We start from the raw sequence: 136,076 nt of genomic DNA, 5'->3' as shown, positions 1-136,076 counted from the left end.
TTCGACGCAAAGGAGCAGCGGCTCTACTCCGAGCTCCTCACGGATAACTGAGCTTCTCACCCTATCTCTAAGGGAGACGCCAGCTACCCTCCTGAGGAAACCCATTTCGGCCGCTTGTACCCTGGATCTTGTTCTTTCGGTCATGACCCAGCCTTCATGACCATAGGTGAGGGTAGGAACAAAAACTGACCGGTAGATTGAGAGCTTTGCCTTCTGGCTCAGCTCTCTTTTCGTCACAACGGTGCAATAAATTGAATGTAATACCGCACCTGCCGTGCCGATTCTCCGACCAATCTCCCGCTCCATTGTCCCCTCACTCGCAAACAAGACCCCAAGGTACTTGAACTCCTTCACTTGGGGTAAGGACTCATTCCCTACCTGGAGAAGGCACTCCATCGGTTTCCTGCTGAGAACCATGGCCTCCGATTTAGAGGTGCTGATCCTCATCCCAGCCGCTTCACACTCGGCTGCGAACCGATCCAGTGAGTGCTGAAGGTCACAGGCCGATGATGCCATCAGGACCACATCATCTGCAAAAAGCAGCGATGAGATCCCCAGCCCACCGAACTGCAACCCCTCTCCACCCCGACTACGCCTCGATATCCTGTCCATAAATACTACAAACAGGATTGGTGACAAAGCACAGCCCTGGCGGAGGCCAACTCTCACCTGAAACGAGTCCGACTTACTGCCGAGAACCCGGACACAGCTCTCGCTTTGGTCGTACAGAGATTGGATGGCCCTGAGAAGGGACCCCCTCACCCCATACTCCCGCAGCACCTCCCACAGTATCTCCCGGGGCACCCGGTCATACGCCTTCTCCAGATCCACAAAACACATGTAGACTGGTTGGGCATACTCCCAGGCTCCCTCCAGGATCCTTGCAAGAGTAAAGATCTGGTCCGTTGTTCCACGACCAGGAACGCATTGTTCCTCTTCAACCTGAGATTCGACTATCTACCGAACCCTCCTTTCCAGCACCTTGGAGTAGACTTTACCGGGGAGGCTGAGAAGTGTGATACCCCTGTAATTGGCACACACCCTCTGGTCCCCCATTTTAAAAAGGGGAACCACCACCCCGGTCTGCCACTCCTTAGGCACCGTCCCAGACTTCCACGCAATGTTGAAGAGGCGTGTCAACCAAGACAACCCCTCCACACCCAGAGCTTTAAGCATTTCTGGACGGATCTCATCAATTCCTGGGACTACCACAGCAACCTCCACCAGGGAAATTGATGCCAATCCCCCCTCATCCTCCAGCTCTGCCTCTACCATAGAGGGCGTATTAGTCGGATTTAGGAGTTCCTCAAAGTGCTCCTTCCACCGCCCTATTACCTCCTCAGTTGAGGTCAACAGCGTCCCATCCTTACTGTACACAGCTTGGATGGTTCCCCGCTTCCCCCTCCTGAGGTGGCGAACGGTTTTCCAGAAGTACCTTGGTGCTGACCGAAAATCCTTCTCCATGTCTTCTCCGAACTTCTCCCACACACGCTGCTTTGCCTCTTTCACGGCAGAGGCTGCAGCCCTTTGGGCCCTTCGGTACCTTGCAACTGCCTCCGGAGTCGTCTGGGATAACATATCCCGGAAAGACTCCTTCTTCAGTCGGACGGCTTCCCTGACCACCGGTGTCCACCACGGTGTTCGTGGGTTACCGCCCCTTGAGGCACCTAAGACCCTAAGACCACAGCTCCTCACCGCAGCTTCAGCAATGGAAACTTTGAACATTGTCCACTCTGGTTCAATGCCCCCAGCCTCCACAGGGATGCACAAAAAGCTCCGCCGGAGGTGTGAGTTGAAAGTCTGTCGGACAGGGGCCTCCTCCAGACGTTCCCAATTTACCCGCACTACCCGTTTGGGCTTACCAGGTCTGTCCAGAGTCTTCCCCCACCCCCTGACCCAACTCACCACCAGATGGTGATCGGTTGACAGCTCCGCCCCTCTCTTCACCCGAGTGTCCAAAACATACGGCCTCAGATCAGATGAAACGATTATAAAATCGATCATTTTACCCTAGGCCAAAGCCTAGGGTGCTCTGGTACCAAGTACACTTATGAGCATCCCTATGTTCGAACATGGTGTTCGTTATAGACAATCCATGACTAGCACAGAAGTCCAACAATAAACAACCACTCTGGTTTAGATCAGGGAGGCCATTCCTCCCAATCACGCCTCTCCATGTGTCTCCATCATTACCCACGTGCGCGTTGAAGTCCCCCAGCAGAACTATGGAGTCCCCGACTGGAGCCCCATGCAGGACTCCACTCAAGGTCTCCAAGAAGGCCGAATACTCCTAACTCTTGTTTGGTGCATATGCACAAACAGTCAGAGTTTTCCCCCCCACAACCCGCAGGCGTAGGGAGGCGACCCTCTCGTCCACCGGGTTAAACTCCAACGTAGCGGCGCTCAGCCGGGGGCTTGTGAGTATCCCCACACCCGCCTGGCGCCTCACACCCTGGGCAACTCCGGAGAAGAAAAGAGTCCAACCCCTATCCAGGAGTATGGTTCCAGAACCAAGACTGTGTGTAGAGGTAAGCCCCACCAGATCTAACCGGAAGCGCTCCACCTCCCGCACAAGTTCCGGCTCCTTCCCCCACAGAGAGGTGATATTCCACGTCCCCAGAGCCAGCCTCTGCTGCCCGGGTCTGGTCCGTCGAGGCCCCTGACCTTCACTGCCACCCATGTGGCAGCGCACCCGACCCCAGCAGTTCCTCCCACAGGTGGTGGGCCCATGGGATGGAGAGATGTCCGCCACGTAGCTTTTTCGGGCTGTGCCCGGCCGGGCTCCGTGGCAAACCCGGCCACCAGACGCTCGCTGACGAGCCCTCCATCTGGGCCTGGCTCCAGACGGGGGACCCGGGCTTCCTCCGGGCAGGGTCACTTCATCCCTTCCTCGATGTTTCATAGGATTTTTGAACCATTCTTTGTCTGGCCCCTCACCTGAGACCACTTTGCCTTGGGAGACCCTACCAGGAGCTTGTGTAATTCAAATTTGTGGAGGAATATTTTCAACAGTGAGCACACAGAAATTTACAATCTGCATTTGGGACCTTGAAGTTACAACACAAATTTCCTGTGTGCCTGTGCGACCCTGAAGCACAAGGCATGAGTTACAAGTACGAATGTTGACCCTGGCAACACTGCTGACTAAAGGGGCCCTCTGCCTCCCCCTATTGGTATAAGTGGTTCTGACCTGCCTACAGTTTGGAGTGGTCTTTATTAAGAGTGGTGTATTTTCATATGGTGTTTCTAGATTGCTGTGTTTTTGATTCTGTGTGCAGTGGTTCACTATGGGTGTGTGCAATGTTCCCTTACAGCGCTGTGTTGTAGGGTTGTAGGGTGCTCCGGTGCCAGATAGGGACCTTTGTAGGGGGCTTTTTGTTGTGGAGTCCCTTTTTAAATGAATTTGTATCTCTATTAAAGGCTATATTTTGTACTACATTCCTGTACGTGTGGTGACATTCTTTTGCCTCTACACCAGACCAGACTGGTTCAACAAAGTTGGTGGCAGTATTACACTTCCTTTAAAATCTTATTACAATAGTAACCCAACCTTTTTAAGCCCAAGATTATTGACCTCTGCCCTGGTAAAATGCAAGATCTACCTATCGAATTATTGAAAGAAAAAGAATGCCAAAAACACTTCTAACTTGAGGCCTTTTATTCATGCAAAATGTATTTGAATAACATGAAATACTTTGCTCCAACTTTCAATTTGATGCAATAAAAATAAATTATAATTAAACAAAACCTGTAACTGGAATATAAAACAAGCCGTACTGTAGCTTTTTTGTAAGTCCTACAAATACAAACGATAAATGGGCTTATTTCTATTCACATTCAGATTATTTTGTTCATTGTGGACAACAAAGTGACAAATTTACACATTTTGCAATGAGCTGATCATATCTAGTGCCATGTAACTGTAATGCTCATCAACCTTCAGTCATTCAAGTTACTACAATTCTTATTTACATTTAGCAACATTTAACAAAGCAGAACTATGTGTGCCAACAAAATTAACAAAAATACACAGCTAAGCTAAGTGCAGTTCCCTGTCACATCTCAAGCATCACTTTCATAAGAGAAGGCAAAAACTTTTACATATAGTCATGTTACTCACTCGTTAGCGTGATGGCTGTGACTGAATCCTGTCACTGAGTGCTTTGTAGTTTGGCTCATACTCTGTAAGTGGATCCAAAGTAGGCACTCACTCTTTGTGCACATGCAGGAAGAAGAGGAAACTTCTCTCTGCTTACAAGTCTCCAAAAGTCACTGTCCCTTGATCTGGCCTTCAGTTGGATGTCATTTTGCAAATCAATTATCTCCATGTGGCAGAGCAAATACTTTATGGAATTTGGCTGATACCTGTTATGTATCAACGGGCTGAAATGGGTTTGAGACTAATGAAGCAATATCTTCCATGTAAAATGCCGAAAACTTTGTCCAAGTGAGCACAGTACTGCTCTGGGTGAAAAGTATCGTTGTCTTTGATGGCGTGTGACCTTTTTTTCAGGTTGGGAAAGTCTGCTAGCTGCTTGTTCTTTAGATGTGTGATCACATTCCACCACTACGTAGCACCATGTACAAATTGTCGTGTTGTTATGTAACATGCTGTGATACTTTGAAGTGCCTAATAAAACTTGAAAGCTTATACTGTCATCTTTGAAAACAAACATGTTTTAAAGTTACTGCTCAACAAACACTCTAAAGATGTAAAAGATTTAAAGTGTATTTATTCAGTAAGCAAAATAAAAAAAAAACAGATACAGAGTGTTAGTTATATTTCATCCTTACTGACCGCCAGAGTCAGAGAATATATTCCGTATCGCGCTTGCACAGGTCGAGTATTTATGCAGGTCATCATCTGTGGCAGCATTAGCATTTGCTTTTGAAAAACTGTGGATTATTTATTATTACTAAGCTCGCTGCTTGTAGCCTTGCGATTACGGTCGGAGTTGCGGATTTTTCGCCCTCCAAAGGCTGCGACCGAGCTGTCCCTCTTCAGGGAAGGGGACGGTGTATTTGCCGTTTGGCTTCAGACGAAGCCCCGGACTGGCGGATGCTCCGGACCCGCTCACAGCTTCTACACTCGGTAAGATTGATTTGTTTGTGTTGAACAGTTACTAACGTGAGCGTGTTCGCTCTGTGTTAATAATTACTTTAACTGTAATCACCAGTTTAACATATTGTGTTGGTGACGGGAGTGTCCTCGCTTCCCTCTCCTGTGTACAATTGTTTGTTTCACTGTGGCTCTGCGCTATCGCTGTGCTGTGTGACGTTAATGTCCTTAACTGATAATGTGTAACTCCATTACTAACGTGAGCGTGTTCGCTCGGTGTTAATGTTTACGGTAGCTATATTAATTACCAGTGTAACATATTCACCTGGTATTGTGTCAGTGATGGCAGGGTGTCCGCTTCCCTCTCCTGTATACGAGTGTGTTCGCTCAGTGTTAAAGGTGCTGTAGGTAGGATTGCGAAGATCCAGGACTTAGCCCAAAAATTTGAACATCGACAACTTCTCAGTCCCTCTCCCCTTTCTGCTAAAACCCAAAACGGTCTCCTAAGCCCCTCCCCCCACAAGGGAGAATGAATGTGTGTGCATGAGCAGTGACTGACACACAGTTAGACACCCCCCCTGGCCCTGATTGGTGCATCTGAACAGGGAGCTGTGGATTTTTGCAAATCGCACTACAGGCTGTAGGTGGTGCCAGAGGAGCCAGATTTTTTTTTAAATTACCTCCTTCATGTAGTTCTACTCAAACATAGGGTCAGTTTCAGCAAATATGACAGAAAGTTAGTTTTATAAGTCTTACCTACTGCACCTTTAATAGTTACTGTAACTACTCACCAGTTTAGCATATTGTGTTGAGGGGCCCTCCATTGCTTCAGGGCCTGGCTCTCGTTCTTCAGCTCATAGCTCATTAGATGGGGCCGATGCCAGCTCCATGGGGTTCATCATTTGCGCGAGGCTAGCTCGCTTGCAGCTGGATGGGAGGCACCCCGAACCGCTGCAGGCTAGTGCTTTCTTCAGGCACACTCCAGCCCATGCTGCCTTTCCTGTTCCTCCCTCTAACGAATATCTCAAGGAGCTACATGAGTGTTGGAGGGATACTAAAGCTCTATCCAATCCTACATCTGATACCAGAACTCTGGCAGTCATGCAGGATGCGGCGAAATTTGGCCTGGATCGCATGCCAGCTATTGTGCAGGCCATGAGCCTCAGCACCCCAATGAGAGACCAGTTCGCTACCGGCGCGAACCTGCTCGCTTGTCCTTTCTGCAACCTCAGGGTGTGGAGCCTAATTACAGCTCTTCGGCTGTGTTTTATGCTGACACCACATTGTGCTATTTCTTCCCTCCATCGGCATCCGCTTATCCGGGGTCGGGTCGCAGAGGCAGCAGCTTCAGCAGGGGACCCACAAATTCCCTTTCCTGAGCCACATTAGCCAGCTCTGTATAGGAGATCCAGAAGCAATCCCAGGCCAGGGTGGAGATATAATCCCGCCACCTACTCCTGGTTCTTCCCCGAGGCCTTCTCCCAGCTGGACATGCCTGGTAAAACCTCCCTAGAGAGGCGCCTAGGGGGTATCCTTACCAGATGCCCAAACCACCTCAACTGGATCCTTTCAACGCAAAGAAGCAGCGGCTCTACTCTAAGCTCCTTACGGATGACTGAGCTTCTTACCTTATCTCTAAGGGAAATGCCAGCCACCCTCTTGAGGAAACGCACTTTGAAAACTTCATAGTTGCTCTGGATAAAGGATAATATAAGGAAACATGCAATGCTTTTGCATTATGCTGGGGATGGTGTAAAGGACATCTTTGACACACTTACTGACACCAGAGAAGCAAAGGACTTTAAATACGCAAAAGACAAACTAAGTGAGTACTTTTCCCCTAAAATCAACATTGCCTATGAGACAAATTCAGACAAGCTAAACAACTAGCAGGGGAAACACTTGACTCATATCACGTAAGACTACGGCACATAACAGCAACTTGTGATTTTCCAGATGTTGAAAAAGAGATCAAAACTATGATCATTCAAACGTGCACATGAAATAAATTGGGGCGTCAAGCACTACAGAAACCAGAGATAACGTTGACGGAACTCCTGTCACTTTGCAGAACCATAGCACTCGCTGAGATTCAAGCATCAGAAATGGAACGAACACAACAAGGTGCAGCACAAGAAAAGCCACAGGAAGATGTTATGGCTGTTGAAATGGGAAGAGGGGCAGGAAAGAAAAGCTGCTACAACTGCTTTGGTACTTTTCTCCACCGTGAGGGAATGGTGTGCCTGGCACGGGGGAAAACATGCAACGCTTGTGGAAAACAAGGACATTTTGCCAAATGTTGTCGCTCTAAACAGCATCAGAGGTAGACATGAAGTGCATTATGCACACACTGGTGGAAGCAGCAGAGATGGGGACTAGAGTCTGAGACTCGGACTCGAGTCGCACTTAAATTGCACAAACAGCTGACTTCAGACTTGACTCGGACTCAACCCAAAAAACTTCAGACTTGACTTGCGACTTGACCCAAAAGACTTCAGACTTGACTCGGACTCGAGCTTCGAGACTCGTCAACAACCTGTTTTCATGCAATTATTGCTTTCTATCTAGCAATTATTGCTTTCTATCTAAATTTATTCATGTATTTTTATTTTCTTTTATTGGCGCATATACGTTAGGGAAACGGATGACGAGCTGCATGTCCCCTGCCCTTTGCCATAATGTGCAAAGTAACGCATGCGCTATGCCTTATGTGCGCGCACTCACATATAAAATAATACATTGCCAATGGCGACACCAAGTCCTCCTGGAGTTGTGCTTTTTGTCATTAGTTTTGCTTTCAATAACTTTGTAAACAGTGGCAGTAAGCGAACAGCTACATGCAAGGTGTGTGGCACCAAGATAAATGATGCCAGATCAACGTCAGTCTACGTGGATCTGGCAGGTCGGACTTGTTGATTTCAAAACGCACCCAGATAGGCCAGTCACTTGCTAATGTGAAAGAGATGTTACATTTAGCATATATATCGTCACAGGTAACAAGCTAACCATCGCAAAGTGTTAATGCTGGGAACAGGCAAATTGTATGTTTATAGTTAGTAGTGAGGCTCAGACATCCATGGCGCACAGGAGGCGGGATGTACGGATCTATCTCCCCAGGAACAAACGCTGTGTCGGGTGGGCAAACTCATGTGATGCGTAATTGATCCCGTGGATGATTTGTAGGCTAGTAAGTGACCAAGATGTACCCGGTAATTTGATTACTGATTTTGATACTGTACTGTATGGATGGTAGCTACAGGACATGCTTTGAATTCACAAGATTTAACAATACAGTGTTAGGGACAGATCAGATGGCCAGAGACTTGAGACTTGACTTGGACTCTAGGCAAAAGACTTTAGACTTGACTTGGACGCGAGCTCAAAGACTTGAGACTCGACTTGGACTTCCAAAAAATGACTTGTGAACATCTCTGGGAAGCAGCAGCACTTCACCTCAAGCAGCAGGTACCACAGACACAGAGTCTTCTTAGGAATATGTGTACACAGTCACCCAAAAACAAATCTCCCACATGCAAAGATAAAGGTCAGTGACTGTAATATACGATGTGATGCTTGATTCTGGGGCAACTGTAAACATCATTGATGAAGCAACTTATCAGAGACTGAGACATAAGCCCTCACTCACTAAATGCACAGTTCCCATCTTTCCTTATGGTTCAAGCACCCCACTGCCTACCCTGGGAAAATTCACCTCACTGGTGTAATCCAAATCATGATTCACAAACACAACTTTCCAAGTACTTCAAGGCAGTAACGGCAGCTTACTTGGCTATGAAACTGCCAGTCAATTGGGACTAATCAAAGTTGCTAACACACTCCACAGAGCTCCAGAGCAGCCAGTGCAGCCTACGACAACCTCAAACCAGACGGAGATGAATGCAATATCTCCTCACTGAGTATACTGACCTCTTTCATGGGATGGGAAAATTAAAGGACTTTCAAGTCAAGCTGCACATAAGGAAAGACCAGTCATGCAATCTCACAGAAGAGTACCGTTTCATGTCAGGAAGCAAATTGAAGCTGAATTACAACATTTAGAGGAACTTGTCATCATCGAGAAGGTGGACGGGCCCACCCCATGGGTTTCTCCAATTGTTCCTGTTCCAAAGCCAAAAGACCCAGAAGCAGTGCGTATTTGTATGGACATGAGGATACCAAATGAAGCCTTCAAACGAGAAAGACATCTCACACCTACAGTAGATGATGTAATACAAGCGCTCAATGGAGCCAGGTTCTTCTCAAAACTGGATTTAAACTGTGGGTATCACCAGCTGGAAATGGAGCCATCATCACGATATATCACAACATTCTGCACTCATCTAGGACTGCAACGCTACAAAAGACTGAGTTTTGGAGTTTCCTCGGCAGCAGCCCGACCCCAGTGGTTCCTCCCATAGGTGGTGGGCCCATGGGATGGAGAGGGGGATGCCATGTTGCTTCTCCGGGCTGTGCCTGGCTGGCCTCCATGTCAAACCCGGCCACCAGGCGCTCGCTGACGAGCCCTCCATCTGGGCCTGGCTCTAGACAGGGGCCCTGGGCTACCACCGGGCAGGGTAACTCCTCCTCTTCCTCGATGATTCACATGCTTAGGTTCATAGGGACACACAAACCTCTCCAACATGATAAGGTGATGGTTCCTGGAAAGGCTATTTCATTTTGAGGTTATTTTCCATTGGTTAGTCTTGTTTGCTGTTACAGGTCATTTATGATCATTAGATGAAAAATTACAGTTTCAGAAACATTAAAAAGCTGCATATAGTACCTTAAACTTCTCTGACCTTATTAGGGCCTGAGCGCCGACAGCGGCGAAGGCCCTATTGAAACTGAAGGAATTACTACGCTTTCTTATTTTACGCCTTATTATGAATCGCCTTTTTGGGGACCTATGTGAAGGTCCCCAAAAACTCACGAAACTTTGCACATGCATCAGGCCTAGTGAACAATTTGATATTTTAATGGTTTTGTAAATAGGCGTGCAAAAATGGCTCGCTAGTGCCCCCTACAACACTTTAAAAATTGAGCCCCTGCAGTATGTTTCACATAGACTTATGGAATCTGGTACACATATTTATCATGTAAAGACAAACAAAAAAGCTCATTGGAGCAATGCCCTAAACCCAACAGGAAGTCGGCCATTTTGAATTGATTGTTCGAAATTGTGCGTTTTTGGCCATTTCAATATGTCGTACTTTAACGAACTTCTCCTAGAGATTTCATCAGATCGACTTCAAATTTGGTCTGTACCATCTTAAGACCTGAGAGAAAAGTTATTAAGTTATATTATGAGTTTTTCGCATAGGGCCTAGCCGTGGCGGCCATTTTGTGCGTTTCGCCATCGAAACAGGAAGTGGATGTAACTTGAGTGTACATTGTCCAATGGCTCGAAACCTTTCAGGATTCATAAGAGTCCAATCCTGAGGACATCTACAGGCCAATATTGACTCAACGTTATAGCACCCCCTAGTGGCAACAGGAAGTAGGCCTAAAAGTCAAGGTGCTATACTTTAACAAACCTAGAGATTTCATCTGATCAACTTCAAATTCGTTCTGTGCCATCTCAAGACCTTAACGTTGAAACGTTATTAAAAGTTTGAGTTTTTGTGCAACGGTGTGGGTATGGCATGGTGGCCATTTGGAGCATTTATCAATGAACGAAGAAGTTGTTGTAACTTGAGGGTACGTTGTCCAATTTGGCCAAAATTTCTCACGATTGACAGGGTCCAGGCCTGAGGACATCTATTAGCAAAAATTTACTTTTGGATATAGCACCCCCTGCTGGCAACAGGAAGTCAGCCTTATATGACAAACATCATTCGACTTATATGACAAACTTCCTTTAAACAGGCAGAAACCTCAGACAGAACCAGGCTCTTGGTGGGCGTTACATTTCAGCTGCCTGTTGGGACACTGATACAGATATTCATAATAATTGTAGCAGTCAAGTCAAGTTTATTTATATAGCACATTTCATACCCATGGCAATACAATGTGCTTCACACAAAACAAAAGCAATGGTCAGTACATGATCATAAAAACAGTATGATTAAAAGCATGAGAACATTAATGCATAAAAAACGGTAAAAGATAAAAGCATAAAATAAAGAAAAGAATATTAAAAATCATCGGTCTACCACAATAAGTAATAATGCTTCAGTGAAGCATTAGCAGAAGGCATCTGTAAAGAATTTTGTCTTAAGTCTTGATTTAAAACTGTGAGTAGTTGGGGCGTTTTTGATGCCTTCTGGAAGTTGGTTCCAGAAGCCGCATAATGGCTAAGTGCTGCTTCATCCTGTTTGGTGCGGACAGTGGTTTTTTCTAAAAGATGTTTCTGCTCTGATCTGAGAGACCTGAGTGGTACATACTGCAGAAACATGTCCGATAGATACTTTGGCACTATTCCATTAAGTGACTTGAAAACAAGCAGCAATGCTTTAAAGTCAACCCTGCAACTTACTGTGAGCCAGTGCAGGGATTTCAAAACAGGGGTTATGTGCTCAGTTCTTTTTGTTTTTGTAAGAACTCTGGCTGCTGCGTTATGTATAATTTGAAGCTGTTTAAGGGGGCTAACCCTTTTTGGAAGGCCTGTGAGCAGCCCATTGCAATAATCAACCCTACTGGAAATAAAAGCATGAATCAGTTTCTCTAAGTCATCTTTTGACATAAAACCCCTAAGTTTGGTAATGTTTTTGAGATGGTAAAATGCTGATTTAGTAATTGCTTTCATGTGGCTGTTAAAATTCAGATCGCTGTCTATGAGGACGCCAAGATTTCTGACAGTATCCTTTGTTTTAAGTCTTTTAGTTAAGACTTTTTTGTTGAGAATGGTGGCAATCCTATCTCTTTCCTCTTTTTTACCAAAAATTATTGCTTCAGTTTTGTCTTTGTTTAGCTGGAGGAAGTTCTGAGACATCCAGTGATTAATTTGCTCAATACAATGACAAAGAGAATCAAGAGGGCCATAATCATTAGGTGTCAAAGCTAGGTATATTTGGGTGTCGTCAGCATAGCTATGATAGGAGATAAGATTATTCTTTAAAAGTTGTCCAAGTGGGAGCATATAGGTTAAAAAGCAGTGGACCCAAAATTGAGCCCTGGGGGACATCTCGCGGAGCTTAACCAGGACATCAGTTATGAAGGCGCCTGGCATACAACGCGTAATAGCGTTGAAGAAGCACAGATGCCTGGTAATAGAGTTGCCGATTATCAAAGTGGATGGTAGAAACAACGGCTGAACGACTGGGGACGTGGTGCCGGGGATATAGTGTGTGGTGGTGGCAGTGTTTCGAGGAGACAACGGGCAGGGTTGATTAGACCTGGCCGAGGAGTCTGGATGCAGCTGGCTTGTAAGGGGCTGGGATCTTGTTGGAGGGTGTCCAGCAGCTGACTCGGGACAAGGGAGGCCACCGGATCTTCTGACAGCATCCCTTATGAGCTGCCGGCGAGCGGAGGAAACCCTTCGCCGTTCCGGGTCAATCAAGGCACCCCTCCGGTAGCCAGCCATGGCGGGAGCGAGCGCCGCCGGCCCATCCGCCTCAAGGGGAGCCGGAGCCTGCAGGGGGGCTGAAGCCTGGAGGGGAGCCTGAGGTGGGGCGTTGTCGGCCAGCTGGTGAGTCGAGGCCAGTGGAGGAGCCGAAGTCAGCGGATCCGCAGTCACCCTGCCGTTCGGCCAATTTAGGACCGGGTCTGGAGAGTCACCATCCGTGGAGCTAGCCACCTGGAGAGCGGCCGGAGTCGGAGGATCATCAGTAGCCAGTAGTGCAAAGCGGTTAAAGATGCTTGGTTGAGTAGTATAGATTCCTCAGGTGTTGTTGCCATGCTGAGTGTTGTATGACTATAGTTATACTTTTTGGGAAATCTGGTGTGGAAAAGCCGGTTAGCCCAAAGGCTAAGCTCAGGCATGCATGTGGCTATGCAATGTTTGTTTGTTGCATCTCTTTGTGGTCGTTTTGTATAAAAAAAATACAAGCTGCACAATTGCCCTCTTAACTTACATTGTAGTCAGAGTAATAAGAATACACCCATGTAGGGAAAGTCATTTTTCTACCTTTTCTTAAATCCAGTGAGAGGGAGCTCACAGCAGTGAGCTGTGTAGGAGTGGAGCTGTCCGTAGTACTGCCTCTCATGTGTCGATCAGCAGTGATACACTCTTTTCGGCAGTTCCCCTTCAAACGTCAAACACACCGAATTGATGTTCTCCTCCCCTTCTCAGAATCTTGTCAGTCTACATGCCTTACAAACACCTTCAATATCCAGAAATGATTCAGCTCGTACTGACAGCGGCTCTCACTTCTTGTAATCCTCACCGATCCTTCAACTCCAAGCTTTCCTTCTACAAACTTTACAACCACACATGGCTCCTTGAAAATCTCATCTGTTTGTGTCACCGCTATCATTCCAACAAGCCATTGACTCCATTTCGGCACCCTCCTCCACAGCCCTGCTTCAATTAGTTGGCTTAAACTCCTACACCTGGGTGAGTGGTGAGCATTCTGGGAGCTGTAATGTGTGCCCTGGTCGCCATTTTGTAATGTTACTACCAATACTGTTTGGGAATGTAGCATCCCTCTACTACCTGGCCCCTTGTGATGCCACGACATTTCATTACATATGACATTTCCATTTTTGGTTTTCCAGTTATTGTTACAAATCAAATTGTACACAAATATAACATTGCATATATGTTGGAACCATCACCTTATCGTGGTGGAGAGGTTTGTGTGTCCCTATGAACCTGAGGGCTGTGTTGTCTGGAGCTTTGTGCTCCTGGTAGGGTCTCCCAAGGCAAAGTGGTCTCAGGTGAGGGGCCAGACAAAGAATGGTTCAAAAATCCTATGAAAAATCGAGGAAGGGATGAAGTGACCCTGCCCGGAGGAAGCCCGGGGCCCCCGTCTGGAGCCAGGCCCAGATGGAGGGCTCGTCAGCGAGCGTCTGGTGGCCGGGTTTGCCACGGAGCCCGGTCGGGCACAGCCCGAAAAAAAGCTACGTGGCGGACATCCCTCCATCCCATGGGCCCACCACCTGTGGGAGGAACCGCTGGGGTCGGGTGCGCTGCCACATGGGTGGCAGTGAAGGTCAGGGGCCTCGACGGACCAGACCCGGGCAGCAGAGGCTGGCTCTGGGGACGTGGAATGTCACCTCTCTGTGGGGGAAGGAGCCGGAACTTGTGCGGGAGGTGGAGCGCTACCGGTTAGATCTGGTGGGGCTTACCTCTACGCACAGTCTTGGTTCTGGAACCATACTCCTGGATAGGGGTTGGACTCTTTTCTTCTCCGGAGTTGCCCAGGGTGTGAGGCGCCGGGCGGGTGTGGGAATACTCACAAGCCCCCGGCTGAGCGCCGCTACGTTGGAGTTTAACCCGGTGGACGAGAGGGTCGCCTCCCTACGCCTGCGGGTTGTGGGGGGGAAAACTCTGACTGTTGTTTGTGCATATGCACCAAACAAGAGTTCAGAGTATTCGGCCTTCTTGGAGACCTTGAGTGGAGTCCTGCATGGGGCTCCAGTCGGGGACTCCATAGTTCTGCTGGGGGACTTCAACGCGCACGTGGGTAATGATGGAGACACATGGAGAGGCGTGATTGGGAGGAACGGCCTCCTGATCTAAACCAGAGTGGTTGTTTGTTGTTGGACTTCTGTGCTAGTCATGGATTGTCTATAACGAACACCATGTTCGAACATAGGGATGCTCATAAGTGTACTTGGTACCAGAGCACCCTAGGCCAAAGGTCAATGATCGATTTTATAATCGTTTCATCTGATCTGAGGCCGTATGTTTTGGACACTCGGGTGAAGAGAGGGGCGGAGCTGTCAACCGATCACCATCTGGTGGTGAGTTGGGTCAGGGGTGGGGGAAGACTCTGGACAGACCTGGTAAGCCCAAAAGGGTAGTGCGGGTAAATTGGGAACGTCTGAGGAGGCCCCTGTCCGACAGACTTTCAACTCACACCTCCGGCGGAGCTTTTCGTGCATCCCTGTGGAGGCTGGGGGGCATTGAACCCGAGTGGACAATGTTCAAAGTTTCCATTGCTGAAGCTGCGTGTGAGGAGCTGTGGTCTTAGGGTCTTAGGTGCCTCAAGGGGCGGTAACCCACGAACACCGTGGTGGACACCGGTGGTCAGGGAAGCCGTCCGACTGAAGAAGGAGTCTTTCCGGGATATGTTATCCCAGACGACTCTGGAGGCAGTTGCAAGGTACCGAAGGGGCTCGAAGGGCTGCAGCCTCTGCCGTGAAAGAGGCAAAGCAGCGTGTGGGTGAAGTTCGGAGAAGACATGGAGAAGGACTTTCGGTCGGCACCAAGGTACTTCTGGAAAACCGTCGCCACCTCAGGAGGGGGAAGGGGAACCATCCAAGCTGTGTACAGTAAGGATGGGACGCTGTTGACCTCAACTGAGGAGGTAATAGGGCGGTGGAAGGAGCACTTTGAGGAACTCCTAAATCCGACTAATACGCCCTCTATGGTAGAGGCAGAGCTGGAGGATGAGGGGGGATTGGCATCAATTTCCCTGGTGGAGGTTGCTGAGGTAGTTAAACAACTCCACAGTGGCAAAGCCCCAGGAATTGATGAGATCCGTCCAGAAATGCTTAAAGCTCTGGGTGTGGAGGGGTTGTCTTGGTTGACACTCCTCTTCAACATTGCGTGGAAGTCTGGGACGGTGCCTAAGGAGTGGCAGACCGGGGTGGTGGTTCCCCTTTGTGCCAATTACAGGGGTATCACACTTCTCAGCCTCCCCGGTAAAGTCTACTCCAAGGTGCTGGAAAGGAGAGTTCGGTCGATAGTCGAATCTCAGGTTGAAGAGGAACAATGCGGATTCCGTCCTGGTCGTGGAACAACGGACCAGATCTTTACTCTCGCAAGGATCCTGGAGGGAGCCTGGGAGTATGCCCAACCAGTCTACATGTGTTTTGTGGATCTGGAGAAGGCGTATGACCGGGTGCCCCGGGAGATACTGTGGGAGGTGCTGCGGGAGTACAGGCTGAGGGGGTCCCTTCTCAGGGCCATCCAATCTCTGTACGACCAAAGCGAGAGCTGTGTCCGGGTTCTCGGCAGTAAGTCGGACTCGTTTCAGGTGAGAGTTGGCCTCCGCCAGGGCTGCGCTTTGTCACCAATCCTGTTTGTAGTATTTATGGACAGGATATCGAGGCGTAGTCGGGGTGGAGAGGGGTTGCAGTTCGGTGGGCTGGGGATCTCATCGCTGCTTTTTGCAGATGATGTGGTCCTGATGGCATCATCGGCCTGTGACCTTCAGCACTCACTGGATCGGTTCGCAGCCGAGTGTGAAGCGGCTGGGATGCATCGAAAGGAACCAGTTGAGGTGGTTCGGGCATCTGGTAAGGATGCCCCCTGGGCGCCTCCCTAGGGAGGTGTTCCAGGCACGTCCAGCTGGGAGGAGGCCTCGGGGGAGACCCAGGACTAGGTGGAGGGATTATATCTCTAACCTGGCCTGGGAACGCCTCGGGATCTCCCAGTCGGAGCTGGTTAATGTGGCTCGGGAAAGGGAAGTTTGGGGTCCCCTGCTGGAGCTGCTACCCCCGCGACCCGACCCCGGATAAGCGGATGAAGATGGATGGATGGATGGATGGATATATGCTCAAATAAAACCAACTGAAATTAAAGCTGCAAGCAGTGTTGGACGGGCCCTCGCACCTCCTTGTAAGTTGGGGTTACTGGCGGATGCCGCTCCACGCAGCCGTGCATTTGTGCAACCGTTGGACACAGCGCGCATGGTGGAGTGTACAGCATTGGAAATTGTGTATTGCAAATTTACAAAGTAGAGAGGGTGGGAAAACGGTCACCAATGAAAAGGGAATTCACTACAGAGTTCAATGATACCTCACACAAGAGTCCACATCAAACGGGTCATTAGTTATAAAAGAGAGCGTGACTTAAGCATAGGGGGCGGGCCAAACCATCACCAATGAAGAAGGAACTCTCTGCTGAGTTCAATGACACCTCACACAAGACTCTACCTTAAACGGTTCAAATTGTATAAAAGGGGCGCGGCCTGAGTAAGTGGGCGTGGTTAGATTATAGAGGGCGGAACACTATCACATGTAGACCACACATAAGTTTCATGTAAATCGGATGATGTTTGTCATATAAGGCGAATTTCCGGTTGCCAGCGCTATGACCAAAAGTCAATTCTGGCCTGTAGATGTCCTCAGGCCTGGACCCTTCTCAAACGTGAGAAACTTTGGGCAGATATGACAACGTACACTAAAGTTACAACAATTTCTTCGTTAATCGATAAATGCTCAAAATGACCACCACGCCACGCCCACACCGTATGTCATTTTGGCTGGTTGGGCATCAGTATAGTGTATCGTTTAGTTCACATGCTTACCAATCACTTCACCTGGTCCTAGGACATAGTCATTAGTCATAGCCCACGTTACTCTCTATAATAACCTTACCCTCCATAATGTTCCTACAATAGCCTACAGTCTTATAATAGTCTCCAAAATACTGTAATACTTTTACAGTATGTCCCAAAATACTAGGCCTATAGTAGCCTACTTCTATAAGATTACTATCAGGGGCAATTCTAGGATCAGACCTTTGGGGGGCTCAGCCCCTAATGAGAATGTGACACGGATACAGTGCCTTGCAAAAGTGTTAACCCAGTGTTAGCTACTGAAGAACAACGTCAGCTAAAAATTTTTGACACTATTAACACTATGATGGAACATAACCTGACACTTTATAAGTCACAGTAATAATGACCCAATTTGACACAAAATTCTAACATTCAGCAATTTTAGTTGCTTACGTTTCAATTTGGGTTATAAGCCATGAAATGACCAACTTCTTCTCTGGGGACTACCAATGTTAAACTTCACAACAGCACTCCTGCTCTCCCTCTGACAGATCAGATAGAGACTCAGCCAAAGGTGGGAGTCTGGCACAACCACCTCCGATTGGCCAAAACTACATTTCTGTTAACCCTTTCCTTGACTGGGTTACAGGTGCATAGCATCGGCGACAGACACACAGGATATATTTCAAGCCCTTTGAACCTGTAATTGTTTGTCCTCTGTCACTAACAGACAAGTTCGCAAACTCTAACTTGAAGCACAAAAATTGATAAAAAAATACAAATAAAAACGTTTTTTAGTATTATCATTTTTAGGGGGGCTGAGATGAAATTTAGGGGGGGCCTGAGCCCCCCTTTTTTGTGATGGTTTGTACAGCCTAGGCTACAATGGAAAAAGTCACGTTTAACAAACAAACACGAACAATATACAGGGTACCCCCAGGATCCTCCAACTTAAATTCCAGGCCTTTTTAATACCATTTCAAATGAAATTCAATGCCAACTTTTAAACCCTATAAAATAATTATGTACCAGTAGGCTACTTGAATTATAATAATAATAAAACACTGTATTTAAATCATCAGTCATATTTAATACAATTTACTTGATCATAATATAATCCAATAAAATAAGATATATTACACTGCATAATGAGCACTTTTACTTTTATATTTTGATAATACTTTTGTACTATTACTTAAGGAAGATGTTGAATGCAGGACTTGTAACTGACAAGTAATTTGTAACTCTACAACACTGTTTTTTCTACTTTTACTGCAATGCATGATCTGAGTAAGTCTTCCACCTCTGTAAATCACCAACAACAGTCGTGCATGAATACCTGCAGCAGTGTTTAACACTGAAAACACACAGCTCAGTTCAGTGTTTACTTGCAGCTCTGCTACAGTAGCAGATAACCTTTATGCCGCCTACCCACTGGCAGTTGAAATCCGCTCTGTTACGACTTCGAAATGACCGGAAGTCATTCATTTCCTATGGAGATTCGCAGAACGCATGCGAATGGGTCCGAACCGGGTCCGAACGAGTGCGGTGTGAAAAAAATCGTGTCAGTTGGTCATCCGGATGCGTTTAACTCTTGCAAAAGGCTACGGACTGTTCCTATCCGACAATTCCAGTGGAAGTTAGCGTTGCTAGAGTACTGATAAACAAACCTGCTAATGCTAATTGGTTAGCTAGCAACAGACATCGAACTATTGACATTATACCGCTATATCACATTTAACCAATGTGACATGTCAACGTCCTGGGCAACTTTTCTCCACGCAGCAGCCTTTCTATTTATATCTGTATAAGTTTTTTTTTTTAAGGTTTAGACATCCCATTTAATCTCAACTATGTGAGAAATCTCAACTATCCAGGGAGAAATAACAGATAGTTTAGGGTGACCTTGTAGCCCCTATCTGTTCAGCGTACACATTACTTTCCCAGACTTTGTGGCTCTTACTTTCAACATGTGAGAATAAGAAAAACTCATCTTTGCAGATGTTACCGCTCGGTGTTTGGCTAGCTAATAAGCCGTTAGCCTGTTAGTAAGTAAGTAGTTTATTTGTATAGCACCTTTCACAGATAAAAATCACAAATTGCTTCACAATAAAATGCAAAACAACACAAGAAGTCACAATACAAGCAAATTGTAATACAAATAGAAAACCTAACAAACAGCCATATAGCTTGAGCTTTGTCTGAAGGCGCCGAGCGGCCAGCCAGGTTCCGACACACACTGACACATTCCGCACATCCTCCGCTCAGTTTAACCACTAACCCCCCAGTACCGGTCAGAGAGGCGTGTTTACTTTGTGTCTCGGTCCTCCAGTGTGTCCAGTCAGTTTTTAATTAGCCTACATTAGTAACAGTTAATTTAGTTTTGTTACTTAATCCTAGGAAAGGCAAAACAAATATAAGACCTTTGTAATGAAAGCCAATACTTTGTATACAAAATTCAAGGCTTTATTAATAATAATGTCAATAAATAATATGGTAACACTTTATAATAACCATCATTAATAGATGGTAAATTGACTAATTCATCTTTAGTTAATTGTCATTTAACTGTTAGCAAGCAGTCATTTGACTGTTAACAAACCATTAAATTACAATTAATAATGTTTACTAATTATTAGTAGTGCTGTAAATTAACAGTTTATTGTTACATACATTATATCCCTCATATACTATATTAGGTATCAGGTAATGATTAAAAACGTTTGTAAACCTTTAAGAAACCAATTTTAAAACATCTATAAACATTACATAGATAGATGGACCAGATATTCCCAACACTTTAAGGGTTACTAGTTGGTTGGTAAACCGTCTATAAACAGTGTCTGGATGGTTATTATAAAGTTGCCCCACCAGATCTAATTGGTAGCGCTCCACCTCCCGCACAAGTTCCGGCTCCTTCCCCCACAGAGAGGTGACGTTCCACGTCCCCAGAGCCAGCCTCTGCCGCCTGGGTCTGGTCCGTCAAGGACCCTGAACTTCACTGCCACCCGTGTGGCAGTGCACCCGCCCCCAGCGGTTCCTCCCACAGGTGGTGGGCCCATGGGTTGGAGAGGGAGGTGCCATGTTGCTTTTTCGGGCTGTGCCCGACTGGGCTCCGTGGCAAACCCGTGGCAAATGAGACGGGAGTTCACCAGGCTGCAGCCATACCCGACGCTAATAAAAAGGCAGAGTGCTCTCTCCCCGTGGGGTCAAAAATCAAGCTCTTCCACTTAGCTGCTCCCTCTAGAAGCCTGGAGAACTTTCGTTGTGTAATCTGGATGCAGCATTTTTTTGTTGCATTTGTTTTCGGGGTTTGTGTGCTTTTCTTTTTGCATCGTTTTTTATTTGCAGCGCGTTTATGTAGGCCTATTGGGTTGTGTTGTGTGCATTTGCAGAGCGTTTGCTGAATGCTGCACGTGTTGTCAAATTAATGATGTTTTCTTAAATTGCTTGTGTTTTGTCTATTTGCATGTGTTTTCTTAAGTTGCAGGGCGTTTGCCCCTGTCGCCCACTGTTGGGCTGGTCACTGTCAGATGCATGTACACCTGAGGACTTGTATTAAGGGTGTGTTTGTAGGGATGTCCCGATCGGCATTTACCCCGATTACCTTACTCTGATCATTCACATCAGCTTGTAGTGATCACCACCTTTCATCACACACACCCTGCACCACAGACACATCGCCAGACCGCCTGGATGCTGGCACTTTCAACCCAAGGCGCGACAGTGGGGAGGCAAACGTCAGGAAATATCGCAAGGTGTGAGCTGCAAGGTCTGAAGTACATTGCCATTGCAAATGTACCATTTACATGCATTGAATTATTGGCAAAACGCATCTACGTTGATTATAGTGCCCCCTAGACGTGCTGACGTGCTGACGTTTACAGTAAGCGTATTGTCTCATTTCCGGTGCTCCCGTCGAACGGACGCTAGTTTGCTGCTCCAGCAAAAACTTACTCAACTCTCCTTTATTGTTTAATTTAGTGGCTATTTGCCTAGATTGCATTTAAACTACACCAGTTATACTCAAGCACTTATAGTTCTCTTCTCTTACAGCGATTGCCTCGCTGATCTCACAATTGTTAAAACGCTGTTAGCTACTTTAGCTTAGCCATTCCTCTCCCTCTCCTGCTCTCTCTTGCTCTGTGCGTCTCTGTGTCAAATGTTTAGCTATTCCTCTGCCTCCTTTAGTGATAATGATACATGTAATAAATGTAGTTTATTCGCTGCTCTGGAGGCGAGGCTTAGTGAGTTTGAGGCACGGCTCCGCACCATGGAATCAAAATCGTATGCTTCCGTAGCTAACCTACGCCCCGTAGCTGGTGCGGACCAACAAACTGTAGCTTCTGTTAGCAGTTACCCAGCAGGCCCCAAGCAAACGGGCAAGTGGGTGACTGTCTGAAGGAAGCGTAGCGCTAGCTCTAAACCGGGGAGTGCACATGACAGCGGTCACTCTAAACCGGAGCATCTTCGCCTTTCTAACAGTTTCTCCCCACTCAGTGATACACCCACTGAAAAGCCAACTCTGGTTATTGGGAGCTCTATACTGTGAAACGTGAGGTTGGCAGCTGATATGTACAGCTGCATGTCATCCTTCCATCGCTGGTTGTCGGGGTGGTGCCCAACTAATGATGTGGGCTATGTAGATAACTGGAGTGCGTTCTGGGCAAAGCCTGGTCTGATTAGGAGAGACGCCATTCATCCCACTTTGGACGGAGCCGTTCTCATATAAAAATATCGGACTGAGTCTATTTTCGGTCATAAACCATGACACCCCAAGTTTGATATTAGTAATCAGAGGTGCAGTGCTACGCGCTCCTCTGTGCTTCCGTTGGAGCAGTCGCCCACTCATAGTCTAATAACCACGGTGTCTGTCCCCCGACTCAGATCAGTTAAATCAAAGGTAAACAAAAGAGGGGCTATACTTAACAACCTAATTGGAATTAAAACTACCACTGCAATTATAGAACCTAATAGGACCTAACATATACTTAGACTGCTTTTATCCTATAAACCTTCAACAATTAATGTTAAAGGTCTCTTCAGCTAAGCCATCTACCTGTCTCTTAGACCCCATCCCAATGAGGCTACTTAAGGAAGCATTACCCATGGTTAACACTTAATGATATGATCAATATGTCTTTATTAACAGGGTATGTACCGCAGTCATTTAAAGTAGCTGTGATAAAACCTCTTCTGAAAAAACCCACCCTTGATCCTGAGGTATATCTTACCTTCCCTTTCTCTCCAAGATCCTTGAGAAGGTAGTCGCTAATCAGTTATGTGATTTTCCGATCCCACAGGGGAGAGTTGTAGCCCGACCAGGCTCCTCTCCTTAACCTGTCTCTCTTAGTTATGCTGTTATAGTTTTAGACTGCCGGGGGACTTCCTTTTACACACTGAGTTTCTCTCTTCACTCTCTTTCCATCTGTGTGCATCCTTGTCCCAGAACTGCTTGTTACTAACTTAGCTCTGGGGAGCATATTCCCTGGAGTCCTTATGTGTTTCTTTTGCCCAGCATGTTTCCTTGGATTAGGGTGGCACCTAAATCACCGTTGCAGCTGTCCCGGTGGTCCTGCTCCACGCCCTGCTAAGCCCTGTTACACCCTGCTACGCTCTGCAGTGCCCTGCTACGTCCTGCTGCATCCTGCTATGCCCTGCTACTTCCAGCTATGCTCTACTGTGCCCTGCTACGTCCTGTAATGCCCTGCAGTGCCCTGCTATGCCATGAACTACTACAACTACTATTTCTGGTCACTGTTCAATTATCTTTATTATTATTGTTATGGCCATTGTTCATCACATCCCCAACCGGCACTGTCAGACACCGTCTACCAAGAGCCTGGGTCTGTCCAAGGTTTCTCCCTAAAAGGAAGTTTTTCTCACCACCCAAGGTTTCTTCCTAAAAGGAGTTTTTCCTCGCCACTGTCGCACTAAATGCTTGCTCTTGGGGGAATTACTGGAATTGTTGGGTCTTTGTAAATTATAGAGTGTGGTCTAGACCTACTCTATCTGTAAAGTGTAAGTGTATGATTTGATACTATAAATACAATTGAATTGAATTAATGGTCGATTTTTTTTTGTCACATTTGGTACAGAGCCTCATAGTGGAATGTTGAACAATAATCTGGCCAAGATATGCTAATGTTTGTGTTTGTTCGTAAATTGCGCATAGTTTAACGTAGTGGAATTCTTTTGATAGCTTTTGGTCAGGTCCACCTGGAGATGCTATGTGCCAAGTTTCATGCAGATCGGATGCATGGCCTAGGAGGAGTTGGTTGGTTTTGCCTATTGCGCGATATTGCGAAAAAAAACTTCTTCGCAGAACGTGGCCTATATCATCAGATTCAGCTTGATTCAAGGAACACGTGTTAGGTTAGGTTTTCTAAAAGTGATATGTAATGTGGGAGTTATAGGCAAAAAGACGTGTAACGTCAGTATAGTATTATATATAGGGTTCCCAGCTCCACTGGATCTGTGAACCACCTTGCATATGCGGTTTCTATAGCAGAAATAACGTGTTTGGCCCGCAAAACTCGCACATTAAAACCCTTATATCCATACGTTCCTTTAATTCAGCTAAATCTGTTGATATAGGCCATGCCCATTTCTGCCTAGATGTTTATGTGCGAAAAATGATGATGATTTATCATCAACCTACTTTTTTGAACTCCTCCTAGACCGTGTGACCGATCTGCACGAAACTTGGTACGTAGCATCTTCAGATCAACCTGAAAGGTATCAAAAGAATTTTGATGTTTAAAAAATGCGTAAATAATGTACAACAAATTTGTGTAGCTAGCTACGAAAACATGAACTTGGGCAGATGTGCAATGGGTCATGGTCCTTACCTACCAAAAATTACACATGTAAACCACTAGGTGGCGCTATAATGTCATTAAACGTATTTTTGCCTATTACTCCCACATTACACATTGCACATTAGAAAGCTTTACATCCACCTGTTCCTTGAATCAAGCTGAATCAGAGTATATAGGCAAAAGAATTTTGCTACGTTAAACTATGCCCAATTTACGAACAAACTAAATTTCGTAGCTAGCTACCAAACACGAACTTTAGCATATATCAGCCAAATTAAATGCTATCAGCAAAAAATTATACTCTGTACCAAATTTGGCAAATATCGACTATTAGGGGGCGCTATAATCAACATAGAAGCGTTTAGCCAATAACTCAATGCATGTAAATGGAACATTTGCAATTGCAGTTTCTCTGCCATAGTAATTGCTCATTGTTCATCAACATGAAACTTGTTAAGCTTGTTCGGCATCCTACTCTGAGGCTCTGTACTAAATTTGGTGAAGATCGGCCATTAGAGAGCGCTATGATCAACATAGAAGTGTTTTGGCCTATAACTCAATCAATAGGAAATTGATTGTGATTGTTTGCCTTCCCACCATCGTGTTTTTGGTTCCACTTTTGCATGCTCTGCGGGTCATCTGGGGCGACTTGCGTTGGGGAGGCTTGGACCGCAAGCAGTTATGACAGGTTATGACTGACAATTATTATTACAATAGGGTTCCCAGCTCCGCTGGAACCGCGTTGCCTTGCATACGTGGTTCCCAGCCCCATCGGGATTGGACCCATGAAAAGTCGGTCTTTCTCTTAAGTTTTCTCTTCTCTTCTTAGTCATCCGTTTTTTACAGAAGCTGATTCTTCCAATTCTCCACAATTCTTAACCATGCTTACAGGCTGTTATTTCCTGGAGCCGACATCAGAGTTAAACAAGGAAATCAAAGATTGACTATTAAGCGCAAGAGGCGTCACTAAGTTAGTTTATGTTGTCCAGCAGGGGACTTGTTTATTTTTTGGTTGGGGTTTGCTGGTTGTTTTGGTGTTGAGAGAAAATACATATATATAAGCTTAAAGGGATATTTCACTACTAGAAATATGAATATGTATTAAATTGGGTCATTTATGTAGTAGAAATGTGAATTTATTTTAGAAGTTGGTGCCTTCTAGACCGAGAAAAGCCAGAAAATGTATTTTTGGTTCATGTGGATGAAAGACAACAACTCCCAGAATGCACCTACTTCGCTTCCCTACGAGGCCACTCCCAAGCTACGCCTACCGGTTACAGACTTAGACAGTGAAATTGGTTACAGAGAGGGAGTCAAGTCAAGTGTGTTTTGTCATTTCAACCATATACACGAAACAACATTTCACCGTGGCTCAAGTGGTGTTACACATTTAAAATATATAAAAACGACATACGAAACAGGCTACATTTAGTGCACACACATTATAGGCTCTGTTTAGTTTAGCTAACGCATTGGTAGCATTAGCGCTTGGTTGGATGTAGCTAAACACTGAGTATAAACACAGCCTTGAATTTGTGTAGAATGGTCGGCATTTAACAGTCACAAACTCCACCAGCGGTGAGCAGTAGTTGGATACAAGCACCCCATTTCTGCACCAGTCCGTGTTAATGCAGCACACCTCCACGAGTCTTACCCGGCGACAGAGCAGCATCTCTATCTGCTCTGAAGGCTAGCAGGCCTGGTAGCTAGATAGCGTAGTCCGGTTCACTGTTGTTCAGCCATGTTTCCACAAAAACAAAAACACAGCAGTCTCTGAACTCACATTGCGAGCTTCATTGAAGTTGGATGTAGTCCAGTTTGTTGTCTAATGAGCGGACACTTGCATGGATGGGACAGGTGGCCGGCTAGCATTAGCTTTCCACGTAGCTCGAACTCACTGTCAAGGTCCCCTTCCCCGGCTAGTGGCATCGGGCGACTCCGCAGGCTGAGGTGCTGGTCTCTGTAGCAGACAAAGCTTGCGTAGTGTGTTGAGTAAATTATTGTTTTGTTGTTATTGTGAAAAACAATTATCAGATCGGGACTGTGTGTGGAATCTACAGATTGGATCGGAGGGCCAAAAAAGCTGATCGGGACATCCCTGTGTTTGTGTGTCAGGTGAGGCTCCAGATGACAGCGAGCATGGCCATGATGCCGTTAAGGACAGCAACACTATAACCCATGTGGAAACCATGGCCAGATCCATCTCTAGAAGAAAAGACAAACACACACACACAAAAGTCAAGGTGTGCAAATTCTTCACTCTTTGTCATGTGAGAGAGCACATTTGTGAAGTTGCAGTGACCGAGTCAGGAGATTGTAATCACTTAGTTGTGGTTGTACTTACAAATGGACTCAAGTAAAAAGATATATATAAAGAAAATGTTGCATTACAGGTTTGCAGCTGTCATTGTATTCATGTAAATATCAATTTACACATTTGTGAATATTTTGTGAGTTCACATTCAGAACATCGTGGTGTGAATATTTTCTGAGTGAAAATTTTTTTTCTACAAGCTCTGTATGTGTTTTTTTTCCTTTCTGTGACTATAAATTCAGCTTGTGTGTGAATATTTTGTACAAGCGAACATTTTAACTTAAGTTACAAAGTTAAGATTGTATTCTCACATTTTGCAAAATTTTTTCCCTTATAGGTGTCTACCTACTAGTCTGATATATTGGTGTAACCTTGTGTCTTACCTGAAGTCGGCCAGTGTCAGTGGTGTTCCCAACCCCATGCCAGGCTGGTACGAATTAAGGTATGTGAGGGTCCATGAGAAAACACAGCAGATACATCCTAGTAATACTGACAGCACCAGGATACTCCAGAAACCTACACACACACACACACACTTTAGGATGCAACCAAACTCTCGAAATTGTGCAGCCATGTGCAGAACAGTAAATTCTTCGATCTGAGTTCACATTTAGGCTTGGGAGCAGTATGGTGGCTCTATAGTGCCTCCTAATTGGTTTTCGCCCTTGGGTGCATTTTTGATGGCCTCAATATAAACAAAATCTCACACAAATTGGCGCCCACATTAAAACCTGGGAGCATTGCGAGACAGTACAGCAATTTGGCACATTCCTGTGAGCGGGCTCCATAGCGCCCCCTAATGAGTGGAAGGCCTAATTTGGACATAGTTGCTCCGATATTCACCAGATTTAGTACACACATTTCTCTCATCATTTCGGACATATTTCCAATCTACTTTCATTAGCTCCGCCCAACCAGAAGTCGGACATTTTTTGTATGCATTTTTCATGTGTTTTACATTCTTTCTAACGCCTCATAGGCCGTGATTGCAATCTTCACGAAACTTTGCTGGTAGTATGTTAGGACCCTCATGACAAAAACTATCTTGGTAGTTTATCTTTATCTTTATATCTTTATAGTTAAAAAGTTATAGAGGACCAACTTCCTGTAGTTGGCTGTCAAAACAGGAAGGTTTGCGTATCTTAATTTGGACATAGTTGCTCCGATATTTACCAGATTTTATGCACACATTTCTCTCATCATTTATAACATATTTCCAATTTACTTTAATTAGCTCCACCCAAGGGGAAGTTGGCCATTTAGAATTTTATTAATTTTTCACTAGTTTTATGCACATTCTTTCAAACTCCTCCTAGACAGTGATTCCGATATTCACGAAACTTTGCATGCAAAACTTACTTTTTCTAACTCCTCCTAGGGCATGAGTCCGATCTGCACGAAATTTGCGAGTAGACTCGGTGGACTCTTATGACAAAGTTATCAAAAGAATTTTGTAGAAATTCGTAGAAATTAATAGAAATAAATTCTAGAAATAAATTAGTAGAAAATGCGCAAGTTATAGAGGACCAACTTCATCAGGGTTACAGTCAAAACAGGAAGAGTTCCGTATCTTGGCAACGGTTATTCTGAATTAGATGAAACTCGGCACAGTTATTGCCCGTGCTCTGCTGAGGCCATGTGCAAAATTTGAAGAAAATCGCCCGGGCATCACGCCAGTACCCTGATGTGTTGGGAGGGGCGAGGGCCTGTTCATCGCTGCTTTGCAGCTTTAATTAGGGCCCGAGCACCAACATCGTCTGGGGCGAAGGCCCTATTGAAATTCAAATGTTTTTTCTTCTTCTTCTTCCAATTATTAGGGCCCGAGTACCGACAGCATCGGTAGGCGAAGGCCCTATTGAAATCTAATGTTGCTTTGTCTTCTTCTTTCTATTATTAAGACCCGAGCACCGACATCGTTGGGGCCGAAGGCCCTATTGCTCTTCTAATGTTTTTTCTTTCTTTCTTTCTTTCTTTCTTTCTTATTAGGGCCCGTGCACCAACAACATCGGTTGGCGAAGGCCTTATTGCCCTTGTAATGTATTTTCTTCTTCTTTCTTCCTTCCTATTAGGGCCCAAAAGCGTCGGTAGGCGAAGGCCCTATTGAAATTCAAATGTTTCTTATTATTATTAGGGCCCGAGCACCAACACCGTAAGGGGCAAAGGCCTTATTGAAATTCAAATGTTCTTTCTTTCTTTCTTTCGTTCTTTCTTTCTTTCTTATTATTATTTTTATTCTATGCGTTTGAGCACAGTTTTGAGGTGCTTGGGCTCCTCAAAAAATTGGGATGCATGTCAGACCTGGTGAAAATTGGGATCTGACATGGGTCTCAGACTTGGGCATGGCAAATTGGCTTGATAGCACCCCCTATCAGTTTTCAAAGTTAAAGCTCCCTCTTTTAACTTTCACGTAGATATATGACATTTGGTAGGCATATGTATCATATCCAGAGAAAAAGCCTCTTGGAGCCACCCCCTAAACCCAACAGGAGGTCCACTGTATTAAAATTCATTTTCAAATTATGGATGATTTTGACCATTTTCAGGGGATGTACTTTAACAAACTCCTACAGATTTAAACCGATTGATCTCAAAATTGGTGATTTTAATCTAAAGACCTTGGCGAAGCAAAATTGCTAAGCTTTTTAGTGCACGCCAAACAGTGTGGGCAGGGCATGTTTCGCCATGAAACAGGAAGGGGTTAGTAACTAGACTTTACATAGTCCAATCTGCTCCAAACTGCTCAGGCTGTATAAGGGTCCTGGCCTGAAGACATGTCAATATTGAAATATAATCATAGCGCCCCCTAATGGCAACAGGAAGTTACAGCCTTACCTAATGGGCACGTTGAATTTAGAAGTTAAATCATAACAAAGAAAGTTGTTGTAACTTAAACATATATTGTACGATCTACCCCAAATCTTTCCTCCATGATGTTAGTCTAGGCCTGAAGTGATTTCATGGGACTCAGGCCTGATTATGGTAAATTTTCAAAGAAGAAGCCCCTGCACTGTGTTTCACCTAGATGGTATGCATATGTATCATCAACAGAATGTCAGCTATATTAATCTTAATGTGCAAATTATGGACGATTTTGAACTTTTCTGGGGTTATACTTTAACGAACTCCTCCTACAGATTTGACCTGACTGACTACAAAATTTGTCAGTATAATCGAAAGACCTTGGCGGGGCATAATTGCGAAGCTTTTTCGTTATCATCATATGGTGTGGGTGGAGCAGGGCGCCAATTTTGATGTTTCCTAAAAAACAGGAAGTTACAGTCCTTACGCTTTGGTGTCTTCTTCCTAGCTGGTTGACCAGATCTCATTTCAAAAGTAGTCCGGAATGCCTTAAGAAGTTGATGATGCTTCAATTTGAATATTGTGATCTTTTGTTGAAGAGCGTCGCCGTGGCAGCACGTCAAACTTCGATGTTAAATCACGTAAAAGAAAGTTGTTGAAACTTGAACATATATTGTATGATCTACCCCAAATCTTTCCTACATGATGTTAGTCTAGGCCTGAAGTGATCCACATGGGTCTCAGGCCTGATTATGGTTAATTGGCTCAATAGAGCCCCCTACTACAGTTACAAAATGTAGCCCCTGCAGTGCATTTCACCTAGACCTATGAGATTTGTTATGCATATGTATCATGTCCAACTGTACAAAACAATCTCTTGGAGCCATAACCTAAACCCAACAGGATGTCAACTATATTAATATTTATGTGCAAATTATGGATGATTTTGACCCTTTGCACTGTTCAAGGCTGCTATTGGTCACCAACCCCCTCTGAGATTGCCTGACGTGCTGACGTTTACTGTAAGCGTATTGTCTCATTTCCGGTGCTCCCATCTCACGGACACTACTTTGCTGCTCCAGCAAAAACTTACTCAACTCTGCTTTATTGTTTAATTTAGCAGTTAAGTGCCTGGATTGCATTTAAACTACACTCAAGCACTTATAGTTTTCTTCTCTTACAGCGACTGCCTCACTGATCTCACAATTGTTAAAACGTTTTAGCTACTTTAGCTTAGCCATTAGCCCTATTAAATATTAGATCTCTGTCTTCTAAAGCAGTACTAGTAAACAATCTGATATTAGATAATCAAATTGATCTATTCCGTCTTACTGAAACATGGCTGTGCAATGAAGAATATGTTAGTCTAAATGAATCCACTCCTCCCAGTCATATTAATACTCAAATTCCACAAGGCTCTGGCCGAGGAGGGCGAGTTGCAGCCATCTTTGATTCAAGCCTGTTAATTAATCCTAAACCTAAACTAAATTATAACTCGTTTGAAAGCCTTGTTCTTAATCTTTAACATCCAACATGGAAAACATTACAGCCAATTATATTTGTTGTTGTTTACCGAGCTCCAGGTCCATATTCTGATTTTTTTTCTGAATTCTCTGAGTTTTTATCATGAGTAGTCCTTAAATCAGACAAAGTACTTATTGTAGGTGATTTTAATATCCATGTGGACGTTGACAATGATAGCCTTAGTATTGCTTTCAACTCACTACTAGATTCAATTGGTTTCAGTCAGAGTGTGCATAAGGCCACTCACTGTTTTAACCACACCCTGGCATATGGCATTGAAAGTGAAGATTAAATAGTATTTCCGCAGAATCCTTTATTATCTTTTATCCTATAGACCTTCAACAATTAATGTTAAAGGTCTCTTCAGCTAAGCCATCTACCTGTCACTTAGACCCCATCCCAACGAGGCTACTTAAAGAAGCGTTACCCGTGGTTAACACTTCATTACTAGATATGATGAATATGTCTTTATTAACAGGTTATGTACCGCAGTCATTTAAAGTAGCTGTGATAAAACCTCTTCTGAAAAAACCCACCCTCGGTTCTGAGGTCTTAGCCAACTATAGACCTATATCTAATCTCCCCTTTCTCTCCAAGATCCTTGAGAAGGTAGTCGCTAATCTGTTTTGTGACTTTCTACATAGCAATCATTTATTTGAGGACTTTCAGTCAAAATTTAGAATGCATCATAGCACAGAGACGGCACTGGTGAAAATTACTAACGACCTTCTAACTGCTTCAGACAAAGGACTTGTCTCCGTACTTGTCTTATTAGATCTTAGTGCTGCATTCGACACTATTGACCATACTATCCTGTTACAGAGACTGGAACACTTAGTTGGCATTAAAGGAATCGCACTAAGCTGGTTTAAGTCCTATTTATCTGATCGATCTCAATTTGTTAATGTTAACGAAGATTCCTCCAGGCACGCTAAAGTTAGCCATGGTGTTCCACAAGGCTCAGTGCTTGGACCAATTCTATTCACCTTATATATGCTTCCTCTAGGCAATATTATTAGGAATCACTCAATTAACTTTCATTGTTACGCGGCTGACACCCAATTATACCTATCAATTAAGCCAGACGAAACCAGTCAGTTAACCAAACTTCAAGTATGCATCAAAGATACAAAATCATGGATGACCTACAATTTTCTGATGTTAAACTCAGACAAAACTGAAGTTATTGTGCTGGGTCCTCAACACCTCTGAACCTCATTATCCAAAGATATAGCTACTCTGGGTGGTATTGCCCTGGCCTCCAGCACTACTGTCAGAAATCTAGGAGTTATTTTTGATCAGGATATATCCTTGAAATCAGTAATATATCCTTTAACGCCCACTTAAAACAAACCTCAAGAACAGCCTTTTTTCACCTTCGAAACATTGCCAAAATTAGGAACATCCTGTTTCAAAACGATGCTGAAAAACTAGTCCATGCATTTGTTACTTTCAGGCTGGACTATTGTAATTCCTTATTATCAGGATGCTCAAATAAAACCCTTAAGACTCTCCAGCTCATCCAGAATGCTGCAACGCGTGTTCTGACAAGAACTAAGAAAAGATATATTTCTCCTGTATTAGCTTCTCTGCATTGGCTTCCTGTAAAATCCAGGATTGAATTTAAAATCCTTCTTCTGAACTACAAGCTATAAATGGTCAAGCACCATCATATCTTGAGCTCATAGTACCTTATTGTCCCACTAGAGCACTGCGCTCCCAGAATGCAGAGTTACTTGTGGTTCCTAGAGTCTCTAAAAGTAGAAAGGGAGCCAGAGCCTTCAGCTATCAGGCTCCTCTCCTGTGGAACCAACTCCCAGTCTGGGTTCAGGGGGCAGGCACCGTCACCACATTTAGGAGTAAACTTAAAACTCTCCTCTTCGATAAAGCTTATAGTTAGGGAGTGAGGAGTTGCAGCGTCCGCCTAGCCTGGCCCACCTGCTTCTCGTCAAAGTCATCAGATTAATTTACCATATAATCAATAATATAATCAAAGTAGAGGGATGCAGGCCAGTACAGCTCCTCTCCTTAACCTGTCTCTCTTAGTTATGCTGTTATAGTTTTAGACTGCCGGGGGACTTCCTTTGACACACTGAGCTTCTCTCTCCTCTCTCTTTCCATTTGTGTGCATCCATGTCCCAGAAATGCTTGTTACTAATGTAGTTCTGGGGAGCTTCCCCGGAATCCTTATGCTTTTTTTTCACACAGCATGTTTCCTTGGATTAGGGTGGCACCAAAATCATGGTTGCAGCTGTCACCGTGGTCCTGCTGCACGCCCTGCTATGCCCTGTTACACCCTGCTATGCTCTGCGGTGCCCTGCAGTATCCTGCTACGTCATGCTATGCTCTGCTGTGCCCTGCTACATCCTATAACGCCCTGCAGTGCCCTGCTATGCCATGAACTACTACAACTACTATTTCTAGTCACTGTTCCATTATCTTTTATTGTGACTGTCATTGCCACTATTCATCACACCCCCAACCGGCACCTTCAGACACCGCCTACCAAGAGCCTGTGTCTGTCCGAGGTTTCTTCCTAAAAGGGAGTTTTTCTCGCCACTGTAACACTAAATGCTTGCTCTTGGGGGAATTACTAGAATTGTTGAGTGTGGTCTAGACCTACTCTGTCTAATCTGTAAAGTGTCTTGAGATAACTCTTGTTATGATTTGATATTATAAATAAAATTGAATTGAACTGAATTGTTCCCTATGCAGGAGAGGGAGCTTATGCTTGCTGCCCTGCTCCGGTCAGTGGAGAATAACCGCAGCCTCGCGGATCGACGTAGAGCCCCTGCTCCACAGTATAAAGTCGGTGAGAGAGTTTGGCTTTCTTCTAAAAATATTCCTCTGAGAACTGATTTCAAAAAACTGTCCTCCCGGTTCATTGGCCCCTTTGTCGTTGAAAGGGTTGTCAACCCAACCGCAGTCAGGCTTAAGTTACCCAGTACCATGAGAATTCACCCTACCTTCCATGTTTCTCAGTTAAAGCCAGTCTCCTCCAGTCCTTTGTGCCCACCGTCTAGAGCCCCGCCTCCCGCCCGGATGATTGATAAGCATCCCGCCTACACTGTCCGGCAGATTTTGGAGGGGGAGGGGCCAAATTCTTTAATACATTTAGTCCATCCATCCATCTTTGGTCGCTTATCTGGGGTCGGTTCGCGGGGGCAGCAGCTCTAGCAGGGGACCCCAAACTTCCCTTTCCCAAGCCACATTAACCAGCTCCGACTTGGGGATCCAGAGGCGTTCCCAGGCCTGGTTGGAGATATAATCCCTCCACCTAGTCCTGGGTCTTCTCCGAGGCCTCCTCCCAGCTGGACGTGCCTGGAACACCTCCCTAGGGAGGCGCCCAGGGGGCATCCTTACCAGATGCCCGAACCACCTCAACTTGCTCCTTTCGACGCAAAGGAGCAGCGTCTCTACTCCGAGCTCCTCACGGATGACTGTTCTTCTCACCCTATCTCTAAAGGTAGTTACACACCAACCAGACGGCCGACCGTCGGCAGAAAAGGCAGTCGGACTGATCAGTCGGGTCCCCAAGGTCCAAAAAGTGCCTCAGAACACACCGAAGAGACGGCGACTTGAGCATACGCTCTGCGCGTGCGCGAAACATAATACGTCTCCCTAGCAGCAGGCGGTGCTGCTCTGTATTGTTTCCCAGAAAATGAAAACCGGCAGCTGATTGGACGAACGCGTCACGTGGTTCTTTTTTCTCCGGAAATTCACAGCCAGACTAATCTCATATTGTACTAAAATAGTTCACCAAAACGTGTTTCTGAAAACATTTTAAGCGAGAATTGGGCCATGCAGTTGCTGAATCTGTCTTCATTTCAGATCGACAAAGGTTAGTTTAAAAGATTTTCGTCAGATTTTGAGAGGCTCATCGGCTCGCCATTTCCGGGTGAGTCCCGACTGCCCTGTCTCCGACTGAACATGTCGGGTCGGCCCAAATGAAGGCCGACGGCTCCTCCGACGGACGACGGCACAGAATACACCGAACAAACTCGAGTCACCGACCTCGCCAGACGTTCCAACGGCTGATAATCGGCTCTGTGTGTCACCACCTTAAGGGAGATGCCAGCCACCCTCCTGAGGAAACCCATTTCGGCTGCTTGTACCTTGGATCTCGTTCTTTCGGTCATGACCCAGCCTTCATGACCATAGGTCAAGGCTGCTAATGATTTAGAAGGGCTTGTTAATGTCATAAGGATATCATCAGCATAACAACAGAATTGTATGTTGTTTCGAACCAAGCGTTACTCCCTGAAAATCTGGGTTTTGCCTTGTCACTTTAAAGGGAGTAGACAGGAGACCATTAGTCAGAACTGAAGCTGTAGGTTCCTTGTATAGCAGTCTGATCCTGCCCAGAAAGCCCAACCCAAAACCAAATTACATCAAACATATATTCCCATTCAATTCTATTAAACGCCTTTTCAGTGTCCATAGAAACAATAGTACCAGGCGTCTTAGAAGTATTGAGATAATGAATAATATGGAATAGACGTCTTGTGTTGTTATTATTTGCTAGCCATGCTAAAAGGCGATTTGGTTTGTTTGCAAATACAAGGCTTCCTCTAATTTAATTTTCCATCTCAAGTTGTTTGGCAGCTCGCTCTTTTTTCTTCTGACTTGTATATGACTTGTAAGTATCCCACACAGTTCTTGGATCAGCTCCATTGTTATTATTAATTTCTAAGAATCAGTTTGGTCTGTTAAATATGTAATGAATTTGTCATAGATAAACAAAGTTGTATATGAATCGCTGGGTCTAAAAGTTGGGAGTGTGGAACGTGGTCTGAAAGAGCAATGTGGCCTATATCTACATGTTCGACTAAATGTGGGAGAAATCTAGAAACAAAAATATAGTCAATACGCAAAGCTGACAAATGGGGCTGACAATGAAATGTTATTGTCTTGAAAGTGGGTTACAATTCCTCCATATGTCTAAAAGATAGAATTCCTTATTAATATTAAAACAGCCTTGGCAATCTTAGATATGTTTGTCTGAGGGGGACGTCTATCCATCATTGGGCATAACGCACTATTAAAGGCAACCCCCAAATATCATGTGTGGACAGTCCATATCAGCTAATTGACTAAGTAAATATGCATACAAGACTTCATCCTGGATATTAGGGGCATAAACATTCCCTAGTAGAACATCTTCACCATGTAATACTCCTTTAACTAAAACATATCTGCCTTCAGTGTCTTTAAAAGAAGCTCTGACAGTAAATAAAAGATATTAATGCAGAAAAATGATTACACCGCTCCTATTTGTTGAGTATGATGCGAAGAAAATGTTACCAACCGTGCGATATTTTATGATTTCTTCATCATTTAAATGCATCTCTTGGAGAATATTTTTAATCTTGTCTTTTTTCAGAACGGATTTCTTCTTTACCACATTATTAGAGCTCCGAATATTCCATGTGCATATCTTAATAGTCATCAACACCAAATTATGTTATGAAGTACATGTCAAAACTAACTTTTGACTAACTAAACTTTAACTATTGTATGTGGAGTGGACAAGTCTGTAGCCTTAACTAGGAAATAAGTTATGTTGAACGTAAAAATGTGTTCCGAGCAAAAACTGATCCACCACCCCAGAAACACTACAAACAATAACACACGAAGAAGGTGCATTATGAACACACACACCAAAAGAGTACAAAGACCTCAGAAAAAATAATATAGACGGGCCCTCGCGCCTCTACGCGTGTCGGGGTTACTGGTGGACGCCGCTCCTTGCGACCGTGCATTTGCACGAAACTCAGACACTGCAAATCGTCACCAATGAAAAGGGAACTCTCTGCTGAGTTCAATGATACCTCACACAAGAGTCCACATCAAACAAGTCATTAGTTATGAAAGGGGGCGTGGCTAAAGCATAGGGGTCGGGGCAAACCTTTACCAATAAAAAAGGAAGTCTCTGCTGAGTTCAATGATACCTCACATAAGACTCTACCTTAAACAGGTAACCAGTTATGAAAAGGGGCGTGGCTACAGCATAGGGGGCGGGGCAAACCATCACCAATCAAAAAGAAACTCTCTGCTGAGTTCAGTGATACCTCACACAGACTCTACCTTAAATGGGTCACCAGTTATGAAAGAGGCATGGCTTAAGCATAGGGGGTGGGCCAAACCATCACCAATGAAGAAGGAACTCTGCTGAGTTCAATGATACCTCACACAAGACGGTTCAAATGTTATGAAAGGGGGCATGGTTAGTGTATAGGGGGCGGCTCAGTATCACATGTAGACCACATGTGATACTTAAGTTTCATGTAAATCGGATGACATATAAGGCTGATTTCCTGTTGCAAGCGGGGGGTGCTATGACAAAAAGTCAATATTGGCCTGTAGATGTCCTCAGGCCTGGACCCTTGTCAAATGTGAGAAATTTCGGGCAGATATGTCATTGTACACTAAAGGTACAACTACCTTTGTACTTTGTTCATCGATAAATACTCAAAATGGGCGCCACACCACGCCCACACTGTTGGACGAAAAGTTTATCTTTTAATAACTTTTCATCTTTAAGGTGTTGAAATGGTACATACCAAATTTGATGTCCATCGGATCAAATTTCTAGGAGGAGTTCGATAAAGTATAGCACCTTGACTTTTGGGTCTACTTCCTGTTGCCATTAGAGGGCGTTATGACTTTGAGCCAATATCGGCCTGTAGATGTCGTCAGGGTTGGACACTTATGAATCCTGAAAAGTTTAGAGCCAATTGGACAATGTACACTCAAGTTACACCCACTTCCTGTTTCGATGGCGAAACGCACAAAGTGGCCACCCCGCCAGGGCAATGCCCTATGACTACAAGTTTTTCTTTTAATAACTTTTCATCTTTAACGTCTTTAGATGGCACAGCCCAAATTGGAAGTTAATCGGATGAAATCTCTAGAAGGAGTTTGTTAAAGTACAACATGTGGAAATGGCCAAAATCGCACTAATTTCAAATATTCAATTCAAAATGGCGGACTTCCTGTTCAGTTTAGGGTATGGCTCCAATGACGTTTTTTTTGTACGTCTTGACATGCTTCATAGGTGTAGAAAGTTTCGTTAGTGTACGTTAAACGTACTGCAGGGGCTCAATTTATTTAACTTTGTAGGGGGCACTAGCGAGCCATTTTTGTGCGCCGATTCCCGAAACCCTTAAAATACGTACATTTTCACCAGACTTGATGTGATCGCCAATTTTGGTGAGTTTTTGAGTATGTTAAGCCCCTATAAATGGTGATTCATTTGCAGAAAAGAATAATAATTCCTTCAGTTTCAATAGGACCTTTGCCTGCTCAGGCCCTTATTAACCTAGTTGTACTATTTATTCCTAAAAACTACAGCTATGAGGATCAGAAGCAGCTGATGATGAAGAGACAGTGTCACTGGACTCCAAAAAGCCTGAGCTATCATGTCAATCTTATGGAAATGCATATTTAGCCCATAATGGATGAGAAGTCAGTGATCTAGCACTCATAGAAAATATACTTGTAACAGGATCCAGACGCAGTACAGCCTGACAGCCAGCCTGGAAATCTAAATTATGCACAATTCCTGCTGTGCTAATCAATGGGTGGTTTACAGAATTAACAAACAGTCAGATATCTGAAAAGAATAATAATTCCTTCAGTTTCAATAGGACCTTCGCCGCTGTCAGCGCTCAGGCCCTTATTAACCTAGTTGTACTATTTATTCCTAAAAACTACAGCTATGAGGATCAGAAGCAGCAAAAAAATAAATAAATACAATTTCCCCTTACTGAATTTCAACTGTAAAAGTACCAGTGTGTAGATATTATTGTTGCAGGAAGAAGAGGGAAAAAATAGGAGGAAGAAATAGGAAACCTCAGTATACTGAGCACTTTGTTTCACATGAGGCACATCATTTCTACGTTATTCTGCATTTAACGTTTATTCCTGAAACTGTCCAGATGTGATCACACAGTCAGCAGTTCATTTTGATGCATTCAGTTTTCCGATGTAGTCATTGACTTCCTTGATGGTGGGGAACGAGGAGCTGGTGCCATTGGGGTGAAAAACACTGATGACAGCAGGGTACAGAAAAGAGTACCTTACACCAGCTTCTCTCAGTTGTTTACTGGTATTTGCAGACTCCTTTCTCTCCCTCACAACCTCCGTGGAAAAATCCTGGTAGAATGAGACATTGTTGCCGTCAGTGTTTAATGTGCCTTTGTTTCTGGCTGCTTGCAGGATTTTCTGTTTGTCAGTATAGTTGTGCAGCCTCAACAGGACCACTCTCGGTCCCTCTTTACCGGCGAATCTTGTCGTCTGGCCCGTTTAGCAGACCTCCCGAGTCCCGGCTGTTTAGCAGCCCTCCCGAGTCCCGGTTGTTTAGCAGCCCTCCAGAGTCCCGGCTGTTTAGCAGCCCTCCCGAGTCCCGGCTGTTTAGCAGCCCTCCCGAGCCCCGGCTGTTTAGCAGCCCTCCAGAGCCCCGGCTGTTTAGCAGCCCTCCAGAGTCCCGGCTGGCTAGCAGCCCTCCTGATCCCCGGCTGGCTAGCAGCTTCCCTGATTCCCGGCTGGCTAGCAGCTCCCCAGAATCCCGGCTGGCTAGAAGCTTCCCTGATCCCTGCTGGCTAGCAGCCGCTCTGAACCTCGGCTGGCTAGCAGCCTTCCAGAATCCCTGCTGGCTAGCAGCCTTCCAGAATCCCGGCTGGCTAGCAGCCTCTCCAAACCCCGCCTGGCTAGCAGCCTCCCAGATTCCCGGCTGGTTAGCAGCATCCCTGATTCCCGGCTGGCTAGCAGTCTCTCAGATCCCCGGCTGGCTAGCTGCTCCTCTCAATTCCGGCTGATGCCCAGCCTCCTTGAGCCCCGGCTGGCGTCCAGCCTCCCTGAACCTGCTATGCCCGTTCCCCCTAAGATTTTGCCAGTCTCCGGCACCCATGAGACCGCCCCTGAGATCACCCCAGTGACTTTGCCAGTCTCCGGCGCCCCTGAGACTGCCCCTGAGACTTTGCCGGTCTCCGGTGCCCCTGAGACTTCTCCTGAGACCGCCCTGAGACATTGATGGTCTCTGGCGTCCCTGAGACCACCCCTAAGACTTTGCCGGTTTTTGGTTTTCATTTCCTTGTGTTTTGTATTTTTTGGATAGTAGTTTTTGCCCTTGGTTTTTGGGGACTATCTCTGTTCGCATTTTCCTTATTTTTGATTAAACAAACCCCAGCGCTCAAACCTTCTCCTGCCTTCCTGCCTCCTCTCTACATTTGGGTCCACTATTCGCTGCTGGTGTAACAGTAATCTTGCTAGTAGGATCCTTGCTAGCAGCCTCCATATATCTGTAAGATGGTGGGATTCCACAACTGCTTTAAACATGTCCGATATATGTTTCTGGGCTTTCGTGTGATTGACCCCTGATCTATCCTGATTTAAATCTAGTACTGCATTCATGTCTCTCCCTTTAATTAGTGAATATTCATTGATAAAGAGCAATTCATTGGTTAGGCGTGGGAAAAAATGTTCATCATATGTAGACGGTGCATATACCGAAACAAAGGCTATTTCCCTACTCCTTATCGTGGTACATATATAAGATATCCTGCCTGATAAGCCTTTACTGCTTTTGTCTATGGTGAGTGCACATTTCCACAACACAATGGAGCCCTTGGTTTTGGTGTCGTCACTAGATGAGGCAGCAACCTTGAAGTATTTATTTTGTAGACGATTTACATCTCTTTTACGTAAATGTGACTCTTGTATAAGCGTCAAGTCTATGTTTTTCCTTCTTAAATAGTCCAGGAATTTAGCTTGTTTGATCGGCCCGTTTAGCCCCCTAATGTTGACTGAAAGGATTGAAAGCTCAGCCATCTTCAAAATTTACACGCATACATGTCTTGAGTACCCTAGTGGATTTCGCTGACAAATCTGTAGCTCTACAAATCTTAAAAAGGGGAAAACGCCAGGGTTGGATGGAATTCCATCAGAACTTCTTCTACAGTATTTTGAGATATTGTGACCTACCATTTTACAAGCTTTAACTTCAGCCATAGAGAAGGGTACTTTCCACCAACAAACCAACACTGCGCTTATTTCAGGAGACAAGTTATAATTGAGGTAAGTTTGGAGACACTACCTTATTTAATCATTAAATTAATAAATATTTTTGTTGTATCTCTTTTCAGTGTTGTAGTTTGTAGACGGTCCCTAAGCACTCGTCTTGCTGCCTCAACACCATGACAACAAACAACATAGCTACGTGTTGAAATCAACCGTAATTCTCCTTTAAGCACGGTTGAGATATTAGAAGCTATAGGTGCAATGAAGCAGCAGGGCCAGATGGCCTCCCAATTGACTTATATAAATACTTGGCAATTCTGCTTTATGAGATGTATCTAGAATCCTACAAGAATAGCTACTTCTCGGCCTCACTGAGAGAGGCCTTAATCATCCAGCTTCCAAAACCAGGAAAACCTAACACTAAATGTGAAAATATGTGACCTGTAAGTTTTTAATTAACACTGACACCAACATCCTATGTAAAATGTTTGCAAAAACGCTAGAGGGTGTGCCTCCAATTATTGTGGGGGATGACCAAAATGGATTTGTAAAGGGAAGGCAAGGATTTCATAATGTAAGGCGCATTCTCAATGTACTGTACTGCCAAAAAGAAGAAAAAGACATGGCTCTTCTCTCGCTTGACGCGGCGAAGGCCTTTGATAGGGTTGAGTGGACTTATATCGTTGATGTTAAAGCTCGATTTGGTTTTGGAAATACTTTCCTTAACTGGATCAAACTATTACACCTCAACCCTATAGCTGAGGAACTGACAAATTATGTGGTGTCTGAGCCCTTCATTTTTACAAGATTTTGCCCCCAAGGTTCATCTCTATCACCACTTCTGTTCATACTAGCTATTGAACCACTAGCAATAGCAATTAGATCTAGTAGGCAAATACAGGGGATTACAATTGGCAACCGAGATCATAGAATAGCTCTTTTTGCTGACATCTGGCAATTAAACACATCCATACCAAAACCATTAGATCTAATTGGCTTGTTTGGTAGTATGTTCGGATATAAAGTAAATGTTTCAAAATCATCACTAATGCTGCTTAACTGAAATGAAAGACAATATATATAAACCAATACTTATTTACTTTCAAGCTATATTTAAAAATGAACATTTTGCCTAAATTCATGTATTATTTTCAAAATATCCCTCTCATGCCACTCTTGAGAAATGTTTAAGAAACTCACAGCACTATTCAGGAAATTTATAGGGAATAAGAAATGTCCTTGAATCCGCATATCTTCCATTTGGTACTGGGGGGCTGAAATGTCCAAATCTTGACTGTACGTACACACCGCCGCCGACTTGAGCTTCTAAAGTTACTTTCATAGTCATTCATTTTCAATGGAAGCTGGCTTCTCTCAGCTGCAAGCAGCAGCAAATCCGTCGGCGTCACGTTTTGGGCATTTTGAGCGACCTGTGCTGGGTTCCCTATCATTTATGATATGTTGTTGTTTGCATATAGGGACCAGTTACAAAAGAACAAGGCATGGGATAAAATAGCTGGGATAGTTGGTGTCTCCGGTGAGTTGGTGAAGTGCGTGATGATCGATGATTTATATTATTTTTAACTAGGAGGAAAATAATTGCACAACAATGAGCAGTGCACCGTAGCAAGCTAGTCTTCCTTGCTTGATGTGAATGGTGCGATCTGATTGCAGATCATTTTACCCTTATTAAACGCGCAAAAGTAATTAAAAGTAGAAGAAGCATGTTAGTGCAATGCACTGACATTAATGAGTTGTGTCAAACGGGAGGTTTACGGCTACATCTGGCCCGCCATAAAGTGACAGCCAGTTTCATTCATTCTTTTGGCGTCTGTCATGTCCATTCCGCTGTACATTTTAGGTTTAAACTGTTTCTGACTCAGATTTGTCTCTGTCTTGCCAGCAGTATAAACTCGCTCTCCCCCCTAGCATACCAGCAGCATATGATTAAAAACTTGATATACCGATATAGTGCAGTGATTGCTATGGATTTTTAATTTTCTGTAAGTAATTCTGAAAGATAAATAACGTTAATCATGCTATTTCCTTGACTGATTGATGGATAACAAATATTGTCACCCTAAATGACAGTAGACAGTGATAATGCCAGTCTCAAAGCATAGTATAGCAACTCTGATGCAGTTGAGCAAGAGAGAAACATAGGTCTTCATGTAAAGAAGCTGCTCTGTGATGTGATGTTGAATATTCAGGTCGGCGAGTAGCACTCTTCAAAATAGTGCTTTGCCTGAGCCCACTAGCATCAACCTGAGTCACGTTAATTAGCTCGTAGGTGGTAGCTCAAGCTTGACGTGCTTTGGTGATATTTTAATTCAGCTCTACACAATGTGCATGTGGCTTTCGAATTGTCTAATGAGCTGTCCAGGAGTTTTGGAAAATAAAAAGCGCCATTGTGTTTTCTGCTCTCTTTCTCCATCATGCCTGCAGCGGCAGGATGTGTTACGAGGAAGTATGGCAGCTTGATGATAAGTAAAGGTGCGGCAAAGGGTCAAAATATTAGCCTGTTAGGCACGACGCAAAGCTAAGTGAAGTGTAAAATAAATGAATAAATGGCGTCATGCAATTAATGCGATTAAAAAAAATTAACGGGTTATGCTCGGCCCTTAATCGCGATTAACGCCTTAATGCTGACAGCCCTACTTATGTTTTTTTCTGTTGTCTGTTCACTAGCTCAGGATTGCAAAAAGAAATGGAAAAGCTTGAGGGACATGTTCAGGAAGGAAAGAAAGAAGGAAAAAGATAGGCGAAGAAGTGGCGCGGGTGCAAGCAGTGCCCGGCCGTGGCGGTACAGTGCGGTTATGAGCTTCCTCAACCCTTTCATGGAGGACCGACCAACGTCCAGTGATATGGGGGGAGGGGAAGCCCTAGATGGAAGTGTACAATGGCCAGAAGACAGTGATAATGCCATGGCCGGGCACAGTCAGGCACCAGCACAGACACCAGAGCTTCAGGCACAAGAGCAGTCACCAGAGCTTCAGGCACAAGAGCAGTCACCAGAGCTTCAGGCACAAGAGCAGTCACCAGAGCTTCAGGCACAAGAGCAGTCACCAGAGCTTCAGCCATCAGACAACACACTAGTGCAGAGAGCAAGCCAGCCCGCCCCAAGATGGAAGAGGCCCCACACCTCTGACTTTGAGGAGAGACTGCTCACAGCATTGGAGGCTGTGAGCAACAGACCGGGACCTGTCCCCAGCCCTTCTCCTAGTTCTCCCCCTCCGCCTCCTCCTGAGGATAGTGATAGCTATTTTTTTAAAAGCCTGCAGGAAGACTTCAGAACCCTGTCTTTAAGAACAAGGCAGGATCTCAACTTTGAGATGCACCGCCTGGTGTATGAGGCAAAGTGTCGTGAGGTTGACCCTTGGGCTGAGAGTAACAGGGTGCAGCTGACAACACTGTGAGGGGTGTCAGTAAGCTTGTTACCTTCGCAGTGCTGTCAACTGCCCCCTGTTGTCTCTCCCTCACATGCACGCGCGCACAAACAGTATCATTCACACAGGAAGTGCTGTGAGTATATGTAACAAGGGTCAGAGGTCAACACAAAGTTGAGATGAAAGGAAAGTTTGTAATGTGCGTTCTGTTAGATTAAGGACAAGTTGGATCCAATAATTGCAATGATAATTGACAGACACCCTTATCTCTTGAGTACACTTTTGCTTTAAGCTGAGAGTTAGATTGAAACCATATTAACGTCCGTCTGTTTAATGCATAGCTGGAGCCAGCAGACTTGTTCAACACGTTGACGTTAAAGGCCGTGTTGGGGCCAAGTTTTGTTGTGGGGCCAAGCATTTCATCAACTAGCTTATTAATAAAAAAAGTTGTTGTATGAATTGTTTTTTTTCCCAATAAATATTGTAGAGAGTTGGAGGTGGAGTTGGCCAGGACACCGCCGTCACTCGTCCTCCAATAGCTGCCCACTTCCAGCCAGAAGCACAACCGAATAAGTCCCCTTGTAATTAAAAAACATGGACCCTGAATTGTCAGGAGACTTAATCACCACGTTTCCCATCAATGGATCCAAGGCAGTTGGGGAAAGCCCACCGCTGGTAAAACCCCTTTGCGATGCTCAGCCAATCCTCAGTAGTGGGCACTGGCATGTACTCCTCCACCATGGAGTCCCAAATGGCCCTGCAGACCTGGGGGACAATGTTGGCCACAGTGCTAACTCCCATGTGATAGCTGGCAGCAATAGTGCGATAGGAGTCCCCTGTGGACAAGAACCGCAGGCAAATAGCCAGACGCTCAGCAGGACATATTGCACGGCGGTAATTGGTGCTAGTCATCATGATGAGCGGCCCCACTTTTGACAGCACGCTGTCAAACTGCTCCGTGTCCAGTCTGAAGTGCCGCTGGAACCTCTCGTCATCAAGCCGCAGCTGCTGCACCAGCCGGTGATACTCTCCGAACTGATGACGGTCCTGGAGGGTGTCATGTACCCAAACTCTCCGAGTCCGACGTTGACGTCTTCTCCGCAAATACAATAAAGCAGCACCAAACACAACAACTTTGCGATGATCCATAATGATCCAGTGATACACATTTGAGGATGAGCGCAACTTTTATAGGAAATATTTTCGAACGTTCGTTTTAAGCGGGAATGCAATTCATTTGCTCACGGTAACACCGATTTGACCAATTGCACTAGATGCAAATAATAATAATAACTTGCACAGTGCATTTCACTTCAATCAACGCCAGTTATTGTAATACAGGCCACACACAAACTAATAACAGGGCTGGCTATTCTGTACTACAAACGGCCAGGCAATGTGTCCCGCAAACAGCTAATTATTCTTTCTTTTTTTCGACCAAATGTGACCAAAACGGTTATAAAAATTCTGTCATTATAAAAGGTTTCTAGTGTCAATGTATTGGCCGTGCAGTGGCTGCTTGTGCTTTTTCTTCAATCATGTGTTTTCTGGTGCCTTGTGTGCTTGGCAGCTCCTTTAAATAAAATACTGACACATTTTTTAAGCGAGTGACTTTCATAAAGTTGCTATCCCAGTCCTCTGTATATAGTCTATGGTTGTCCTCTCTTCTCTCTCTCTGTGACATCCTCTTCTCTTCTCCCATGATCAAACGCTGCCATATCAGAGTGGCCAAAGCACCAAAAAGCTTCCCCGTACTTTTTGACAAGCGTCCTTAACAGGGCGGCCAGGGCTTCTTTGCAGCTCAAGTCGGCGGCAGTGTGTACGTACAGTTATTGGTACTATTTAGCAACACAATTAACAAATATAATGATAATATTCTATTTTTCTTCTGGAGATACTCCGTCTTGGATGGACATAGAGTCAGGTTCCTTTGCATGTGTACCTGTATTCAGCCAAGCTAAAGTACTTAAGAACACATAGTGCTCATCCTGTAGTTCTTACAGTTTTTTCCGATCGTCCTCTTTTACTATATGTACTACAGTAACATATGGTCATGCGATTGAAAGAACCTCAACACCTGAGTGCGTTTCCTAGATGGGAATCAGCTGTGATGGATCTATTTGCATAGCTTCAATCAGCCGTTTCTCAGTAGCAATGGAATAAAATGAAGGGGGTATATTTGTGTTTATTTGTGAACAGCTGTTCACTTTCACTTTAGCCTATACGTTAGGTTTAGAACATGATGTTATCTGTTCTGACATACAGAGTGAAACCATTTGCAAATTAGTCAGTAATAATCCATTGTTTTGGTCTTGGTTGAGCTTGTGTGTAAAAGAAGTTCAAGCATTTTAAATTTGTGTTAACTGTATGCATTTTGTGTCAAAGCAACAAGAAATGTGTTAAATGTATAGCCTACACAGACGGATGTTGTGCTGTGTTAAGAGTTTAGGAAAGTTGTTAAAAGTATTGAAAAAATTGTCATAGCGATCGGAAAAAAACTGTAATATGGTTAATGTATGGTATGAGGTAAAATAATATATGAACATATTGGACTCTCTGTCACAATTGAGCCCAGTATGGTGAAATGTTTCATTTAAACCAGGCAAGCTGGATGCAGGATTCCAGATATGGGCAAAGAAAGGAATAAGTAAAGTAGGTGACCTCTTAAAGAAGGGATTCTAATGACCTTTGAAGAAATCTCTCTAATGTATGACATTCCAAGGATTTTTTTTTTAATATCTCTAAGTGAGGAACTTTATTTATTCCATGCAAAACCAATTAGTCGGGATTCCTGAACTCTCATCCTTAACATAACAAACAATTGCCAGGGTTTCCCGCAGCACTTTGCAGTTTAGGCCGCCTTAACTGAGTCTTCATATATATATATATATATATATATGTGATATATATATATATATGTATATTTGTATATATATATATATATATATATATATACATACATATATATATCCGCAAGTCGCATCAACACAGTCTGTAGGAAACAAGGTAACGGCGAGTTGTAAAGATACCTCCAATCACAACGGAAAGAGCATTTGCTGGCGGTGAGTGTAACTGTCATTTATTCACATTTAAAGGGATAAATCGCCATTTCACCGTCGCGTGTGCATCAGAGTTTGACAACAAATGTGGGCAGCTGGGGCATGCCCGGGCAGAGACGGGGTGAGTGGACTTACCGGAGCGTTGGCATACGGCAGGCAGAGAACATTTATATATGTTTCTCCGTTCTATTCTTCACATCAGTGAGGCTTTCTTCTCTTGTTTCAACAAAGTGAATACATGACGAAGTGACTGGAAATATCCATCACCTCTCGCGCGTGGATTCTCAATGTCCCGGCTGTTGCCCGGTCTTTGAGACACAGCTGTTGTCTGTTTTTTTTTAATACACGGTTAGTTCGCACAGTGAAATTACGTGTCCTGTTTTTATTTCACGCATACTATCTGCTGGAGTGTGTGAAGCTATGGGCTGAGCTCTGTTATCTCAGTGCAGTTTGTTTTGGAGAAGAGTTGTCAGGCAAAGTGGAAGAGTGTGTGTCACGGAGGATAATGGGAGCAATGCCTGTAAAATTGTTATAGCACTTTTTTGGAAAATAGTTTAATGAGCTTAAAATTGCACATTGCAACTGTTATTTTGAAAAGCTGGTTATTTATTAATTATGTATTATTATTTAAATGTAATATTTAGTGTAATGTGTAGTACAGAGTCTGCACTACAGAGATGTATTAATTATATATTTAAATTTGATTTAGTGTAGTACAGAGTCTGTATTAAAATTGTATCTACTACTGTACTTGATATTATATTGATGCTGATATTGATTTATATTGATACTAATAATATAATTATTATTTTGTGAGGATATATTAATAACTAAAGTTGCCATGAGCACCATCAAACCTCATAAGAGCTGTAGTCATTGAATGCAAACTTAATATTTTGGTTATTGCAACAAAACTGTCAGTAGAAGGATAGGACATTAACTCTTTATTAACTGTGGGAGATAATATGGTTTCTCCATACATGTAGCTAACTCTAAAGTTCAAACTGTAAATTAAGCTGACAAAAAAATCCTGATGGAAAAGTGACACGTTGACAAAATGAACAGATATTGATACTCACCCATCATCCTCTCTTCAGTCCCATCCTCTCCTCTCACTCTCTCTGCCCGCAGCTCTGAAACAGTCACTATGAATAAGTATCACTATTGACAAAGAATAGCAATATTACATCTTTGGCAAAAGCAAATATCAGTGTTTGTCAACCATCAGTAAAGGTGGATTTTGAACTGGTACAGTAAGTGGATCATGAGTAAAGATTATTTTCTCAAACTACTCTTTTCAAGGTCAAAATTAACATTCACTCTTGTGTTAGTTTAGATCCAATTCATCAATCCTTGTAATCTAAGGACTTTCTTTCTGTTTTGTTTATTATTACAGTAGCCTAGCCACAAAAATGTGGTCAAAGTGACTTGACTCAATTTTGGTTTAAAGACCACTTCATTTGTTATATGGAATAGCTAAAGTGACCATTTCAAATGATAGGCCTACATAGTATAATTGTATATTAAGGTAAAAGTCAGTCAGCCCGAGTGTAGAATTACTTTATTTTGTCAACTGATGTGTACATATTCAGCAATGGTTATCGTACCAAAATATAACAACACAAGATGATAAACATTTTATATTGATTGATTTTACCATCTTGAGTGCTAAAACTTTTCATTATATTTTTCCAGCTGCATTGATTTGAAGACTCCCCAAACTTACCAGGAAGTGTAGACATGTAAGCTATGGGCTATTTTTTTAAGCTAACACACAAGTTACTTCAAAGTAAAAAGTAGCCGTTTCCACAGCATCGTGTGCGCGAGATACACAGCCCTATGTGACACACGTGTACACACGCGCGCGCTTACCTTTGAATATCGGGTAGATGAGGGCGCAGACACAGCCAACAGCGACCACAGCTACGACGGATCCCAGTACTGACAGCACCACGACTGACCACGGTTTGGGGCCGTTCCGGTTGAACGGCTGTCCCGTACTCCCACAGGGTACCTCACCTGACATCATAGCCACCCGGGGTCTCACAAAATGAGATTCTGTAGGCCTATGTTCCATTTCCTCTGACGAATGTGAGCGACCGAAACTTTCTTTTAAAAGGTATGTCGCACTTCTCTGCATTGTGATGCACTTGAAAGCAGCCTATAAACGTTCCTTTAGCCTACGTAATATGGAACAACTTGTGTATTTACGAGTTATTTATAAGTCAGACCACATGTGGTAAAAACTGCATAGTAGGCCTATAAACTGACCGTTTTATAGTTGCATCAGGAACTGTCGTAGCCTTCCTTCTTTTGCCTTTTTCCAATCGTACTTCCGCACATAAAATTGTCCCTCAGGCTGTTCCGTCAGTGTAGTTGCTCATAGTTTGTCCACAAGAGAGCACTTACAAGTTGATATTTACACTTTCACATAAAAAAACAAAAACACAAACGTATTAAGATTGTTTCTTTATGTTATGTGTATATTAACTAATTAGCTGATCAAAACATCAGTTATCAGTGTATTTAAAACTCCTAAATATCAATATAAGTCAGCCTAAAAAATCTGATTGGGCTTTTTCAAACTTATATGAATAGTGAATATGAATGTCTGCACGTCTATATACTAAAGGGTTATCCTAAACAATCATTTTACCAGTAATTTTGCTTTTTGAGAGACAAGTGATTTTTTTTTATTGTGCAGATGTAATCTCTATGTTTTTTGTGTAAAGCAGTTTGCGTGTATTGCATCAATTGTGCTATATAAACAGTTAATAATTATTTATTAAATATCTCCCAAGTGGTAATTTTGTAATTAAAGTAATCTTTTACCACCAAGTTGTTTGTTTATTTAAATTCCTCTCTGTTTTTACAGCTACTTTGCTCAAACTTAAGTGAAATATCGACTAATCTGCTGTATTTTTTTAAGGAAACTTGAGTAGACATAATTCCCCTGCCAAGATCTTGTTAACTTTTACAGAGAAGCAATAGAAAGCATCCTGAATAAAAACATTACAAACTGGCATGGGATGTGCCGAGCCAGGACTAGAAGGCTCTGCAGCAGGTGATTAAAACTGAAATTGAAATTGAATCTTAATAATTTTGCAAATTTCTAACTCTTCTAAGCAACTGCATTTTCACAATGCAAGCAAGGGGTTTTCCAGCTGAGAAACAGTTATTACCATATTTCAATCTATGTAGGCCTATTTCGATATATATTCTATAACAATTTTTTAATATGGTGACCAAGCGTAGCTTTTTGACGCACTGGGAGTGGGAATGTGTTGGTATTTCTCTGGTGTTAGAGTCTACATTACTGCAAAAGTAGCTCTAGAAAATAACACTTTACTCATTGGGTAGGCCTACTATAAAGGACATTAGGCCTAAAACATTAGGCCTATGTTATAGCAGATTTGTGTGATATTTAACTTAGTTTTAGTGCAAGAGATAGGTGTAACAGATGGACATGTAACAATGTGTGTTAACTAATTATCTAGAGAACACAGTGCTGTGGAGATAGGTCTTGCAATGTGAGATTATAGTAGAAAATGTAGGCTACCACCAAACAACAAAATGAGAAGATTTGGAATATAACTATACTGTAGCAGTTGTGATGTCACCTCATCCAACTGCGTGCGTTCTGCAATTATAATTTCCCTTTAAGACCATGACAGGGTGCATCTAATTTTTTTCATTTTTCGTTTATTATACAGGAAAAATTTAAAAGTAACAATAAGTTACAATATAAACGGGCTTGACGCAGTTTAAAAACTGGTTTGCAGCAAGTTCCTGTTCTGCAGAAACATAAAACATTGAACATAGTTACGGCATATGAGGACAGAATCTGAAAATAAAATGCAATAGCGTGGCTGTTTATGTAGTTCTGGTAAGTCAGAGCGTTTGAGCGTCTGAGTGCAATGCAATGGTGAGACCATTTTGGGAGATTACTGTGGATCTTGGGAGCACGATTGTATAGTCGTGCTATTGGTTCAGGAATTTCCTTTGTGGTAAGAGACCAGATTGTTGAAAACACAATTGCATGTAGGTAGGTTTCAGAAACAGAAAAGGAAGATATGATCTAATCTTGTTATACACATAAAGTTTCTGATTTAGCTTTTTTGTTAAGTTAGAAATGTGTTCCTGGTATGTAAGGTGTGAATCAAGTAGCACACCAAGATATTTGTAAGTCTTTGTGATGACAAGATCTTGGTTTGCAAAGGTAATAGAATTTTCTGGGTGAGGGAAGATACATACATTCAGTTTTCTTTACATTGATGGTCAAGTGGTTCTTTTTCAACCAGTCATGTAAGAACTTAACCTGACTCCGCCAGATGGATTGCTTCGCATTTGCTCGGCATATCCATCTGGGAACTTTCCGTTGGAGAACTTTTGGGAAGGGGCGAAAATACTGGTTACCTGGTTGGATAAACCATTTGTCTATCACTAACCTGACTCCACCAGATAGCTCGCGAGATCAGGGCGGTCTCACAAGACTAATTTTCTTCACAACTGGCAGAGCCAGTTGATATATCAAACTCTTGCCGAAACCAGTCGGGAAAAGAGCAAAAACATCTTTTCCTCCGAAAAAAGCCTCCAGTGCCATTTTTTGCTCTTCTTTCAATGAAGGAATACTTTCTAATTCGGATAAAACTTGCGCGATAGCTACGCTCATCTCATCCGTGAAAGCCGCCATGTTGTTTAGACTGAACAGTCGCTTCTCGTTGTGTCACACCTAAACCCGCCTCAAAACCAATGCTGATTGGTCGGTCGTTTGGCGAACGGCTCCAAATTTTCTCTATCTCAAGATGCTGATCTGCGAGTGGAAAACTGGAGCTTGCGACATCAGGACGGTCTCACGAGCATTTCTATCACAGATGAAGACAATTTAAATGAGTGAAGTTTGTTAAGCAGGATCTGATGGTTTACTGTGTCGAAGGCTTTACGAAAGTCAATAAAAATAGCTCCAGTGATGTGACCTTTGTTAAGAGAGTCACGTAATTGTTCAGTGAAGAGAAGTAATGTCGACATGGTTGATCTCTTAGCGCGAAAACCGTGTTGACAATCACTGAGCCAATTGTTAGTTTCAAGATAAGAACTTAACTGGTAATGCAAGGCTTTTTCAAGCAACTTAGACATTGCTGGAAGTATTGCTATAGGTCTGTAGTTTGAGACAAGAGTATGATCATCAGATTTAAAAATTGGAGTCATTTTTGCTGTTTTCCAGTCAGCGGGAAAGATAGAATGCCTGATAGAAAGATTAAGTGCTGAAAGAGAGGTACGAGGCTATCACCATGAGTCTTTAAAAAGAGAATGTGTAGACCAAAAGTATCACAGGCATGAGAGTTTTTTAGTGAGTGCAGTATTTTTATCACCTTGTTCTGTGAAATTTCAGAAAATGAGAACTGATCAGATGTTGAAGCGAGAACAGGTGAGAAAGAGGAGGGAGTGGCAAAATGTGTTGCCGGTTCTTTAACAGATGATACAAAATAGTAATTGAAAGCACTTGCAATCTTTTATGAATCTGAAATAAGAGTACCCTGTAGGGAAATTTGAATATTGACATTCTTTTTCACCAGTGATGACCTTAAGGGTCTGCCATAATGTCTTTGGGTTGGTAGCAGATTGGGTAATCTGCTGTTGGAAATAGACCGCTTTAGCCTTACGCAATTCAACAGTACATTTATTTCTAATTTCTATGAAATTATTTTTGCTCTCTGGTTTTCGACAACCTATACATTTTAAGGAGGCCTTCTGTTTAAGGAATTGAAATATTTCAGAATTTATCCATGGTAATTTACTCTGCCTAGGGTCGAGCCTTACTGGCAGTGGTATATTTATTCTGTATTTACTGAAATTTAGTGTGAAATTGCACTGGATTTTCCAGTGACAGCTCATCGCTCCAATCAGTAGTACTGAATTCAGCATTCAGTTTTGAAATTGCTATTTTTGGTACAGAGTGGGGGGCATGAGTTTTAGAAGATTTTAGGATTGCCCTAACTGCATATTGTCAGAGTGAGTGATCTGAAATAGCCACATCTATGACACCAGACATTACATATTTTGAGGGCTGATTAGTGAAGATAAGATCCAGAATTGAGCTGTGTGTTTTGCCAATTCTTGTTGGATCCTTGATTCATTGATAAAGTCTGAGTTTCATTGCAGTGGCTTTCAAAGATTTTGATGAGCCATCATTCCAGTCAAGGTTGATATCGCCCAGAATTACAAGCTCCTTTGTTGTAACATATTTAATAATGTCAGAAAGCTGAGATAGACACTTTCACTGACATTTGGAGGCTTGTAGGTGACAATAATGGTGATTGCGTGTTGGGGTGTAATCAGTGCTTTTATTTTGACAGATGCTGTAGACTACAACATAAACAGAATAGCATACGTTTATTTTGAAAATAATGAATCGGAAAAGGTGTTGACGCAGATTGTTGCTGTTGGTAATCAAGTCTACGGCGATTTCAGACGCCACAAAGCCCACTGGGTGACTACAAAGCAACTTTGCAATTACGGTAACGTTAAATAAATATTTTTTTATGTGCTGTAACTTTGGTTCTGTTATATAAACCTCGACAATCAAGGCAGAAGCACATTGATCGCGTGAGGCTTTCGTGGTCGTGTGCTCATAGTCGTACAGTAACGTTAGGCTATCATTGGGCTAACGTTAACGTTCATTTTAACTGGTAACATTGATTTGTCTTAAGGTTAACGTTACTGCGGGGATATGGTTTAGCTAAGCGTAATTCCAGTCTTTGTCTTTACGAATGAATTTCCACACAGCGTATTAAATATCAGTCTAATCGTATGCAGGCATACTGCGAAATGAACCATACCTGCTAAGGCAGTTTGTATGTGTAACGTTATGTGTTTTAGCTTTGTAATATTTACCAGCTAAGATTGCTTAGCTAGCCCGTTTAGTTTAGCGTCTCTAAAGCAACAGCGAATATTAGGCCTACTTAAATGTTTTCGTCAGCTGGCTTTGTAGGTAAAGTAAAGCAACTCGGTTACCTGACTGTTGACTTGTTGCATTTATCAGCAGTCGTATCAATAGGTTAACGTTGGTAACGTTACCCATACTGCTTCTTGTACGGAGAGGGATTCGCCAAACTCCACATATCTACACTACAGTTTAAAGCGGACCTACCATGCTCAATTGCTGGTTCATACTTGTAGTTTGGGTTTCTGATAGAACACATTTACATGCTTTTATGTTAAAACCCCCCCCCCAGTGTTTTCCTATTTTTTTCCCATACTGTCTGCCTGAATATAGCCTACCTTTCTAAAACGCTCTGCACACACTTTTCTTTGTACACCCTCCCTTCCGAAAAGCCCAGTCTGCCCTAATTGGTCAGTGTTTTTGAGTCTTCTGCATCTTCAGCCAACACATGCTCATTCCCAGCCAATGTCCAAAATTAACTTTTTGACTCACCGGACAAGTTGGCCGGTCAAGCATATTTTTTACAGGCCAAAATATTAAATTGCAGGGTTTTTTTTGTAACTTAGTTATACATAACAAAACGTTATGGTTGGTGTTGCAAGTACTGCTGGTAGGGATGTTAGTGATTAACTGTTTAACTGTTAACCGACAATGGGATTAGCCTAATATTATCAGTTAAACCAATATTAATAAAAAAATATAAAGTAAAAAAAAAACGTCTTGCATGATCAAAATGTAAAAGGCGTTTCTTAACTGCTAATTAGTCTTAACTTTGAACCAGCAAGTTGTGTTTTAAGCTCCTCTTTTTTTCTGCTTGTGGAGAGCTACGTGACACATGAAACTATATTGATGAGGACCGGCGAGTTAAATCGGCCGTCCGAGAGTATACCAGGCAGATACACAGCTGACAATCTGCAGGTGGAGGTGGTGGAGACAGATTTGGTAATACATGCCACAGGCCGCTGTGGACTTGTGTCAGTCCCGCAAGCGGTTTCAGGAAAGTGGCTGCATGTGTCCGACAATGCACAGATAATCAACACCGGTACAAGCCTATAGCTGTCTGCAGACATGGAGTGCGGAAAGTGTATCAGAGCCTCCCGAACGGGTGAACTGAGACTCTGTTTCCTGCTTGTCGGTCAACGGTTAATGATCGGTTAACATTTAATTTCATTGTGCTTCCTTTTGGAAGGCTGGCTGCCAAAAATCGCCACTTATTAGCTAATTAATTAGCCTGAGGTTAATGCTAGCTATCAGTAAACAGAAGTGACGTGGTGGCTGGCGTCTGGTGTGTGCGCCAGTGTTTGTGTGTGCGTGTGTTGGCCCGCCCCCGCGAAGCTCCGACATGCAGACAGCAGAGGAACAGAAGAAAGTAGCTGCACCTTCACCAAAATGAAGACTGAAAAACAGAACTATTTTGGTACAAACATTTACTCGCCATGTGGCAAATAGCCCTCTGAGATTTACTCGCCAAATGGAAAAATGTACCCGCATTTGGCGAGTGTTAATTTCGGACCCTGTTCCCAGCGCGTCAAAAGCCAATGCTTTGTCAGGTGCCTTTGGCTGACACAAACAGTCTCTTTAACCATCTCAGTCAGACGCAGTGGGGCTTTCTACTAATGCACGCTTGGTCGGGACTCTTGGCGTCACTTTTTGACTCTTTGGGTTGGGACAGATTTGGCGTAATTAAAAAAATTTATGTTTAACTGACATGTGGCACAAGAGCGGGACAGTTTGGTTTTACAAAAATTTGTGGGTGGGGTTACAACATTTACATTTCAATGACCCTTGGGTTAAGGAATGATCGTGGGTGGGATTACAAAATGTACGTTTTAGTGACGTGGGACAAGAACGGGACACAAACCCCGGTCTCCTGGGTGAAAGTCCTGTGTTGTTTGACCCATCCACCACCACAACCTGCCTTGTTGCGCGGATTTTCGGTCTTTTATACTACTCGCTACGATTGTCGCTCTTCATACTACGTCATCCTACAGCTCTGTAGTAGAGCTACTGCTATGCCCAGTGCGTCCCATACAGACGCTAAAGGGTGATTTTTGCGTTGCTTTTTGATGCTGAGAGCCACTGAGCAAGTGTCAGTATTTGACGAGTTGGGAATGAGAACGGGTTGTAACAGCATTGTAGTGGCACTTTCTATCAAGAAAAATCTCCAATAAAAGCTTCTCTACCAAAAAACTACTCAATCCAACATGTTTTAGCAGGAATCTGATTAGAAATCGGGGATAATTACCAACATCGGAAACCAAGATTACAAGTTTCCCTGACGTTTGGCTTTGGTAAATACTGCTAATTATGTCTCTCTGTCACATGTATACTGAAGTCGTGTAAGCTGTTAATGGATCTTTTAGGTCAGTGGTCACCCTGATGCCTGACTTCTTGTGATACTAAAGATTATCTCATACTGCTTCTCCTCTGATGGTTTCTCATACTGTGAAGAGAGTCTGATAGGTCCAGGAACACGTCATCAAACAGGGGCTTCAGGACCAAGCATCAAGTCACTCGGATGACCTGTTAAACATGGCAGATTTAGTGTTGGAGTATAATGTCATGTGATCAAGGGTGATTACAGTATGACAGGAAGGAAAAGGTATAGTTTACTACAACATCATCTTGAATGTGTAGTTATGGCAACAGGTACAAAGAGCGTAAAACATGATAAATTATACGTTTTTTATCAAGTATGGAGGAAGAAATTGATTACACAGAACAGTTGAACCTCAAGTGTAACTTGTGATGTGACAAACGGTTGTAAATTTAGTATAAGGTGCAAAAAGCGACCTAGTGAGACTCAGTGTTTGTAATGCAATACAAGACTACATTGTAGGAGAGGCCGTGGGCTGCTGACAGTATTCTAGAACGTGAAAGGCTGATTTATAGTAGTAAGTAGGCTCTAGTCTACGCAGAGCCTACGCTGTAGCCTATGTAAGTGGTCTATGCTGTTGTGAGGATTTATACTTGTTCCCTGGTGTGTCTGTGTCGTTCTAGCATATCTCTTTAAGAGTATAGCAGGCTACAGCGTAGGGTACGGCGTAGGAGCCGTATCTACGCGCACCTTCGCACGTACCTACGGCATAGATTCAGCGCAGAACCAAAAATCAATGTTTCCCACACATAGACTAATGTGTGGCGGTGTGCCGCACTATCAACACCGGCCGCCGCACATTGCGTTTCGTTATTCATTTATTTTTTTATGCTTTTTAAAACACGTTCAGCTGCATTTCCTTTCCCTGCTATCCTCTGTCTCTTTGTCACTTGCATTTCGCTCACATACACACACACACACACACACACACACACACACACACACACACACACACACAGAGCTCCTCCCACCGTGCACACAGCGTCTGTCTGAGAGAAGACGGCTGGCGAAATTCACAAGTTCACAAAAGGTTGGTAACTATTACAGATGCATCGATTACAATTTTCTAGGCCGATTCCGATTTTTCATTGAGTTGACCAGCCGATACCAATTTTAGCTGATTCCGATTTCATTTTTTTCTAACCACTTTACAAGCACACACAAATATTTTATTTTCTATCTTTTCTTTAATAGAACATTTTACATTTTTGGATAGAACATTTTTTGAATAGATAATCGATTGCTATAAAATAGAACTATATGAATTACTCCTAGTGTGGGAAATTAACACATCTAAAGTCTAAAGTCATATAACAAGCATCTAAAGTGCAATGTTATGGAATAACCATTTCCTTCTTTTTACATCCAATATCCAACAACATTTTTTTGAGATTGATGAAAGCGTTTTAAACAGTAACGTTAATACAGCGTGTCGGAGGAATACTCTTTTTTTTTTTTTTTTTTTTTTTTTTTTCTTTAATACAGTGTCTCCTACTGCGGCCAGCGGGGCGGCAGAGGGACCACAGCATTTGCTAACGTTAGCTTCTTGTCTCATCTGGGGTCTGATAAACAGTAAATTCATCAGATGAAAATAGTCCACATCTAAAACGGTGTCCCTTGTAAAATCAACAGACTAGACCTATGTAGTGGTGTAACAGACGATAGTTGATCTGTGGTCTGTACAGATCAACACTCACGGTTCAGAATGCATGTGAACCGTGGATCAATTGCAAAGTTTAACCATTACAATAGTGTGAAATACCTTTTTACTGTCGCTGTTACTTAACATAGGCTGATAAATCTCTCTCTCACCGGTGCCTAAACGACCGGTACAGGAATAGCATCACGGATTTCGGTGCCACTTAAATACCTGCGCTGCTCTCTGATGCTACGAAACTGACGTTCGAGGCAACAAAAGCATCCCTGCATGTCACGCTAGTTAACACTAACGGTACACTTGGCAGCAGGTAATGTTGATGTTAGCCTACCGTTAGCTAGCAGCTGGATTATATGCTAAATGCTGACAACTAAACGGTGTAAAAGTGTGTCTGTATTTCACTGTAGAGGATTCCAACACCGGGACGTACAACAGTCTGCCGCTAAAGCTATGAGCTAAAAGACACAAACTAGCACTGGTCACTGCTGTTGTCGGGAAAAACGACACAAATGTGACTAAAAGTTGCATTTATTTGAAACTGGTAATCCTCGTGGTGCATTCAAAATTATTGTAAAATACCCTTTAATCTGCTGTTTTTGTTGTTTAACAGCAATTTACTGGTGAAAGAAGTTATTGTTAAAATGTATTGATACATTTTTAATAAATCATTTTTAAATTCCCCTCCCCCCCCCCCCCTTTTTTTTATACTGAAATGAAAATTTAACCGATCTGTGACTCAAAACCGTGATCTGTGCACCGTGATCCATGCACCCCTATTTCTGTTAAGATTAAGAATGTGTCGTCTCAATTTTCCACCAAATAATAGAAAAGTATCGATAATGGTATCGTTAAAGACTCGGATCGTTAAGCAGTCTCGAAAATGGTATCAATAAAAATTAACAATCCCCATCCCTACTGATTACATTACTCCGATCATTTACATCAACTTGTGCTGGTCACCTCTTTTAATCACACATGCCCTGCACCACACGCGCCAGACTGCCTGGATGCCGACACTTTCAAACCAAGATGGTCGCGGCCACTCACCAGTCTGTCCAGAGTATCTTGTAGCTTGCCAGCCCTTGGCAACAAGTAAAAAAGTCACATTTACACAATTACACCAATTCTCCACACTTCTTCCATAATTCCCCCAGAAAACCACGCCGTTATTCCCTGGAGCCGACATCTGTAAAAAAGAGAAGAAAATCAAAGATTGACTATTAAGCGCAAGAGGCACTTAGTTTAGTTTTCGTTGTCCAGCGGAGAACTTTAAACTGTTTAGGCCTATTCTTTGGTTGGGGGTGGGATCCTAAAGAGAACAGTTTTGTGTTGAGAGAAAAGACTCATTTGCTGCACTAAGTTAAATGTATTAAGCGTAAGACATATTTTAGTTACTTTGTTTACTTAGTTATTTTTGTAAACCAAAAAAAACTGTGTGCAGCTCTATCATCTGAGCAAAAACAAGTATCGGATCGGGACTCGATATCGGCAGATATTCAATATTTTAAAGATCGGATCGGAGGTCAAAAAAGCTGATTGGGACATCCTTACAAAACAGATCAACTTTTTTTAAGGCACAGCTTTATCATTACTTTATGGACATCCTCCTCTGGCAAAACAGAAGCGAGAGAGAGACTTTAATTATCAAACATAAGTCTGACAATGACTGATAAAACTGTGGAGGCTACAGGTGCTAAGGTGCAATCATAAACGCGTACACACACACACACACACACACACACACCTTATACTCTCAATGCAAGCATTAGTTCAAATTCACTGACACAACGTCATCACTTGTCGTCTGCCTCAAATGTGAAGTATTTCCATATTCAGTGAAATTCATCTTGCTCAAGTCAGTACAATAATTTAAAGACAATAATAAAGCTGACCGGGTCATCTCCCTTCCCGGCACGTAGGTGCTACTGGCAGGACGCCGGTTGATGCAGCTGTGGATTTCTGTGTGCATGAGTTAGACATTTTACATCCTGGGTGGAGTTTGTGGCAAAGGAAATGACGTATTGCAAATTTTATAACACTTCCTCAGTCTTTGTTGGCGCTAGAGAACACACTAATTATACATCATGTTGCTGTATATCATGTGTGGACCACACCTTGTAAATATAATGTAAATAGGATCATCTTAGTCAAATAAAGCTGACTTACTGTTGACTATGACATTAGCGTGTAGATGTTTTCAGGCCTGGACTTTTATCCAGCTTGTGAAATTTGGGGCAGATTGGACTATGTAAAGTCAAGTTACAACAGCTTCCTGTGTCATGGCGAAACATGTAAATTGCCTGCCTTGCTACGGCAACACCGTATTATTTTTCTCCCCCTATTCACTACTGTACATATTTTTTTCCAAAATAAGGTCCCATGATGACTAAAATTAGTTTGTCACCCTTGCTCTATAAGAAAGTAGGATGGCCAATTGTTTTGAATTTTCAATTAGTTTTTTTTGTTTAGTTTTTCTGACCTTTTTAGTAAAATGTTTAGTATGAGAGAAGAAAAACTGTCTGTCACGATTGACAGAAATTTTTTCTTTGACTGGACAGGCTCAAATGACATAAATACATATAAGAACATAAATATACATATGGAAACAGTGTAACAACATTGACAAAAACAGTGCAAGAAGCTGCCAGAATTGAGCTGTTGATGTTGTCTATGTATGGCTGTTCAGTGTGGTGATGGCAGTGGGGATGAAGGATTTTTTTACATGTTTTTCTTTGCAAATGGGACTTAAGCAATGCAAACGTTGTTCACTGCTCCAGTAATTAGGGCGGGCCTTAGATATGACTTGCCTCGCTTAGCAAAGTATTTATAGTCCGCTCAGCTCATGGAACCTTTCAGCTCAGACATCTACGAACCAGAAAGCTAACGCTATGCTAGCAAGATTCAAAGTCAATAACATTGTGTACAGTTGGTAATCAGTAAATATAATTTGCATACGTTTAACAAAGTATTTATTAACCATTACCAAGTTATCATAATCATCAGTTGTAACTTTATAATTGCCATCCAAATAATGTTTATTGACTCCAGTCTGTCTATCTTGTCTCGGTTTTGTCATAGCCTTTTGTTAACGGCTATTTGTTGTTTTGTCTTTTCTTCCAACAAACAAAAACTACTGATTACAAATAATGTTTGACAATTTACAAATTGTTTCTTAAAGGTATACAAATTATTTGGTAATCATTAACAAATACTTGATTAAAAAATATAAAATGTTAAGATGTGTGCAACAATAAACTATTAAAATAACAAAAACTAGCATTACTAATAGTAAACATTATTATAATTTCATTGTCTTTTTTTACCAGTAAAATAACTATAAACTTAAGATTAATTTACAGTACTATCAATTTACATTTAGTAGTCATGGTTATTATTATTATTATTATTATTGGTTAAGTGTTACCCAGCAGTAACACCGACTACCGTAGCAAGCTTAGTTGTTGTCCTTCACACAAGCACACACTAGTCATCCAATCTTGTCCAGCATAGATTCTTAAAAATGTAATGTGTTTGAGATGTGGTGCTGTTTCCTACTTGTTTCAGTTTTTGAGTTAACTGTAGAGATAAGTCATGTCTACAGATGATCTCACAGTTACGTGGTATGTCCTTGGCCTTTTGCTCTGACCTATACTGACCTGCTGTGGGAGCACAACAGGGTTGTGTTCAGGAAAAATCAAGAAAAGAGGAACCTGTTATTGTCGACATCATCTAAAAATCCCAATGTCCTCCCATAAGCTTTTTGGTCACTGAAAACAGGCCAACTGTGTGCTAACAGTTGTTTTTTTGTGGTTGGTTAGACGCAATAGGCTGACTGTCTGTTGGTGAGTAGCGATATTTATTTAAAGCAACATGCTGTCAGCCAGCATAACATCATATAGTAGAGAGAGAACAGAGGGTGTGTTTGTGTGTGTAAATAGTGGGGGTTGGGAGATAAAAGAGGAAGTGTGAGTATAGAAAACGGGGAGAGAGTAAATATGTGAGAAGAGGAAGAGAGATGCATGTAACCCAGCCTGAAACAGTACCATAATGTTACTGTTTCAGGCTGGGTTAGCCTGAGATTGTTATTTGAGCTTGCAGCACCTGAGAAGCCCCGTGGTGAAGAGCAGAGAGTAACAATGGTGCTTTTCAGGTGTTGCACTAATCACTCTGCCCAAGTAGCAGTGCTTTGTCTTCTGAGAATAGTTCCCAGTATGTATACGGTTAGAAGATGGTTATGTCTCATGTGACTTCATTATTTGTACACACTGTGACTATGCAAGTCACAACATATAAATAGGAAAATGTCACTTACTGGGAGCAGTAGGCTAGATGGAGCCGGTTACCTCCAGGATCTGTGCTAAGCTAGGCTACAGGTGGGTGCATCAGACAGAGATGAGAACGGTATACGGACTTATCGAACTCTGGAGGATACGGTGAATAAGCTAAAGTCCCAATAAGTCGGAGTGTTCCTTTTTAAAAGAACAATCACGTATTTATTTGCTAGTATCTACCTTCCACTCTAAGCACTCCTGCAATTAAACTCCATGCCTTCTCTTTTCAGGCGTCCTTATAAAAAAGGATCTGTGTTGTCGTATAACGTTAATATGGTGTGTTTTTCCACCTCCAAGATTAATCTTTCGTCGTCCATGGTGTTGTAGAAGAGACATATACGATATTGGGGTGTCTCCTCAAAGTGTCTCCGACCTTGAAAGTAATAACGAGATGACATATTATTTACAGCAAGCTAACTGTTCAGGTGGACTGCACGGCAACGCGAGCTTACAAACCAATATCTTTGTGTTCAGGCTTCTTCCACACCCTCAGAGCTGGTGTTCTGGGTTCTCACAGTGAGGGCCAGATGTACGTAGCCTACATTTGTGAAAGTAGTGTTATCAGCGCCATAGCCAACCTGCAGAAAGCGCACGCTGTGATACATCAGTTTACGTCATATTTACCAAACCTGCAGTTCATCGGGTAATCGGCGCCTTTCTCCGCCCACTATACCGTAAATTGTGCACATTTAAAAGCACAATTGAATGGCTGATGTGATGTATGTATTGACTAGTGCGCTGTAGCAAAGCGTTAAGTACTTGTGCTATGATGCGTGAGTGCAGACTGCGATATTCCCACTGCTGATGCTATGACTGTTGATCGCATGAAATGATCCTGATGCCAATATTTTGGACACACACCTGTGAAGTAGGGCTGGGCGATGTCCCCTAAATTGGCAGTTGACGATGTTTACAGTAAAACATGGCGATGGACGATGATATTGTCGGTTGGGGGGTAAGCACTTTTTATTTTACTATATCTCATATGTCTTTACATAAATATTTTTTTCTACTACTATGGGCTAACACTTAACATAGAAGCGATCAGACATAAATTTAAATGCCCTCTGTAAATAGACAGTATTACATGGCTATGCTGCCCTGCTGGTAGGGGCAGTTTTTTACAACTTGACCTACTTTTACTTTACTACGGTGCAGTAAAGTCAATCAGATGTCCGTGATCTGCGTAACGATAGTACAGTGACGTTTGCCTTCAACAGAGCAACAGTAATAACCTAATATAACATTACTGAGATTAAACTACATTCTCGGTTACGGTTATTGTTATTGTTAAACAAACATAACTCTTGCAGCGCACATGAACGGATGCGCAATATTAGCTCACACATAAAATAGCACCCTCGTGAATTAGCCTACTGTTGCTAACGTACATTCATAAATCCTGCATAAGATCGTCCCGTACCTACAGGACATCAGACTTACTTATTGATGCACGCAAACAGTAGTGTCCACAAACTTAGTCCAATGAGAGAGAGAGAGAATGTATCACTACAGCCAATCCAGTCTGCTCAAAGTGATGGTCTTTTTCACAAATAGGTTGCACGTAAGGGGGACAAAAATAGCTTCCACTTAAAGGGCCCTATCTTGCACCCTGCGCAGCACAGTGCAAAGCCAGACGCAAGTGTCTTTTGCTAGTTTAAGACCGACGCACTTGTCAATTTCCCGTCCAGCGTTCGCGACTAGGATATTAGTGCGTGTCTGATAGGGTGGGGGGCGTGGCATCACGATGGTGGCTCTCCATTGTGATGTCGGCCAGCCATCACAATGGACAATGATATCGTCCATCGGCACAACCCTATTCCATATGCCAGATGCCTCAGAAGAGATACGTCTCTAAAGTAATTCCTACTGCCTATTGCACGTTCTGCCAACCTGAACAAACTGAACTTTCCTGCACATGGTCTGGGAGTGTGAACAGGTGCATGAGTTTTGGAATAAAACATCAATAATATCTGATGGGATAGGATGTCGACTTCCTACTGACCCGATTGTCTTGATGACTCTAAATTACACCTACTTGGGAGAAAGAAGAAAATATGGCTAGCCGGATCAACTGCGACCAAGAAAATGATAGCTCAGAGCAGGCTCCTCCCCCCACACGCTTTTTATAAAACAGTGGTTGGCGTATTTTCTACATAGTTATTCTGGAGCTCTCTACAGCAAGGATTAACAAAGCCAAATCATCGACTATAGACCTATGGAAAAATGCAGCAGCACAAGTATCAGTCCTAATGACCTCAGCATCACAAGAAGTAGAGGAGAGTGACTAGGCAAGGTGTGATTTCTGTTTTTGTTTGTTTTTGTTTTCCTCGAGACAGCAGAGGGTGGGGAGTGGGAGAGAGTTGTTGTTCTTGTTCAGTTGTATTTGTCTGTTCAAAAAAATATACAAATAATAAAAAGTATCACAATAAAAATCATGCATGCGCATAGGATCTACAGTGCCACCCCGAGGGACAGGGAAAGGCCCCGCACCCTAATCTTCTGCTGTCTTCTCTTTACCACACGCCAAGCCATCCTTCTGGCAGCGAGGAGGGACCCTCCAGTTGTCAACGGACGCAAGCTAAAGTCTGATTTATGGTTCTGTGGAGGCTCTACGCAGAGCTTTCGGCGTAGCCTACATAAGTGGCCTGAAGTTTAAACTTCTGCATTGGTGTGTGCATCAATCTCTTTAAGAGAATAACACAGCCGGCATTTGTGTGTGCGTGGGGAGTGTGTGATAAAGCGAGTGAGAGAGTGACGGTGATTAGCTTCGGAGCAAGTACCGACTCTAGAGGCATAGTGAGAGAAAGTAAGTGTCTCCCCTGTGCTTTCTAATGTGACATTCAATCGGGTAAGTTGGCTAACTTGCCCTGGGCATACTGTGTTGTTACTGTTTTGTTATAAATAAGCTGTTAAAAGTAAGAAGTTAATTTGCCTCAAGTCTTAATGGGTTCTCTATTTACGTTGCTGTCACTTTAAGACTCTCAGCTGGTAACCGCTATGTCTCGCTACAAGCTACCTGTTCAGTGATTTATGGTTGTAGTGTAGCAAGCCAACTACAGCTACATTTGCCTACATTTATGCCTAGAGTAACATCGTTATGTATTCATTCACTGTTTTAAATGATTACATAGGTTCATAGATCATTAGTTTGATGTCAGTGTTAATTTGTGTTTCGAAATGTCCATAATCGCTAACATTAGTGCTATGACTAACGTTACATAGTTGCTGGGTAACTATAAGTCATAGGACAGGCTACACTCGTACGAATGAACGTAATATTGTTTACATGTAAACATGTCTTTGTACAGCATGATCACTGTCACAATCACTATCAGTTTATTAGTCATGAGTTATATTGTGTAACGGTAGAAAGGAAATATTTGAATTGATGAAATTACATTCTGTTAAAAGCTAGCATAGAATTGATTAGTCTTTGTATGTTACAGTTTTACACTTTCCTTGTAACGTCATTAAACCTGTGGACGTGGGAACGACTGTCTTCAGTCTTGATGTTATGAGAGAGTTTAGCTGGCTGTCAGTGTATAGAGCAATACTGAAGACGGCACAGTTACCAGGGCTCGACACTTGTGGCACTTTGGACAAGTACATTTACGTTTCACTTGTCCATGCACTAAAGTCACTTATCCGGGTAAAGATTTATAATTTTATAATTTTTTGGTGTGTTTTGCTAATGCAGAATTCGAACAAACCGTTGAAAGCATCCAAACACTATTAACATTAATACAATTCAGTAGAAACAAATGTGTCCCAACAATAGATTTCCCCTTCAACAAGAAAGGATTTCCAGACTCATAATACAAAGTAATACGTTGCATGATGCAAGTAGTGACTTGAACTTATATTATATCTAAAATAATTTTGTAGACAGAACAATGGATTTTGCCTCTAAATGTTGGTGTTAACGTTTCTTTCTTTCTACAATTTCACTTTCTACCCGACAGAGGCTGATTTACCAAGGGATCCTTTAAAAGGTGTAGCTACTTTACAGTTGATTATTACCTGATATTTAATCCGGCAAGTCGCGGAGCCACGAGTGACCTCTGTATTCGGCTCGTTTTCTGTGAACGATGTGGCGACGGGGTAACGTTAGGCGGAGTTAGCAAGCTAATGTTAGCTAACTAACACCGGCTGGCTGGCTTGCTGGTTCCGCCGTGCTTTTATGCTGCATCGCTTACAGAGAATGATCTGAACAGCTAGCGGTCCGTCCGACGTTAGCGGTCCGCTGACCCACTGCCGCTGGGTCTAACGTTAACAGTCCGCTGCCCCGGATTGTGGGGAAAAAAATGTATTTGTTTGAAATCGTAATGACGTAATGAGTGGCACATAACTTGAAGTGACATGGCATTTTATTTTGTTTTATTTGAGTTTTAAGTTGTCCAGTGGAGCAAGTAAATTTCTCTTCCACTTGCCCTACAAAAAAATCCACTTGTCCCAGACAAGCGGACAAGCCTTAATGTCGAGCCCTGGTTACCAATATGACTGTTACTAGTTCAAAGTTGGCTAATTAGTTAGATGCACACATCAATTTACGGCAGCTAGGTTACTGGTACTTTATCGTTAGATCGATAGGCACAGACTGAATTCAACACTCTGTTCAATTGTAATTCTGGGCCTTTTTCATTGTTATGCTTTAATGTCTGCACTTTTATGTTTTACTTGTTACAAGGTTGCTAATGTCACTGATTGTTCATTTCAGTAGATATCTGGGTCATAGATCATCAGTTAGTATTATTTTCAATCAATATGGTGGGGTTATGGGGGAACCGTTTAACTTTAGCGGCCCATTTCCATCTATGATCACGGACAATTAGCTTTGTTGGTAGGGGTGGGCTTTTCAGCAAATAGGTGTTTGCTTGTTGGGAAGGTTTTGACCATGGGGATGGGGGGAATAGTTTTTGCAAGGGGTGTTCATTTTCTCATGTATGTTTTCCTTTATTGTATACACTGCTTAATGTTTAAGTTTTTTTACTATTATTAAATGTGGGGAGGGATCTTTCAGGATGTCATTGAAAAAGAAGAAAAAATTGCACTTTGAATCAGTTGCAGATATATGCCAGCACAGGCAATTATGGCAGATATAACTATATTTGTTTGGAATAGATGCTCCACACAAACGATGCAGTTGTTCTTGGGCATTGTGTAGTGTTACTCATCTTTCAAACACTGATGTTAGACGGCTTGCTGATACATTTTACCATGTCATAGCATCCTCCTCAGCCGATACCAAGACTAAGGTGGTAGCTATAGTTGCCAGACGGAGTCTAAATTTTAAGGTTGTGGTGTATGGTCTGATGTAGCGGGATGGTTAGTCATGGCCAGGCTAGAATGTTTTGGTAGGAAAATTACTGTGATGTATGCACCTAATACATTTGATGCCGATTTTTACAACACATTAACTAGTACTATGTTGGAATTTACGGATTACTTATTTATAGCGGGTGCCAACTTTAATGCTGTGTGGGACCCAGTTTTGGACAGATCAGGGTCTTCAGAGACTGCAGATCAAAAACAAGCATCTTGCGACATGGGCCAACAATAATCTTCTCAAGGCACAAGTTTTTTTTCTAGGATAGACTCTCTTTTGGCTTTCCATCAACTTTTTGCTAGTATAGATATATTATGTTAGTATGGATATTACTACCCATAGCACAGTCAGATCATGAAGATGTTCTTTCTGCCACGTTTAATATACTTTCCTTACATGCTCCTAGGTGGCGGTTACAATTTAACAGAGAGAGTTGTGGAGGGACTTAGAGAATTTGGGTAACACTTTATAATAACCATCATTAATAGCTGGTAAATAGATAGTTAAGTAGATAGTTAATTCATCTTTAGTTAATTGTCATTTAACTGTTAGCAAACAGTCATTTTACTGTTAACAAACAATGAAATTATAATTAATGTTTACTAATTATTAGTAGTGCTGTAAATGAACAGTTTGTTACACACATTATATGCTCAATGGTGTTTTAAGCCTCCAACGTCGGAGGGCGTGGAAGGCGACGTTGGGGGCTTAAAACACCAAACACCACATTATATCCTACTATACTATATTAGATATCGGGTAATGATTAAAAACATTTTTGTAAACCTTTATATTTTTAAAACCTCTATAAACATTACATAGATGGACCAGATATTCACAACACTTTAAGTGTTACTAGATGGTTTGTAAACCGTCTATAAACATTTAGATATTTTGTCAGTGGTTACTAGTTGGTTTGTAAACTGTCTATAAACAGTGTCTGAATGGTTATTACAAAGTTGCAACAGATGACTATAATACCTTGTTAAATAGTTATAAATACTTTGTAAACCATCTATAAACATCTGGATGACTATTGTAAAGTTGCGACTGATGTTTTTTTTATAGTTATTGGTTAGTAAGTGCAGTGATCAAAACAGCAGCTGGGTAATTTGTCCACCTATAGCATGTTACACTATATACATCCAATCTGTGTAAAGCATGGCTCTCTAAATTAGAGAACCTAGAAACTATGTATGCTGGCTTAGATGCCTCATTTCGGACCAGCTGTACAGTACAACTGGACTTGCAACGGAAGTTGGTTAAGAGAGATATTAAAGGAGAACTCCGGGCAATTTTTACGTTAATCTTGATCGCTATAAATACACGAGTACTATCAATAGCAAAAAAAAATGAACAGAATCGGTCATAGCAAACTGGAGTTGCTGCAGCTAATGCCCATAGCTCCCATTTAGCTAAAATGGCAGTTTTGGGGGCATATTCTAAAGAGTGCCTTTGTGCCTCTTAACAGACGCAAAAAGCAATTATAATGTCTGTGCAACATGAACAGGGCTCGTATGTGACAACAAGATGCGTTTTCAACTCGGACATCCTGCCGCTAGCTGCCGGCTGCTAGCTGCCGTTTGGGATGAGTGTATTCAGCCAAGCTGCGATGATAATCATCACGCAGCATTTCTGTGTATCTGTTCTGTGTGTAGCTCATCTTATGTGTGTGACATCGATCTGGCGTTGGTGAGTAGGAGTCTTGGCAGTGGTGATTTGTGTGCTAGTTTCCTTAGCCGGGCTAGCAGGCCCGACCGGCGTCCTTGCTTCTCCTTCCTCCCCGCCTTCCTCGCCTTCCACGGCAGACAACAATACAACGAGCGCCCGCTAGTCTGGTGGATGTCCTCCAGAGGACAGGTCGTGCCTTCACGGTGAAAAATTGTAGTTTATTTCCCCCTCAAAAATATGTAATTGAGTACTGTAGTGGTTATGACCATATCAGTGACTATGTAACTACATAAAACGGAATAAATGATGTCTGTGGCTTGCACAGTAATAGCGTTACTGAAGGCTAGCTGTAGCTCGCGCTTGGAGCAGCTGCTTCATCTGCCTGTTGCCCCTCTGTCTGTCTCGTTCTTTCCAACTCTTGTGAGGCTAGTTCTTCGTCTGTATACTCGGGTTCGAATAAATAAGGACGACCATCAAACTCAAAAGCCTCTTCCATGTGTTCAGTATCTTCTAGATTCTCTATAGTTACGTTACTCCAAGCTTCTTCCCTTGCGAACACCTCCGCTCTTCACTCGTCACACGATCTGCACACTGCTGTTTACCTTTTCCTGACTTTAGCGTGTTATATAACAACTCAACCTGTAAGAAATCGAAAGGACACAAGTACTCGTTCATTCAACTTTTGACCTATAATCCATGTTGAACTTGCAAAAACTACAATCAAATCTGAGATTTCTCAACGACAATCAGGCGAAAGAGACAAATTTAGCCGTCTAGCTCCATAGAGTCCCATTCATTTAGCACTGGACCGCGATCACGCCCAGTGGAACTCTGGTGGAACTGCAACCAAGTTCGGTACAATGGGGCTGAATAGGGAGTGGAACGGCTTTCCGTAGACGGGCTTTGTACGTACCTTGCGCTTAGCACAGAGACTGTGTTTGACTTAGTGTTTATGGCATCACAACTCTCCATCAGCTGCTCATAGGACGTAGGCCAATTAGTTTTTCACAATGGGAAAGAAGAGGTATCCATGTACTGGGTGACATCTACAGTCATGTGAAAAAATTAGGACACCCATGCTAAAGTTGACTAAAAAGAGGAATAAAAAAATCATCTTTTGCAAATTGATCTTAATGCCTTTAATTAAAAAAAAAAAAAATCCAATCTTTAAGGACACCAATTTTCTTTGTGAATGAATAATGTATCATAAATAAATAAATGTTCTTCCTTAAAATACAGGGGGCATATGTAAGTACACCTTCTCTAGGTATGTTGAAGGGTATGTGATGATGTGGGGCTATTTTAATTCCAAAGGCCAAGGGAACTTTATCAGAATGCATAGTATCCTGGATCCATGAAATAACTGGCCTTTTAAAAATAAAAATCTGCCTGCCTCTATGGGAATTTAACATAGGGGTGTACTTACTTATGCCCCCTGTATTTTAAGGAAGAACATTTATTTATTTACGATACATTATTTATTCACAAACAAAATTGGTGTCCTTAAAGGTTGGATTTTTCCTCATTTTTTTAATTAAGGTATTAAGATCAATTTCCAGGAGATGATTTTTTTTATTCCTCTTTTTAGTCAACTTTAGCATGGGTGTCCTAATTTTTTCACATGACTGATGGTCTCATATCATTTCAGACTTATGACTTATCATTTCATCTTAAAGACAGTTGTAACCTACCGGGCATTTTATTCTTTTTTTTTTTTAAATTTATTTACGGCTTAGGGCATCCATCAAGGCTCATGGTGTTCCATGGAATCAGCCCTTAGAACAACACCCATTCCATAGAACCATCAGTTCCAGAGGGGCCTCTAAAGGTTTAGCCTTCACACTTTTCTCAAAATAGCTTGAAGCTTCTTACAAGAAACTCTCTGTAGACAGGCTATAGATAAGTGATATCCCAAACTTGGAACCAGATTTTGATTGGAACTCTGTTTGGGCTAACATTTTGGTGGTTTCCCGCAATCCCAACCATCAACAAATTCACCTGAACTATGTGCACAGAAATTAAATAACTCCTAGGAGAATGCACGTCATGAAAATTGTACCTAATCCTCTTTGTTCCTTAATTTCTCTGGGGGTTCATGGAACCTTCATTCACATGTTCTGGGAGTGCCCGTCTGTAGCTCACTTTTGGAGGGAAGTAGCCATCCATTTATGTATGTTTTCCATAATCGTGTTTTATCTGCACCGGTCTTAATTTTGAATGCCCTCTCTAAGTTAACAATTCGAGAATATCGGAAGCAAATTGTTTTGGCAGGCTTAAAGTGGCTAAGAAACGCATTGCAATGCCTTGGAAACAACCTGACAAACTTGCTATTACTCATTGGATTCTCACATTTCTTGATTGAACAATCAACTCCCCGTATAAATGGGGTTAAGGAAGACAACCTGAATCAAAGGCAACTTTTATTATTGTTTTAATTGTATTGTGATGTTTCCTCATTCTGTTTTCTGTCTTTGTATTCCCACTTTGTTTGTAGAATTTCTATTCTATTTTTCAATTTCAAAATAAATATTTCATTTACAAAAAGTTGTGTGGTGGGATAACAGCCTTTCAAATAGTGTCTTTCTTTCAGCGTATATCTGTGTGTGTGTGTGTGTGTGTGTGTGTGTGTATGTGTGTGTGTGTGTGTGTGTGTGTGTGTTGCATCTCTCGTCTTGCTGCTTGAAGCCTCCAGCTTCTCCCTTTTTTCTTCCTGAATTAATCCCTCAATTAATCTTTCCCACACATCTGCAGTACTGGGTTAAATCTGTGTCAACAAACACACCCCCTCATGTGTCATATGTCATATCACTTATGACCGGTATCAAAACTAACCACATAAACTTTCTGAAAGACCTCTCGTAACAATAGTTTCAGCAGTAGTTAAAATGTTTTTTAACCCAGCTGACCTGAGGTGTCTGTCTCTTGCAGGACTCTGGCTGCTACTCTGTGAAAGTCCCAGCTTTAAGGGTGTGTGGTAAACATCACTGTGCATCCAGTGAGTGTGTGCAGCACTGTTTGGCAGAGTGAGTGATGTCTTCAGAGCTACTGGTAGATTTGGGTGAAGACCCTGCGACTGCACAGTTAGGACAGCTGAAGCTGACCACGGTAGAGGACCAGCAGTGGCCCGCTGATGAGTCTACTCTCAGCAAGTCAGGTGAGAGGAATATATCTACATATATAGTATATGTATATTTCTTCCTTTCTAGTTTGTTCTATTTTTGTTCTATATTATTGTTTATATTCTATTCTATTCATTTAAATATATCTGTTTATACATTGTCTGTGTGTAGTGTAGACGTGGCTACCACTACATTTTATTGTGCAATCCAGTTTGTATAATGACAATAGGGAATTCTGTAAATTCAGGCAGGAAGCTAGTGAAACACACACACACACACATATATATATATATATATATATATATATATATATATATATAATAAAACATCATTTTATTACACAAAAAATCTTTTGAAATATGAGCTATGTGTGTTTCAGAGACAGATATCTCCCAGCACTTTGACGCTGGCTCTCCACACCTGCCCTGGGACCATCCGTTCTATGACATCGCCAGGCATCAGATCATTGAAGTGGCGGGTCAGTACTCCAATCTTAAACCTTTTTGTTTCCTCTCTTCACACCAATCCCCACTTTGACATTAATAGTTGAGTTTGTCTTTTGCTTTTATCTTTTACCAATACTTCTTAAGACTGAAATGTGCAGGATAATTTGCAGAATTTGGACTTCTGTTTTTTTAACGGTAGGAACAGTTTGATACAGTGAAAGTTGAAAGGTAATGTTGAATCCCTGTCTGTCTTTCTGTGTGTCTGTAGGTGATGATAACTTTGGAAGGAAGGTGATAGTGTTTAATGCATGCAGGATGCCTCCACAGCACCAACTGGACCATCACAAGCTGTTGATGTAAGAACTAGTGTAAATCTAAATGCTGTGTGTTTTTTTTTTTTTACTGCTGCTAACAGACCTCTATGCCCTGACACATCAAGTTAGCGACTGTTGCCTGCGTCGGCCTTCGTCTGCCTTTTTTTTGGTCGATTTAACGTCGGAAACCGGAGTGAGAAAAGCAAGTAAACGACTATAAGAGCGCACACAGATGGCTCTTCTCATTTTTCATCTCATCTGATTGATCCAATACACAAAAGAGCTGTCCAAACTGGCCAAAAATGACGTTTGAATGTTCCTTCTAAAGAACAAATAGGTTTAAACGAATGAATAACTATTTTTGCACATTATGTCCATAATATGGCAAACGTATGAGATGTACATAACTACTTGTGTTGGTATATTTATTTTAACAATAACATGTCTTTTAAAAGATCTACATATCTTCACATTGCGTGCGTGCGTGCATATCCTTTTGCATTTCTTGTGTGTGTGTTTGTGTCTTTTGCATATCTCGTTCATCTGATCTACCTCACACACTGACTCGAGCATGTCTTCACCAGGCTTTAACTTTACTGTGTGGGAGCGGGCAGTCAAAAAAAGGGGAGTAGAATAATTAATCTAGTAGTAGTAGTAGCAGTAGCTGCAGTGCGCACCAACAACAACAACCACCATCAACTAATGGCACATGTGAGCAGTCCAGATGCAGTTTTTCTGAAGAAAAGAAGAAACTTTGTTATTCGTCACTTAGAATTGTACAGTACAACGTCTGCATTTCTCCCATGCTAAACATTAGGAGCAGTGGACGGCCACATACAGCGTCCAGGGAGCCACTTGGGGTTCATTGTCTTGCTCAAGGACATGTGGCTGGAGGAGCTGGGGATTCCACAGCCACTGTCAGTAGACTGGGGAACAGAAACGCCATGGATTGACAGGTTGCCATATTAGCGACTAGGGATGGGTCTCGAGACCCGGTTCTATTAAGGACCCGGTTCCAAATTTCTCATAACCCGAAAATCAATAAGGTTATCGATACTGCTATCGAGACTAGTGGATCATATAACGTTATGTCTAAAAATAGATACGTGTGTCTGAACCGGAAAAATTATTTATGAGCACAGTGTTTGCGTAAAGACTATAGGTAAAGACTAGCCTCCCCACAGCAAATCATTCAAAACATAGTTGGACTGGCTACTGAGAGCACCGCTCTGTGGACTGAGCCCAAGCTTTGGCATCGTTTTTTGGGGTCTTTGTGCAATAAGTCCAAACTGTTACATCCAAGATTGATACACTCGGTCGTTTATCACCACTAGCTTTTATGTTATCCGCCATTTTGCTTTTCCATAATGCTCTAGGATAGGGATCTTCAACAGGGGGTCTGGTTCCTCAGAGTCAATGCAGGGGGGCCTCCAAATTATTGTTAAAAAAATTAAAAACTCTTAACATCCATACTTAGTCATTTAATAATGTATAAGGTAATTAAACACCTCAACAATATAAATCTATATATACAGTGGGGCAAAAAAGTATGTAGTCAGCCACCAATTGTGCAAGTTCTCCCACTTAAAAAGATGGGAGAGGCCTGTAATTTTCATCATAGGTACACTTCAACTATGAGAGACCAAATGAGGAAAAAAATCCAGAAAATCACATTGTAGGATTTTTTAATGAATTTATTTGCAAATTCCTCGGGGAAAATAAGTATTTGGTCACCTACAAACGAGCAAGATTTCTTGCTCTCACAGACCTGTAACTTCTTTAAGAGGCTCCTCCGTCCTCCACTCGTTACCTGTATTAATGGCACCTGTTTGAACTTATCAGTATAAAAGACACCTGTCCACAACCTCAAACAATCACACTCCAAACTCCACTATGGCCAAGACCAAAGAGCTGTCAAAGGACACCAGAAACACCAGAAATTGTAGACCTGCACCAAGCTGGGAAGACTGAATCTGCAATAGGTAAGCAGCTTGGTGTGAAGAAATCAACTGTGGGAGAAATTATAAGAAAATGGAAGACATACAAGACCACTAATAATCTCCCTCGATCCGGGGCTCCACGCAAGATTTCACCCTGTGGGGTCAAAATGATCACAAGAACGGTGAGCAAAAATCCCAGAACCACACGGGGGACCTAGTGATTGACCTGCAGAGAGCTGGGACCAAAGTAACAAAGGCTACCATCAGTAACACACTATGCCGCCAGGGACTCAAATCCTGCAGTGCCAGACCTGTCCCCCTGCTTAAGCCAGTACATGTCCAGGCCCGTCTGGAGTTTGCTAGAGAGCATTTAGATGATCCAGAAGAGGATTGGGAGAATGTCATATGGTCAGATGAAACCAAAATAGAACCTTTTGGTAAAAACTCAACTCGTCGTGTTTGGAGAGGAAAGAATGCTGAGTTGCATCCAAAGAACACCATACCTACTGTGAAGCATGGGGGTGGAATCATCATGCTTTGGGGCTATTTTTCTGCAAAGGGACCAGGACGACTAATCCGTGTAAAGGAAAGAATGAATGGGGCCATGTATCTTGAGATTTTGAGTGAAAACCTCCTTCCATCAGCAAGGGCATTGAAGATGAAACGTGGCTGGGTCTTTCAGCATGATAATGATCCCAAACACACCGCCCGGGCAACGAAGGAGTGGCTTCGTAAGAAGCATTTCAAGGTCCTGGAGTGGCCTAGCCAGTCTCCAGATCTCAACCCCATAGAAAATCTTTGGAGGGAGTTGAAAGTTTGTGTTGCCCAGCGACAGCCCCAAAACATCACTGCTCTAGAGGAGATCTGCATGGAGGAATGGGCCAAAATACCAGCAACAGTGTGTGAAAACCTTGTGAAGACTTACAGAAAATGTTTGACCTCTATCATTGCCAACAAAGGGTATATAACAAAGTATTGAGATGAACTTTTGTTATTGACCAAATACTTATTTTCCACCATAATTTGCAAATAAATTCATAAAAAATGCTACAATGTGATTTTCTGGATTTTTCATCCTCATTTTGTCTCTCATTATATGTTATATGTTGGCGTTGCATAGTTTGTCCACCAGAGAGCGCTCTACAACGTCCCTGTTGGCAACACTCATGTTTAACCCTTTTAAGTTTCATATCTTAAGTTGGTATTTTTAAACATTTTATTTATCAGAACTTAAATATATTTTGATGTTCCTCTGTTCTGTTGTGACAATAAAACAATCAAGTTTATTTTTAAACTGCATTATCATATTATTTTAGTGAGGACTCATAAATAACTACAAATAACTAACGTTAGGGAAATCTGTTTATGTTTTGTTACGCGTTTCTGGATTATTTTTTTAAATATATATCAGCCGATATATCGGAATATCGGATTTTTAAATCACCAAATATTTGTATTGATATCGGCCTTAAAAATCCTTTATCGGTCGGGCTCTACCCTTTGTACCTTTGCCACTGACCTCATGACCAAATGTTAGAAATTCCCCCCAAGTGAAAACCCCATTTCCTCCAAGGTTGTTCAGGGCCCTTTTCACTATCCGGACAGCTGCCTCTGCTGCTCCATTTCTATGGGGGAAATCTGCAGGATGGATCTTCCACAACAACTCTGTCCCGTGCTTGGCATTCTTCTTCAAGCTCAGATTTTTTCAGTCGATCCAAAAATGTGTGAAGCTCCTCAAGAGCAGGTTTGACCCCTACAAAGTTCGTGCCAGGATAAGACCACAGTTTACTGGGTTGCCCTCTTATTGACGTGAACCTTTGGTAGGCTAGCAGCCTACCTTTTTATTACATAACTTTTATTACCCAGGCTTTTTTCCTCATCTTGAGAAGAGTTCCTGCTATTTCCACATGGTTCACTTCATGGGCTTCTTATGCCAGCAATGTAGACACCCATGCCTCATATGGTAAAAGTGGCACTGCAGTCTTGTCTTCATTGAACGTTTGCATCCTGCCTCCACAAACAAAGAGTCCAGTTTCCACATCTTTGTAACCTGTTAGTCTGCTTAGAGTAGTGTCTGGGAAAGTTACACCCTCTTGAGCTGCAAGAAAGAGATCTCTGTGTGTCTTGACGTTCTCCCACCATCAGCACAGCTTACTTGGCTTTGTCCTTAAGTGACTTTGCCTCCCACTTTGATTCTTTGCTGGTTTGGTCCTTCAACCTAAGCCACATTTTGGCTGCTCGTCATACCAAGCCAATGGTTCTGACCAGTCTTGACAAGCTACTGAACCTCTTCACATCTATAATATTCTTTATTACCCAGGCAGCAGGTGCTCTTCTGACAAGGAGGGTTGGACTTGCTCCTTCTGGACACCTTAGGTGGTCTTGTGGGGTCTTCAAGGTTGGGATGATTTTTGCCTGAGCTCTGGTCAGTGCTGCTGAAAATGTTTTTCTCTCCAATTTGTTTATTTTCTCTCTGGCTTGTGTTGCAACTTATTTAGCTGACTTTTTAGGCCAATCCTCCACTGGCCATTTTAGGAATTCTGGTCCATTTTGCCATGTGGAATCATCCTTAGATCTCCAGGAGTGCATCATCTTATGTCAGTAATGTTCAGATGGCCAGGGATCCACCACCAGTCTTCAATGTACCCAGCTTTTTGGATCTCACCAACCCGGTTTGCGAAGAAAGTCTGATATCCATAGCTGTCTCTCTGAATAGCTCCCAGGACTCCAGGTATATCACAGCTCCATAGGTCTTGTCACTTCCATCTGAGGAGGTTATTCCCCATGGTTCTCCTTTCCAGTCAGCTGGTGTGAGACTCCTGTGAAATTTGATCTGTCCAAGCTGTACATACTCTTCAAACAATCTGATGGCTTCCTCTCTGAGGCTCTCCGAGAGTGGTTTATCCCATGTTTCTCTGGTCAATTTTCCGCCTCCTGACTCTTGGAAAGCTTTTCTGACAACAATTGCCCCTTCTGCTTAGCAGGTGTAACTAAACCAATTGGGTCATAAAGTCAAGCTACTTGGCTTAACAGCTCCCTCCTAATGAGTGGGTTTGGTGTCTTGACTCTCACCTCATTGAGAAGATCCTTGCCTATCCTCATCTTTTTCCTCTTTGAAAAGTTGATTAAGGTCATCATGTAGAGCAGGTGATCAACTACATTTTTCCAAGGGCCAGAATTTATGTTATTTATATTTATTTGAGCAGACACTCCGGGGGCCAGACTTTCAAATAAAGAAAATAAAATGAAAGAGTGGTTCAGACAAACTCTCCTGCTCTTCAGTCAGCTTGCTCTTTCTTTGTCTGCTTTTTTTCAATCCTCTCTTCTCCCCTTTTGAATTCTCCTCTTGGGCAGAGAAAGTAATGGTGGTCTGCACTGCTTCCCCTTTTACAGTCTTTGTTTCTGCACAGGTATGCATCTCTGCAATATCCATACTCATTATGGGATCCGAGGCATTTTCTGCAGGCTCTGCGGATGTGGGCACAGTTCGGCAAAGCCTCCGTAGACTTCTTTGCTACGGGAGAAAATACTTCCTATGTTCTCCTACGTCCTATGTTTTTCTCTCTACGGGACGGGAGTGTGCCCCTCGGGTGGACCCGTTAGCCCACAAATGGCCACAGACACTCCTGTACGCGCTCCCAACAGTGGCGCTGATCCAGACCACATTGCAGCGCGTGCGTCAGTAGAGACTGTCTATGATTCTGATCGCCCCCCGGTGGCCCAGAAAAGGCATGGTTCACTGAGATCAGGGCACTGGCAGAGGGAGAACCCTGGTGCCTCCCGGTGCGCAGGGACCTGCTGTCCCAGGCTCAGGGTCAAATACTGCACTCATGGTCGGACATTTGGGGCCTGTGTGCCTGGCTCCTGAAAGGGTGAAGCTGATGGCTACAGGATTACCAGATGATGTGATTGACACTATACAGAGTGCCAGTGCAACATCCACTCAAGGTCTGTATACGCTTGAATGGCGCAAGTTTGAAGCTTGGTGTGAGGAAAGAGGTATCTCACCTTTCCAGAGCTCTGTGGTGGACATTCTGTCCTTCCTTCAGGAATTACTGGAAATAGACCTTTTCCTTTTCCACAATAAAGGTTTATCTGTCAGATAAGATCGAATAGATTTTATTAATTCCACACTGGGGAAATTCCTGTGCTACAGCAGCTCAAAGGAAAAAAATTTACACACAAAAATAGAACTAGTTATAATAATAATAATAATAATAATAATAAAAATAATAATAATAAGTATAATAATAATAGTAATAAAACATATTTACACAAACACACTTATATAAACAGACAGTATATAAACACAGATATACAGATGAGTAAGGTGCGGATGAATAGAGATGACATATTGCACAGTTGGAGGTAGCAAAGAGTGATAAATAAATATTCATAGTGCAGAATATTGTCCAGTGATGGCTCATGTTGCAGAAACAGCTAGCAGTGCTACATTATGATGTTGCATAAAAGAGTCTGACTGCTGCTGGAATGAAGGACCTGCGGTAGCGCTCCTTCTTGCACTGAGGGTGCAGCAGTCTGCTGCTGAAGGAGCTGCCCAGGGAACTCACAGTCTCATGTAGGGGGTGAGAGGTGTTGCCCATGATTGATGCCAGCCTGGCTAACATCCTCCTCTCCCCCACCTCCTCTATGGTGTCCAGAGGGCAGACCAGAACAGAGCTAGCCCTCTTCACCAGTCTGTTTAGCCTTTTCCTGTCCCTCTCTGTGCTCCCAGCTCCCCAGCAGGCTACTGCATAAAAGATTGCAGACGCAACCACAGAGTCATAACAAAGTTTTTTAACAGAGTCCTGCACACACCAAAGGACCTCAGCCTCCTCAGCAGGTGGAGACGGCTTTGGCCCTTCTTGTACAGGATGTCTGTGTTTTTGGACCAGTCCAGTTTATTGTTGAGGTGAACCCAGATATATGTATGTCTCCACCATCTCGATTTCGACACCCTGGATGTTCACCGGTGTAGTACCAGGCGGCCTCCTGCGAAAGTCATCCACCATCTCCTTTGTCTTGCTGGCGTTGATGTGAAGGTGGTTTGACTCACACCAGTTGACAAAGTCCCCGATGACCTCCCGGTATTCCTGATCATTCTCCTCTGATACCCTCCCAACAATGGCAGGATCATCAGAGAACCTCTGCATGTGACAGCTACTTGTGTGGTCCATGCAGGCAGGTGGGGTTCAACTCCAGCTCCCAATACCTTCCCCCAGAGCAGTGATGGTTGAATTGTATTGAAAGCACTGGAGAAATAAAAAAACATGACCCTCCTAGTGTTCTCCAGGTGTGACAATGATCTGTGTGATAGATAGATAATGGCATCGGTGGAGACCCCTATGCCTGGTTGGTAAGCGAACTGTAGGGGGTCCAGTTCTGAGCTCACCAGGGTTCTCAGGTGTTGTAACACAATCCTCTCCAAGGTCTTCATCAGGTGAGAAGTTAAGGCTACCAGTCTGAAGGGGTTGGGCTCCCTGGGACTCCTTTCGAACCGTTGCAGTCTGTGGGTATCGACATACAAGACAGCTTTCCTGTTAACCCTGTGCTCAGCCAAGCGCATTGGAGACATTCACGCGCTCTCCGTTCATCCATTGTGCATGCAATTTGCATTAGATGACCCAAAGGTGCGTACATCCCCAAAGTACCTGCTTCATCATATAAAGCATTGACTTGTGAGCTGTCATCTTTCTCTCCACCCCCTTTCGCGTCTGCGGAACAGCAGCTCTGGCACAATCTGTGTCCTGTGCACGTGCTTCGTATGTACAGTATATGGACCACACATGGGAGATGAACTGTTTGTCTGCTTCGCTAGCTCTGTTAAGGAAAAGTGCTGTCCAAGCAGCGCCTTTCTCATTGGGTGGTGGGGACGATTTCACGTGCTTATGCTTGGGAGAACGCACACCCGGTTGTTGCCGGAGTTGCCCACTCCGCCAGGGGCATGGCTGCATCTTGGGGCCTCTTTAAAGGAGCGTAGTGTGGAGGACGTCTGCTCCGCTGCGAGCTGGGCTTCCCCTCATACGTTGTTTCAAATATTTTTATTATGAAGCTTAATTTCAAAAATCTAGTTAAATTGTTATTACAGTGCTTCTTTTTTACAGTATAAAAACAAAAATAAGGAATGGAAATAAGGATAAATAAGGAAATAAAAACTAAAAATTTACAAATGAGAGGCCCTAATCCCTACCCGCAATACCCCACCCCGGACTGCGATCAGGAAATTACTTGTCCTGTAAGATAAGATTCCAAAGGTCGCCAAATGTTCTCAAAGTCTTTTAGTTGGTCCTTAAGGATGTACCGGATCCTCTCAATGTGGAGTGTGTCCATCATCTCCGTGAGCCATATCTTCAGTGTGGTCCCTCTTTTTTTTCCCAGAATAAGAGGATACACTTCTTTGCAGTGAGAATTCCATATGCCAAGAAGTGCTGTTGGACCAGTGTCAGTCTCTTTGCTTCCTTGGATAACCCTAAGATTACTAAAACTGGATCTAGGACAATTTGAATATTTAACACCTTGGACATGAAACTAAAGACATCACTCCAGTAGCCTTGTATTTTGCAACAGAGAACGTAACTAAGTAAATCACCCACATGAGTGTCACATTTTTCATACAGAGGAGAGAGCTCAGGGAAGATCCAATGAAGTCTTTCTTTGGAATAATGTAGCCTATGTAGGATTTTAAATTGTATTAGACAATGACATGCGTTTATGGAGCACTTGTGGATATATGCTAAACTCTCGTCCCATAGGTCATTTTGTAAGTTCGTACCCAACTCCTTTTCCCAATCCACTTTAACAGTAGCAGTAGTTGGGCGGCTTATCTCTTGCAATTTATCATATAAACAGGATACATTGTGATCTGACCTCCCTAACTCACCTAGGCAGTCATCCAGCTTATCTGGTCCTGCTTTCTCAAACTGAGGAAGATGTGTTCTTACATAATTTCTTACTTGAAAGACTCTGAATAAATGGTGTTTGGGTAAACCATATTTTTGTTGTAGCTGATGAAAAGATGCAAATGATCTTTCCATATATAAATCCCCTACGTTACGTACACCAAGCTCTTTCCACATATCAAAGGCCCTGTCTAGACAAGGAGGGAAGGAAGGGTTTGCTGCTATTGGCAACCAGAGAGAGATCGCTCTGAGTTGTAAGTTCTTTGATATCTGTTTCCAAGTCCTTATTGTGTCATGTATTACCGGGTTGTGCTTGTAACATGTTTTGTTAAGAGGAATCAGAGATAAAATTACAGCACCGATTGAGTATGGCAGACAGTCCTCTCGCTCAATCTCCAGCCCATTCAACAACAAAGCAGTATTATCTAACACTGATGCAATGGAACAGATAGATGTAGCCCAATAATAATTTATAAAATTTGTCCTCCATGTGATCTGGACTTACACAAATGTTCTTCTTTTATTCTATGGGATTTATAATTCCAGACAAAGGGAAGAACTATTGAGTCTAACCTTTTAAAGTATGACTTTAAGAGAAATATTGGTATGTTTTGGAGGAGGTAAAGTAGTTGTGGGAGAAAAACCATCTTAATTGTATTCACCCTGCCCACTAGGGATAATGGAAGAGTCGTCCAGAACTGAATTCTATTTTTGGGTTTGTCTAAAAAGGGGAAGAAAATTTTCTTTGAATATAGAGCTTAATTTTTTAGTAATGACGATTCCCAGACAGGTGAATTTTTCTGATGTTATCTTAAAAGGGAGGGACCTGAGCCAATTCTAGTCTTCTAGCTTTAAGGGCATCAGTTCGCTTTTACCCCAATTGATCCTATATCCAGCGAAGGTGCCGAATAGCTTAATAACTGCTAAAACATTTGGCATAGTAACTTTCGGTTGGGATATAAATAACAGAATATCATCAGCGTACAAGGATATTTAGTTTGCTGTGTACTCTGTGTTATATCCATGTATATCCGGATGGCATCTAATGGTCTCCGCTAGTGGTTCCAAAGCCAGAGCAAAGAAAGGGCTTAGCACGCAACCTTGCCTTGTGCCTCTGTGGAGTCGGAACTGGGCCGAAAGCGTTTTGATTTGTGAGTATTCTAGCAGTGGGGCTGCTGTACAGTAATCGGATCCATGCAGCAAACTCATCACCCATCTGAAATTTTTCCAGGACGGCAAAGAGAGGGCCATTCTACTTGATCAAATGCTTGCTCAGCATCGAGGCTCAACAGCACAAAATCCTTTGAAATTCTAGGCGAGTATATTATATTAGAAAGGCGTCTGAAGTTGAGAAAGGAGCTCCTTCCAGCAACAAAACCTGTATTTATTAGCAAACTAAGTCTTCGGGCTAGAGTCTTGGCCAAAATCTTTTGATCTGTATTTAAAAGAGAGAGAGGTCTATAGGAGCCTACCTCTTCCAGATCCTTCCCTTTTTTTGGTATTAAAGTTATAACCGCCTCATTTAGCATTTGTGGCAAAACACCATCTTTCTTTGCCTGTTGGCACATCCTAAGTATATAGGGGGCCAGTAGGCCACTAAATTTCTTGTACAACTCACATCCTAATCCATCTGGACCTGGGCTTTTACCCTTCTTTAAGGATCCTATTGATTTCAAAATTTCTTCACATGTAATTTCAGCGTTGAGGGCTCTACGGTCATGTTGATCCAATGCTGGCAATTTACATTTATCCAAAAAGTCCTGCATATCTCTCGGACCAGAGCTTGATTTAGACGAATATAACCCTTCATAAAATTGACGAAATTGCTCATTAATGCCGCCCTGTGTGGTACAAAGGTGACCATTTTACAGTTTTTATTTTATGGATGGTTCAGTCATTTTCCATTTTGCGCACTTGCCTCGCCAATAATTTATGTGGCTTGTCACCAAATTCAAAATATTTTTGTTAAGTAAAAGCCCTGCTGATTTTCTTGGATAGTATTTGGTTAAGCTTATACTTGAGTGACATAATAGTATTGTATTTTTCTCGGGAGGGTTGTTTAGCATTCTCTGCATCGAGACTCTTAATTTGCCTTTCTACCTCTAGTTGTTCAGCTTTATCGCGCTTCTTTTGAGAGGACTGAAAAGAAATTATACATCCCCTGATATATTAAAGGTTTCCCAGAGTAAAGTGGGAGACGTTTCACTATTGTCATTGGTTTCAAAAAATAGTGTAATCTGTGATTCTAAGTACTCGCAGAATTTAGGATTATTAAGGAGTTGAGGATCAAATCTCCCATTTTTCTGCGTGCCGGATAAATCACACATTTTCTTTGAGAGGGTGACAGGACAGTGATCCGATATAATAATGTTTTGGTATTTTGAGTCCCGGATGAGTGGCAATACCTTCCCATCCACTAAAAAATTATCGATCCTTGAGTACACATTATGCACCTTTGAGTGAAAGGAATATTCCCTCCCTGTTGGATTTAGGATCCTCCATACATCACATAAATTCATATTATCCATGTATGTGTTAATAAGGCCGCTTGCATTTGTGTTCATACTCCTTTGAGTAAAAGACCTGTCCAAATGTGAGTCTAACACTAAATTTAAAATCTCCACCGATAATAAGATGTGTGGTGGACATGTCTGGGATTAAACATAATACCTTCCTAAAGAATTCTGGATCGTTGCGATCGTTGGTAGATCTCGAAATATTTGGATCCGGTCTTCTCCATATGTCAGATTCCTATTGCCCGTAGCGTTCCGTAAGATTTCGTCGTGTGTGTAGCAGTAGTGTAGCCTCACGATAAGATGTCTCGGCGGGCCGTCATCATCCTGGCGTGTCTTCAGAGCTCTATGGGCTCGGTCTATTACCGGGGTTTCGGCTAAATCCAGAGCTTTTTTAAGCAGCTGCGCCACAAAGTCTCTCGTAGTTTTCCCTCTTTCTTTTCCCTCAGGTACCCTGGCGATTCAGAGGTTCTGTCTCTTCGATCGTCCCTCCAAATCCACACATTTATCAGACTACTACTACTACTTGGTTAGTGAGGCGTTTAACTTTGTTTTGCAACTCTGCTACAGAATCAGACGAGTCGGAGGCAGACGCCCCTATCTCCTTCAGTTTGCGATCGTGACTTTCCATTTGTGCTTTTACTGTGTTAATGGCCGAGTCGTTTAATGCAGCCATTTCCCCTCTTAGAGTAGTTGTTACGTCGGCAATTTTCTCCTCTATTTTATTGCATATTTCCTTCCCCTCATACGTTAATGAAATTCTACCGTCTGGATATGACAGCACAAAATGTCACTCAGACGGTGCTTTTTAGCAGGCAAGTGATGCAGCTGCATCATGTACTCTGTTTTGCTAGGGCCAGGTCAGGGCTATATCTTCTCAGTCTACTGCAGGGGTGCCTCAGGGCGTGATGATAGGTCTCCATACTAATGTGTTGTACCAAGAGTACCGACCGAAAGGGAACTGGAGGTTATGTAGATAACCAATGTTCTCTGAGGGAGGGAAACGAGGTACAACACATAGTGGCCCTTTACCACCTTTTTGCTCGGTGAAGTGCAGTTTAGATTGAGGTTATGAGACTGTGCAAGGGCATTTTATATGCAGAAGGTAAGGCGGGGCTCCCCTGTCTGCTACAGTCTCATTGGCCTTGACAGGCGTGTTAACGTTTCTTCCGCAATCCCCATACTAATGTGTTGTAGCTCGTTTCCCTCCCTCAGGGAACATTGGTTTTCTACATAACCTCCAGATCTACACTAGCAGTCACCACCTTCACAGGTGAAAGTATTTTTCCAAATTCACATAAAAAGGGTCTTCAATAGCTGGAACTGGCCCACCAGAAGTGCACCCTCAGGCACAATGTGAGTCCTGTAATAGATGTGTCCTGGTGTTACCACTTTAGAAGTATGTAATATGCATACAAAATATATATTGTGTACTTGTATGGTTTTTAGTTTTGAGACTTCAAAAATGTCAGTTTAACTTTTGTTTTTGTTTTTACCATAACTGTTTTTATGACTAAATCTAACGGTCATGAGAACGTTAGATTTAATCATAAAAATAGTTATGGTAAAAAAAAAAAAAATTTAAAAAAAAAGTTGTTTAACATGCCTTTTAATTTGTGATCATATTTTTCCTTTAGTGGTGGCCAAAACCCGGCAATCAGCCAGAGAGACATGAACACGAAGAGAGGGGTTTAATTCACAATCGCAACTGGCTTGCTCTACATTATCCCTTACTTATTTGATCAGATGTTGCTCCAGTTTCTGTTTTGAAGAAATAAAGGATACACCGACCTGATTTCAGATAACGCTAATAACCTAATTTCTGCATTTATTAGCTTTTTGACTATTGAGAGGGACAGGAAATTTGAGTAGAGGGAGGGAGGTCATATACAGTAAAGGTCCTTAGTTGGAATCAAACCAGGTATATTTGGTTACATAGTCTACGTCTTTGACTGCTGGCTTACCAGGACACATCCATATGACCCAATATGAATCAATAGTACATGTTTTAAAGAAGTCTTCTAGCCATTAGGGAACTGTTTTGGGAAGTGTTTCAATAACTTTTTAATGGGAAACAAATGCCTTGTTTTTTCACTACATATATATATTTCACTATATGACGGCTTCTGTACCGTGCTGAAACACTAAGGAAGGTTGTGAAGATGTAGTTCCTTGGTAAACCTGGACTATAATATGGAGTCCAGTTGATATACACACTTATCTATTTAAATGACAATTAATTTGTTTTGTTTTTTGCAGGTATCTTAAAGGAACACTGGATCAGTATGTTGAAAGTGACTACACTCTGATCTATTTCCATCATGGGCTGACCAGTGAAAACAAACCCTCTCTCAGCTGGCTACGAGATGCATACAGGGAGTTTGACAGAAAGTAAGCTCAATAACATTACTGTACATGTGTACAGACAGGGGCCTCACTGACCATCATTTCAGAACGGACTCAAGCATTAGTCATTCCTAAGTCCTTCACTTTGATCTATTTAAAATAAACACTATGGGCCCTATTTTCATGGCAGTAAAATGAACAGTGCAAGCAGTGCTTTGCATTTTCTTGATTATGAAATTGGCTTTGCATTCTGTGTTGTATTTTGGTACCAAGTACAGAGTGCACAGTACACAGATGTAACTAGGGAAACCAAATACACCATTACATGAACCAAAATAGCAAGTGCGTTTGGAGATGCCAATTTTAGCAGACTAATTGAGCATCTATGGGACGGAATAGAACTATCTTCCCTCTGTGTGGAGAAAAACACTCAAATCAGTTCACTTGAAATAAAGGACATCCTAAGTCATGCGTCCTTTATATGAATGAGTTAATATAAGAGAAAAATTCAATCCATCTACTTTTTTTTCTTGCCTTGACTGCCTTTTCCATTGTATTTTCCCCTAAAGTAAAAGTTGGGATAACAGCATACAACCACAAACTCTGCTCTAAAGACTTTCTCCTTATCCCCAGTATATGGTACATTTTGTCAGAATATCATCTGTATGTGTTTTCAGGTATAAGAAGAACATCAAGGCTCTGTATATCGTCCATCCAACCATGTTCATCAAGACTCTGCTGATCCTCTTCAAACCAATCATCAGGTCCTTTTTATGTAAAATTACTGAACAGTTTTTATGAATGTCAATTGACATTCCTACATTTTAAACATTAGCTTTTCTTGACACTTTTAGAGTGTAAGTCATTATTGTTTAATATTTAGCATGTTCTCAGAACATTATGACTAGTCCTATATAGGACACAGTTGCAGGATGAAATTTTGCAGTTTCAGACAGTTCTCTCTGGCCCCATCATTTGACCTAAATTCTTTCAACATATTATAGTATACAGTAGTATAACATTGTATAGTTTATTATAGTATAGTAGCACAGAGTATTAATATCACTGTGGGAAAATCCTGCGGTTAAACAATCACTGGCATGTGTTTCCATAGTACAGTGGTGTGAATACTTTTGTTACTCTTAAAGGCCCTGACACACCTAGCCGACAACCAGGAACTAGTGGCGACAAAGGCCGACTGTGGCATCGCCTCACGTCGGCCCACGTCGCCTTTGTCTTGGCCAAAATTGGCACTGGAACACACCGCAGAGACTGCAGCCAACAGCCATCTACCACGTACGTTCTGCGCATGCAGGAAATAACTCTCCGTACCAGCAGGCGGCGGTATCTATTGGTCATTCAAAAAGGGAAACCGGATACAAACATTGCTATGATACCCACAACAAAAAGCATTTACTCAAATCAGCAGCAACAGAACTGAATGGAGCCTACGGTCCCTCTGCTTCACTCCCCGCCGGAAAAACAGTGGACACCAGGAGATGACTAACCAGTCTGTCCATCTCCCGGGCTGTCATCCATTCTCTCTGCAAAGAATATTCTCTACGGTGGGAGCGGAGTGGATGAAAACAAACCCGAACGGCCCGCTGCTGGCTAGTTAGCCAACAAAAGCTTGCTAATTCCACCCACCAAACATGCCTTCATCCTACATTGTTTACAGAAAATTAGCTCATCTGGCGATAGCAATGTGTGTAATGTCTGTCTGCCATTTACAATTAAATGTAGAGGCTAAACCCAAGCTTTAAGCCCCTGAGGTGCTCTTCTACGGGTAGAGTAATTGACGCACTTTTTACCTTTTTGATTAATGAAAGTCCAAGTCATATTTGCAGTTAACACCATTCCATCCATCCATCCATCTTCATCCGCTTATCCGGGGTCGGGTCGCGGGGGTAGCAGCTCCAGCAGGGGACCCCAAACTTCCCTTTCCCGGGCCACATTAACCAGCTCCGACTGGGGGATCCCGAGGCGTTCCCAGGCCAGGTTAGAGATATAATCCCTCCACCTAGTCCTGGGTCTCCCCCGAGGCCTCCTCCCAGCTGGACGTGCCTGGAACACCTCCCTAGGGAGGCGCCCAGGGGGCATCCTTACCAGATGCCCGAACCACCTCAACTGGCTCCTTTCGACGCAAAGGAGCAGCGGCTCTACTCCGAGCTCCTCACGGATAACTGAGCTTCTCACCCTATCTCTAAGGGAGACGCCAGCTACCCTCCTGAGGAAACCCATTTCGCCGCTTGTACCCTGGATCTTGTTCTTTCGGTCATGACCCAGCCTTCATGACCATAGGTGAGGGTAGGAACAAAAATTGACCGGTAGATTGAGAGCTTTGCCTTCTGGCTCAGCTCTCTTTTCGTCACAACGGTGCGATAAATTGAATGTAATACCGCACCTGCTGTGCTGATTCTCCGACCAATCTCCCGCTCCATTGTCCCCTCACTGCGAACAAGACCCCAAGGTACTTGAACTCCTTCACTTGGGGTAAGGACTCATTCCCTACCTGGAGAAGGCACTCCATCGGTTTCCTGCTGAGAACCATGGCCTCCGATTTAGAGGTGCTGATCCTCATCCCAGCCGCTTCACACTCGGCTGCGAACCGATCCAGTGAGTGCTGAAGGTCACAGGCCGATGATGCCATCAGGACCACATCATCTGCAAAAAGCAGCGATGAGATCCCCAGTCCACCGAACTGCAACCCCTCTCCACCCCGACTACGCCTCGATATCCTGTCCATAAATACTACAAACAGGATTGGTGACAAAGCGCAGCTCTGGCGGAGGCCAACTCTCACCTGAAACGAGTCCAACTTACTGCCGAGAACCCGGACACAGCTCTCGCTTTGGTCGTACAGACATTGGATGGCCCTGAGAAGGGACCCCCTTGCCCCGTACTCCCGCAGCACCTCCCACAGTATCTCCCGGGGCACCCGGTCATACGCCTTCTCCAGATCCACAAAACACATGTAGACTGGTTGGGCATACTCCCAGGCTCCCTCCAGGATCCTTGCGAGAGTAAAGATCTGGTCCGTTGTTCCACGACCAGGATGGAATCCGCATTGTTCCTCTTCAACCTGAGATTCGACTATCGACCGAACCCTCCTTTCCAGCACCTTGGAGTAGACTTTACCGGGAGGCTGAGAAGTGTGATACCCCTGTAATTGGCACACACCCTCTGGTCCCCCCTTTTTAAAAAGGGGAACCACCACCCCGGTCTGCCACTCCTTAGGCACCGTCCCAGACTTCCACGCAATGTTGAAGAGGCGTGTCAACCAAGACAACCCCTCCACACCCAGAGCTTTAAGCATTTCTGGACAGATCTCATCAATTCCTGGGGCTTTGCCACTGTGGAGTTGTTTAACTACCTCAGCAACCTCCACCAGAGAAATTGATGCCAATCCCCTCATCCTCCAGCTCTGCCTCTACCATAGAGGGCGTATTAGTCGGATTTAGGAGTTCCTCAAAGTGCTCCTTCCACCGCCCTATTACCTCCTCAGTTGAGGTCAACAGCGTCCCATCCTTACTGTACACAGCTTGGGTGGTTCCCTGCTTCCCCCTCCTGAGGTGGCGAACGGTTTTCCAGAAGTACCTTGGTGCCGACCGAAAGTCCTTCTCCATGTCTTCTCCGAACTTCTCCCACACACGCTGCTTTGCCTCTTTCACGGCAGAGGCTGCAGCCCTTCGGGCCCTTCGGTACCTTGCAACTGCCTCCAGAGTCGTCTGGGATAACATATCCCGGAAAGACTCCTTCTTCAGTCGGACGGCTTCCCTGACCACCGGTGTCCACCACGGTGTTCGTGGGTTACCGCCCCTTGAGGCACCTAAGACCACAGCTCCTCACCGCAGCTTCAGCAATGGAAACTTTGAACATTGTCCACTCGGGTTCAATGCCCCCAGCCTCCACAGGGATGCACGAAAAGCTCCGCCGGAGGTGTGGTCTGTCGGACCGGGGCCTCCTCCAGACGTTCCCAATTTACCCGCACTACCCGTTTGGGCTTACCAGGTCTGTCCAGAGTCTTCCCCCACCCCCCTGACCCAACTCACCACCAGATGGTGATCGGTTGACAGCTCCGCCCCTCTCCTCACCCGAGTGTCTAAAACATATGGCCTCAGATCAGATGAAACGATTATAAAATCGATCATTGACCTTTGGTCTAGGGTGCTCTGGTACCAAGTACACTTATGAGCATCCCTATGTTCGAACATGGTGTTCGTTATAGACAATCCATGACTAGCACAGAAGTCCAACAACAAACAACCACTCTGGTTTAGATCAGGGAGGCCGTTCCTCCCAATCACGCCTCTCCATGTGTCTCCATCATTACCCACGTGCGCGTTGAAGTCCCCCAGCAGAACTATGGAGTCCCCGACTGGAGCCCCATGCAGGACTCCACTCAAGGCCTCCAAGAAGGCCGAATACTCTGAACTCTTGTTTGGTGCATATGCACAAACAACAGTCAGAGTTTTCCCCCCCACAACCCGCAGGCGTAGGGAGGCGACCCTCTCGTCCACCGGGTTAAACTCCAACGTAGCGGCGCTCAGCCGGGGGCTTGTGAGTATCCCCACACCCGCCCGGCGCCTCACACCCTGGGCAACTCCGGAGAAGAAAAGAGTCCAACCCCTATCCAGGAGTATGGTTCCAGAACCAAGACTGTGCATAGAGGTAAGCCCCACCAGATCTAACCGGTAGCGCTCCACCTCCCGCACAAGTTCCGGCTCCTTCCCCCACAGAGAGGTGACATTCCACGTCCCCAGAGCCAGCCTCTGCTGCCCGGGTCTGGTCCGTCGAGGCCCCTGACCTTCACTGCCACCCATGTGGCAGCGCACCCGACCCCAGCGGTTCCTCCCACAGGTGGTGGGCCCATGGGATGGAGGGATGTCCGCCACGTAGCTTTTTCGGGCTGTGCCGGCAAACCCGGCCACCAGACGCTCACTGACGAGACCTCCATCTGGGCCTCGCTCCAGACGGGGGCCCCGGGCTTCCTCCGGGCAGGGTCACTTCATCCCTTCCTCGATTTTTCATAGGATTTTTGAACCATTCTTTGTCTGGCCCCTCACCTGAGACCACTTTGCCTTGGGAGACCCTACCAGGAGCACAAAGCTCCAGACAACACAGCCCTCAGGTTCATAGGGACACACAAACCTCTCCACCACGATAAGGTGATGGTTCCCGGAGAAGAGTTAACACCATTGGTTCAATTTATTTCCATGAGATATTCGTTGGGTTTCCAGACAAATTACTGCTTAGGTATGCTTGTGTGGTGTTGGTGTGCTGGTGTCTGTGTGTCCGTGTGGTCAAAAACTGTATGTGCTTCCCGGTTGCACCTGAGGAACCAAAGATTGGTTCCTATTTATACCAAGAGCACTAATTGGCTCTTACAATGTGCTTTCCTACGATGCGACAAGATTGTGTGAATGAAACTTTACCTTTTACTAATTTTGAGGCTGGCCGGCTGGCTAGTATGCTAGCTTGCTAGGGGGCTAATTGTTTAGCAGTGCAGACGGTGCAGGGAGAGGGGGGTCTATTACGTTCTTTATATTAGATTTCACGGTACAGGATATTATATTAGTTTATTAACACATTTTGTAATGTGTAGATATGTATGTTTTTTGTCATTAACAATTTTTAGGGCCCAAGCACGAAAGTGCAAGGCCCCAACTGAAAGTGCGAAGGAACCTATTGTTTTTGGTCACATTATTTTTCCGATTCCTTCGTCGCATTTTTGAGGGGGTTAGAATGCACGAAAACTCACAAAAATTTGCACACATGTCACAACTGGTGAAAATTGCAAAGATTCAAAAAAAATTACTCATATGCACCACTAGGTGGCGCTATTGCAGAAAAAACCGTGTTTGGCCCTATAACTCCCAAACCGTACATCGCACATTCAAAAACCATATATCTTCGCATTCCCTGGATCCAGCAGAATCTCCTGATATAGGCCACGCCCATTTCCGCCTAGACTTTTATGTGTGAAAAATCGTGATTAATCGAAAACCTACTTTGCCGAACTCCTCCTAGATCTGCATGAAACTTGGCAGGTAGCATCTCCAGACGGAGCTGACAAAAGTTATCCAAAGAATTTTTATAGGATAAAAATTGCACATATTACGCACAAACAAATTTGTGTAGCTAAGTATGAAAACACTAACTTTGCCATATCTCAACCAAAATAATTGCTATCAATGCAAAACTTAAGATTCTTGTTTGCCATGACCCTCTGGAGGTGCCCCACAGATTTTACGGAAATTGGCCACTAGGGGGCTCTACCACCTCATTAAATGACGGAGTCAAATGCAGGGACCAGCAGGGTCTCCAGAGGAGGCCCCAATGGGCCCTGCTCTCCCTCGTCAGCGTCGGACAACCTCGCGTCACCACTGAGTACAGCACATATTCCACATGTCCCTATCGGCCCCACCAATTTATCAAAACCCTGCCAATCCGTGCCCAAAATTAAGGGGTCAGGTGGGAGCTAACCACGGCCTGAACTATTTTGTTCCCCCCGGTTCTGATTTCAAGCGACACCACAGGGTAATGGTGAACATCCCCATGCACACATTTTTCATCTAATCTGATAAATCCAACACACACACACAGCTGTCAAAACTGGTCAAAAATGCCATGTAAATGTTCCTTCTAAGAACATAGTTTGAAACGATTGGAATAACTTTTTCCAAATCATGTCCATAAAATGGCAAACATACGAGATATACATAACTACTTGAGTTGGTATATTATATATTGTACGGTAAATAAAGTAATATCCTATACCTTGAAATGTATTTTTTATTTGTAAGACCATAATAGACCTCCCTCTCTCTGCACCGTCTTCACGTCTAAACAATTAGCCCCCTAGCAAGCAAGCTAGCATACTAGTCAGCCGTCCAGCCTCTAAGTTAGTGAAATGTAAAAACTTAATGTTTTATTCACACTCTACTTTCACATCGTAGGAAAGCACATTGCAAACAAAACAAGATATAAAACATGAACTTGTTTATAACAGGAAGACTATAAAAGAGTTATGGAATAGAATTTTTTAAATAGTAAAATATAGCATAAACAAAAGGATAAAGTGTAAAAAGTGGTGCAAAAGTAGCAGCAGTAGCAGTTTGTGGGACCCTGAGGATAATTAATTATTTGACCATAGTTGGAAAAGCACAGGTGTAAATAGTCAAATCCTGGTATTGTGCATGCTGACTCGCTGTCACACTGATGGTGTAGTGGGGGGTACTTTAAACAATTTAACATTTCATTTTTTTATTTTATCACTTTATTTTATTGTTTTATTTTATTACTCTTATTTGCTTGTGTGGAGGGAAAAACATTTTAGATCCATTGAAACAATAGCAAATTATCCTTATAGTATCTTATATAATGTTTTCATATACAGAATGAGAGGTTCAGAGAGTCACATACATTGAGACAGTTACAATTGTAAGCTAATAGTGTAATGTGTGTCATTTTCTGCTGTCCATTTCTTTTAAAAAATTGTATTTTGTAATCATTGTTATGATAGCAGAGAAAAATGGAAAAATTCAACCCAGTTTTAATCTAGCATTTGGCGATATCACCGTTCTCAGAATGTAAATGCAGCAAATGATAAGATAACTGAAGTGCAATCATTTGCTGATTTGGTCTTTTTCTTTCTTTTGTAGTTTTAAGTTTGGCAGGAAGATTAACTATGTGAGCTATCTGAGTGAGCTGGAAGATGTGGTGAAGTGTGAGCAGTTGCTAATTCCTGCCCGTGTCAAAGAGTAAGAGCTGATGTTGGACTCCAGATTCTGTTTCACAAATCTACTTTGAGTTATACACAATTAATATTTGCATTGCATCCAATTTACACACCCTGCATGCATTTTAATTATGTTCTTGTAGTGAAATTGTCGGTCACTGTTGCTATTTTCTTTTCTGTATCCTGTTATAATACATATCCACCCAGAAATAATTTAAACCTGCACATACTGTGTTTACTATCCTTCAGGCACAATTAGTGTACAACTTTGTTAACATTTCTAATCCACTTTATCTTTCTTAAAATCCACAACAGTTGATAATCTTTGTCTCTGTGTCAGGTACGACAACAAGTTAAGAGCCTCTCTTAAACCAACCGTCCAGCCTCCCGTGTCTCCTCCTCACAGCCCCCCCCCCCACAGCCAGGTGTTTGGGGTGCCACTTGCATTGTAAGTTACCACATCTCTGCTTGTGTGTCTGTTAGATGTATGTATTTATATATATATATGAATTGATAAGTACATGAATTGATAAGTACATTTACTCAAGTACTGTAAATAAGTACACATTTAAGGTACTTATACTCGCGCAAGACACTGTGGCGCGGGTCTCCTGGGTGGCGCGCAAGCTACAAGCAAAAGCAATGCATCAATCGTTGCAGTAATCTCTGAAACACCAGGGGGCATACAAACAAACTAATAAGTAAGAAATCTCTGTAGACCCTTGGCTTAGACAGCAAGGATTCCTCCTAATGTTACTGTATATTAACCTCAGGCAAGTTTAAAATGTATAAAGTAAGTTATGTGTGTAATGTTTGGAAGATGTGGAACACTTTAACATGTCTAAACATGAGTCCAATCCACCTTGTGGTGTGAGACAAATATTATTTTTTGACAGACTCATTAGACAGGATTTGAACCTCCTAACACCAGTCTCACAAAGATGTACAACTGGCATGTGCTGTAACCACTCTACACACCCTGCATGCATGGAGTGGTCTGTTATTTGAAGAGAGAGAGGTTAGGAACAATGATACTTCACAAATACCACTGAACACAGTGGTAATACATAGTAATGCTGTACTAGTAGATTAGTATCAGTAGCAGTAGTAGTATTAGTAGCAGGGCTGTCAATTGATGAAAATATTTAATCGCAATTAATCGCATGATGTCCATAGTTAACTCACAATTCATCGCAAATAAATTGCACATTTTTATCTGTTCTAAATGTATTTTAAAAGGCATATTTTTCAAGTTTTTTTTTATGCTCTTATCAAAATGGGTGTAGACAAATATGCCTGCATTATGCAAATGTATGCTCAAAAAATATGCTGAAAGCATAACATGGCAAACTGAAGTCAATCAAGCAACAACAGATGGGCATATTGACCTGATGTGACATTACTTGGTAATACTAACACAATGTAGTGTCCCACTTTACTTTGTCAGCGAAAGGCCTCTCCTTTATCTTCATAACAGTCACAAAGCATGCAACAGAAGTTCCCACTGTGGGAAAATAATGTGATGTGACCCCGATGTATAAGGCAAAAGCTGTCTTGTTAGGGCCCGAGCACCGACATCGTTGGTCGGCGAAGGCCCTGTTGAAATTGTTTCTTCTTCTTCTTTCTGTTATGGTTTGCTCCTAGTTTGGACCCCAGAAGCAGACTCAGACACAATGGATTGTAGTTAGTAGTTTTATTTTATCTAGGTGCTATACTTTAACGAACTCCTCCCAGAGATTTCATTCGATGGACTTAAATTTTGGTCTATACCATCTCAACACCTTAAAGATGAAAAGTGATAAAGAAAAACTTTTCGTCAAACGGTTTGGGCGTGGCGTGGCGGCCATTCTGAGTGTTTAGCGATGAACAAAGAAATTGTAACTTCAGTGTACGTTGTCGTATCTGCCCGAAATTTCTCACGATTGACAAGGGTCCAGGCCTGAGGACAAAATTGACTTTTGGTCATAGCGCCCCCACTAGCAACAGGAAATGCGCCTTATATGACAAACATCATCCGATTTACATGAAACTTGTAATGTGTGGGCTACATGTGATACTGAGCCGCCCCCAACCACGCCCCCTTTCTCAGGCCACGCCCCCTTTCATAACATTTGAACCGTTTAAGGTAGAGTATTGTGTGAGGTATCATTGAACTCAGCAGAGAGTTTCTTCTTCATTGGTGATGGTTTGACCCGCCCCCTAAGCTTAAGCCACGCCCCCGTTTTATAACTAATGACCCGTTTAAGGTAGTGTCTTGTGTGAGGTGTCATTGAACTCAGCAGAGAGAGCCTTCTTCATTGCTGATGGTTTAGCCCGCCCCCCTTTGCTTTGGCCACGCCCCCTTTCACAGCTAATGAACCGTATGACGTAGAGTCTTGTGTGAGGTATCATTGAACTCGGCAGGGAGTTCCCTTTTCATTGGTGACGATTTGCAGTGTCTGAGTGCCGCGCAAATGCACGGTCGCAAGGAGCAGCGTCCGCCAGTAACCCTGACACGCGCAGAGGCGCGAGGGCCCGTCCATCGCTGCTTGCAGCTTTAATTAAGGCCCGAGCGCCGACAGCGGTGAAGGCCCTATTGAAACTGAAGGAATTATTATTATTATTATTATTATTATTCTTTTCCCGGCAAATGAATTGCCTTTTTGAGGGGCTTACCATATTTGTGCGGTCGCATCAAGTCTGGTAAATTTCACATTTCGTACTTTAACGAACTCCTCCTAGAGATTTCATCCAAACAACTTCAAATTTGGTCTGTGCCATCTTAAGACGTTAAAGATGAAAAGTTGTTAAAAGAAAAACTTTTCGTCATAGGGTGTGGCCGTGGCGGGGCGGCCATTTTGAGTGTTTCGCCACCGAAACGGGAAGTGGGTGTAACTTGAGTGTACATTGTCCAACTGCCTCAAAACTTTTCATGATACATAACAATCTAACTCTGAGGACATTTACTGGACAAAATTGACTCAGTCATAGCGCCCCCTAGTGGCAACAGGAAGTAGGCCCAAAACTATACGTGCTATACTTTAACGAACTCCTCCTAGAGATTTCATCCGATGGACTTCAAATTTGGTCTGTACCATCTCAACACATTAAAGAAGAAAAGTTTTTAAAAGAAAAACTTTTCGTCAGACGTTGTGGGCGTGGCGTGGCGGCCATTTTGAGTGTTGAGCGATGAACAAAGAAGTTGTTGTAACTTGAGTGTACGTTGTTGTATCTGCCCGAAATTTCTCACAATTGACAAGGTTCCAGGCCTGAGGACATATACAGGCCAATATTGACTTTTGGTCATAGCGCCCCCCACTGGCAACAGGAAATGCGTCTTATATGACAAACGCCCCTTTCACAGCTAATGAACTGTGTGACGTAGAGTCTTGTGTGAGGTATCATTGAACTCAGCAGAGAGTTCCCTTTTCATTGGTGACAATTTGCGGTGTCTGAGTGCCGCGCAAATGCACGGTTGCAAGGAGCGGCGTCCGCCAGGGCGTGGCATAGAGTCTTGTGTGAGGTGTCATTGAACTCGGCAGGGAGTTCCCTTTTCATTGGTGATGATTTGCGGTTCAAAAATCCTATGAAAAATCGAGGAAGGGATGAAGTGACCCTGCCCGGAGGAAGCCCGGGACCCCGTCTGGAGCAAGGCCCAGATGGAGGGCTCGTCAGCGAGCGTCTGGTGGCCGAGTTTGCCACGGAGCCCGGCCGGGCACAGCCCGAAAAAGCTACGTGGCGGACATCTCTCCATCCCATGGGCCCACCACCTGTGGGAGGAACCGCTGGGGTCGGGTGCGCTGCCACATGGGTGGCAGTGAAGGTCAGGGGCCTCGACGGACCAGACCCGGGCAGCACAGGCTGGCTCTGGGGACGTGGAATGTCACTTCTCTGTGGGGGAAGGAGCCGAAACTTGTGCGGGAGGTGGAGCGCTACCGGTTAGATCTGGTGGGGCTTACCTCTACGCACAGTCTTGGTTCTGGAACCATACTCCTGGATAGGGGTTGGACTCTTTTCGTCTCCGGAGTTGCCCAGGGTGTGAGGCGCCGGGCGGGTGTGGGGATACTCACAAGCCCCCGGCTGAGCGCCGCTACGTTGGAGTTTAACCCGGTGGACGAGAGGGTCGCCTCCCTACGCCTGCGGGTTGTGGGGGGGAAAACTCTGACTGTTGTTTGTGCATATGCACCAAACAAGAGTTCGGAGTATTCGGCCTTCTTGGAGACCTTGAGTGGAGTCCTGCATTGGGCTCCAGTCGGGGACTCCATAGTTCTGCTGGGGGACTTCAACGCGCACGTGGGTAATGATGGAGACACATGGAGAGGCGTGATTGGGAGGAACGGCCTCCCTGATCTAAACCAGAGTGGTTGTTTGTTGTTGGACTTCTGTGCTAGTCATGGATTGTCTATAACGAACACCATGTTCGAACATAGGGATGCTCATAAGTGTACTTGGTACCAGAACACCCTAGGCCAAAGGTCAATGATCGATTTTATAATCGTTTCATCTGATCTGAGGCCGTATGTTTTGGACACTCGGGTGAAGAGAGGGGCGGAGCTGTCAACCGATCACCATCTGGTGGTGAGTTGGGTCAGGGGGTGGGGGAAGACTCTGGACAGACCTGGTAAGCCCAAACGGGTAGTGCGGGTAAATTGGGAACGTCTGGAGGAGGCCCCGGTCCGACAGACTTTCAACTCATACCTCTGGCGGAGCTTTTCGTGCATCCCTGTGGAGGCTGGGGGCATTGAACCCGAGTGGACAATGTTCAAAGTTTCCATTGCTGAAGCTGCGGTGAGGAGCTGTGGTCTTAGGGTCTTAGGTGCCTCAAGGGGCGGTAACCCACGAACACCGTGGTGGACACCGGTGGTCAGGGAAGCCGTCCGACTGAAGAAGGAGTCTTTCCGGGATATGTTATCCCAGACGACTCCGGAGGCAGTTGCAAGGTACCGAAGGGCTGCAGCCTCTGCCGTGAAAGAGGCAAAGCAGCGTGTGTGAGAGAAGTTCGGAGAAGACATGGAGAAGGACTTTCGGTCGGCACCAAGGTACTTCTGGAAAACCGTTCGCCACCTCAGGAGGGGGAAGCGGGGAACCATCCAAGCAGTGTACAGTAAGGATGGGACGCTGTTGACCTCAACTGAGGAGGTAATAGGGCGGTGGAAGGAGCACTTTGAGGAACTCCTAAATCCGACTAATACGCCCTCTATGGTAGAGGCAGAGCTGGAGGATGAGGGGGGATTGGCATCAATTTCCCTGGTGGAGGTTGCTGAGGTAGTTAAACAACTCCACAGTGGCAAAGCCCCAGGAATTGATGAGATCCGTCCAGAAATGCTTAAAGCTCTGGGTGTGGAGGGGTTGTCTTGGTTAACACGCCTCTTCAACATTGCGTGGAAGTCTGGGGACGGTGCCTAAGGAGTGGCAGACCGGGGTGGTGGTTCCCCTTTTTTAAAAGGGGGGACCAGAGGGTGTGTGCCAATTACAGGGTATCACACTTCTCAGCCTCCCCGGTAAAGTCTACTCCAAGGTGCTGGAAAGGAGGGTTCGGTCGATAGTCGAATCTCAGGTTGAAGAGGAACAATGCGGATTCCATCCTGGTCGTGGAACAACGGACCAGATCTTTACTCTCGCAAGGATCCTGGAGGGAGCCTGGGAGTATGCCCAACCAGTCTACATGTGTTTTGTGGATCTGGAGAAGGCGTATGACCGGGTGCCCCGGGAGATACTGTGGGAGGTGCTGCGGGAGTACGGGGCGAGGGGGTCCCTTCTCAGGGCCATCCAATCTCTGTACGACCAAAGCGAGAGCTGTGTCCGGGTTCTCGGCAGTAAGTCGGACTCGTTTCAGGTGAGAGTTGGCCTCCGCCAGGGCTGCGCTTTGTCACCAATCCTGTTTGTAGTATTTATGGACAGGATATCGAGGCGTAGTCGGGGTGGAGAGGGTTGCAGTTCGGTGGGCTGGGGATCTCATCGCTGCTTTTTGCAGATGATGTGGTCCTGATGGCATCATCGGCCTGTGACCTTTAGCACTCACTGGATCGGTTCGCAGCCGAGTGTGAAGCGGCTGGGATGAGGATCAGCACCTCTAAATCGGAGGCCATGGTTCTCAGCAGGAAACCGATGGAGTGCCTTCTCCAGGTAGGGAATGAGTCCTTACCCCAAGTGAAGGAGTTCAAGTACCTTGGGGTCTTGTTCGCAAGTGAGGGGACAATGGAGCGGGAGATTGGTCGGAGAATCGGCACAGCAGGTGCGGTATTACATTCAATTTATCGCACCGTTGTGACGAAAAGAGAGCTGAGCCAGAAGGCAAAGCTCTCAATCTACCGGTCAGTTTTTGTTCCTACCCTCACCTATGGTCATGAAGGCTGGGTCATGACCGAAAGAACAAGATCCAGGGTACAAGCGGCCGAAATGGGTTTCCTCAGGAGGGTAGCTGGCGTCTCCCTTAGAGATAGGGTGAGAAGCTCAGTTATCCGTGAGGAGCTCGGAGTAGAGCCCCTGCTCTTTCGCGTCGAAAGGAGCCAGTTGAGGTGGTTCAGGCATCTGGTAAGGATGCCCCCTGGGCGCCTCCCTAGGGAGGTGTTCCAGGCACGTCGAGGAGGAGGCCTCGGGGGAGACCCAGGACTAGGTGGAGGGATTATATCTCTAACCTGGCCTGGGAACGCCTCGGGATCCCCCAGTCGGAGCTGGTTAATGTGGCCCGGGAAAGGGAAGTTTGGGGTCCCCTGCTGGAGCTGCTACCCCCGCGACCCGACCCCGGATAAGCGGATGAAGATGGATGGAGAGCGACGATTTGCAGTGTCTGAGTGCCACGCAAATGTCGCAAGGAGCGGCATCCGCCAGTAACCCCCGACACGCGCACAGGCACGAGGGCCTGTCCATCGCTGCTTGCAGCTTTAATTACACTTAGAATTTCGTCACGGCATGTATATCACAGCTACCCTAAGGTCTTACAAAGCTTAGCTAACACTTTTGTCCGATTTCAATTTAATGCATTTTTGTGAATTTGAGAGGTCTAGGCTAGCTATCTCTCATTGATAGAGCTCCATCCAGCTCACTGCGGGCTCTATCAATGAGACTCGCGGACAAGATAGGGTGACCACCCGGTTTCGGTGACCTGTCCCCGGCTGGAGCTGTCCCCGGAAATGTCCCTGGTTTTCACTGTGACTGACAGACCCAAAATTGGAATTAAATAGTCGAGTAAGCCTCAGAGCTCAGAGATGTTTTAGAATGCCCATTTTACGATGCTAAAATTACTGTTTATTTACAGGGAGTCTGGTGGGTTTAGCTAATGCAATTTTACGGACTTTTTTATGTTTTGAAAAAGGATCGTAAGATCTTTAACAGAAAGATCGACCTCCTTAGAAATCCTTTCCATAATGTTGTCAGACACTTAGAATATTAATCTGAGTCTGTCAGCGGCAAAACGAGAACTTTTATGAACGTAAATTAACATCCTATTAACTTACATTGTAGCTTGTTTCGCCGTTGCCGACTGCAGCGATCTCGTTTAATACTGGACCAATGTCAAAGGAAAATATTTCCTCAATAGTTTTAATTGTATGCGATACTCAATGAGCTGTTGCAGAAACAAGCTCAGCGTGAAGCAATAAAGCAAAAGCTGTCAGATTAATGTTAGTGCAGTAAACATTACAACATTTCCCTCTGAGGTGTAGTGGAGTACAAGTATGAAGTAGCAGCAGGGGCGATTCTAGGTAAAGCTTAGATCTGGCCCAAAAAATCAAGCCCGAACCAACCCGAGCCCATGCACGTTGTGTTCGAGACCGGCCCAGCCCGACACATTAACTGGAATTATGAGCCCGAGCCCGATTTCAACCCGACACTTTTTTAATACGTGGGCCGTTATAACTGACGTTCTCAACTACAATTCAGAGTTGTTTAACTCAACGCATTTCTCTGTGAGGGCTTGCTTCGCCCTCATGCTTGGAGAAGTAACAAAAGAGGACGTTGAAGGCTGACTATCATCTTTTCTGCCACAGCGAGCCTGCGTCATGTGTCTGTTCATCATCTAAGTCCCCGTTTTATTTGCTGTCATAGGCGAGCAGCGTGCCGCACTTAGCCTAATGCACTCGACAAAGCCGACACACGTTGTCACTGCCCACGACTTGTTTAAAATGGTTCCATACCTCCGACTTTCCTCCAAACTTACTCAAAGGTAATTCTCCTGTTTTTCTTTTTTTCTTTACACCCTCAAGCTCCATGTTGCACTTAAGATACACCATACAGCCCAGCAGCCCTGGTGTGATGTGTGCGAGAGGAGGAGACTCCGCGCATGACACGTGTTGCATTTTGTAACTGTAGTCCAACTTGTGTGACTTTATGGACACATTTGTTACTTTGGCCTAAATATAGCCTATATAGATAATATTTCTGATTATGGCATAGCTTTCTCCCCACCCAATTAGGCTAATAAAGTAATGATTAAAAAAAACACAAATGCTTGATCAAGGGCCCGGCCCGTCCCGAGGATAGTGGCGGAAAATAACGGGTCGGGCTCGGGCAGAGAATCTAAACTCTAATTCTAGGATCAGACCTTTAGGGGGGCTCAGCCCCTAATGAGAATGTGACATGGATATAGTGCATGCAAAAGTGTTAATCTGCACCATGAAATTACCAACTTCTTCATAACTGCACTCCTGCTCTCCCTCTGACAGATAGAGACTCAGCCAAAGGGCCAAAATTATAATGTATTCTCATGTAAACTATTTATGTCAGCACAGACATTTTTGTTAATTGCTTAGCCAGTGTATCCCACCATAATGGTTATTATATTGCCAGATTCCAGACAATCCCACTTACTTATATGTATCCCACTTACAAATATGAATATATATTTCTACTGGTATGCTTCCTAGTGACATTGATGCAAAAATATGAAGAAAAAAACTATTCCACTTGTGTGTTCATGGTTATAATTCTGAAGTGCAAAATAGTTCAGGCTACAGCACAAATATTTCCATCCACAGATAAGAATAATCAAGTCTAACCTCTGAATTTCCTTTCAAAGTGCACCAGATTGATGCATTTAAACGTTAAAATAGACAACATTTTCTCTCTCTAGGTCTAGTGACGCCCCTGGGGCAGTGTCCCCGTTTTAAGTTTTACAAAAATAAAAACATTACCTTATTTGGAGGTATTTACGCTTCTGAGCTGAAAATGTCAGAAATCTGGTCACCTTAGGACAAGAGGCATTTATTTCCCCGATCGTTTGTTTAAATAACTCAACACACATATCCTTTATAAGATTAACTGGAACCTGTGGTAAGAGATTGATGGCGTAACAAGCTTGTGACCGCGCTCTCACTCACACACACCGGCCATTTAGCAGGAAGAGAGGAGGGAGAACACCGAGCTGCAGGCCCTGGAGCTCTGTCAGGGCAGCGGCATTTGGTAGTCCAGTAACCCAAAAAGGGTGACTTTGCGCAGGTATTGAGCACCCTGGGGTGCCAGCCGTGATGGAGCTCCATCTAGCTCACAGTAGGCCAGGGTCTGTGAAGGACAGGCCGGGCGGCGAGGCAGGAACCCAGGCAGCACTGGCCGCTGAACCTCTACATAGTTGATTTTTCGCATAAAAAAAGTATGAAATAGCAGACGAACAATGTATACAATTTCTGAGATCTGCGCGAACTATTTGGAAGACTAGCTACTTGATCTCAGATCAGTGGTGTAGCCTATGTAAATGTTGGGGCGTGACAAAGGTAGAGACTAGAGCCAAATAAGGAGGAGCGTTGAGATTTGCCCGTTTTCAGAGGCAGTTTCAAGTTGTGAGATTTGCAGAGGAAAGGGATGTCAATGGGATTTTGAGGTTCTATGTATGTCCTATTTACCCACCAAACTGTCGTGATACGGTAAAATCGGTTTTGCATTCTATCACCCCTTTAAGCCTGATGAGTTACCACATGGAGCGCGGAAAACAATCTGGTGACGAGTGAGTGGAGAGCCTGGTTTCTTATACTGAGCTTGATGGTAAATGGAAGTCAGGTAGCCTGGTACAACTGTAGAGCCACGCCCCTGCTGATGAGTGCACACACACACACACACACACACACACACACACACAGGGGAGGGGACACAGGGAAAGAAACCGGAAACACAGGGGAATCCAGAGGTCACAGACCGGGCTGTGGCACTTTCTATTATTAGGGCCCGAGCACCGACAACGTTTGTCGAGGAGGCCCTATATGTTTCTTCTTCTTTTGTCTTATTCTTATTATATGTTTGAACGCAGATATCAGGTGCTTGCGCTACTCAAAAACGCGAAATTGGTACGCATGTCAGACTTGGTGAAAATTGCGATCTGACAAGCATCTCGGCCTTGGGCATGGCAAATTGGCTTGATAACAGTTTTCAAACTTAGAGCCCTTTGCAAAAGACCTTTGCAAAGCTAAATTGCAAAGCTTTTTTTTTTTTATCTTACGGTGTAGGCGTGACATGGCGGTGAATATCGATGTTCCCTCGCCATGAAGGAATTGTTTTTTAAATAGCCTGTACATTGTCCAATCTGCCCCAAATTGCTCAGGCTTTATAACGCTCCTGGCCTGAAGACATGTACATATTAACATTAAGTTATAATCATAGCGCCCCCTACTGGCAACAGGAAATTATTGATGTTACACTTTGATGTCCTCTGCCTAGCTTATTGACCAGATCCACCTCAAAAGTGTTCAGGAAAACCCTAAGACCTTGATGATGCTTCAACTTGAAGATTGTGCTTTTTTGTCGAAGGGCGCCGCCGTGGCAGCACCGCAAACTCCAATGTTACATCATGAAACAGAAAGTTGTTGTAACTCGGATTGTCTGATCTGCTCCATATCTTTCATACATTATGTTAGTCCAGGCCTGAAGTGAATTACATGGATCTCAGGCTTGATTCTGGTAAATGGCTCAAAAGCCCCCTACAAGATTTTAAAGAAGTAGCCCCTGCAGTTTGTTTTACGTAGAAATATGAGATTTGGTATGCATATGTATCATGTCCAAACTTACAAAAAGCCTCTTGGAGCCATACCCTAAACCCAACTGGACGTCAAGCTGTATTAAAGTTAATGTGCAAATTATGGGTGATTTTATTTATTTATTTTTATTTCAGGTTTATTTATCAGGGACAATGCACACTAATAATACATAAAAGTAAAATGTGCCAGAATTAGCCTGGATTAGTTGATTATACTAATGCTAAAAGACAACAACATAAAAACAAGAACAGTTAGGTGAGATCATCACTAACACACACAACGGAACTGTCAGACCAGACAACCAACCAGGCACAATCGCATAGACATACATTTTGGTGGACATGCACAAAAACAACATTGCTGGGATGATTACAAGCAACATACTATTTCCTTAACTATACAATAGTGAAACAGACACACATGCAGAGCATAAAAAACACAGACAGAGCAGAAGAGACAAGCTGGCAGCAATTTTTAGTGCCTAAACGTTTTGACTAATTGCGGGCTACTTTAATGAATTAACCCGATTGACTTCAGTATTGGTCAGTATAATCTAAAGACCTTGGTGAAGCCTAATTGCGAAGCTTTTCCTATTTTTTTATCATACATTGAAGTAGCAGAGCGGCAAATTTTGATGTTCCCTCGCCAAACAGGAACTAGTTTGTAACTAGACTGTTCATTGTCCAATCTGCCCCAAACTGCTCAGGCTTAAAAGGGTCCTGGCCTGAAATCATGTACATATCAATATTGAGTTATAATCATAGCACCCCCTACTGGCAACAGGAAGTTACACTTGTTACACTTTCATGTCCTCTACCTAGCGGGTTTACCAAATCCACCTCAAAAGTGTTCAGGAAACCCTTAAGACCTATGATTTTTAGTTGAAGGGCGTCGCCGTGGTGGCCAGGCAAACTTTGATGTTACATAAACAGAAAGTTGTTGCAACTCAAACATATATTGTCTGATCTGCCACAAATCTGTTATACATTATGTTAGTCCAGGCCTGAAGTGATCCACATGGGTCTCGGGCTTGATTATGGTAAATTGGCTCAATAGCGCCCCCTACAAAATTCCAAAGAAGTACCCACTGCAGTGCGTTTCAGCTAGACGTATGATATTTGGTTTCCCTCCAAGAGCAAGCATTGGTGCGACAGTGGCGAGGAAAAACGTCCTTTTAACAGGCAGAAACCTTAGGCAGACCCTGACTCTTGGTGGGCGGCCATCTGCCGCTGCCGGTTGGGACACAGATATACAAAAATATGATTTTTAATAATTATAGCAGTTGGTATGATGAATAGTGGCAATTATAGTAACAATAATGATGATAGAACTATGACTAATAATAGTAGCAGGGCGTTGAGCAAGGTGCAATCTCATGTCCTCCTTAATCAAATTGATTAACTCGTCTTTATTCTCTCTCTTCCTCTTTTTCTGCCCTGGCTGGCTTTCTAGCTCTTCCTCGTCCTCCTCCTACTCCTCCTCCTGGTCACCCTGGCCCTGTTGTGTCCTCAGGGATGGAGGCAATTAGGACAGGGGGGTTAATTGAAGGCCTCTGTCCTTCAATTAAAATGTGTGGTCTTCACAGACAATGAACACATACTAAATTTGCGATTCAGCATAATAGCTTGTGCATACATCATACAGTACTGTCTGTGAATGTCCCTATCATCAGACAGGTCATCAGTTATATAGTGCCCTAAGTATTTGACCTCATCACACACTTTAAGGACAGTACCAGACAGAGAGAAAGCAGGAAATGACAGTTTATTGTCCTCCCTGCTTGTAGCAATCATAATATTACTCTTCTTAGAATTGTACTTAATGTCAGAGTCTGAGTCTTGTGACCCGGAGCTCGCCGGTTAAATCCCCAGACCGATAGGAAAAAATCTGGATGGGGAAAGTGAAGGAGCAGCGCTTGTCCCTCTCTCATTACCACCCTTGAGCAAGGCCCTTAACCCCAACCGCTCCAGTGGAGCTGCTCAGTGGCCAGCAGATCAGACTGTGGTTGTACTGGGCAGCTTCCAGGTATGAATGTGTAACTGTGTGAATGTGGCAGGACGTCTTTGCAAATGAGAAGTTGTTCTCAATCGATTCAAGCATTTAAAAAATAAATTTTAATTAGTTTTTTAGATGTTTACACTTGAAAGTTGCTGGTGCACGATTTATTATTTTAATAATAACAATTCAATTTGTTATGTTTAGGTTTTACAAAGTTAGGAAAGCAATGTTTAAGTCAAGCCTGATGTTGCCTTACACATAGAAGAATTATCCTTGTTACTTTTACACAGTGAATCATACAGCTTATCAATTAACAGAGGTGGGAGTAAGTTACACATGCAAGTCACAAGCGAGTGTCCAGTCTTAACCTTCAAGTTTTAAGCAAGTCTCAAGTCACTGTGGTGAGACTCAAGCAAGTCACAAGTCAAGTCATACTAAATTCTGATGATACCCCAGTTTCCACATTTAAATCATTTTAAAAAGACCAGCCAATTGGAGTCATGTGACCGTGCGCTGGACGATGGCTGCCTGAAAATTGACTTTCTATTGTGGCAGATTAACTTGGAAGAAATCCACATTAGAGCATGACAACACAGGTGCGCCTTGAACCAAAAGCAAACTTATCTTAGTCAAAATGCCAAACACTAATATTAGCACTGGAAGAAAGTAGTGTAGCCGATGACATTGCTGAAATATGCAGCGTTCTCTCAGCTGTTGCTAATATTTAAAAAATGAGAGCGGATGTCCCACTCGGCCTGTACATTACAAACGTAGTTACGCCGATGATATCAGACGCCTGATTAACATTATGTGGGCCACTCGTAATAATGATTCCCCTGCAGCCGCCATTTCTGTTGACACTGAAAAAGCGTTTCACCCTGGAATCATTTGGTTTCAGCAATACATTTGCGGCAGTATTAACCAACGGCCTGATGGGTGGATAGAGTGGTGCTGAGAGGTGTGTGTGTGTGTGTGTGTGTGTGTGTGTGTGTGTGTGTGTGTGTGTGTCAGGCTCAGGCAGAGGAATCCGGATGGTGATCCAGTTCCCGTGGTGATGAGAGACACCATTAGCTTCCTTTCCGAGCAAGGTAACTCTTATCTTGTGGTGGGAGAAACATAATGCACTGATGAAATCATTTTCAACACAGATCTCAGTAATATTGTGTGTGTGTGTGTGTGTGTGTGTGTGTGTGTGTGTGTGTGTGTGTGTGTGTGTGCGCGCTTCAGGTTTGGAGATTGAAGGGATCTTCAGACGGTCTGCCAATGTGACTCTGGTGAAGGAGGTCCAGCTCAGATACAACTCAGGTAGGATCAACAGGCTTTCCTCTACAGTAGTTTGACAAATCAGGTCAGTTATTCTGCACAACTCTGAGGTGGTAATAATAATAATAAATTGAATTTATATAGCGCTTTTCACGAACTCAAAGTCGCTTATGAAAGGGGTAGTCATAACAGTCATGGTGACTGGTCAGAATGTATTCATATTTGTGTTTTATTATGTGTTTATAACAATATGATATCATAACAGGAGTTGTGGCTGTTCACACTGAAACAGCAAAAAAAAAAAAAAAATTATCAACAGTAAGTACAGAAGTTTGCAATCGTTTCTTAAAAGCATCATATATCTTAGAATGCATTCCAGGATATATTGTCCTTTCTCTCACAGAACAGGGTACCCGCGGGGTCTTAAAATCAAAAAGTCTTAAATTTGATAGTCTCAAATTAAGGCCTTAAAAAGACTTTGGTATACAAAGTCTTGGATTTCATTACAAAGGTCTTATATATTTTTGCCTTTCCTAGGATTAAGTTCACACCGTAGCAATGTTACTAATGTTGGCTAATTAAAAACTGACCGGATCCCATCGCTGGACGCACCGGAGGACCGAGACACAAAGTAAACACGCCTCTCTGACCGGTACCGGGGGGTTAGCGGTTAAACTGATCGGAGGATGTGCGGAATGTGTCGCTGTGTGTCGGAGCCTGGCTGGCTGCTCGGCGCCTTCAGACAAAGCTCAAGCTAACAGGCTAACGGCTTATTAGCTAGCCAAACACCGAGCGGTAACATCTGCAAAGATTGGATCTTTGAGCGCATTAATCTGCTCGGTGTGCGTCTTATAGCAACCAGAGTGAGCAGCCGCCAGACTCTAACCTCTGTTGATCCATGCAGGACTTCACTGTGAACGGACAACGTTAAAGATTATCTACTTTTGGTACTTTATATTTTGATAATACTTTTGTACTACTACTTAAGGAAGATGTTGAATGCAGGACTTGTAACTGACAAGTAATTTGTAACTCAACATCACTGTTCTTTCTACTTTAACTGCAATACATGATCTGAGTAAGTCTTCCACCTCTGTAAATCACCAACAACAGTTGTGTATGAATACCTTGAGCATTAAACACTTAAGTTCCTGCAATCTAGTGAACCTCATGCACCTATTTCTAACTTTTTCTGCATCAATCAATTTCTGAAAATATAGAAACATAGTCTATAATGAAGTTAGGCTCTGAGGCATTCTGTATTTTTCAAATATTTATTCTCCTGTAGATACAACTTTTCTCATTTAATGTTATCTCTGCTGAGTCAACACACATGTAGGCCTAGGCATGATTTACTCCTCCTTCTTTTGCGTCTTTTGTTTGGGGAACTAACCTCTTTAAATAAATCATGTGGCACTTATTCATGTGAATGATAGGCTACATTAATTAATTTTAATTAGTAAATCCCTGGATTGTAATAGCTCAGATGTGTTTCAGCAAGCTTATGTTCAAAACGTTGTACGTATTCAAAATGTAACTCATCCTGTCTTGTTTTGAGATAAAAGACATATTATGAGAATAAAGTCACAATATTTCAAGGGAAAAAGTAGCAGTAACTCATCCACACTGTCACAGATACAGAGATCCCCGCCAGGGTCTCTGGATGAGACCAAGTTTAGGGAAGTGGCTGAACGCTGCTCTACATCGGAGGTGGAAAACAGAAACTACTGCAGAAGCACAGACGCAGCGCCACATGTCTGCAGCAGACACACACACACAGAAGCACGTCCATTATAATCAACTGGAGCTGCTACACTGACTGCGCTGCTCATCTCTATTTTTACAAAGAGAGTGGACATAAAGTGACGGACAGATCTGCTTCAGAGCGCTGTAATGATGAGAAGGCGGGCCTTAGGCTTCGCACCCAATCAGGAGTTATAAATAGTACTGGTATTTATTTATTTTAGCATGTAAAAAATTGTTTGTGTTCAACCAACACATGTATATATCTGTGAGGTTTCCCTCTAGGCTGGACCAGTGGATGCTCAACCTGAGAAGACAGAACTGAGGCCTGTACTACGAATCAAGATCAACATGCCCTGGATTTATTTCAGTTACCCGGGCTTCACCTAACCTAACAACCGTGGTCCCGCATAAGCTGTGTCACGACGGTGGTTAACAACTAGTTCAATCAACCCAGGGTTTCCCAATCCAGCAACGTGCGCGTTCATTAAAAGAGGCGGTGTTTGCACAGCACAACCAATCGCAAACATCTACCAGAGCCACATATTTTACATAAGAAGATCAAACTATAATTCTACATAAATATGAAGAACACATACACAATTTTACAGGCAAAATGCATTACAGTCACTGTTTCCTAAACAGAAAGGAAAGCTGGCAAAAACAGCCGACGCTGTTATGGTTAAATCACAACGCTTCCATCAGTCAGGCACAAGATCTGACCATAATTACATTTGTGCTTTCCATAAACTGTCGTTGCTTTAGCCTATTATTTCAGTTGCAACCCTGGCAGTGGTAAGCGATCGTGAAAGCAAATAAAAACATAATTCAAACAGATGTTGCAACACACGGCTAAAGAAGCCAACAAATAGCCTATACGTAATTCCCTATGCTGAAAATCTATATCTTTCATAAAAAAAAACATCAGGGAATGTTAACAGGGTTGTCGGTCTCTACCTTTTTTTGTTTTGTTTTAAGAGCGCAACTCACTCTCTCCGTGCACGGAGCTCCAACGGTGACGCCGTTATCAATCGAGTATTGATTGGTCAGTAAACCATGCTTTTACACCGGTTTATCTTTAATCTCCAACATAACCTGCTCCCGAGCAGGTTAGGTGTTCAGCATAAGTTACCACAGCGATTTAACCCGGTAACAAGTGATCCACCGTTGTGATACACAAAACCCTGGGTTGAACCTGAAGTTACCCCGTTAACGCCAAATCTTGCTTCGTAGTACAGGCCTCTGGACTTCTTGTCTGTGCAGTGAACACTTTGAAAGTCATCACTTGTTTCACATGACATTTGAATTTGTAACCTTTTAAAATTGATATTTTCATGAAAGCATGATTTCACTTTAATTTGTTAAAACTGATGCTTGTGTAGTGGTAATCATTTGTTAAATGAAATGAATCAGACTAAATTTACTTTAGAGTAAAAGCACATTCTTAAAAGCTATTTTTCAGTTGACTATGTTAATTGTAAATATAGTAATCTAAACGTTAACAAAATATATTAGTTAATAGCTATTATAGCTCCACAGGCTCTGGTGCTGAGTGTAAAGGCCCTGACACAGCAAGGCAACCGTTGGACCGACTGTGAGCGACCATCACTCTAGTTTTTGTGGTTTGTCCCGCACCGTCGCCACACGTTGGCCTTCGTCTGCCTTTTTCGGCGTCAGCCATCAGCCGAACAGCCAGCCTGAAAACGGTAGTGAGGAAAGCAAACAAACGACTGTGAGAGCGCACGCAGTAGGCTTTTCTCATTTGTCATCTGATCAATCCAATACACATATGAGCTGTGAAAACTGGCCAAAAATAATGTTTGAATGTTCCTTTTAAAAAACACATAGGTTTGAATGATTGGAATATCTATTTTTGCACAATATGTCCATAAGATGGCAAATGTACATTACTGTGCAAAAGTCTTAGGCAGGTGTGAAAAAATGCTGTAAACTAAAAATGCTTTCAAAAATATAAATGTGGATTTTTATCAATTTACAAAATGCAAAGTGAGCGAACAAAAGAAAAATCAAAATCACATCAATATTTGGTGTTACTACTCTTTGCCTTCAAACCAGCATCAATTCTTATAGGTACTTGCAAAAAGTCAGGGATTTTGTAGGATTGTAGTCAGGTGTATGACCAACCAATTATAGTATAAAGGTAGTTATACTGCATCAGCAAGGTCTCTCCCAGACAAATATTTCAAAGCAGACTGGTGTTTCAAGATGTGCTGTTCAAGCTCTTTTGAAAAAGCACAAAGAAACGGGCAACGTTGAGGATCGTAGACGCAGTGGTCGGCCAAGGAAAGTTAGTGCAGCAGATGAAAAACACATCAAGCTTATTTCCCTTTCGAAATCGGAAGATGTCCAGCTGTGCCATCAACTCAGAACTGGCAGAAACCAGTGGGACCCAGGTATACCCATTTACTGTCCGGAGAAGTCTGGTCAGAAGTGGTCTTCATGGAAGAGTTGCAGCCAAAAATCATAGTCACTGATATGATCATAACCACTACAGTGCTCAATTACCTATTTTTGAGTTTTTAAATGAGAATTTAAACAATGTCTGAGTTGAAAATGCATCTTGTTGTCATGTAAGGGCCCTGTTTTTGACATTTTAATTGCATTTTGTGTCAAGAGGCACAAAGCCACTCTTTATCTTATGCCCCCAAAACTGCCGTTTTAGCTAAGTGGCATTAGCTGCAGAAGCTCAGTGTTGCTACCACCGATTCGGCTCGTTTTTTTTGCTATTGACAGTACTCACATACGTATAGCGATCAAGATTAACATAAAAATTGCCCGGAGTTCTCCTTTAACACTTCCATTTTTGAAAGCATTCTTAGTTTATAGCATTTTTTCATACCTGCCTAAAACTTTTGCACAATACTGTATGTACAACGAGATACATAACTACTTGTGTAGGTGTATTTATTTCAACCTAAACATGTCTTTTTTTTAAAATCGACATATACTGAATAAACCAATGAACTAGACCGTAACGTTAGACCTCTCTCTGAACCGTGGTCGGTGCTAGACAAACCATGCTAACTAGCCAGCTGGCCGGCCTCTGAATTAGTAAAATGTAGCAACTTAACCTTTCATTCACTCCCTCTTGTGACATCGTAGGAAAGCACATTGCTATTGCCAGAGTGAGGCCAAGGGCCAATGGAGTCTATGAGGCTATAGAGGGAAAGGGGATAAAGGGTGCTATTGCAGGAAGTTGAAGCTGGTGCAGTTCCTCCTCCATCACAGTTATCAGCTTGACGCTGCTGACCATGCTTGTTGCTACCACAGTGGATGATGACACTCAAAGCTGTTCTTCTGCAGGGAGTGGGAAAAGAAGGGGAGAAGATGAGAGAATGATCCACACTTTGATTTATTTTTCTCCCATAGTCAGTGTAATGAATGCTGAATAAATAAATTAAAAATATGAAGTTAAAAAGGATGGTTCAGTTGTTTTTTTGGACATACTATTATGTCATCTGTAGGATAAAATGGATCAAGTTTCTCTTCTTATTGCACGTGTTTGTGTGTTTTGTAGGTGTGACAGTGAATTTCAGAGAGATGGAAGACGTCCACTTGGCTGCTGTGATTCTGAAGACATTCCTGAGGGAACTACCTGAGCCTCTGCTGACCTACCAACTCTACAACGACATTGTCAACTTCACTTGTATGTTCAAAAGAGTACTATTTTTATTGTCCTCAGAATTCCTAGAAATGTCATTCTCTAGAATAAGATTGAAACTACAACCATTCAGGCTAAAAAAATACACTTTTCAAATAAAACATGCTTTTGCTTGTGAGGACGCAATGTAAAGAGCAATGCAATTCCTCTCTGATTTCTTATTTAGTTATAAAAAATTGCAATTTATATTTTCAATTCTACCTGGTCATTTAGGTAGAAATCTATCTGGTCATTTAAAACATATTTGTAAAATCTTTCAACTTTTTTATCAACACATTTGATAGAAATCTTATTGTCGTTCTGTTGTTTCAAAATGTTATGTTATAATTTGCACTGTCCTTTGTCACTATTTACCATTTAGTTTACTAAATTGATTACAGCGAATAATGTATTTTATTTATATAGCGCTTTTTGCAACACTAAGACAGTTTTTAAAAGGAAATACACATACTATGAATATTCACACACTAAATTAAAACACATTAATCAAACATTAAAAGCAGCTCAGCTTTGAACACGGACAGATTGGTGCAGTTGCGGTTGTGTTTGGGGAGAGAGTTCCAGATGGAGGGAGCAGCTTTAGAGAAGGCTCTGTTGCCCCAGGTCTGGCACTTGGTCATGATTGGTGGCGACAGGAGGTTGGCATCAGAGGAGCGGAGGCTGCGGGAAGGAGTGTGGTGGGAAGCAGATCAGTGAGATAGGAGGGGGCCTGGTCATGGAGGGCTTTGTGAGTAAAGAGAAGGACGTTGAATTGTATTTGTTGTGGGACTGGGAGCCAGTGGAGGTTCTGGAGGACAGGAGTGATGTGGTCATGGGAGCGTGAATTGGTGAGCAGACGAGCAGCAGAGTTCTGGATAAACTGAAGTTTATCAAGGACTTTGGATGGTGAACCATATAGAATGCTATTGCAATAATCAATTAATAATAATAATTAAATTAAGGTTTCGGCAGCAGAGAAGGTGAGTTATGGGCAGAGACAGGCAATGTTTTTAAAGTGGATGAAGGCAGTTCTGGTGACATGATGATTGACATGCTGTTCGAAGGTGAGGTTGCTGAATTGAATTCAGATGCTCTGGAACTGTTCAATTTCAGTTCACTGAGAGACACATCGGGTCGTTGAGGAAGCGCAATCGTGTGATTGAGATTCACAGAATTTTGGTCCATGTACATTTTGATAGTTTCTTTACTGGATAAAGTGGAAGGAGACAACTTTTGCTAACGCTGTGTGCTTGACTCCTTGATCATAACAGAATATAGTAACTTTATCCCTTTTTCTGGCTAGCAGCAATATGCTTCTGTAAGTTTGACATCTGTAATCAATCTAGACTTGCCATGCCATCTCTCCTCTTATCCATGAGTGGCTTAGAGATTAGGTTGAATAGTTAATTGAAAATGTTGCATCTCCTCCATGTGTGGCCATGATGTTTAGGTCACTTTTTTTTTTGTTTTGTTTATAAGTAAACCTGTCTGGTAAAAGTAGGAAACTAAAAGCTTGAAGTCCTTTCCCTAAAAAAAGAAAATAAATAACAAAAGCCTTAACCTCACTGAAGATCACTCAATGTTATTCACAAAACTAAAAAAGGCAGACAATCGATAGATTCAAGACATTTATTGGACTTATTTATTTTTGATGAAATGTATACACTAACACATTTCTGTAGTTTTCACAGCTGCACATGTTGACTACACAAATACTGTGTAACCATCACTTTAAAGAGCACCTATTATGCTTTTTTGTATTTGTCCCGTGTGTTATATAGTGTTTGTAATAGATGTAAAAAGTACACATTTCACTCCAAATGGAGCTTTCTCTCCCACAGACAGCACCTTTTCTCAAATGCCTGAAACGCCTCGCCAAAATTCCTGTTTGAAATTCCTCAATTAGTGATGTCATTGATTGAGAATGCCAGCCCAGATTTTCATATGTGCTGCCCATAGGTGCTGCCTGAGCAAGCACAGCCTGCCCAGTTGCTTGTTTGAATCACAACAGAGTGGGTCAGCTGACAAATCAGAGCAGACTGGGCTTTTTGGGAAGGCAGGCCAAGAGCTCAGACAGAGCATTTCAGGTGGAGGCACTGCAGCAATGGCCTACTGAGAAACATGTTTTTTTGAACATCAAAGCATGTAAACCTATTCTAGTAGACTCCAAGAATACACATATGATGCTGAAAAGGAGTATAATAGGGGCTCTTTAAGTTGTGTGTGTGTGTGTGTGTGTGTTAAAAATAGGTGTACACAAGATGTAGAAATCTTCAGAACAATGCTATACTGTACATCCTTGTTTGAGCCGTTTTTACAAATAATATACAAATTACATATATAAATTAAAGCTGCAAGCAGTGTTGGAAGGGCCCTTGCGCCTCTGCATGCGTCGAGGTTACTGGCGGACGCCGCTCCTTGCGACTGTGCATTTGTGCGTCTCTCAGACACAAAAAATCGTCACCAATGAAAAGGGAACTCCCTGATGAGTTCAATGATACCTCACACAAGACTCGACGTCATACAGTTCATTAGCTGTGAAAGGGTGCATGGCCAAAGCATAGGGGTCGGGGCAAACCTTTACCAATAAAAAGGAAGTCTCTGCTGAGTTCATTGATACCTCCCATAAGACTCTACCTTAAACGGGTCACCAGTTATGAAAGGGGGTGTGGCTTAAGCATAGGGGACGGGTCAAACCATCACCAATCAAAAAGAAACTCCGCTGAGTTCAATGATACCTCACACAAGACTACCTTAAATGGGCCACCAGTTATGTAGGGGGGGGGTGTGGTTTAAGCATAGGGGGCGGGCCAAGCCATCACCAATGAAGAAAGAACTCTCTGCTGAGTTCAATGACACCTCACACAAGACTCTACGTCATACAGTTTATTAGCTGTGAAAGGGGGCATGGCCAAAGCATAGGGGTCGGGGCAAACCTTTACCAATAAAAAGGAAGTTTCTGCTGAGTTCATTGATACCTCACGTAAGACTCTACCTTAAACGGGTCACCAGTTATGAAAGGGGGTGTGGCTTAAGCATAGGGGATGGGTCAAACCATCACCAATCAAAAAGAAACTCTCTGCTGAGTTCAATGATACCTCACACAAGACCACCTTAATTGGGTCACCAGTTATGTAGGGCGGCGTGGTTTAAGCATAGGGGGCGGGCCAAGCCATCACCAATAAAGAAGGAACTCTCTGCTGAGTTCAATGACACCTCACACAAGACTCTACCTTAAACGGTTCAAAAACGGCCTGAGTAAATGGGCGTGGTTAAAGTATAGGTGGCGGCTCAGTAGCACATGTAGACCACACAAAAGTTTCATGTAAATCGGATGATGTTTGTCAGCGTGGGGCGCTATGACCAAAAGTCAATTTTGGCCTATAAATGTCCTCAGGCCTGGACCCTTGTCAATTGTGAGAAGTTTTGGCCAAGTTGGACAATGTACACTAAAGTTACAACAACTTCTTCGTTCATCGATGAATGCTCAAAATGGCCTCCACACCACGCCCACACCGTTGGACGAGAAAGTTTTGCTTTTAATAACTTTTCATCGTTAAGGTCTTTAGATGACACAGACCGAATTTGAAGTCGATCTGATAAAATCTCTAGGAGGAGTTTGTTAAAGTATAGCACCTTGACTTTTAAGCCTGCTTCCGGTTGCCACTAGGGGGCGCTATGACTTTGAGTAAATATCGGCCTTTATATGTCCTCAGGGTTGGACACTTATGAATCCTGAAACGTTTCGAGGCAGTTGGACAATGCACACTCAAGTTACACCCACTTCCTGTTTCGATGGCGAAACGCACCAAATGGCTGCCCCGCCACAGCCATGCTCTATGACGAAAAGTTTTTCTTTTAATAACTTTTCATCTTTAACATCTTAAGATGGCACCAATTTCATTTTTTTTTTTATGTTATTTTTTTATTATTTACATATTTTAAGATACAGAACAAACAACTACAGTCAAACAAGAACCAAAACCCTCTCCCACCCTCTGCGGTCTCGGGGAAAACAAAACAAACCAATATCCAAGCAAATGTAATTTAGAGTCGTCATTAAGTAACAAAACAATCGGGTCAGCATCAGATATTATTGATGTTGTTTTATTCCAAAACTCATGCACCTGTTCACACTCCCAGACCATATGCAGGAAAGTTCCAGTTTGTTCAGGTTGACAGAACCTGCAATGGGGAGTTGGAATGACTTTAGAGACGTATCTCTTCTGAGGAGTCCAATATGTCGTATGACATATGTTGAAGTGGATCTGCTGGTGATTTCGTTTCATAGAACAGTGAGAAATGTGGGAGTTGGGAGTTCTCCTACTGATACTAGCATCAGTTTAGCATAAATCCTGGACACTAATCCTCTCACAGGAGAATCAACAAGCCATTTAATGATTGGGTGTGTCTCAAGACATGTTTCCCCATTGCCATGTTCCCCCATGGCACTCCATAACATTTTAGGGCTGATAAAGGAAGAAGGATGTCCTAGGGACCTCAAAGCTAGCTCTCAGGTCTTCAAAACTTTACATACCTTCATCATTGAATAGCTGGTCTAAAGTATAAATACCTCTGTCACTCCACTGGTTACAAGTAAAGGGTTTGTTACCAGACATTAGGTGTGCATTGTGCCATATTGGGGTATTCAAATGCCACTTATTGGTGTATCGTAGGTGCTCCTCGACCTGTTTAAAGTTGGTCAGTGTGTTGGTGAAAATAGAGCCATGGGCTAGCGTACACTTTTTTGGGCACATACCTGCAAAAGCAAGGTCTTGCAGTCTTAGACTTCCAGTGAGGTTTTGCTCTTTCTCTCCATGGGACTGTAGATGAGGGGTCCATCCACACTCTGAGTGCCCGTAGCTGAAAAGCTCTGTGGTACACTTTAAGGTTGGGGAGGGCCAGGCCTCCCGTGTTTGTGGTACATTGCAGGGTAGAGTATTTTAGCCTAGGTTGTTTATTATTCCAAATATACTGCCGAATTACGGTATCAAGTTTCTTCCAGAAATTTATTGGCGGGGGTAAGGGGATCATTGTACTTCTTGTAAATTCACACGAGGAACTATGTTCATTTTAACAATAGCAATCCTGGACCGTAGCAATGCCGGATCTCTTTGAACACTACTTAGTATAGTTTCATAGTTGTCCTGGACGACTTGGTGTAGCGATGCGTGGTGATGCCCAAATATGTAATTTTGCTTTGGGTTGGTATTGTATCACTAATAGCTGATGTCACCTGTCCGTTGTTCAACAGAAGATTAGATTTATTCCAATTGATTTTATAGTCAGAGATTGAGCCAAATTCGTTAAAGATCTTAAGAATTTTTGGGACAGAGTCCTCAAGGTCAGATGTACAGCAAAATATCATCTGCAAATAACGATATTGAGTGGATATTGGATTTAATCTGGACATTACATATTTTATTTTGCCTTATGGCTTGGGCTAACGGTTCAAGAGAAATCGCAAATAGCATGGGAGATAGCGGGCATCCCTGTCGCGAGCCCCGTGCGATGGGGAATGGCTGTGAATGCAGGCCATTGGTTGGGACTATGACCGTGGACCTCGCATATAAAGTACGTACCACGTCAATGAACTTGGCTCCCAAACCGAGCCTCTCGCCTACTTGCCACAAGTAGTTACACTCTAGGCGGTCAAAAGCCTTTTCCGTGTCCAGTGATAAAACTGCTGCAGTTGTTGGAAGGTTTTTGGCTTCTTCTATTACATGGAATAATCTGCGTATATTGTCTGCAGCGTGACCTGATTGGTCGGGGTGGACTAGCTTCTCAAAGCGTTCTAGGCGTAGTGCCAAGACTTTGGAATAGAGCTTAATATCCGTCCCAATGAGGCTGATGGGCCTGTAGTTTGAGCACTCCGTAGGATCTTTGCCCTATTTGTAAAGACCGAAATTAGTGCAGTGTTGGTTTGTTGATGAAAGGTGCCCCTCTCTATGGCCAAGGTCAAAGTATTGTAGCAGATGTTCTGATGGAATTCCGTGTTTTCGCGTTTTTAACGCTGATTCCTCTAACATTATAGGTTGACCCAGTTCTTCTGCCTCCTCTTGGTCAAGAAGAGGCAGTTTTTGCTCTTTCAGGAAGTTTTGGCACTGTGTCGGTTCCGGATTGCAGGAGGATTCATACAACTTTGAATAAACTGGAAACTGGAAAGTGGTGGTGATATCTTTAGGATTTGTTGAGATACCTCTGCCTGTGCGGATGCTGTTGATAGCAGCTCTGGATTCGCTTTGTTTTAATTTCAGAGCAAGCAATTTGCTTGGTTTGCAACCATTAAAATAGTAATTGTGCCTCACTCTGTGCTTTATGAATTCAGCTCTCCTCCTTAACAAATTATTTAGCTCTGCTCAATTTGTGACTAAAAGATGTATACATGTCTGTGTAGATTTAAAAAAAAACACGTATAGAGACTGCTCTAACGATTTACAATGTTCTTCCAACTGCGCAATCCTTGCCTCTCTTTTTTTCTTCGAATTGACTGCAAAGGAAGATGTGAAATCTCTAATAAATCCTTTAGTGGCTTGCCAAATGCAAGTTTCTAGGTCCGAAACTGAGTCAGTATTGATTGACTCAGCCAGCTTGGGAGTCCTGTAGTGGCACAGGTTCGAATCCGACCTGCTGCCCTTTGGTGCGTGTCATCCCCCATCTCTCTCCCTCTTTCATGTCTATCCACTGTCACAATAAAGGGAAAAGCCCCAAAAAAAATAATCTTAAAGGGGTGATAGAATGCAAAACCGATTTTACCTTGTCATAGTTGAATAACGACAGTTCGGTGGGTAAATAGGACATACACAGAAGCTCAAAATCCCATTGATACCCCTATCCTCTGCAAATCTCACATTTTGAAACTGCTGCTGAAAACGGGCGAATCTCAACAAAACTGGAAGCTGACGTAAGCATCCTAAATACTAGGATTTGTCACGCCCCAACATTTTCATAGGCTATACCACTGACCTGAGGTCAGCTTAGTCTTCTGAATCGAGCTAGGTCATACAGATCTCCAGAGGTCCGCTATTTAATTACTAAATTCACTTCTGAGACTTTTTTATGTGAGAAATCAACTATGTAGAGGTCAAATATGGGCCGTTTTACGAAAATTGATGGCTAATTGCAAATTTTGTCCGACTGTGTGTCGCAGTTCAGCAGGAGCTCAGCAGGCTACGTGACAGCGACCGGTGCTGCCTCGCCGCCCACCGTGTCCTACTTCATAGACTCCGGCTCGCTGTGAGCTAGCTGGATCTCCGTCACGAAGGGAAGCCCCATACCTGCACAAAGTCACCGGTTCTGGGTTACTGGACTACAAAATGCCGAGGCCCTGATGGAGCTCCAGGGCCTGCAGCTAGCCGCGATTCATAGGATTGAAGGGACAGTAGCAGCTAACGAAATCCCTAATGTTCACAAAAATGCATTAAATTTAAATCGGACACCATAGTGAGCTTTATAAGACCTTGGGGTAGATGTTATATAAGTGGCGTGACGAAATTCAAACTGTAAATATACATAGACGTGTGGGAAAAAAAAGGTGTAATCCTTGCTAGTAGTAGGATTGTGCATCCTCCATATATCTGTAAAATGGTGGGATTACACAACTGCTTTAAACATGTCCGAAATGCATTTTTGGGCTTTTGTGTGATTGACCCCTGATCTATCCTGATTTAAATCTAGTACTGCATTCATGTCTCCCCCTATAATTAGGGAATATTCATTGAGAGAGAGAGAGCAATTCATTGGTTAGGCGTGGGAAGAAACTTTCATCATATGTAGCCGGTGCATATAGAGAGAGAGAGGCTATTTTCCTACTCCTTATCGTATGTGAGGTATCATTGAACTCAGCAGAGAGTTCCTTTTTGATTGTGATGGTTTGACCCGCCCCCCTATGCATTAACCACGCCCCTTTTCAAAACTATTGACCCGTTTGATGTAGTCTTGTGTGAGGTGTCAATGAACTCAGCAGAGAGTTTGTTTGTCATTGGTCATGGTTTGGCCCACCCCCTATGTTTAAGCCACGGCCCTTTTCATAACTGGTGACCCATTTAAGGTAAAGTCTTGTGTGAGTTATCATTGGATTCAACAGAGAGTTCCGTTTTCATTGGTCATGGTTTGGCCCACCCCCCTTGATTTAGCCACGCCCCCTTTCACAGCTAATGAACTGTACGACGTAGGGTCTTGTGTGAGGTATCATTGAACTCAGCAGGGAGTTCCCTTTTCATTGGTGACGATTTGCGGTGTCTGAGTGCCACGTAAATGCACAGTCGCAAGGAGCGGCATCCGCCAATAACCCCGACACGCGAAGAGGCGCGAGGGCCCGTCCAACACTGCTTGCAGCTTTAATTAATTTATGCATTTTTCATGTGTTTTACATTCTTTCGAATTTGTCCTAGGCCATGATTTCAATCTTCTTGAATCTTTGCAGGTAGACCCTCATGACGAAAAGTTATTCAAAGAATATTGATAGTTGAAAACAACCTGTTTAGACAGGAAGTTGCGTGGCAACAATTATTCCGATTGCCCTGAAACTTGAAAAAGTTGTTCCTCATCTCCGGTTTAGCATCTGTGCCAAACTTGGCGGCAGTCGGCCATTAGATGGCGCCGTTTTAATTTTTTTTCAATAATCGGCAAAATATCGATATATGGGAAACTTACTTTGTCTAACTCCTGGGGCGTGAGACCGATCAGCACGGAAACTTGCATATAGGACCCTCATGACAAAAACTTATCAAAAGAATTTTAATAGCTAAAACAACGCTAAGTTATGGAGGACCAACTTCCTGGTGGGTGTCGAAACAGGAACGGTTGTATCTTGGCAAAAGTTATTCCAATTTACATGAAACTTAGAATGTATGGTCTACATGTGATATTGCGTCCGCCAGTAACCCCCGGGGCAATGAGTGAGGACCCGAGTGTGTGTTCCTGGCAAATGAATTGCCTTTTTGAGGGGCTTAACATATTCAAAAACTCACCAAAATTGGTGGTCGCATCAAGCCTGGTGAAAATGTACGTATTTAAGGGTTTCGGGAACAGGCACACAAAAATGGCTAAATGGCGAAGTTAAAAAAAGCCCCTGCAGTACGTTTAACATAGACTCACGAAACTTGATATACATATGTAGCATGTCAAGACGTACAAAAAAGCTCATTAGAGCCATACCCTAAACCCAACAGGAAGTCTGCCATTTTTAATTGAAAGTTTGAAATTAGTGCGATTTTTGCCATTTCCACGTTGTACTTTAACAAACTCCTCTTAGAGATTTCATCCGATCAACTTCAAATTTGGTCTGTGCCATCTTAAGACGTTAAAGATGAAAAGTTATTAAAAGAAAAACTTTTCGTCATAGGGCATGGCCGTGGCGGGGCGGCCATTTTGTGCGTTTCGCCATCAAAACACAAAGTGGGTGTAACTTGACTGTACATTGCCCAATTGGCTCGAAACTTTTCATGATTCATAAGACTCTAACTCTGAGGACATTTACAGGACAAAATGTACTCAAAGTCATAGCACCCCCTAGTGGCAACAGGAAGTAAGCCTAAAAGTCAAGGTGCTATACTTTAACTTACTCCTCCTAGAGATTTCTTCCGATGGACTTAAAATTTAAGGGTTTTTTTTAAGGATCCCTTAAAAAAACCTTAAAGATGAAAAGTTAGCCACGCCCCTTTTCATAACTAATGACCCGTTTGATTACAGTCTTGTGTGAGGTATCATTGAACTCAGCAGAGAGTTTGTTTGTCATTGGTCATGGTGTAGTCCGCCCCCTATGCTTAAGCCACGCCCCATTTCACAGCTAATGAACTATATGATGTAGAGTCTTGTATGAGGTATCATTGAACTCAGCAGGGAGTTCCCTTTTCATTGGTTTGCAGTGACTGAGTGCCGGGCAAATGCATGGTCGCAAGGAGCGGCGTCCGCCAGTAACCTCGACGCGCGCAGAGGAGCGAGGGCCTGTCCAATACTGCTGCAGCTTTAATTATATATTGTTATCCACAACTCTACTTGATTTTTACTTAGTTTTAGTTATCGTATTCTAAATCTCAAAAATGGGATCAGATGCAATTCTCACTTGGCATTCAATGAAAACGGCAACATTCATGAAGTTGATAGCGCTCCAACAACTCACTGGCTCGTCGCCATTTTTCTCTTAATTTGTAAAGGACTTTAAGGGACCACAGCTTGCATGTTTGCTGAAAGATCTAGCTTCTTGAAGTAATCCAAGTATTCCATTGCATAGCAGCACTCACACAGAAAAAGTAAAATAATAGTGCTGTCAGTTAAACGCGTTATTAACAGCATTAACGCAAAGCCTTTTTAACGGCGTCTCCAATCACTTAACACTCCCAACCGTGCTTGTGAGCTCACCTATATGCATTCCGGCACCCATACGCCAAGTGAGTGGCATATGGGTGCTGTACAGTGGTACAAAAGACAAAATAAACTATAACTGCAAGCAGTTATGACGGGGCCCAAGCCACCCACGCCAGTCGCCCCCAATGCCCCGGGGAGCGTGCGAAAGCCGGACGGCAGGGAGGCAAACGTAGGCAAATATCGAGAGGCGCAAGCCGCGACGTCTGCGGTTCCTTGCTGATAACATTTAATTTGGCCTCAGGAGTGGCCCTAGATGGTACCCAACAAATTTTGTAAAAATTGGATGAGCATGAGATATAAACTTTTTGTACTTGTAGCGGCCCCTAGTGGCCAATTTTTGTAAAACGCGTGGGTGACCTTCAGAGGGTCATGGTAAACAAGAATATAAAGTTTATATATATATATATATATATATATATATATATATATATATATATATATATATATATATATATATATATATATATATATATATATATTAAACGGCATAGCTTTGCTATTGCCCGTTCTTGCAGACTCGGGCTTGGACCCCTAAAAATAATGAATAATCCTTAGAAAAACAATAGGGTTCCATAGCCCTGCTGTGCGAACGGCGTAGCTCTTGCTACCGCCACGTCTTGCAGACTCGGGCTTGGGCCCCTAATAACCCATACATAAAGGATACTACAGTACATCTCTTTAGTCTATTAGTCAATCAGTACTGCCATCTACATCCTAAATTATCTCTAATTACAATGGTGTTTTATGTATGGTGTGTTCCAGCAGTATCCAGTGACAGGCAGGTGACACTTATGAAGACATTGATAGAGTCGCTGCCAGAAGAAAACTATACATCACTGCGACACCTCATCACATTCCTGGCAAAGGTACAGCTCAAAGACTATACTATACTTCCCACTAATTACTGTGTGTGTGTGTGTGTGTGTGTGTGTGTGTGTGTGTGTGTGTCATTGAATAAGATGACCAACAGTAATCTGTGTGTGTTTAGGTATCAGCCAACAATGAAGTGAATAAGATGACCAACAGTAACCTGGCTGTGGTGTTTGGTCCTAACCTGCTCTGGGGACGGGACAACGCCATGTCACTCAGCGCCATTGGGCCAATCAACAACTTCACTAGAATCCTGCTGGACCATCAGCATCTGGTCTTTACCTAAACCCTGCCCCTTTACGGAAACACCTTTTCCATTAAAATACCGTACACTTTAAAAGGATCCCGTGGACCAATTGCTTTTCATTTTGTCTCCCACCAGTCTTTACATTCTGATTGGCCCATTAACAGTGTCTTGTTGATGACAACAGCAGTGTGAACTGCTACTAGCTTCTGGCCAGCATTCCCATTTCCCATGTGACTCTAGGAAAATGGCACATACATTAGACAGCAGACAAATAACCCTCAATAAACAATGTATAGCACAAAATTCAACATTCATTCACATTGGATCACTTTGTTTTGACTGTGGATCTCTCAAAGGCAGTGATTTAACTTTAAAGTGGCAGTTATTCTGGGAAGTCGTGTATTTTTGCTGCTTTGCTTTTTGTCATTTTGATAAGTCAACAGAGCTGCCTCAGTATCCAGTTTTGCAACTAGTGAGTTGGAGGAAATCACAGAATTTGGGGACCGTTTTGTGAAACCAAAATCAGGGAGTGGATCTTCACAATTACTACTACATAACAAAAAACTAGATGATATGAGGTGAAGATCCACTCCCCGACATTTGATTTCACGATATTCTGTGGTTTCCTCCCACTCACTATATAAGGTGTGTGTGTGTATGTATGTATGTATATATATATATATATATATATATATATATATATATACATATGTGTCCTTTCCGACCGGATAGTACTTGTACTTTTTAGAGGAAAAGTACACTTCTAAGAAGTTCTAAGAACTACTCTCCCCCAAAATCTTTTTTTCCGTTTGCATTCCCACTGGCCAAGTGGCCATAGGGACTGGTAGGAGGGGTAAGGGAGTGACGCAAGCATAGCAACGGTCTTTATAGCATCGTCACTAGACCTTAGCGCCACATACAACAACAACGAAGCAGCATTTCCGTCCATTCTCGTTAATTCACGTAATGTTTTGCTCAACACAGACGGGGCTTTATTATACTTGGAACAGACCTCGCCTCTGCCTGCTGCGCTGTGGACGTGTGTGTGTGTGTGTGTGTGTGTGTGTGTGTGTGTGTGTGTGTGTGTGTGAGACGGCCGGCGAGCCGCAGGACACGCTTGTGGAGTTTAACTCGAAAAAGACAGTTAACCACAGGTTCTTATGATGGACATGTGTTGTGATATTTAAACAAACGAACCGTCAACGGCGAAATAAAAGCCTCTTATTTACGAGAGCGGTCTGAGAGACCTCCAGCTTACAGCGAGGTGTCTGAGCAAGACTGGCCGAGCGACAAGCTAGAGGCCGGGGCAGGCGCTTGCTGACTGTCGCCTCACTTCATGGAGCTTCTCAACTCCGAAAACTTTGAAGCAAATTGTCAATTCGGCATCAATTTGCGCAAGACTGCCTATATTCGAAATCTAAACACTTAATTTCTCGCTAAAAATGCTTCTTAGTTGTCAAAAGTGAATTTAATGATGAATAAGATGGTGAAAATTGTTAAATATGTCCCTTTGTTGGTTATTGCAAGTTCCGAGTTGGCAGTGGGCATGACTTATAAGTTCGACCAATCAAGTACACCTAGGAAAAGGGAAAAGACCCTGCTCTGAAGTAGGAGCTAAAAAAGTACGCTACTGCAGCCAGAGGAACTTAAAAATCCCCAAATTTTTCCTGTCGGAACACGACGAAAAAAGTATTCTAGGAACATTTAGTTATAAAACAAATCCCTCCGGTCGACGGAGTTGCAAAACAGTTTTTGACTTGCCACAATAATGTTGATAAGCATGGATGACAACACCTGTGCAGGTTATTCCAACTTGCAGAAATAGTTAACTCCAGTGATTGCCCTTAAAAAAGTCTGGCGACTCACGGAAGTGAGAATGTAAAAAAATTTACAGAATCGAAGAAGGTGGAGATAACCTGAAATTCAGTCACTTTGGTCAAGCTCCAAAAACACTGGAACCTACATTTTCCATAATAGCACAGGCAGCATATATATAAAAAATATAATGACTTGCCTTTTGCTCCCTCTTCATAGGATGTGATCGAAACTTGTGTATGTTTAGGACCTAGTGAACGATGTCTCACTAAGTCAGTCAGAATCCAAAAAGTAGATGTCACATTACTGTTTTTCCATCATGATGACCTTTATTATCCAAGAGAGTTTTTTGTAGACCAGATTGAGTTGTGTGTCAAATTTCAAGTCAATCAGCCTCACGGTGTGAGGGGCGTGGCCTTTAAATGTTGTTTACTTTTTTGGCTTTTCATTAAATCAGGCCAATTAGAATCATATTTCTTGGGAAACATTAGATAAAATATTTTTCCAATATGGTGCCAAATAGTTTGTCTCTAGCTCATGGCGCATTGAGTGGCAGCAGATAATGATGTATCTGCATCACAAATGTATCAATCAACATGGAACTTGGCCACATTTTGGGGTTTTGAGGTAGACTTTTTGGTATTTGTGGCTCCCCTATAGGTTGGGCTCAAAATGCTTCAATAGGCCATAGACCTACTAAAAGCTATCTACCAATTTGTGAGATTGGAGAAATTGTTAATGGTTAATGTTAATGAATAATGAATTAATAATAATAATGAATGTTAATTTCCTGCTAAGCCCAACCTTTGTGAAGACTTTTTGATTGATCGTGGCCATGTTTTTTTGTTTTTGTTTTTTTTAAACAAACAATGATGCATACATCAGACTTTGCAGCTGGCAAGCAGTTCATAACCTTTCATCTTTTAATTTATTGACTCCGTTTTTCTGGTTAGGGCTGTGCAGTGACCTCTGTCCAGTTGGAATTCAGTATTCTCTTTAACCACCATATTTTGGAGAGATGCACTTCATCTTCTACAGGCATGGAAAAATTAGAGGCTAGCAGTTTCCTGCATTTTCCAAGTTTCCTGCATTTTCCAACATTTTGGAACAATCGTTCACTCATTTTCTTTCATTTATTAATCACGTGTAACTGTAAAATCTGCAGTTAACTGTCTGTACTCTGTTTTTTGTTCAGTTCAAAGCTTAAAGAACTTTTTCATTTTCTGCCATCTGTCTCAATCAAGCTCATGTAAAATTAAATTATAGTTAAGCAGCTCAGTGTACTTTTGACTACGTATATGTTATACTGTATATGACTTTAGCTGGAAGTCAGAGGAACAAAACAGGGTTAGCTGTTTACCTTTGTAACTATGATCATGTCAGTTGTGCAGTTTATGTAAAAAGTCCAGCTAAACTATGCTATTGAATCAGTTAAAAAAAGAAAAAATCGTATTGTTCACCTGTTATAACTCCCAATTATGTCAATAACATAGTAATTGACATGCTATTGGTATATGGGTGTGTTTTTGTGTGGTAATGCTAAACTCAGCTGGACCCAGCGCATTTGAATAGACAAAATATATATGACTGTTAGGGATATATATTATTAGTTGAGATATGTCGGTTGAGATATGTGTATATGCATGTATTGTCGTGAAAACGTGTAACTCCAATGTTGATTTTGATTTTTATTTGACACAAAAAGACAGAAGCACAGAACAATGATCTAAGGTTTACAGAGTTGTACAACCATTCTCTCAAAACCCATTCAAAACCTTATTGTTAAACAACTAAATTAAGAGAAACCAAGGCAGTTTTCTTAGCTCATGAAAAATTGAAATCTTGGAGGTACACGTTTTTATAATTTGACAACAGCAATATGTATGGTTGTGCATGCTTGTGCCTTATTTGTTTCCCCCCCAAGTGATTATGTGATTAGCCATCAAAGTGCCAGTGTGCTCATTCTGCCAAACGACGCGAGTTCAACGAAGCTTTAGTGTCTGTATGTAAGATAGTGTTCAAAACGCCATGTTAACAAGCTGAAGGTGCCTTGAACGGAAAACTCAAATGGAACAACAGAATCATGTGCAAACTCCTAGGCTTGTTGACACAGCTCTAACTGTAAATGGAACAGGGTGATAAAGTTAACCTCATAAATATGAAATACATAACTAATAAAGATTTTAAAGCTTCATTAAAATTTATGTTTTGTAAATCTTTTTTTGTGATATACAAAAAAATTATTCTGAAATGAAATACAAAATTATAGATTTAAATAAAGATTAAAGTCTGATTTTTTTTACTTCTAATCCTTTACTGAAAAAAATCTTTAAAATCATATTTGTCTTTGATTTCAGGATTCTCATGTTTTTAAAATTCAGCACTATCGTTTACTGATCTCCTGAGTAACTTCGTTTTTCCCATTAGTTGACTGTATATTGATCCAGTCAACTAAATAAAAATATAATTGAAAAACTTTTTCAAATTATTACCATTATTGTACAACTAGATCTGCTGTTGTTTCAGGTTATAAAAATGTTACACAATAAAATTATTTTTCCACTTTATAATCGTCAAGATGTCAGCCATTATTTACTGTAACTCTATTTTTACAGTAAATTTCTGTTTAATTGTATAACACTTTCTGCTTAACTCTGCCGATCAATTACATCCCTTACTATGGATCTTTTACTGTAATTGTTGCTCTGTTGGAGAAATTATTTGGTTTCCAGACTGATTCATTGTTACTAGTGATCACTTTTTTAGTCAGTACTTTTGATATGTTGTGGATGTAGTCTTAAATGGTATATTATAATGTTAATATATTGGTAATAGCAACAATAAACAAATGGTAAAGGAAAGCCCAGGTTCTACTGTTGTTAATATGATTACAAAGTTCTCACATATTTTTGTACTACACACACAGCTTTTGACCAAAACTCCTCAATAGGGCAAATTCTTAAAAAGATTTGATTCTCAAATCTTGTAATGACATGAAATGGAGCAATTCTGTGCTTTTTATTGCACAAGGGGAAATGCAGTTTAGAGTTGTAGTAGTACATATAAAACTCAGATGCAACATATAACAAACTGAGGATAAATCAATACAGTGACCTGTACGGTTTTCACATTACAGGAATCTGTTTGGAAGAAAAGTCATGTACTTCATAAACATGTTTATTGCGGCTTCTGGTAAGTAAAGGCTCCAAAGTTGCATTAGTGAGCAGAGCAAGGTTTTCACATCACATGGAGCTCTTTGGAGGGTATTTCACATGTACCTCACATATAATATATTTATGGGTGCTTCCTAAGAAACAGCTATAAAGGTGCTTTAGTGCTCAAAACAAGGATTTCACATCACAGGAAGCTGTTTGGAGGCAAATTCGCTTTTCGGTAAAAACGTGTTAATGGGAACTTCTCGTAAGAAATGGCTGTAATAATCAAAACGAGGTTTCCTCTTTGTGTCGGTTACTATATATGATTCTAGCTTGAAAACATAAATGGAAGCCTTTGCTAAGAAATGGCTGTGAAGTTGCTTTAGTGCTCAAAACAAGAATTTCACATCACAGGAAGCTGCTTGGAGGCAAATTCACATGCTTCACACATTGAAACATGTTTATGAGGGAATCTGGTGAGAAATGGCTGTAAAGTTACAATAATCTTCAAAACAAGGTTTTCACATTACATGAATCTGTGTGTGTGAGTTGTCATTGAACTCAGCAGAGAGTTCCTTTTTAATTGGTGATGGTTTGACCTGCCCCTCTGTGCTTAGCCACGCCCCCTTTCATAAATGGTGGCCCGTTTAAGGTACAGTCTTATGTGAGGTATCAATGAAATCGGCAGAGACTTCCTTATTCGTTGGTCATGGTTTGGCTCATCCCCTATGCTTCAGCCGCGCCCCCTTTAATAACATTTGAACTGTTTAAGGTTGACCCTTGTGTGAGGTATCATTGAACTCAGCAGAGACTTCCTTCTTCGTTGGTGATGGTTTGGCCCGCCCCCCTATGTTTAAGCCACGCCCCCTTTCATGAATGCTGACTCTACCTTAAACGGGTCACCATTTATGAAAGGGGGCGTGGGCAAAACCATCACCAATGAAGAAGGAACTCTCTGCTGAGTTCAATGACACCACAAACAAGACTCTACCTTAGATGGGTCAACATTTATGAAAGGGGGCGTGGCTTAAGCATAGGGGGCGGGCCAAACCAACACCAATGAATAAGGAAGTCTCTGCTGAGTTCATTGGTACCTCACATAAGACTCTACCTTAAAATGCTCACCATTTATGAAAGGGGGCGTGGCTAAGCACAGAGAGGCGGGTCAAACCACCAATTAAAAAGGAACTCTCTTCTGAGTTCAATGACACCTCACACAAGACTCTAGATGGGTCAGCATTCATGAAAGGTGGCGTGGCTTAAACATAAGGGGCGGGCAAAACCATCACCAACAAAGAACGAAGTCTCTGCTGAGTTCAATGACACCTCAAACAAGGGTAAACCTTAAACGGTGCAAATGTTATGAAAGATAGGGGGCGGGCAAAACCATCACCAACAAAGAACGAAGTCTCTGCTGAGTTCAATGACATCTCACATAAGACTACCTTAAAAAGGTCACCATTTATGAAAGGGGGCGTGGTTAAGAACAGAGGGGCGGGTCAAACCATAACCAATTAAAAAGGAACTCTCTGCTGGGTTCAATGACACCTCAAACAAGACTCTACCTTAGATGGGTCAGCAGTCATGAAAGGGGCGTGGATTAAACATAGGGGTTGGGCCAAACCATCACCAACGAAAAAGGAAGTCTCTGCTGAGTTCAATGACACCTCAAACAAGGGTCTACCTTAGATGGGTCTGCATTCATGAAAAGGGACGTGGCTTAAACATAGGGGGCGGGCCACACCATCACCAACAAAGAAGGAAGTCTCTGCTGAGTTCAATGACACCTCACATAAGACTACCTTAAATAGGTCACCATGGATGAAAGGGGGCGTGGCTTAAGCATAAGGGGCGGGCCAAACCATGACCAATGAATGAGGAAGTCTCTGCTGAGTTCATTGATACCAAACATAAGACTACCTTAAATGGGTCACAATTGATGAAAGGGGACGTGGCTAAGTTCAATAATACCTCACACAAGGGTCTACCTTAAACTTTTCAAATGTTATAAAAGGGGGCGTGGCTTAAGCGTAGGGGTCCCGCCAAACCATCACCAACGAAGAACGAAGTCTTTGCTGAGTTCAATGATACCTCACACAAGGGTCTACCTGAAACGGTTCAAATGTTATGAAAGGAGGCGTGGCTTAAGTGTATTGGGCGGGCCAAACCATGACAAATTAAAAAGGAACTCTCTGCTGGGTTCAATGACACCTCACATAAGACTACCTTAGATGGGTCAGCAGTCATGAAAGGGGCGTGGATTAAACATAGGGGTTGTGCAAAACCATCACCAATGAAAAAGGAAGTCTCTGCTGAGTTCAATGACACCTCAAACAAGGGTCTACCTTAAACGGTTCAAATGTTTTGAAAGGGGGCGGGGCTTAAGCGTAGGGGTCGTGCCACACCATCACCAACAAAGAAGGAAGTCTCTGCTGAGTTCAATGACACCTCACATAAGACTACCTTAAATGGGTCACAATTGATGAAAGGGGACGTGGCTAAGCACAGAGGGGCGGGTCAAACCATCACCAATGAAGAAGGAAGTCTCTGCTGGGTTCAATGATACCTCACACAAGGGTCAACCTTAAACGGTTCAAATGTCATGAAAGGGGGCGTGGCTTAAGCATAGGGGTCGGGCCAAACCATGAACAATGAATGACGAAGTCGCTGCTGAGTTCATTGACACCTCACATAAGATTCTACCTTAAACGGGTCACCATTTATGAAAGGGGGCGTGGCTAAACACAGAGGGGCGGGTAAAACCATCACCAGTTCAAATGTTATGAAAGGGGGCGTGGCTTAAACATAGACTTCCTTCTTCATTGGTGATGGTTTCGCCAGCCCCCTGTGTTTAAGCCACGCCCCCTTTCTAAACATTTAAACCGTTTCAGGCAGATCCTTGTGTGAGGTATCATTGAACCCAGCAGAGACTTCCTTCTTCATTGGTGATGGTTTTGCCAGCAACCCTATGTTTAAGCCACGCCCCCTTTCATAACATTTAAACCGTTTCAGGTAGATCCTTGTGTGAGGTATCATTGAACTCAGCAGAGACTTCCTTCTACATTGGTGATGGTTTTGCCCGCCCCCTACGCTTCAGCCACGCCCCTTTTATAACATTTGAACTGGTGATGGTTTGACCCGCCCCTCTGTGCTTAGCCACGCCCCCTTTCATGAATGGTGACCTGTTTAAGGTAGAGTCTTATGTAAGTTATCATTGAACTCAGGAGAGACTTCCTTCTTCATTGGTGATGGTTTTGGCAGCCCCCTATGTTTAAGCAACGCCCCCTTTCATAACATTTGAACCGTTTCAGGTAGATCCTTGTGTGAGGTATCATTGAACTCAGCAGAGACTTCCGTCTACATTGGTGGTTTGGCCCGCCCCTATGTTTAAGCCACGCCCCCTTTCATGAATGCTGACCCATCTAATGTAGATGCTTGTGTGAGACTTCCTTCTTCATTGGTGATGACCCGCCCCTCTGTTCTTAACCACGCCCCCTTTCATAAATGGTGACCTATTTAAGGTAGTCTTATGTGAGATGTCATTGAACTCAGCAGAGACTTCGTTCTTTGTTGCTGATGGTTTTGCCAGCCCCCTATGTTTAAGCCACGCCCCCTTTTATGAATGCTGACCCATCTAATGTAGAGTCTTGTGTGAGACTTCCTTCTTCATTGGTGATGGTTTTGCCCGCCCCCTACGCTTAAGCCACGCCCCCTTTTATAACATTTGAACTGGTGATGGTTTGACCCGCCCCTCTGTGCTTAGCCACGCCCCCTTTCATAAATGGTCACCCGTTTAAGGTAGTCTTATGTGAGGTGTCAATGAACTCAGCAGCGACTTCCTTATTCATTGTTCATTGTTTGGCCCGACCCCTATGCTTAGCCACGCCCCCTTTCATGACATTTGAACCATTTAAGGTTGACCCTTGTGTGAGGTATCATTGAACCCAGCAGAGACTTCCTTCTACATTGGTGGTTTGGCCCGCCCCTATGTTTAAGCCACGCCCCCTTTTATGAATGCTGACCCATCTAATGTAGAGTCTTTCATTGTCAGACTTCCTTCTTCATTGGTGATGGTTTTGCCAGCCCCCTATGTTTAAGCCACGCCCCCTTTTATGAATGCTGACCCATCTAATGTAGTCTTGTGTGAGACTTCCTTCTTCATTGGTGATGGTTTTGCCCGCCCCCTACGCTTAAGCCACGCCCCTTTTATAACATTTGAACTGGTGATGGTTTGACCAGCCCCCTATGTGTTGACGCCCATTAGTGTCTGTCAGACTTTCAGTGATGAGTCTTGCGTAGCCCCCTGCAGCTTTTGCGCCCTACGCTGCCGCGCACATAACATTTGAACTGGTGATGGTTTGACCAGCCCCTATGTGCTTAGCCACGCCCCCTTTCATGAATGGTGACCTGTTTAAGGTAGAAACTTATGTAAGGTATCATTGAACTCAGCAGAGACTTCCTTCTACATTTGTCATGGTTTGGCCCGCCCAATACACTTAAGCCACGCCTCCTTTCATAACATTTGAACCGTTTAAGGTAGACCCTTGTGTGAGGTATTATTGAACTCAGCAGAAAGTTCCTTTTTAATTGGTGATGGTTTGGCCCGCCCCTCTGTGCTTAGCCACGCCCCCTTTCATCCATGGTGACCCATTTAAGGTAGTCTTATGTGAGGTGTCAATGAACTCAGCAGAGACTTCCTTCTACATTGGTGATGGTTTTGCCCGCCACCTATGTTTAAGCCACGCCCCCTTTTATGAATGCTGACCCATCTAATGTAGAGTCTTGTGTGAGTCTATACAACTGGTGATGGTTTTGATGGTTTGACCCGCCCCTCTGTTCTTAACCACGCCCCCTTTCATAAATGGTACCTTAAACGGTTCAAATGTTATGAAAGGGGGCGGGACTTCAACATAGGGGACGGGTAAAAACATCACCAATGAAGAAAGAAGTCTCTGCTGGGTTCAATGATACCTCACACAAGGGTCAACCTTAAACGGTTCAAATGTCATGAAAGGGGGCGTGGCTTAAGCATAGGGGTCGGGCCAAACAATGAACAATGCATAAGGAAGTCGCTGC

At 43.0% G+C, this 136,076-nt stretch overlaps 2 protein-coding genes across 5 annotated transcripts; one reads left to right on the top strand and one right to left on the bottom strand.

Moving 5' to 3' along the window:
* Positions 1-15,449: 15,449 nt before the first annotated feature.
* On the bottom strand, positions 15,450-49,672 carry arl6ip6 (ADP-ribosylation factor-like 6 interacting protein 6). The gene is made up of 4 exons (XM_078243342.1): positions 49,187-49,672; positions 48,394-48,447; positions 26,910-27,042; positions 15,450-26,417 (listed from the first exon to the last, which is right to left on the bottom strand). Exons 1-4 carry the CDS (start codon positions 49,452-49,454, stop codon positions 26,324-26,326), a joined length of 549 nt encoding a protein of 182 aa, XP_078099468.1. The 5' UTR covers positions 49,455-49,672; the 3' UTR covers positions 15,450-26,323.
* On the top strand, positions 49,343-128,699 carry arhgap1 (Rho GTPase activating protein 1). Of its 4 annotated transcripts, none has more exons than XM_078243339.1 (13): positions 49,343-49,433; positions 72,551-72,776; positions 73,121-73,219; positions 73,456-73,543; positions 87,113-87,244; positions 87,877-87,963; positions 94,864-94,962; positions 95,281-95,388; positions 108,890-108,966; positions 109,106-109,183; positions 114,423-114,551; positions 125,676-125,779; positions 125,902-128,699. In XM_078243339.1, the coding sequence occupies exons 2-13, from the start codon at positions 72,653-72,655 to the stop codon at positions 126,067-126,069; spliced, it is 1,293 nt and encodes a 430-aa protein (XP_078099465.1). In that variant the 5' UTR covers positions 49,343-49,433; positions 72,551-72,652; the 3' UTR covers positions 126,070-128,699. The 4 variants fall into 4 exon arrangements, with proteins under 4 accessions (XP_078099465.1, XP_078099467.1, XP_078099466.1 ...); XM_078243341.1 differs by lacking the exon at positions 49,343-49,433 and adding an exon at positions 53,727-53,832 and having other exon boundaries at positions 73,127-73,219; XM_078243340.1 differs by lacking the exon at positions 49,343-49,433 and adding an exon at positions 53,727-53,832 and having other exon boundaries at positions 125,679-125,779.
* The last annotated feature ends 7,377 nt before the right edge of the window (positions 128,700-136,076 follow it).

Source organism: Sander vitreus, chromosome 24 (genome assembly GCF_031162955.1).
Source record: "Sander vitreus isolate 19-12246 chromosome 24, sanVit1, whole genome shotgun sequence".
NCBI lineage: Eukaryota > Metazoa > Chordata > Actinopteri > Perciformes > Percidae > Sander > Sander vitreus.
The sequence above is the reverse complement of the archived record's forward strand: the minus strand, read 5'-3'. Positions and strand labels throughout refer to the sequence as shown.

What these genes read in the sequence shown, in the direction of transcription:
- arhgap1 (XM_078243339.1), top strand. Translation starts at nt 72,653, where the DNA reads ATGTCTTCAGAGCTACTGGTAGATTTGGGTGAAGACCCTGCGACTGCA. An exon ending in TCAGATCATTGAAGTGGCGG is followed by an intron (nt 73,220 to 73,455) that starts GTCAGTACTCCA and finishes GTGTGTCTGTAG; the next exon opens with GTGATGATAACTTTGGAAGG. An exon ending in CCAGCTCAGATACAACTCAG is followed by an intron (nt 109,184 to 114,422) that starts GTAGGATCAACA and finishes TGTGTTTTGTAG; the next exon opens with GTGTGACAGTGAATTTCAGA.
- arl6ip6 (XM_078243342.1), bottom strand. Translation starts at nt 49,454, where the DNA reads ATGCAGAGAAGTGCGACATACCTTTTAAAAGAAAGTTTCGGTCGCTCA. An exon ending in GACTGAAGAGAGGATGATGG is followed by an intron (nt 27,043 to 48,393) that starts GTGAGTATCAAT and finishes GTGTGTGTGTAG; the next exon opens with GTTTCTGGAGTATCCTGGTG. An exon ending in CTGACACTGGCCGACTTCAG is followed by an intron (nt 26,418 to 26,909) that starts GTAAGACACAAG and finishes CTTTTCTTCTAG; the next exon opens with AGATGGATCTGGCCATGGTT.